At 48.1% G+C, this 144179-nt stretch overlaps 2 protein-coding genes across 2 annotated transcripts; both read left to right on the top strand.

Moving 5' to 3' along the window:
• The first annotated feature begins 37642 nt into the window (after nt 1–37642).
• On the top strand, nt 37643–39456 carry LOC126527450 (uncharacterized). Its single transcript, XM_050175284.3, has 2 exons — nt 37643–37963; nt 38435–39456. The coding sequence occupies exons 1-2, from the start codon at nt 37788–37790 to the stop codon at nt 39345–39347; spliced, it is 1089 nt and encodes a 362-aa protein (XP_050031241.1). The 5' UTR covers nt 37643–37787; the 3' UTR covers nt 39348–39456.
• A 33438-nt stretch (nt 39457–72894) lies between these two features.
• On the top strand, nt 72895–125170 carry LOC126527449 (sodium- and chloride-dependent glycine transporter 1-like). Its single transcript, XM_050175283.2, has 6 exons — nt 72895–73019; nt 78271–78403; nt 85011–85145; nt 88233–88336; nt 122101–122228; nt 125001–125170. Exons 1-6 carry the CDS (start codon nt 72895–72897, stop codon nt 125168–125170), a joined length of 795 nt encoding a protein of 264 aa, XP_050031240.2.
• Nucleotides 125171–144179: the final 19009 nt, after the last annotated feature.

Here is a 144179-nt window from a genome sequence, read left to right as displayed (position 1 = left end):
AAACGCGATGACAAATGAAGCAAATAATTTTTCTATTCCGAGAATTTGTAACGTGGGCCCTAAAGAGGCCTACGTTTAAGCATTTTCTTCACCTAATAATAAAAAACAAACCAACGAACACCTCTCACGTATCAGCAAGCCGCTCTCAGAACGCGGCCGTTGGGATCGAGTGACGCGCAACGCGAACCCTCACGGCCCCGACGAGCGAGTGTTTTTTGGGCACACAAAGCGACGCCATCGAAACGCTGCCGAACTATCAAAACGCAACTCCAATTGCATATCAGATATGAATATAAGTACAGCATAAACTTCGGCTAGAGAGTAGTTGTGTCGCATGGTAAGAAAAAAAACGGAGACAAAAAAAGAAAAATAGAAACAGAAAACATCCAAACACCACCTATGCTCTCACGAACTGCGCTTCTTTAAATTAAAAAAGAAACAGGAGCCATTCCACTCTGTGACGGTGGTTCACCAGCGAAGCTGCTTAGCACACGACGCGGAGGTGACACAACTTTGAACAACGCTACGAACTCATTTATTGTCTTGATCGGTGGTCAATATTTCACTCGCAACTGCAATCGCATTCTTTGATAATGTCAAATCGATGCACGTACGCCGCTGGGTGGTCGGTTGAGCCGGATGGGTGTGGCATCGCAAGGAATTTGTCTGCAACACGGAACGTGTAAGCTACTCCCTTTTCGGTAGCGACACATCCACATTGAAATCACCGACAACAACAATAGGGTTAGTGTTATCGCAGCTAATTCACGCAAATTGAGTAGCCATGAACCTTACGGGACCATGGATCATTGCATTTTTTGCTTGCTTACGGGGTATGAGTAATTGATCATGGGGGTATGAGCCATTGATTATGACAGTTTTCGACATGCTGTTCTGTATGTTGTATGCGTGATTAGACAGAATTGAAACACTGTTCCCTTCTCTTTGCTGAGTGCTTGTAGCCATGAACCTGACGGGGCTATGCATCATTGCATTTTTTGCTTGCTTACGGGAGCGTGAATGCTTACAGGGGTATGAGCCATTGTCGATGATAGTTTTTGTTCACGGAGAACAAAAATGCACTGAACCCTAGCCATATACAGCTTCGCTGTAAAATGAAGTTCTGGGGCTCTTACGTGCCAAAACAAAGATCCGATTGTGAGGCACACCGTAGTGCGAGACTCCAGAATAATACTGACCACCGGTTGTTCTTTATAACCTGACCTAAATCTCTCTACACTAGCGCTTTAGCACTCAGCATAAACGTCGAGGAAAACAAGTCTTTTCTGAAATAGGAAGACATTTTATTCCTTCTGAGTCCCACTGCCTGAAGGCTGGTAAATTTTGCTGCTGGGTTGGCTAAACCAACGTTGTGAGACAAACTCCGGCGCATTTTCTAAAGAGCTTGGCCCGTACGTGCAGGCTGGCCAGAAAGCTGCCTTTCTATTCCCGCCAAGGTTACATGTTTGTCAGCACATATCGAAGGTCCTTCGGCGGCGAAAATGAATATGTCTCGAAGCACGGCACGACATCCGGAAAAACGGCGACCTTCGCAGACTTCCGCTTCCTCTGAGGTGGCCTTTCCGCCAGTGTGCCTTTCGCACCCTTCGTATTGACGCTCCCTTTCGGCTTTGCGGAGCTCCCGGAGGACGTACTTCCGGAGGACGTACTTTCGGTGGACGTACTTCCGGCCCCTAGTCCTCCTGTCTTCCCACGGGCCTTTTGGGTACTTTTCGCCTGCCGGTGTTCTTTGGCTTTCAGCGATGCAGTCGTGCCACTGCCGCTAGTAGACGAAGAGTTGCCACGACGTCTGGCGTTCTGCTTACCGGTGACGATTTTCCTTTTGGACAAAGTGCTGGCAGTCTTGCGACCGCGTTTAAGGGAGCTCTCGTAGCCTGTGCTGCTACTGGCGCTGTCGGACAAGCTGCTCGACCGGCTTCGTCGCTTCGGCTTTTTGGACCAAGCGGCCTTGTTGCCGTGCCTCACACTGCGCCCGCTGGCTGTGCTGCTGGACGCGCTGCTGGACCCTCTGCTGGACCGATTTTCGAGCGGACGAGTGACCGCCAACTTGCGACGGCGCTTCGAGGTGCGCTCGTCTGCCACAGTGCTGGCGCTGTCAGACATGGTTCCCGACAGATGGCTTCGAGCGCCGCGCTTGTTTCCACGTATGTGGGCTGAAGAGGTCACCTTTGAATTGCGCCAGCTCCTCCGCTCACTCGAGCTTCCGTCGGTGGTGTAACGCGACGAGGGGCGCCCCGGCGTAGTTAGCCACGTGGCATTGCTCCTCGAAGTGCTCGAAGTCAATGACGTACCGCTCGACGAAGGGTCCGACGACCACTTGCCCCTGGACCGGCGCGTGGCCAGACTGCTGCGGGTCGACGAAGTTGCCCAGGAACTGTCGTGCCTTCCGATGCGGCCCCTTCTGCCGTCTCTGGAGGATGACGAGGATCTGCGTGGCTGACGTTTCTTTGGGGTCCTACGCTTGCCATCACTGCTGCCCGAGGAGGACTGGGCCGTGCGGCTCGGAGGCTCTCTTTTTGCATTCTTTGCCTTAGTAGCGATAGGTTTTTTCGAAGCCGGCGTTTTTGTCTGTAGCGTCGTCGTTGTCGAAACCGTTTCGGAGCTTGCAGATGCCGTGGAGATGGCGGTCACTGGGAGCCGGCGGCGCAGGGCCACCTTCGTGGTTGACGCCTTATCTCCATTCGGTGTAGATTTCTGCTGCCTTGGCGCCATCTCGCTGTATTTTCCGTTGGGGCCTTCTCTTTGACTGGCTGTGTCTCGCAGAAGTCACAGGAGTCTTCTATTCTCCGGACGCTTGTGGATGGACTCGAACCGCGGCTCTGGCAGCCCGTCCACACGATGAAGCTCAGGTGCGGCCGACCGCGCACTTCAGACGGCGGCGGCTCGGCCAAGCTTGTCCACGGCGGAGCGGGTGCGTTCGGGCAGCGCGCGTCACCGGCGCTGCGCGTGGCACGTTCCCGCGCTTCGTTCTCTTTCCTTGATCAGAAAGCGCCCAATTCACAAGGTTTTTCTTTCGCTGTTTGCCATCGGCCAGTCACCTTCGCTAATGCGTCCCAACAGATCTTGCTCATTCAACGAAAAGTGACAGGAACAGGAAGGAAGGAAGTTGCTGCTGGCAGCACTCGTACTGCTTAGGTCGAGCGGCTGATATCTGAACGGCGGCGAGCAGCAGGCAAGGCATCACAGGACAGGGAGAAAACCTATTCCAAAGGATAATTGGTCGAGTCGTCCAGAATGGGCTATTTACTTTATGCATTAAGGTTTGCGGCAAGGTCACATGCTTCACCATATAGTTGACGTTTTTACCAGAGCGCAGTGTTTTTGACACGGCGTTACGCGCTTCACTGACATCAGTGTTGGCAGGTCAGCCGAGGTGCGAGACCCGAGTGCTCTAAAAAAAGGTCGGCGACAAAGTCGCACGAGCCACACGACTCGCAGCCGCGCTAGGAGGGGCCACGTGGCCTGTCAAGCGCAGGCCGTGCGCGCAGTAGCAGTGTGCTAAAATTTCCAACATCGTGAATGCCTGTATTATGCCTAAAGGCACGAAGGCAAACTGTAGCGTTTTGTCCAATGTATCTACAAGGAAGCAACTACACTCTTGCAGTCTACGGGATTCGTACTACAGTCTAAAGCTACTACAGACTACAGAATTGGTACTACGGTCTAACACGGTTTGATACACTACTTTGTAAAAGGGCAGAAACACAGATTTATCGGCTGAAATGTGCATACTTCCCTCTGCCAGCAAACGCCCATCTATGCCTTTCTGAAGCACTTGTACTTGAGCAGAATCGTAGCTCGACGTCCAGACGAAATATCAGCGATATGAATTAATATTTTTACTCACGTGGACAGAACATGGGCAAGTCATGCATGCATGGCTACGTTGAAAAGTAAAGGGACGCTTCTTTCACTCACGAGGTTTGCTGCTATCTATGCTTGTCGTCATGAAGACGCAGCGTTGACGTTAAAAATCTGAAATCCCTTTTACGTTGAGGCCACGTCACGACTTTTTTAAAAAAGTCTTGTAGCGCAGCTCACAACGAGCAAGAAAGGACGATGGAAGGGGTAATGAATAGGAACGGAGAACAGGGTGAGCGCTAACTTCCAACTGATGGTTTATTGCGTGACTCGGAAGGCTATATTTACTTATTTATTTATTTAAGATATTTTCAGGGCCCGAAGGCATTACAGAAAGGAGTGGGTGAACATAACAAAACATTTGTGCAATATACAAAGACAGATTCAACGTGGCGTTTCATGAATGCTGGTTTTGAAGGTGTCGGTATCCAGGATGTCTGCAACGGTGGCGAGAAGGTGGTTCCAATCTTTGCTTGTGCTAGGGATGAATGCATTACTACAAAGTTTAGTACGTGAAGACGGCACACCAACTTTGAAACTATGGTCAGAGCGAGATGATATGTATGACGGTTGGGTGATAAGATGTTCTTTCAACAAGGGGTTGTGGTGGTAGATCTTATGGAATAGCGAAAGGCGGAAGCATCTACGACGGAAAGAAAGTTCTGGCAAGTTAAGTGTTGTCTTCATTGAGGTAACGCTAGCATGTCGGGAGTAGTTTGATAAGATGAAACGCGCTGCACGATTTTGAATGGCTTCTATGCTGTTTATGAGTGTAATGTTAGCCGGGTCCCAAATGGCGCATGCGTATTCTAGTTTGGAGCGAACTAATGTTTTGTAGAGAGTTAGTTTCAGTGACGATGGTGCGGATGAGAAGTTTCGGCGCAAATAGCCCAACATGCGACTGGCATTGCTACATATAATGTCGACATGCATGTGCCAGGAAAGGTTGCTGGTGATGTTTAGTCTAAGGTATTTGTACGACGAGACAACTGAGAGAGGGCTATTATTCAGGAAATATGTATGCAGATTAGTAGTATTAGTACGCTGTGATACCCGCATGCATTTACATTTGCTTAAGTTAAGCCTCATAGACCACTTGTTACACCATAACAGAACGTTATTAATGTCGTCTTGGAGTTTACGAGAATCATTGAGGTCAGTAATTTTATGATATATAACGCAGTCATCAGCAAAAAGTCTAATAGTTGAAAATTTCACACAGGAAGCAAGATCATTAATATAGATTAGAAAAAGTAGAGGACCGAGAACCGACCCTTGCGGCACGCCTGACGTTACCGCGAGGGGCGCAGACGACGCATTGTTAGCGATTACGTATTGTGTTCTATCAGCAAGAAAGTTTTTAATCCAGTCCAGTACTAGCGGGTCAATGTTAAGAAGACTAAGTTTATAGATTAGTAGGTTATGGGATACGGTATCGAAGGCTTTAGCAAAATCGATAAAGATCCAATCGGTGTCAAATCCTAAGTCGGTGTTAGAAAAGAGGTCGTTAGTAAAGCAAGCTAGTTGCGTTTCGCAGGAGAAGGATTTCCTAAAGCCATGCTGACTGTTGTTAAAAAAGGAGTTCGTCTCAAGAAAATCAACTATGTGGGAATATATTATGTGCTCCAGAATCTTACAGGGAATGCTGGTTAGTGATATGGGACGGTAGTTTTCGGGACAATGTGTGTTACCTGATTTGTGAACAGGAACCACCTTCCCCACCTTTCAGTCGCTTGGTAGTGATGAGCAGTGTAATGATTGTTGGAATAACCTAGAAAACTTATACACTCAGCGAACCATGTCACATGAAGCGACAACAACGCAAAACCAAGCAACAAAATCAAAAGGAACCATGTGAAAAAACATATTCGACAGCCTGTGGCGGCAGTCCAAGATATTTTGCCAATTCGTTGCTTGATACGGATAATGAAGGTGAGCTTACCCATGCATGGCCAAGGCCTATGATAGATTTTGCTTCAATGATTTCTTTGTGAGCTGATTATGACTACGACCTAGCATGACGCATTCTCCTAAAACAGTTACGCATCCACACGTTTTGCAGTGCTGCGCAAGAAACCCCTCAGCTGCAATACAATTAGCATTGTAACAATGTTCGCGCAGCCTATCATTCAGACATCGGCCAGTCTGACCGGCGCAACGTTTTCCGCACATGAGTGGAAAACAAGCATGTCAGACCGGTGCCTTCTAGGTATTTCTCGACTGTTTCAACAGCTTGTTGTAGTCTCTGTTCAATCGATCCATCACTGCCATCGTTTATCCATAGCGTGATGTCATCTGCATAGATTGTGTGATTAAGTCCTTCGATTCTTTGTAATTTGCTAGGAAGACCAATCAGAGCCAGGTTAAAGAGCATAGGCGATATATCCGATCCATGCGGTGTGCCTGCACTGCCAACGAACTTTTGTTAAAGAAGCTACAGTACTACGGTATTCGTGGTATTGCTTTCGATATAGTGAAATCTTATTTAAACCAGCGGTATCAACTCGTCTAAATTAATGGCATCTGCACCCAGTTCAAGCAAGTAACAGTTGGTGTTCCCCAAGGGAGCATATTGGGCCCCCTTCTTTTCAATATATACGTAAATGACCTTGTTCTTGTCGATAGTGAACTTAAATACATAATCTATGCAGATGATACTACGCTGCTTTTTTCATCGAACAACATCGCAAGCCTGGTTTCAACCACAAATACTGTTCTTGCATAAATACAGATATGATCGCAGGATAATGGCTTAAAAATTAACTCCGACAAAACAAAACTATTTTATTTCAACCAAAAATTAAAGGTGTGGACTTAGAAACCGACATTATAATAGGTTCTTCAAGAATTGAGCTTGTTCGGTCTGCCAAGACGCTAGGTGTGTTTTTTGACAGCCGCATGTTATGGACTGATCACATCGAATTCCTTGGAGGAAAACTTGCGCAAGTCGCTGGGGCGCTCTTCAGTTTAAGACCGCTGCCACGCAAGGTCAAACTTATTCTGTACAACGCTCTCTTCCTGAGTCACGTACACTACTGCTGCCTCGTGTGGAGTACGACGTCTGCTACAAACATAAACCGGTTATTCTTGCTTCAAAAAAAAAAAAAAAAAGGTAATACGTAGCATCTGTAGTGCTCCAGTAGGCGCTCACACTGCACCTGTATTCAAACAGTTGAGACTACTCACACTGCATTCTCTGTTAGAGTTCAGGCTGTTACTAGCCTATCGTAAAGAAGTAAAACAAAGCCAGTCATACATCACGTCGTTAGCGCAATTAATTAGAAACACAACAGAATACAGTACACACTCACCTGAACACTGGAATGTTCCGCGTCCTCGCACTAACTATGCTCTTCAAATGTTACACCATCGCTTACCTCGCCTATTAAACACGCTTAAACGTAATAACATAGATGTGACTTTTTGTCCTATGTCAAGTTTATATGAGTATTTCAGCGATTTTTGAACACGACTTAATTTTGCTGTTTGTGACTGTTTCTGAGGTAGACTGTCGTTACACATCTCCGTTTAATATTAGCCTTTGTCAACGGCTGAATCATGTCTTATTCTTTCCTTACAATGTTTACTTGGTTAATTGTTCTATCACTGCTTTTGTTGCTCTAGTGTACACTGTGGATTGCGTAATTCTTTTTTAATTGCATTTCTGTTTGCTGACATAATGTATAAGCCAACTTGTCATTTTTTTCTGGTTATGTATTGTTTTTGTCGGTCCTAAATCAGTGCCTGTGCCTGCTCCTGCTGCCCTCAGACCGGCTTTAAGGCCCGTCAAGTTGCTGCGAGCAACATTTCCCTTAAGTCCTCCATAAATTGTATGTTTATGGAAATAAAGGCATTGAATAGCCACTTTCTCGGACCTCAGATCTCCTACCGTGATTTTTGCTTCTCTATCCGTTAAGAAGTTTCGTATATGGTTGTACGTCCGCTCGCCCAAGCCAAGGTTCCTGATTTGGCGCAGTATGGTTTGGTGTGCCACATTGTCCAATGCCTTCTTGGAAGGACTCCAGATTCATTTTAACCACTTGTGGTTCTTTAACGTACACCTAAATTTAAGTATACGCCTGTGTTCTTGCATTTCGCTTTTCCCATGGAAATGCGACTGCCGCAGCCGGGGTCGAATCAGCGACGTCGAGCTTAGCAGCGCAAAACTGGGCTACCAGATCGGGTGGTGACACTATAGCAGGAATACTGTAAATACACGCGTTTGTTGTCTTGCTAATGCAGCATTTCGATGGCTACCAGATCGGGTGGTGGCACTATAGCAGGTATACAGAGATCTTGTTTGGATTTTGTGGCGAATGGACGTGCTTTTCGGGGCTCCGTGGCGGCGACGAAATCATAAGTCTTTGTGCATGCTTTTAGCTTGCTTCTGTTTTTTATTTGCTGGTTTTTTGCCTTTAAATAGTAATTGGGTGCTTTTGTTTTTCTTTCCTTTTTTTGTCTCTCGTATTTCGGGTGCGCGGATGTGCTTCGTGTACATTTGTTTTGCAGGATGGTTAGAGCGTCCTTTCGTGCCACGTGCTCCAACACGTGCAGCCGGGTGGGACGTTGAGTGTTTGTAGTCTTTAAATGGTAGCTTGGAAGTGGCAAGACAAATAGCTGTTAGTGGTTTTACTGTGCGTGTTTTGGTAGAAAAGTGAGAGCGTGGCCACGTGGTTGAGCACGTGCGAGAGCGTGTCATACCTTCAGTCTCCGCGGCATTGATTGTTTTTGAAACAGTGGTGAGAGTTGCTTTGCAGAATTTTGAGGATTTGGATCCTTTTCGTATCGGTTATTGCTAAAAGGCACGTGCTCTGCATTGATATAGTATTATAGTATTTGCATCAGTAGTAGCATTATTACAGTATTATAGTATTTGCAAAAAGCCGTGCAATACATGGCGAGACAGGCTGGGTGCTCAAAAGCAATTGTGGAGAGGGTGAAAGACGATAAAAGAGTGGAGGTAGGGACATTTACAGGGCGGACACTGAGTTCTGTCATGGAGCGAGCAAAAGAAAAGCTCGCGGAAAATGCCCATATGCGCAACCTTGTCATAGTAGCAGGTGGGCTAAATGACGTCCTAAACAGGAAAGGGATTGGACTAGCCCAGCGCTTGGCGAAGGGGGTGGACGACTTGCGCGAGCTATCCCCTCAGGTGCAGATCGTGGTGTGCACGGTACCGGAGGTGCCTGTACGTGACAGTCACGTACAAAGAGCCGTATTGGCTGCTAATGAGGCGATATGGAAAATGAGCCGAGAGAAAGGCTTGAGGTTGTTGAAGTAAACAGGGAAGTGAGAAGGTGTGGGGGTTTTATACGAGACGGGACCAACTTCAATTACAGGCTGGCACGAGAAGTGGGCTGGCGACTTGGTGGTGGCGCTGTTGCTTTTTTAGGGGGCCCGCGGGCGCTCAGGATGTCAGAGTAGATAGTAATGAAGAAGGTCCCCTAGGGGAACATCAGAAGAGCATCGCCGTCGATAACAGAAAAAGGAGGAAAACAAGAAAAAGAGCTCGCCATGCAATAGGCTACATAAACATGCAGGGCGGCAGAAGAAAGGAAAAGTGGGCAGAGATTGAGGAGCAGTTACATAGAGAACAAATAGGGGTGTATGCGGTTACAGAAATACACCTTAGAGACTCAGAAGAGCCGCCAGTTATTGAGTTTGAGCCGCCAGTTATGTTTGGGAAGGGTGCAACAGAACTAAGTCGGAAAGAAAGGGAGGGGGAGTCGGAACGCTCATCCATCAGGGAGCCAAATGGAAAAGAGTAAATTCAAAATGTCAAGAGCATCTTTGGTTATCAGGTACAATGAGTGGGAAAGAAACTTGGTGGGCGTTACGTACTTGTGAACCGGAAAAAATTGCATAGAGAAGAATAAAGAGTTAGTGGAATACATAAGCGCGGATATTAAGGGTTTCGGGAATGGTGCTGAAAACGTCCTATTAGGTGACATGAATGCACACATACAGGATTTAGATGGCTATACCGACAACAACGGGAAGTCAATGCTAGACCTCTGTGAGCAACATAACCTCGTTATCGTGAATACAGGGCCTAAGTGTGAAGGACAGATGACGTGGCAAGTGGGAAACCGGCAATCGACCACTGATTACTGTCTGATGACAGAAGGAATTCATGATAAGTTGAGAGAAATGGTCATCGATGAATAAGGGTTTAGCAGCATAGGGAGTGGCCATAAACGCATCATTTTGAAAATGGGATATGTTGTTGGGAAAGAGAGCAAGGAGAGCAAAATGGCCAGTCCAAATTTGAACGCTGAACAAATAGCAAATATAGTCACTAGAGTTGAGGAAGAACTTGGCAAATGGCCAAGTAAAGAGTGGGAATATGGTGAGCTTCTAAGTGTAATAAAGACAGAAATACGAAAAGAGAAACAACATGTTCGTTGGAAAGGAAAAAAGAAACCGAAAAGCTGGTAGAACAAGGAGATACGAGAAGCGATCGCCGAACGACAGAAATCATCTCGAGAGCACAGGTAGGCAAAGAAGGCGCAGTTGCCACAGGATGAAGTAACCAGTAAATGGGAAATATACCGGAAGAAAAATCTATGGTTCAAATACTGGTGCAAGCAAAATTAAAAGGTGAAAGTGAACGTTGGTTGTCAGAAATACGTGAGAATAAGAAGGACGCAGCTGGAATATTTCGGAATCACATAAAGTTATTAGGCAGGAAGTCAACAACAATGCAACAACATATCCTAGACGAAGATGAAAACAGACTGGAAGGAGAAGCGGCAATAAATTACATCCAAAAAGTAACAGCCGAATCTTTCCAAGGCAATGACGAGGTTGTATTTGACGAAAAAAAGAGCACGAGAGAGGCCCAAGTGGAAAAGGAGCTGGTGCTGACAAATTTAAACTAGAAGACAGCTGAAGAGAAAATTCCTAAGCGCACAGCCACAGGGCTAGACGAGGTTCCCGTTAGGCTGATAAATGAACTAGGACCAAAAAGTAAGGATGCTCTGGCGAAAGCAGTGGAAAAAACTTTAAAAGATAGACGAATACCAGACAGATGGCGACAAAGCAGAATGAATTTATTTATAAAGGTAAGGGGGAGAAAGAGGGAATTCACTCGTATAGACCGTTGACCATTACATCGGTAATATACAGGCTAGCAATGCAGGCAATCAAATTAAAGCTTCAAGCATGGGCAGATAATAATGGCATTTTGGGAGAGCTTCAGAATGGCTTCAGGATAGGTAGGCGTTTGGATTATAACTTGTTTGGTCTTACTCAGTGTATTGAAATATCAAAAGCAGAGAGCAGACAAATTGTATGTGGCCTTTTTAGACATTACAGGAGCCTACGAAAACGTAGACCGCAACATTTTGTGGGATATTCTGGAAGGGGAAGTCTTAGGTAACGATTGTCTACAGTTTTTGAGAGAGATTTACCTAGAAAATGCCGTTTGTGTTGAATGTGGGGGGATGCGTGATGCATCCGTCCACGCGACACGCGTCCCCTGTTATCTTGTTTTCCCGCATAGCTCCCGCAGTGCGGCTTCGCCGCGTGGCCTGGCGCCCACGGCGGTCGGAGTGGTTGAAGCGCAGTGCGAGAGATGTCGCGAGTGTTGCGCTGCGGCGGGGTTACTTGGGCGCAAGAGAGAACACGCTCTCTCGTTGGCTGCGGGTCGAGCTACGACGCGGACGTCCCGCGCGTGCACCGATCCATGCTTCTGCGAGACCGTCTCGCGTGGCCTCCTTCGAAAGCGCCACCGTTCGCGTGACCGTACACGCGAACGACCAGACGTTGGGATCCAGCATGGGGCGAACATATTCGCTCGCTATATCCGTCGCGGTGAGTCGGACTTCTAGATTTGTCGCGCGCCCATCGGCATGTTTTGTGGATAGCAACTCGGCTGGCAGGCATTGATCTATGAAAGGTGCAATAAATGCCCTTGTGATTGTTTGCACTACTGTGTTGTCGTTCCTTTGTCCCAAGAGCACGGGCGTGAGAACCCCACAAATGGGATGGGATGAGGAGCGAGGAGAAAGTTCATATCAACAAGGGACTGAGGCAGGGGTGCCCTTTATCCCCGCTGCTGTTTATTATGTACATGGTGAGGATGGAGAGGGCGCTAGAAGGAAGTAATATCGGTTTTAATCTCTGATACAAATAAACGGGAACAGTAATAGAGCAGCAACTCCCAGGTTTATTTTATGCGGACGACATTGTGTTGCTAGCTAACAAGCAAAGTGATTTGCAACGTCTGGCTAATATCTTTGGACAGGAAGGCAACAATTTAGGTTTGAAATTTAGTGTTAGAAAAGCAGGTGTTATGGTATTCAACAAGAACAGTGAACAGACAGTGGAGATACAGGGCCAAGAGATACCTCGGGTAACAGAATATAAATACCTTGGTATATGAATAAGCTAAGGCAATAGATATATGAAAACACAGGAAAAAGCAATAACAGTGAAGGGGAAGAGAAATGCAGCCGTAATGAAGCAGTGAACGCTCTGGGGATACAATAGGTACGAGGTGCTCCGAGGTATGTGGAAAGGTGTAATGGTTCCAGGACTTACTTTTGGAAATGCGGTTGTTTGCTTTAAATCAGGGGTACAATCAGGACTCGATGGGAACCAAAGGTCAGTGGATCGTCTCGTATTGGGCGCTCACGGGAAGACTACAAATGAAGCTGTGAAGGGTATAAGAGCTGGACTAGTTCTGAAGGGAGGGAAGCCCGTAGTAAAATTGAGTATGAAGAACGGTTGAAGAATATGGAAGAAAGTAAATGGGCTGAGAGAGTGTTCAGGTATCTGTACAGGAAAAACATTGATTCACAGTGGAGGAAAAGAACTAGGAAGCTTACCAGCAAGTATGCGGCCTGTAGGGTGGGCAACACAGCAACAAAGAAGATCAAGCGGAAAGTCAGAGAGGCTGAATTAATCTCATGGGTGGCGACAATGGAAAAGAAACCTGCCATGAGTAACTATTTAAGAGGAAAAAACGAAATCAGGAAAGAAACCATTTATGATAACTCAAAGGGAAGCTCATTACTTTTCGAAGCGAGATCGGCATGCCTTAGAACACGCACCTATAAAGCGAGATATAAGAAGGAAGAAGAAGCATGTGCTTGCTGCGGTAAAGCTAGGGAAACGACGGAGCATGTTTTATTAGAATGTGAAGACGTCTACCCAGCGGTCGATTTAGGCACCACTGGCCTCCTTGAAGCCCTTGGGTTCAGCGGGAGCAATGGTAAAGCGAACATGTCCGCAATAGAGATTAGTAAGAGGCGATTGGAGGATTGGTGGACGAAAAGTAGGGAAACGGCAAAAGACGGAGACGTACAAAAGCACAGTTCGCAATAGGAGATCAGAAAATTTTGGCGTGGTAGTTCATATTGTTTTTTTTTTATTTGTTTAACCTAGGTAGGATATTAGGCAGTATAGTAGCAGGAGCTTGGTGGCGCAACCCACCACCCCGTTCGAAAGGGGACGCTCATAACATCCATTCATCCATCCAGTTAATATAAGCGTTTGTTGTCTTGCTAATGCAGCATTTCGATGTGGGCGAAATGCAAAAAGCGCCCGTGTCCCGTACATTGGGGACACGTTAAACATACCCTGATGGTGAAACATTAATCAGGAGTCCCCACTACGGCGTGCCTCATAATCAAATTTTGTTTTTGGCATTAGAAACGATAAGATTGCAGTATTCGATTGCTTTCCTCCTGCTATAATTTGTACAACTAAAATTTAAAAAGTAGAAACGCACAGACAGTAATTGAAGAGCACCGTGCTACGCTGTCAGATCGCGAGAGAACGCATGGAAAGTGTAGCCGTTCTACACAGCCGGAGCGTAGCAGACGACAGAGGTGTGTCCCCCGACTGACGTCATCAGAGCGCCCTACGCAGCGCCGCCATTGGTCGCGCACGAAGCTAATAAAGTTTGATAAAGAATAATCTTTAATTTGCTAAAGACTAATTAGAGTTGGCACTATTGGCCTTTGAAAAGATAAAGAATACGTGTTATAAAATGGCACTTACAGCTGAATTAACAAGATACACGGCACTAACGAATTCCTGTAGAATACCCTTAAATGAGAAATAAGAAAAATAGCAAAAGTGACGGGTAAAGTCGAACTATAAAATATGCAATAAATTGCAATACGCACCGGGGAAAGGAAAATTATTGGTTTAGGATTTTAAGCCACACGTTCTCTCTTACAAAGCGAAGCAATGTGAATTAGCTGCGATGCTTGGGTGACACCTTCATTGAATGGCCACCGGACCAGTGTGCGAGAATAGACGCTCAGAAGCTGCCGCAGTCGACGGGAACTCCATCGCTGTAAGCTCCTAACCGGTGCGAGTGCTGTGCCACGTCTTTAGCGAACTGGGAATGAAGCGACGATGAACGACTGGGTTTCTACTGTGTGCCATGAATGGTGAAGACATTTCAAGGCCTCCGGCTTTGTGCGTTGGTGTGGCGTGTAGAGGGAGAGAGGGGAAGCGCTCGGCGCGGCGTCGCTTGGGACTCGCAAGAACAGTCGACAATCGTTCTACCACGGCCGCACAGTCACTGCTCGTGGTCCGTCATTTTTGTACGATTTCAAAAGTTTCGAGCCACTCCTGTCAAACTGTAGAGAATGATTAATCGAACATGTCTAATCGAGTAAGTCGAATAAATGAAATGTGAACATCGATGATGATTTATCTCCCTGTTCCACTATCTTTCCGGTTTCATTGTTTTCCTTTCCAACGAACGTGTTGTTTCTCTTTACGTATTTCTGTCGTTATGACACTTTGAAGTTCACTATATTCCCACCCTTGTCAATTTGCAAAGTTCTTCCTCGACTCTAGCGACTATATTTGTTATTTGTTTAGCGTTCAAATGTGGACTGGCCACCTTTGCACTCCTTGCTCTCTTTCCTAACTACATATTTCAAAATGATGCGTTTATGGTCACTCCCTATGCTGCTATATCCATCCTCGTCAATGACCATTTCTCTCAACTGATCATGAACTACTTCTGTCATCAGGACGCTTATTCACATGGGCTACGCGACTATCGAGGTTTTAGCCGAAAACTCGTCAACTGCACCAGACTCGACTATCCTATCGGGTTCCACTCGACAAACGCTCCGTTTCAAGACCAAGTTCAAGTCCGTGAGTGAATTTTTCGTCATTCCACGCGACTTTGAAAATTCGAAGCGGCGGAAGCCCCGTTAGGCCTCGATAGGCTTAGCGCGTGAGCGACCGCCTCACCACTTAATAACCGGATCGCTTCTGCCGAGCGTACGAGATGGCTACATCAGAGGACATGGACCTCCAAATAACACCCCCGCATCCGGTTAACAACGCGGACGAAAACGGGGACACAAGAATAATTTCCGAAGCGGGGACTAGCAAAAGCCAAGAGATCGCCGCCCACAACCAGGCGATGGACGGCTGGCAGTCAGTTCTATCGCGGCGACAGCGAGAGGCCGTCAGGCGCAACGACAGGGAAGCGGCTCCCAACAACAAGAATAACATAAACGGACAGCCATCAGCAGGCGGCGCGAAAGGAGACGGGCAAATCGGTCGTCGCAACATGCGCCCGAGGAAGGGGAAGCCTCTGCCACCATTACCGAAGAATGACATCGAGATAATACTGAAGCCCCACAAAGGACTAATGCTCAAGGAATATCTGAGAACAGAAATACCACAAGCGATTATTCGGGCCACCGGGACGATAATCACAGGAAACGGACCGAACCAGCGAAAAATCACTGGAGAGGATTTCATACTGCGAATCGGAGAGGGAACAAATATCATCATCGTCTCCACACCTTCACTGGAAGTGGCGGACGTCATTCGTCGAATCACGTGCATGGAGCTGCGAGGCAAGCAACACCCCTTCAACGTTTACGTAGCGGATCCAGATGATAGCTACAAAGGGGTGGTGCACGGATTCCCAGCACACACCGAATCAGCAGATCTCCAGCAACACCTGCGAGTCAGGACCCAAGGAGTCACCATCGAAAGGGCCCGAATGCTAGGAAGCTCTAATACCGCTCTCCTCACCTTCTCGGGAGGCACGCGCCCCAAATGCGTGTACTACATGGCAGTAGAGATGCGGTGTACGAAGTACAGGCCAACAATCCAAATGTGCCTGGAGTGCATGCAAGAGGGACACCGCTCGGACGTTTGTCCGAACCCCAAGAACATATGCCGTGGCTGCGGACTCGAAAATCCACCCCCACAAGGACACGAATGTGAAGTCAAGTGCGCCGTGTGCAGAGCGGCGGGGCACGAGACGCGTCGGTGCCCGAACAAACTGATTGCCGCCAAGGACGTGAAGACGACTCGCCAGTCTCGATCGCGGGAGCGGTCGGGACAGAACACCAAAAAGGCACCGGGGCGCTGGTTCGAGTCCATGGAAGAGGAGGACTTCTACCGGCACCGATCGAGGTCCACATCTCCACACGGAAGCAGAGCGACGAGCAATACCCCCTCGAAGGACCCCTCCAGCTCCAGGGCTTCGCAGCGGTCAAATTCGCCACTGCCTAAAAAACAGCAGGTGAGCTGGGCGAGGGTTGTTTCTCCCACTGCTCCAAAACAGAATACAGGTGAAAATGATAAACGTATTCAAAAATTGGAAAAGGAAAATGCGCGACTAAGAGAAAAGCTCTCAGGAGAAGAATGCAAACGACAATCACTTGAGAAACAAATGTCAGAGTTAGAGGCGCGCTTCAATACCACAATACAACAGCTGGAAACGCCGCGTCAGTTTGAATAAATAGCCAAAGCGAAAGCGGCGGTAGATATAAACTCCGTCTCCGCGCAGTCTCCGACAACCCAAATCTCAAAAAACGCGCAGATAACGGCAGCGCAGATCCAGACAATGATCGCGGAAAACTTGAAAATATTTATGCATGAAATGATGACGTTCGTTACCCAAAGATTAACGGAATTTCAACAACTATGCACGAAGGACTTCGAGAAACACAAGGTATTCGTGGCGGAACAGCTTAAGGCAGTCTTGAAGGCTGTTCCCACCAAAAAACGCGCAATTGCGATAGGAGCGGGTTCGGCAAAAACTAAAATAAGCCACTGCGTAACAGAATCCGACGGCTCGGACACGGAAACGTCACGGGCTTAAAGTAAGAGTGGGCAACATGGCTAATCACGCTAAGAAATCACAACGAATACAAAATTCAGACCAATTAGAGATATGGCAATGGAACTGCTGCTCCTTCTCCAGGAAAGCAGCAGTGTTCCACCAGTTTATCAAAAACTCCGGAATCGCTCCGGACGTGATATGTCTGCAGGAGGTCGGGGCCAAGCCGGCCAAAATTCAGGGATAGAACACTCTGAGCGATACTCAAAATTCGAAGGTCGCCACGCTAGTGAGCAAGTCGATAAACGCTCAATTATTAACACTTCCGCAAACTGAGGGAGAGACTAATTCCATAGTTATCAGTGTGATGCCAAAGAAACGAAGTACGGCACACACACTAATCACAAATCTGTATACAGTCCTCCCAAAAGCAAAGGGGACGACCTACCCCACATTCTCTCAGCAGCAAAAGATTCGAGCGCACCGCAAATGCCTTGGGCTTACGGGCAATCAATCAGATCGGCAAACCGACGCGCACGAATAACAGCGTCAGCAGAGACACGGCGCCCGACCGTGCCTTTACAATTAACATCAGAGACGCACAATGGGTTTCCTTTGACGAAAATTTGGGAAGCGATCACGACATAATCCGAGTAGCGCTCTCCACGCCCAACATACGGAGAACAATAGGAATAACTAAATTAACTGACTGGCCTCGTTATAGAGAACTCCAGAGAGCGCTGGAGGAGTCGGATACAGCCCCGACCAACATGCTAGAATGGACCGAATTCCTTCGACGAGCACACGGGGACACCACTAAAGCCATTGAGCGTACAGCGGAGGTGCCGGTGATAGACTCTCACCTGGTCAGCCTATGGGAAGAGAGGCGGAAACTGGCCAAGAGGTGGAAAAGGCAACGTCTAAACAAACACCTGAGACAACGCATCGCTCTCTTGGCAGAGTAAGCCCAAGGCCACGAGCTCGCTAAAAACGAGTGGGCGACGTTCTGTGGAACCCTGTCAGGAACTCTCGGAACGACCAGTACGTGGCGAATACTACGAAGCATGCTAGACCCGATGAGCACGCGTACTGAGAATAACAAGAAGCTCCAAATTATAGCAGACAACTTCGAGGGCACCAGACCAAGATCTCGTCCATGCGCTTCAGAAAAAGTACATAGGACCCTCACCTGCCACGGGATCATCGTACGCGAGGAGACAATACGCGGGGGAGGCGAAACCTAAATTAGACGAAGATATAACGTACGCGGAAGTGTATGAGGCGGCACAATCCGCAGTTAAAAACTCGGCACCGGGCCCAGACTCGATCACAAATGCAATGATTCGAAACATGGATTCAGTAGCCTAGCGAAAATCACAAAGATTTTTAATAGCGAGTGCTGGGCCAAGGGAGACTTGCCCCAAGAGTGGAAATTGGCTAAAATAATCATGATCCCCAAACTAAAAAAGAATCCCTCGATTGATACACTACGGCCGGTGTCGCTCACGTCCTGCCTAGGTAAGCTCTATGAAAGGGTTATCCATAGCAGATTGCAGCGATACCTGGAAGAGCGGAGCTGGTTCCCGGACTCCATGATAGGATTTCGCACGGGTTTATCTTGCCAGGACGCGTTCCTCCTACTTAGAGACGAAATTCTAACTAATATACCGTACGGCGACGAGAGACTAGTGCTAGCACTAGACCTCAAAGGAGCCTTCGACAACGTCTCTCACGCCGCAATATTGGAGGAACTCGAACTCGCGGGTTGTGGTGAGCGCACATACAATTACTTAAGAGCGTTTCTTTCCAACCGCGAGGCGAGCATCAGTATTGGCCAAATCACTTCGGATTTATTTAAAATGCATGACAAAGGAACACCTCAAGGAGCTATATTATCTCCTCTTCTCTTCAACATGGCGATGTGTCGCCTCGCGCGCGATCTGGATCGGATACCCGACCTAGGTTACACGCTCTACGCAGACGACATCACGCTGTGGACGAGCAGAGGTTCACTAGGGGATAAGGAATATACGCTCCCAAGCGCACTATTAGCGGTGGAGAAGTTTTCTAGATGGAGTGGCCTGAAGTGCGCACCCGAAAAATCTGAGGTTATCCGGATACACGCGAAAGGCTACAAATTCAGAGGATCGATTAACATCGTGGTTGAGGGCCAATCAGTCCGAGAGGTACCTACGATGCGAGTCCTGGGTTTGTGGCTTCAGAGCGACGGGAGAGCAGTACAGACACTCAAGACCCTCAAATCCACAGCCAACAACATAGCCCAAATGATACGTCGCGTGACGTATCGAAAAGCGGGAATGCGAGAAGACGATACCCTAAGGCTCGTACAGGCCTTAGTGATTAGTCGAATAACGTATGGCTTACCGTACCAAATCCAGAACAGGGAGGAGGAAAAGCAGGCTAACACAATAATCCGAACCGCTTTCAAAGCTGCTCTGGGCCTGCCTAAATGTACTTCAACGGAGCGCATGTTAGCTTTGGGAGTGCACAATACTTTCGACGAACTGAGGCAAGCCACCCTGATGCGACAGAGGGAAGTACCTCAGCTTCACAAAAACTGGTAGGGCAATATTGGTTAGACTCAATATCCCAGCATACAACATTTATCTCACAGAGCAGGCCGTACCTCTCCCTCCTTCGATGAGATCCAAAATTACAGTAGCCCCAATTCCAAAGAATATGCATCCCGAGTGCAACAAAGAAAGGCGCAAAGCACGCGCACAGCACATTCAATCAGCGTACTGTAATAACCATAGGTACAACACGTACTACACGGACGCAGCTCTGTATGCAGAGGCGACCGGGCAGCGCTACCAAAGGAGGTAGCCCTGGCAGTCGTGAACACTATCAGCCAACAGCAAATTACCGCGTCGGCCACGGTGGGATCCCCCACCTCGGCTGAAATATTAGCAGTGGCGATCGCAATCGCTCACGCGGAGCGTTCGCAAAGGGACTCGGTCGTGGTCACGGACTCCCAGGAGACATGTCGCATGTTTCTCAAGGGGCACGTGACTGCGGCTAGCCTCGCGATAATCCCCAAATCCTTCAACCACCATCATCGCCTACTCTGGTGCCCGGGCCACACGGGGGTACAGGGGAACGAAAAGGCTAACGCGTTAGCTCGAGGGTTCACTAACCCAGTGACGGCGTCCTCTTCTAACCCCAACCACCCGCACCATCCCTCACAAAATTCCACCAATTTAAATGCCAAAGACATCCTTGCTCATCAGCGTGGAGTTCGCAGAAAATACCCGCCGCCTCACCCGCAACGTAACGGGGAAGAGGCCGCCGATTGCCGTAAAATACAGACCGGGGTGTTCCCACATTTAAAATTGCTAAACGCCATGTATCCCACTCGTTATAGGGCCAACTGTCCTTGGTGCAGTGGCATACCTACCCTAATACATATAACCTGGGAGTGCACTAAGCACCCTCATAGGCCAAATACCAGTAACACAATGGAGCAGTGGGAGGCACAGCTCGCCCGCTCCGACCTGGCAGGACAAAAGTCCTTAATTAGCCAGGTCAGGCAGGTGGCAGAGGCCAGTGGGGCACTGGACTGAGAGGCTCCGACACCCCCTCCTTCAAATCTTTACAATTGCAATAAAGTTTCTCTCTCTCTCTCTGTCATCAGAGAGTAACCAATGTTTGATTGCCGGTTTCCCACTTCCCACGTGTTCTGCCCTTCACACTTAGGCCCTGTATTCAGGATAACGACGATATGTTGCTCACAAAGGCCTAGCAATGACTTCCAGTTGTTGTCGGTATAGTCACCTAAATCCTGTACGTATGTGGACATTCATGTCACCCAATAGATAATTTTGGCATCATTCCCGATACCCTTAATATCAGCACTTATGCATTCCACTAACTGCTTATTCTTCTCTGTGCAATCATTTCAGGTCCACAAATACGTAACGCCCATCCAAGTTTTTTTTCCCGCTCATTGTACCTGACAACCAAAGATGCTCTTGACATTCTGATTTTATGTGCATGGATGGATGTTATGAGCACCCCCTTTGGAATGGGGCGGTGGGTGGCGCCACCAAGCTCTTGCTAATATACTGCCTAATGTCCTACCTAGATTAAACGATAAAAAGAAAAACTCTACGAACTACCACAACCAAGTTTTCTGATCCCCTATTGCGAACTGTGCTTTTGTATGTCTCCGTTTTTTGTCATTTCCGTACTTTTCTTCCACCAATCCTCCAATCACCTCTTACTAATCCCTATTGCGGGTATGTTTACTTTTTCACTGCTCTCGCTGAACCCAACGGCTTCAAGGAGGCCAGTGATGCCTAAATCGACCGCTGGGCAAATGTCTTCACATTCTAATAAAACATGCTCCATAATTTCCCTAGCTTTACCGCAGCAAGCAGATGCTTCATCTTCCTTCTTATATCTTTCTTTATAGATGCGTGTTCTAAGGCATCCCGATCTCGCTTCGAAAAGTAATGAGCTTTCCTTTGAGTTATTATAAATTGTTTCTTTCCTGATTTCGTTTTTTCTTCTGAAGAAGTTACTCATGGCAGAGAAAAGACGGCGAATGCGGGAGATGGAAATTGGAACTCATGGCAGGTTTCTTTTCCATTGCCGCCACCCATGAGATTATCTTTTGTTATTTTTTGTCAGCTTTTAGTGCCATCTATCTGGCCGCGCCGTAACTATATGGTTTCAGTAATTTGAAGCCTCTCCAGGTGGTGATAAGCGCATTGTTCACAGTAAGAGGTGATACAGTAAGAGGCGATTGGAAGATTGGTGGAAGAAAAGTAGGGAAAGGACAAAAAGAAACGGAGACGTACAAAAGCAAAATTCGCAATAGGGGGCCAGAAAAATTAGCTGTGGGAGTTCATGGTGTTTTCTTTTTCCTTTTTTTTTAACCTGGGTAGGATATTAGGCAGTATAATAGCAAGAGCTTGGTGGCGTAACCCACCGCCCCGGTGCAAAGGGGACGCTCATAACATAACATAACGCGACGGATTCATGTATGGATATCCCTATGTTTACGTAAGTTCAACGCCGCGATGCTCTAGCGATGTTTGGCGCTTGGACAATGGTTAGAGCGACGGTCCGCCCGCGTTATGAACATGATCAACCGGCCGTCAACGGTGGATGATAGGCGGGGAAGTCGAGCGGAAGACATCGCTACAAAATCGTGTCGTACTTGCACCTGGTTCCTGGTGTGCGCCAAAGAAAGCTTAGCGATAGTTTCTTTTTTTCTTTTTCGCAAATATCAGTAACGTACACTATGCTTATGACGCGTACGTTGTTTTCCAGCTGCGAACTAGCACAGTTCCTAGGCCTAGTCGCATCCATCGCTTCGCTTGCCTGTAGTCGGCCATGTTGGTTTTGGAGAGGGAGGAACCGTCGCTCGCACGCACGAGGGAGGAAACTTGCTCCATTTAAAGACGAACATAGGGGACATCGCCGTTTCTCCCTTAATGGAGCAAGGGTCACTCCTTTTTTTCTTATGTTGAATTCCAATGGCGGAGTCGGAGCAGCCGACTGACTCCGCGAGCGAGCACTCGACTCTGGCACAGAGCAACGCCTCCAGATCCGCGAGTGGAACGCAACCTGCGCCGCTGGAGCAAGGCGGAAGCGGAAGTTCTATCACCGAGTTACCCAGGATGCCTTGCGTGTTGTCATTTCCTTCCCCTGTTTGCTCCCAGCACCGCCGCACCGGTCACTTGTCTCTTCAGCACCGTTCACCTGTTGTTTTTGTAAAAGTGCGGAATGGATATCTCGCCAAGCGTGCAGCAGCTTTTGCTTCCTCGCGAGTCGTGACCGGTGGCGCCTCCCAGCAGACAAACGTGGTAAAGGAAATACGTCACGCAGAGTTCCGGTCCACTCCGCCGATTTTGGCGGATCATCTTTTTCTGCTCCACGGAGTGACTCCCGCTCTGAATCCCCTCCGACTCTCTCATTGGAACACCTTACTCCCGCCCTCACTCTGCCATTGGAACAAACTTGCTCCGAAACGAGCAGAAAAACTTGCTCCGACTCCGCCATTGGAATTCAACATTAGAGTGTAGACTCTGTCCCCTACGCAGACCGCTTTCAACATATGGTCCGCGCGGCTGCACCATACGCAGCAGCCTCCGGAATAGAGCGCCCCCCCCCCGTCCCTCCCCTCCCCCTGGTGCGTTGCGTACGACAGAATACAGCGTGCTTCCTCCCCGCTTTCCTCTCTTCGGCGCGCGAGATTCGTCGCCTAATCTTCGCACGCTTTAATTCTCACATACAGCATACGGCGCGCGGAGACAATGTTATCGCCTTTGGACTTTACACGAAGCATCACGGCAATGCCGAGGCCGACGGCAGAAATGCGTCTGGAGTGTCCATATAATTGCTAGCGCAATAATGGAGCACATAAACCGAATGTCTTCGTGTCTTCATTTTACTTCGTACCGTAGCAACAAAGATGAACTTCTGTTCCCTCTGCTTCTTCCCACGCCGTGCAGTAACGCGCGCACACAACGAAACTATGTCATTTTCTACCGTGTTCAGCTAGCGTACCATCAGGCTCTTTGATCCGCTCGCCTCTACCTCAATGTTCATGTAGCACTTATACTGCTAGTCTGGGGCCAGTGCTACAACGTGGTGTATCGCGGTGAGGATTCATGAGGCGTACCAGCCTCTGCATACTTGAACGCACTTAGATAGCCAGTTTTTCGAAGCAGCCAGACAACAACGCGGGTGTTATCGCTTACAGCTCGCAAAATTCCATGTGCACCTAAGCAATTGTTATGATGTTTAAACGCGACAGCATTACTTTTAGCTGAGTTATGTCGCTAAGTTGAGTGTCGCGGCGAACTTTTGCTGACTTTAGTGCTGTTGCGTATGTTTCCGATGTAACGTTGCTGCTTATGAGGTTGTAACTACGCAAGATGACAAACCGGCAATTTTGCGATCTCTCAGCTGCGTTTTATTTGCGCAGTTCTCATTAAAGTAGTCTTCACGCACAATGCGTTGACTGTTTCTTCATGATAACAGCACTATTGGACACTATGACACCACTTTGATGACCGATGACAGTACTTTCCCGAGCGGCACCGTGGTGTTCACCGCGTTCGTAGGTGAACTCCACCTCATATGCTGGGAGGATGTTGCAGTCGTCGTCCGACGTGTACCTGAGGCGCGTTGCATCATATTCGTCGTCACCCATGACAAAGGGAAAGGCAGAGCGAGCGACCTTGGAGCGGCTGCAGTTCGCCGTGCTCGCGCGGCAGCCGCTCCCTCTGCCATTTATATGCCACTTACATTATGAAGAGAACGCTGTGAGTGGCGTAGCTGGCGCGGACAATCTGCCTCGCGCGGCACGTCGCAAACGGAGTGGAGTGTGGCGCGATTGCCTCATCAATCGGGAGATCGCGAAAGACAGCAGCGTGGGTGAAGCGTAGCCGCCGAAGACCTCCGTTAATGTAGCACTTTGTTTTCATATATAGTATCGTTGGACGCGATCGCCGCATGCCATATGTGAACAGACAACGCGCGCTACTCTGGCGCCATCTCGTAGCCATCGTGGCAACAGAGCACCACTTCGCTTTTCCTCTCACGCTTTGGCCATACCCTCCTCCACTTCCCGCCTCATGCTATCACTCTAGCCTGCGCTCTCCTCGCGCTCTTGGCACTTTCATCCTTCGTTCTGCTCCTTGGTTCGGTTAGGCCGACGACGTCGACGTTCAATGTAGGAACGGCGCTTAAGAGCTGCGCTCTAAGAGTCACGAGGTCATAGAGACGCGCTCGCGCCACTGCCCACGTGTTCATCGTTGTCTTCTTCCCCAATAGACGACCGCACGCCAAGTTTCATCCTAGACGCCAGCGCTCGTTTCTCCCCTGGCGGAACGATTTCATCTCCAACGGGTGTAGGTTTCCGCCGCCGCTTCCCTTAGCGGTCGCGCCCGCGTTCAGTTCGCGCTGCGCGCGAAACGTCTCTTGTTTGCGAGGGCGCCTCTTCGGATGACCGGAAATTATTATTGTGTTGTTAACTGTCACGACAGCAATGTAAGCACGAAATGGTTGATGCCACCAGTGAAATTCTTCCGATTCACAAGAAAATGGTACGAAAAAAGCAGACGACATACATGGATTACTGCGGTGCGCCGAGCGAAGTAAACAACTGGCAAACGAAGCGAGCTCGTTCATTAATCACTCCTGAGTGTATGACGGTTTTTATATGTAACCCACATGAATTTAATAATTACTCGGTACATAATCCTTTTATTCATATAAAAACTTTTGTTCGACGAGCGCTTGTCCTGTCTTCTTTCTCGTGTTTCGTTTATGTGTGCGCTGCCCAAGAATGGAAACCACTTCTGTTGTATGCGCGAGCAGTGGCCGAAGTTCACGCGTGCCGAGAAATTGAATATGTGCACGATGCATTGAACATGACCGGAGTTCATTCCCGCTTCACCACTGCACCGATCGATCGAGTTACTGGACGATACGCGGCCCGCGTCTTGGTCGCGCCGGCATTGCTGAAGCAGGAATGATTACTAATACTTTCAACTTCCGTCTCTTGAGCACTGTTAAAAAATGGCCAAGCTGTCTACATTGCTGCTTCTATTCCATATTGTAGGGGACGAACTAGTTAAAGTTGTGTGCGCGTGTCGTACTTGTGCTATGCAGCGATATATTTTGTTTATTTCCGCACAGTGTCGATGGAAGACCGTTGTCGCCATCAGAGACAACACGGATTTGTAGCAAACATATTGTGGGAAACTGCAAAAATGACTTTAGCTCGTATGTGCCGTATGTATGTGCCGCATCGTATGTGCTGACAATTTTTCCGGCGGTACATACGATGTCGTTTCCAATCACCTGCTCAGCGTCACTTACATGGTTAAGCAGACGCTGCCCTTTCGCCGCATTGCAGCCATAAAAATAATCGTCAAGCCTTCCGATCTTCTTAAAGGCAAATAGAAGCGTGTACAGTCTGTTTCACACTTAGGGGAAAACTGGGAACGTATTGCATCGCGATGCGGCAAGCAATGCAGTCGTGCGGTGGCAGCAGCTCGAGCAGGCGCAGACGCTCGAGGGGCGGAGTCGTGATCTGCGTCGTCTGCTACGGCGGCGCGCGCTGGCCGCATTGTCGGGAAGCGTGCTACTGTCAGGGGCAGTGTACGTATATTTCTTCACTGTGTGCGCTACCGTAATAAGCAGCGACAAGACGCACCAAGATGTGCGCGCAACGGAAAACAAAGCACTCAACAATGATAACTATGGGAGTCGAACACGATGAAACAAACGGATACGATTAAATGAATGTTTTAGGTTCAGACAATGAGCTGGAAATGGTTTTTCTCGACAATCATTCGCTACACCAGACAGACTCTGCCCGCCGGCGGGGAATTGGACACGTCAAGCTCGGAACTTCAGTTAGTATCTCGTCATGTCCCCAGCGGCAGCGATGACAGCGCTCATCCTGGAAGGCAGTGAAGTGCAGAATGACTTGATCAGGGATGTGTTCATTCGCAGCACGTCTCAGTCAGTGACGATGGTGGATCGAAGCCTATCCTCGGGCGACTCATAGAGGGGACGGTGCGCCAGCGATACTTTCAACGAGCCCCAGACATTTTAAATGATGTTGGCGCCCGGGGATTGAGGCGGCCACTCTAAGAGAGTGACTGCGCGCTCTTCTAGCAGTTGTTGCACCACACGAGCAGTGTGGATCGGCGACCTATCGCGTTAGAATATAAAGTCGCCTTCCAGAAACGGGCCGTCAAGAATGTATGGAATCAGTACGTCGTCTATGACTGCCCTGCAGCGATGAACTTACCTTCGAGGCGTATCAGTTGGCGTCGCACAACGCATAGTAAAGAATACCGGCTCATTTCACGCCATAGCGATGAGATCGGGGCCCTGCAACTGATAGTAGAACGTTTCCCGACAATGCGGCCAGCGCGCGCCGCCGTAGCAGACGACGCCGTTCAAGATCCCGCCCCTCGAGCACGTGCGCGAGCTGCTGCCGCCGCCTGACTCAAGCGCTCGCCGCATCGTGTTGCAATGCGCTGCGAGTTTTCCCCTAAATCTGAAACAGACTGTACACCGCCCTTCGAACGAAATCTCCACGCGCACACACGTAGGCACACACCGCGCGCGGCGCGAAACGTGCCAAAACACGCGCAGTGGAGGAGGCAATCAAGGCGGCACGAACGAGAGATGGGAGAGGGGATCACCCGCTAATAGAATTTTGCTTCGCATGCGGCGCTCTCAACGCCGGCGCAGCAGCGCCGCTCTCGGTGCCGTTCTTGTCTATTGGCTCCGATGCCGCTCATCATGCCAGCGTTCCCATACTGCACCTCGCGCTCCTGCCAGTGCTCGTGCGTCCGTCGTCGTCTTCTTCCACAGCTGGCTCCGATGCCGCTCACCGTGCCATCGTTCTCATAGTGGAACGATGGGCGAATGCGCTGACGGCACTGGCCCACGGCCAGTCGGTGCGGGGCGACTTCCGTCGTGCGCTCCGATGGACGAACCTTCGAGTTCTCAGTCAGTAGCTGCGCCTGGCTCCGGAAGTGCGCGAACGAGGCCGCGGCGTCATCGAAGATATGTCGCAATGCTTTCGCATTCATCCACGTAGGGATATCTAAGTTTGCCTAAATTTTTTTAGTGAGATGAAGATGGCTTAATTTGTGTGCCGTTTTTCTGCCACGGCTTTTCTGCCATGGCCTTCTGATGACGGCTGGGTCGCACAATGAGCCAAGTAATGCTCTCGCATTAAAAAAAAAAAAAGCAGAAAATTGCAAGCACCGTGACGTGCACGTGACGCGATCCTCCGGCTCCGATATGGGAGAACAAAGGGAAGGAATTTTGCTTGCGGATGCTGGACATGGCAACTGGCGAGAGTGTCGATGTGGGTTCGCGAAATCATGGGTTCGCGAAACTGCGCATATTTTTATCTCTGCCCATAATGAACCAATTTGAAAAATTCTTGCCGTAAAACGCTCCCTAGAGGACACGCAACAACTTCCAGCGTATAACTGAAATTGGCTTTGTGGCCCTGGTGAGAGCCCTTTTACGCGCCACGAAAGCGCGTGAGACTGTATATGCACGCTATTTATGTGTTTATGTGATCACTGCGTATATTATTAGTATACGCTAGCACATGGAGCAGCATGGCGTGTAATGCTACTCCAGGTTCTGGGTGATAATCAGGTGGGCAAATCTCGATCAACCGAGTTAAAATCTCCAACATAAAAGCTTGTATCGCGATCTCTCTCTCTCTCTCTCTTTCTCTCTCTCTCTCTCTCTCTCTCTCTCATTTTTAAGGAGGAAGACTAGAAATTTGCTTCCGTCCTTTCCTTTGCAACATCCACCCCAGCAGTATTGGTAGCTTTTAAATGCGATTAGCATTCTTAGGGTACTTCACAACATCGGTAGTATATTGTGACGATGGATCTCGTTTCTTTACAAGATGAAGAATGCAAATGCATCGCTCAGCGAAAGCAGTTCACAGCGCCGCACGCGAGCCAGCCCAGCTTCGTTCTCCTCTTCATCGAAACTCCGCTCGCACGTTTCACTTGCCATTTCGCAGAGGATACCCCGGTCCACATGGGCAATATTTGTGGACGTCCTGACTGTAATCCGAACAAACGGGCACACCAGCTGGCGCGAAAACTCGTATTCAGCGTCTGCGGTTCGCCCCCTCGCTTCGACCCAGCCTGGAGGGACCTAGACAACAAAGACCCACTCGTGTCATACCACGAAATGACTTTAAGTCATAGGTTAGGACAAATAATTTTGCTCCTCCTCTCCCGGAGCTCGAAAAAGCACAGGCCGTCACTCGAACATACATCACACCAACGACACTAAGCAGGATCAATCCAGACCTTTCTACTCAATGCTAACACTGCAGCCACGAATACAACAACTTCGAACACACGCTCTGGCTGTGCCCTGCCAATGCGGACACGGACTTGCCTGACCAGTCCTCCTGGGACTCAGCGCTCAAAAGCACAGGGCTCATCGCTCAGCTCAAGGCTGTCAAGAGGGCTCGGGCAGTCGCCGAAGGACTTTGTCTACCAGCCCCGACCTGGGTGGAGCCGCTCGATTGATTTAATTATTTCTCCTCAGGACCTAAATAAAGTTCGCACTCACTCACTACCCGCTGGGCATGTCATTCAGAAGGTCGACTGTGGAATGGCTTAAGGCGCGCGACGTGTTTGTGTCTTTCTAGAGCGGCGACCATTGCTTGTGACGCGGGAGTTTACATACGTAACGTCACTGAGGTGGTCGACAATGACGAATGGGCCAGAGCAGCGGGCCAAGAACTTCCGACACCGACCACGTTTGCGAACCGGTGTCCACAACCACACATGGTCACCTTTAGTATAAGACACGGACCGATGGCGGGCGATGCGACAGGGTTCTTCTGCTCGGCACAATGTCTCGGCAACGGAAATTTCCACGTCTAGCGTCGAAGGAGGAATCGTGTCGAGACAGCTGTAAGGAAATCGAGCGTACAGCAGATAAAATGGAGGCGATGTTGTAAGCGGAAGTGATGTAAGGTAGTACTTCGTCTCAGTTTTTGTGCTTACCCACCGTGGTTGCTTAGTGGCTATGGTGTTGGGGTGCTAAGCACGAGATCGCGAGATCGAATCCCGACCACGGTGGTCGCATTTCGATGGGGGCGAAATGCGAAAACACCCATGTACTTAAATTTAGGTGCACGTTAAAGAACCCCAGGTGGTCCAAATTTCCGGAGTCCCTCCCTACGGCGTGCGTCATAATCAGATGGTGGTGTTGCCCCGTAAAATTCGTTTTATTTAATTTTTTTTAGTTTTTGGGTTTGGAATCGACAGAAATGGACATGTTCGCTAGATTCTTGTTCCTTCGCTCTACGAGTCCATTGGTCTGTGGTTTATACGGAGTGGCATGGCGGAACTGGCAGGCAGACAGACGCAGGATCGTTTCAACGACGTCGGCAACTAGCTGGCGCCCGCGGTCACTGACGATGGCATAGAATTATAAAGCGAAGCATAAACTGCGATACGTGGACGGCCGTTGCTGTAAGTATTGCCGCACTTTGTGCGTAGCGTGTCAGATGGTCGACACACACGACTGCCCGTCCATTGGCATTGTTTGATCGCGAAAATGGGCCGAGGAGATCGACACCAACAGGCTCGAAGGGGGGGTTAGGAGGCAGTACAGGATGACGAAGTACGCGCGGCGTAGTCGTCAAACGCTTGTGAGTTTGGCATTGTTCCCAACCGGACACGTACTTTTCCGTGTCGTGTCGCATCTTGGGCAAGTAGAACCTTTGCTGGATGCGGTGAAACGTTCGGGCAAAGCCTGTGTGGCCGCAAGTTCCGTCGTCGTGCGTGAAGCGAAGAACATGGGAACGTAGAGTGCGTGGAATGACGACAACCAGGTGGGCTTGTTGCCCTGAATAATTTTTCTTGTAGAGGGTGTTGTCGTGGACCACAAAACCGCTTGGGTGGGCGTACTCATTCGCAAAGACGAACAGAGGATCTAAGCCATCGTCGTCATGTTGTGCATTCCGGAATGTCGCGAGATCAGGGAACGGGCCACTGATAGTGTCGATATACCGATCGAAGTTGTCAGCGTCGCACTCAGTCGTAGGTAGAGGCAGGCGCGATAGGCAGTCAGAATCTGCGTGGCGGTTACTGCTTTTGTAGCGTACTACAAAGTCAAACTCTTGTAAGTGCAGGGCCCATCGTGCCAGTCGGCCTGAGGGGTCACGTAGGCTCACCAATCAACAAAGGGAATGATGGTCGATGATGACTGAGAAATGACGGCCGTAGACGTATGGGTGAAACTTGTGAACGGTAAAAACAACTGCCAGGCACTCCTGTTCTGTCACTGTGTAGTTTCGCTCTGCCTTGCTCAATGAACGGCTTGCATAGACAACCACGTCTTCAGCGTTGTCATGGCGTTGGACGAGCACTGCGCCCAGGCCGATTCCGCTGGCATCGGTATGAATTTTTGTAGGAGCGCAAGAATCAAAGTGGCCCAGCACCGGCCCTGATGTCAGCATGAACTTTAGATGCGTAAATGCAGATTCACAATCGGGTGTCCAGTGCAAAGGTACATATTTTTGCGGCTAGTCAATCAATGGTTGCGCCCTATCAGCAAAATTTGGAATACAGCGGCGAAAGTATGAGCACAGACCCCGAAAGCTTCGTTGGTCACGGAGAGACTGAGGCTTCTTGAAATAGCTAACAGCGGCGATTTTCTGCGGTACGTTCAAACGCCATATTTGTCCACAAAGTGTCCCAGACCCAGTGCTTCGCGTACTCCAAAACAACATTTCTTGGAGTTCAATGTCAGTGCAGCTTTCTCCAGACAGGTTACAACAGGATTAAGGCGATGGTTATGATCCTAGAATGATGGACCAAAGATCTCCACATCGTCCAGGTAAGATAAAGACATTTCCCATGTTAGGTCCCGCAAGATTGTGCCGATATATCTTTTAAACGTTGAGAGGCCGTTACATAACCCGAACGGCGTAACATTGAATTCAAACAAACCGTCTGGCGTTACAAAAGCTGCCTTTTCTGTGTCAGTCGGATCCATAGGAATCTGCCAATACCCGGATCGCAAATCTACCGAGGAAAAATATGACACCGAATGTAAGCAATCGATAATGTCATCGATGCGAGGAAGTGGGTAGACGTCCTTCTTGGTTATGACGTTCAGACGTTGGTAGTCAACACAGAACCTCGATGAATCATCCTTCTTCTTCACCAAGACAGCATGCGCAGCCCATGGACTCGACGATTCTTGAATAACACCAGTGGTTAGCATCTCGCTGACTTGCTTTGAAATAACTTCGCGCTGGGACGCGGAAACTCGGTACGGCTTTTGTCGGAGAACATGCGCAGTGTCAATCTTGGGGCGATTGCGCGAGCTCGGTATCTGAGTTTTCCGTACGCCTTCTGTGCAAAATCGAATACGTTAGCGTGTCTGGCTAACAGTGTAACAAAGTCTCCGCGCTTCTGCGATGGAAGAGACTTGCTAATCATTTTTAAGTACTGTGATTCCTTAACAGAGATATCAGCAAGGTCAGACTTAGAGCAATCGCTTAGGGCTCCAATGCAGAAGCCAAACTTCTTTTCAAACAAGAAAAACATAACTGACTCGGCTGTACAGTTCACCGCCCATAACTGTGCTTTTCCGACAGTAAGCGATACAAGGTAGCGACGTACAAACGTGTTTTTTCTGCACACTAGGCAAGGGCAACGGCTCAATCGCAATGTCAAATGAACCTGTACTCGGGTCGGGTGTCGAAGCATTAACTAGCACGCTGGACGTGGAATAAGCCGGAAGAACAGAATCTTTTGCTACAACGAGGTGGTTGCTTCGCAGGGAGGTTGATGGGCGAGAGCGGAAAACAGAACTTCGCCTGCTACGCAGTCCACAGTTGCACGACACTCCTGCAAAAAGTCGATGTCAAGGATAGAGGCGGGCGTGGAATGAGCAAGTACTGCCCATTCTGCCTTGTAGGCCTTGCCAGCGACACAAGTAGGCGCCGTGCATACACTGACTGGACACAACGACGCGCCGCCCACTGCCCGAAAGGTAGTAAGTCTGTCCCAATAAAACATAACTTTACGGCCAAGTCGTTCCTTGAAAACCAAACTCATCACAGAAACAGTTGATCCGGTGTCTATCAAAGCCATTGTGGGAACATCATCAAGAAGCACGTGAACCTTGTTTTGAAGTATCGAAACTGGCGGAGGCATAGTTGTGTGCAATGCGGTCTAGTTTCCCAGCGGCGGAAATGAAAGCCGTGAAGGTGGTGACCGTCGCTGGCGTGTAGTAGTCAGGCTTTGCACAGAGGCAGGAGACTCCCTACGGATGTTCTGCCGGTACGCTGGCTGCTGGGCAGTTGGGTCCGAAGGCCAGTAAGTGTAATCGGCCCATTGGCTTGTCCGTGGGAATGCAACAGATTACTGGGAAAATATCGTACGCGGGCGACGTCGCGTATGGCAGAACCGGGCGACGTGCCTAAGAGCACCGCACTGGTAGCACGCGGGGCCTTCCCGCGGCACACCAAAAGTCACGTTACTGTGAGTGTACTCGACCCACTGTTCCCACTCTGGAACGAAAGGAGACAGTCGGCTGTTGTAGCTGTAACTTTCACGAGGCGCATAAGGCGGCTCGACGTTAGAGGCCATCGGTAGTGGAGCCCTTATCCGAGGCTATCGGCTGAACTAGCTGCGCTCGTCGAAACTTTCAGCAATGATAGTTGTGGATGTTGTATCACACTGCGTGTCTCCAGCTTGCACAGTAACACAAGCATGCCGACGTAGGTCCTCGCATACACTGAGACGAGTGGTGGCTGAAAGGTCAGCAGGTAGTGAACAATGGCGGACTTCGATGGTGGCGACCGTCGTGACATTGACCAGACGTCCAAACTTCGAAGTGATGCGACGTGTTTTAAGGGTCTCGGAGGTTCGACAGTGATTAATCACGCCAGACACTGATTTGAGACTCTCGTGGCCGATGAGGAAGTGATAAACATCCTCGGTATCTTCAGTATCTCTTCAATGTACGTTCTGCAATTCTACCCGGTGACTTGACCTCTGCGACACCGTCTGCACCGCACGCTTCTTCTTTGTTATGTCTCCAAAGCATTTATTAATTTCCTCCTCAAATAGTTCCCAGGTTGTCAAAGTGGCTTCACGGTTTCCAAACCATACCAACGCAGTAAAATCAAGAAACAACCACATGTTAGACAACTGGCTAGCGTGGCATTCCAATCGTTGCCTCGGCTCACTCACTTATAGTGGCTGAGCCACTCATCCACGTCGTCGCCGGGTTTTCCCGTGAAGATCCGCGGCTATCTGTAGCGGTAAGGAGATGCATTCGTGGACGGTTGCTGGGTGTCTCTGTTCGAGCTCGTTTCTTGAGGTAGTGGTGCCTAGCCCATACGTCGACGGCTGCGGCGAAGCTCGTACTATTGGGCTTCCGTCGTTGGCAGACGGTGTTCCTCAGGTAACACTAGGTGGTAGCTGGCTTACCCATCCCCTCCACGACAGTTGTGACGATGGATCGCGTTCGTTTACAAGATGTCGTAGTCAAATGTTTCGCTCAGTGAATGCAGTTTACAGAGTCGCACGCGAGCCAGCCCAGCTTCTCCAATCCAGCCTCTTCATCCAAACTTCAGTCGCACGTTGCAATAAATTAATGCGACAGCGTTAAGGGGCCCGTGTCGTAGTAAATCTGATGTCAGGCGTCTGGTGTGTGATAAATATATATTGTGGGAGATACGGGGTTCTCCTCCGTACTCTTGGGACAAAGGAACGACAACACAGTAGTGCAAACAGTCACAAGGGCATTTATTGCACCTTTCATAGATCAATGCCTGCTAGCCGAGTTGCTATCCCCAAAACATACCGATGGGCGCGCGACAAATCTAGAAGTCCGACTTACCGCGACCGCATTGCGAGCGAATATGTTCGCCCCATGCTGGATCCGAACGCCTGGTCGTTCACGTGTACAGTCACGCGAATGGTGGCACGTTCGAAGGCGGCCACGCGAGACGGTCTCGCAGAAGCATGGTCGGCGCACGCGCGGGCGGCACGTCCGCTCCCGCTCGCTTCCCGAACCCAAAAAGACCAAGCGCCTTCCCTTTCGGCGCCCAAGTAACCCCGCAGCAGCGCGACAGTCGCGCCATCTCTCGCACCGCGCTTGTACCACTCCGACCGCCAGGCCACGCGAGCCGTGCGGGAAAACAGCATATCAGGGGATGCGCTATGCGGGAAAAACATCAGGGGACGCGCGAGAGTCGCGCATCCCCACAATATATATATATATATATATATATATATATATATATATATATATATATATATACTGCCAGTTTTGTACTTCTATATCAAACAACAAATGACATTTGATAAAACAAGATAAATTAGCAAGTTTTCAGCACCAAGTGTCAGCCTTACAGGGCCGACTATTATATATGACACGCCTTGCCATATGACTTGCAGTATAAGCGGGTTATACTGCTACACCATCCTATCACTAAAGTTTCTCATACCTTGTTTGCATTCTTGACAAAGTTATTCCTCGGAATTTCGAGAATGATAGCCCACTAACAAATATCATGAAACAAAACATTTGCAGCAAATGCCTTTTATGTTGTATCTTCGCAGACTGAAATATTAAAAGTGCGAAACAATAATAGAAACCTGAAGATGATGTCATTTCTCTGGCGCGGCTGTGCACTGCTTCCGGGATCGGCCCACGCAATAAACCGAGTTTCTACCAGTAGGTTCGCCTTCGTGCATACCGTTCGTCGCCAGTATTACCCGGTAAAAATTACGGTTACACAAGTTGCAGTTGCTCGGAAGCGTGAGAAGCAGTCAGATATCTTTGAATGCTATCGCGTTCCGCTCTCATTAAAGGTGAAGCTTAAGCATCCTCCAAATTTTCATCTGTCCCGATATAACAGTTTTCCTTTCACGCTAACTTGGGCCACCGGGTGTACGTCACAGGGTATATGCAACTGCGTATGTGTCACTGAGCATGCGCCGCTCCTCGAAGATCACGGCAACGTGGCTCACGAGTGAAGCGGAGCCTGGCTGAAGCTCACTTGCCTCCCGCATGACGGCGGCGATGGCAATGCGGCGCGCCGCTACGCTGCCTCGATGCTGACCGCATTAATGTCGGCAGTCGTCCGGAGATGGTTTCTGCCACACTTCTTTAATGCTTCAGCATTATTAGTGATATAGTGGGAAAAGGTGTATGTGTATTAGTGTCGGAAGCCAGTCACGTGGTAGAGGTTAAAAGTGTGTGTGTGTCCTAGTTTGTCTCTCCCTCTCTCTGTTCGACTAACCGATTACAGAACAAGAGTTGTTTTAAAGGGTCAACTTAGCTTATTGTTCAGTTTTGCGTCGTTGCCTCCCTCCGCCAATGGTCATCCGATCTCGAAGATAGTGAAGTCTACGGTTCCCATGGTTATGTGTCGGTGGGTAAGACTTCATGCCAATGGGTTTATCGTAATGCCGCCGGCTGTGTGCCATCGTCCTCAAGTCCCCGCCGTCTTGCCGTCGACGTCATGTCGTTGCCGTCACGTAGCCGTCCAGATTCTCGTCATCCAGTTGCCGTCACGTCGTCGTCGCCGCAATATAGCCGTCGTCACGCCTTCATCCCGCCTACATCGTTGTACAGTCGTCGTCATACAGCCGTCGTTGTGAGGCCAGCGTCGTCATACGCTCGTCCACATCCCAGTGTCTTCATGCCGCTGTCGACGTACCGCTTTCGTAGTTCCTTCTTCGTCATGTCATAATCGTGCTGTCCCCATTCAATCGTGATTATGACGCCGTTGTGGCGCCATCGTTGTCATACCGCCGTTATTTCATCGTCATCCCAGCTGCTTCATCCGATTCTGCTTATGCCGTGGTCGTCGTCAAACCACCGTCGTCGTACACTCTTCGCTATCCTTATGACGTCCTTATGCCGTCGATGTTACCCTGACCATTTCATAATCGTCATCCCGTCGTGCCGTCGTCATCATATCGCCTTCGGCGCTGCGCCAGTGTACGCTTAGAAAGCCAACAAACACTCGAGCATTGGAGAGGAGCGTAGTACTTTCAACTTTAATTGAGAACGGTATAAAACATCCTTTAAATACAATGTCGCGGACTAAGCGGGACATTCATATCCCCAAGCGATTCTGCAAGCTCGAGATCGTCAGTGAAAACACATTCGTAACCGACCTCTGAGTTTGTATTTGTTTTCTTGTTGCTACAAACTGTAACCTTTAATTGGTATAAAAGTTCTATATGCACGGTTAGAGTACCTCAGCTAACCTGTCCGAAGCCATCTTTACTTTAGCAACCTCTCTTCGTTACATTCCCGTTATCATTTTTCTTTAGTTTTTCAAGCTTTTAGCGTCCTCTACGACGTGGCACCCGGCGCCCACTGCTTGGTCGATTCCCGGCAGCGCTTGTGAGCCATGGCTCACCCGGCATCGAACACGCACGCCGGCTCCGATCCCCGCTGTGTCCATTCCGCGGTGAAGACGAGACAATTGGTCATTTCTTTCTTATCCTATCGCCAATTCGCAAATGCAGGAAAATACATTTTAGAAACGGCATTCAGACACATTACAGTGAATTTGCCAATTGTTAAATCTCTTTCTCTAGGAGCCTTCTTCCTTGCCCAATATCACACGGATGCATGTTGAGCTGTTGAATAATTTATCACTATTTCAATCGAGTCTTCTCAGTTACATTACTAATTATGTGTGTTACTTTCACAAAGAAGAATGGCCCAAGCGAAGAGGGACAAGATAGAAAACAGAGACAAGCGCCGCCAGCAACAATAGTTTATTTTGAAGAACACGCCAAATATATACCCTGGCATAAATACGTGTGGCATCTTAAAGATTAGTGGTTAAATAATCAACTTATAGTTCATGCAGACTCACTGATGGCCGCGTTACGCACATGTCACCGGACTTATGAATACAGAATGCTTGAGCAATCTCCCCCGCCTTCGTATCGCTATTTCGTCCCTGTTCGTTTGCGCCATTCTTCTTGGAGTATGGATTACGAACACGCCAACCAATTACTACTTGGAAATTTTATTTTCTATTCCTCCGAATATTCTCCAATTATTTCAGTTGCTTTCTTGGAATTAGTAATTGCCTTCTAATTCCATTCGAATGTTGCTCAATCCCCCATAGTGGGTTTGAGACATCAAGAGTGGACAAACAAAGTGCGCTCGACGGGACCAGCGGTCCGCGCAGCCAGTCGCGAGACGTTTCTCTGGGGACCGCCCCAGCGACGCTCGGCCCGGATCGTCGTGCACGGGAAGGGCCTCAGCGAACGCCGGCACGCCAGCAGCTGCGATGGCCGGCCCCAGCGGAACGGGCGAGCGACGCGCCGCCACGGCTAGCCGGCACTCGCCGGACACTGGCAGCGGCAGCTCGTCGGACTGCGACGCGAAGAGGCGCAAGTCGAAACGACAACGTTCGCCCAGTAGCAGCGACACGTCCGGTAGCACCCAAAAGCTGGGCAGACACAGGTACACAGACATGTTGACCTTTATTCTTCGTATCGGGACGGCGAGAAGATTATGTTTGCTAGGTTCGGAGCAATGCATTTCACAGACATTTGTGTCTCCTCAAAGAGATTAGCTTTATCAACAACCCTTCAGACTCCTCTCAGTCATCTCTCTTTTGAAGTCAATATTCCATTGACTGATATTCAATGCTAGTGCTACCAAGGTCTCGGTGCTTCCTTCGTCTGCTTATGTCTCAAGAGCATGATACAGCCTGTTAAAAAACAACTCATGCATTCATTTTCCTCGCTCGCATGTAGTAGAGGAATGCAAAGTTTGTCGTCAGTTTTTTCCTAAAAGATTTCGTGGACTATCATCCCACCCTGCTTTCGAAAACAGAAGTGAATGTTTTGGGGTTGTAGAAAAAAAACAGTACTGCCTTCTTTAGCCGTGCTGCGCAACTACGGCGCCGATTGGATCTGTTTCATTTCGCAGGGCTGCGAAGCGCCGCGAGAGAAGTGAATCCGCGTCCAGCCGTGTCGGCCGCGAGAAAGGCAAGTCCAAGAACCGACGCCACTCGAAGAGCTCGTCCGGAAGCAGCGGCTACAAATCTAAGCGCAAGACTAGGAGGAAACACAAGTCGAGCAGCGGCGCGTCCAGCCACGGCAGCAGGGACTCGCACAACCGTGAAATTAAAAGATTACGGCGTCGTTCTGGAAGCCAGCTGGAAGCCCGAAGAAAGCGCGAATGGCATAAGAGAGACACCGAAAGCGATGTTCAGTCGCTGAGCTCTGTTATCAGCGACGTGGCAGGCAATACGCGGAGAGCGACTAAAAGACGTCGCCACCGGTCATCTAGCGAGGAAAGCAACCGCCAAGAAACGCTCAGCGAAGAGGTGAAGATGGCCTCAAGGAGTGCCGCTGAAAAAAAGGCTCGCCGCGTCGGCGTGGAGGGCATCCAGACCAGCGAGTGCCGAGCAGCGGTGAATTCGGCGGGTCAGGAGAGCGACTCGTTCGAAGCAGCTTCGAACGACGAGGCTACCGGAAACAAGAAGCGGCGAAAAAGGAAAGTGCCGCGTACTCCGGTGACCGACCTGTTCAGCGCTCTCAACGACCCCGCAGCAGCGTCTTCGTCTCGGAGTGCGAACGTAGACGACTCGTCGAAGCCTAGGCGCGAGACTAACAGGACACCTCCGAAAGAGACCAACGACGATCGTTCCGACGACGGGCGGGTGAAGAATCAGGCAGCCCCGGATGTGCCACCGACGGAAGGGTCCCCTCCACCGATGGAGTTTCCCGATTTGGCTCCAGACATTGCCGAGCTACTGCTGCAACTGTTCCTCGAGTTGCTTTTGATCATGCTTCTGCAGTACCTTGATCATGAACACCCACCGGAAAACTTGCAGTAGGGCACTGGCTAACCCGGCGTCGCCCGAGGGCCACATTTCTATACGAATGAAATCCCTCTGCAACCTAAAGCATGTATAATTATAATTATAACCCGGGATTGTTTTAGGTTCTAAATTTATCCTAATTTTAGATATAAAGGTACTGTAAAGGCCTATAACATGGTTGCTACAATTGTTTCCGAATCGGGGACTGAGGCATATTCCTAAACCCAGTGATATCGGACTTGTGCCGTACAGGTTCACCTTGGAATACATTGCACAAATGTAGACGGCACATAAAATTTGTTTACCAAACAGGTGCCACTAACTGAAGCGCCGCATTTCTCGGCCTGGCCCAGGCTCCCGACCGAATGAACGCGTAGCCCTGCCCGGGATCGCTATAAAGCTTATTCGTGCGTGCCTTAAAACATTCATCACTTAAGTAGTGCATTGAATGACATTACAGCAAAACAGCACGCAGTGGCAATGAAACGTTGCGGAAAAGTATTTTTCCGACAGAGCCCATCTACTGCAAACATGAAAAAGTTGATAGAAGCAAAATCTGGTTTTAAAATTCCTGGCAAGGCATTTCATATAAAACTGTGGCGCACATTTTTTGTTTTGAACAATGAAGGTCACATCCACTTGTATAAAAAAAATAAAGACAGGTGAGTCAGGTGCGGCTGATATCGAAAATGGACACAGTCTTCCGGGGCGCATTGGTTTGGCATGTTGCTTTGTGTTCCATGTTGATGGTGATGGTGATCATGAACCTCTGTCATGGCTCACACCTTTTATCATGCTGGTTATTCCGGAAGAAAAAGACGCTCCCTCAGAAAACCTAGTCTGTCTGTCTTCGACGCCACTCATGGTTACGTCGCCTTAACTTCGCCTGCGCCACCTTACCCTGGTTTGGCACCATCTCGCATGAGGCCCCTCTAAGGTAGCCTTTTCTTTACTTCCTTTTTAGACTGCAGTGGCTTCGGGCGTGGTTCAATTTTCAGGCTACACCATCTCCGGGATCGGCCTTCATTTATTAAAATCACGCTTTCGGTTTTAAGAGCGCGCAATTTGAGTGACAACTTGTGTGTTTAATTTCTGCATTTTTGCTAATTTACACAGTATTACTGTTTCGTAGATAATCAACATTAGCCTCTATGTCCACTGCAGGATGACGCCCTTTCTCAGGAATCTCAGACTACCCCTCTCTTGAGTTAGCTATGTCGTACATAGCTCTAAGCTAACTTGGAGCCGTCGTCTTCATTTCAAGCTTCTATTTCACGCCTTTTTCGTTGTCCTATACATGCATAGTAGGCCTCGAATCGCCAAACTTGTACGAGACGAAAGTGGTTACACACTTAAGATCTCTCGGTTCCTAAATCGAACTGAAGTCGCCAAGAAAGACCTAGTCTTGGAAAAGTGTCACCCGAAGGCGAAGCATTGTCAGCGATAAGTTGCGCTTCGGCTCCTCGCGCTGCATTTGGTTGCTGCACAAGATGAGACCGACGGAAAACTACACGTTCCTGTTTGGCAGCGCTAGATTTCACTAGGCGTTCACCATCGGCAAGCGTGTGGACCACAGTGTAGTAAACACGAACCCCCATGCGTGTGCGCACAACGCTTGTACCAGCAGTGGAAACCAGAACACTGCCGGCAGAGGAGCGGAGCGTCCGACTGCAATAGCCCTGAGGTGGTACTCCGGGCACGTGTCCTCCGGCCACCCTCCGCTCACCGAAATTTCCGCATTAGTATGTGGGCTGCCCACCGCCCCCTGCCTCACCCCTCGCAAGTGCCGGGTCAAATGCCTGCCCCCTCCCACCCCCCCCCCCCCCAAAAAAAGAAGAAGAATGCAACGGGCTGATCCATCTTGTTACACAGCGCCGAACAAGACTGAACACCAGATAACGAGGTCTGCACCCTTCGTGAGGGTGACCTGGCTTCGACGCTTTTGCAGTTCAACGCACTCGTCGTGGTCTCCCCGTACACCCTACGTAAGCCTCCAGGCGCAAGCCACGCATGCAGGTTGATATCGTTACAGCACGATGGCAGCGGCGCGAGCGCCCATACGGTGTCATAACTTCTGTCGCAATAAACTGGCTCTTGCAAATAGCTATTGCGGCCAGAAAAAGTTTAAAATTGTTAGGTACAAATGCAGCTGAAACTTCAAACGCGCGTACTCTAATTTAGGCACGAAATTAATGCAGGTGGGAAACGCACCTCCATAAAACCTTGTCGTGCACACGACGAAGCAATTCTTATGTGTAAATTTAAGGCCCTACGAACAACATTGGGGATACTGTCAAGGTGCAGTCTATATATATATATATATATATCTACTGCACTGACCATAATGCAATTGTCAATGTCGAGCAATATAAAAGTCGCAGGTTCGCCCCAAAGGTGAAGCCTAATTTGCGATAACAAATTACAGACGGCTATACAAAGTAGGGATAGTAGAAGGGCAGCGGATTGGGCGAGTTGGTGTTCCATGGTAACAATAAAATTCAAACAGCGCTAGACGACAGGACCAGAAAGAGGAAGAGTCAAACACGGCGCTGATCAGCGCCGTGTTTGTCTCCTCCTCTTTCTGGCCCTGTCGTCTGGCGCTGTTTGAATTTTATTGTTACTAGGGATAGTAGCCTTATCGGCCGTGTAAACTCGTAAGCATTCGTTTACTAACTAAATTAGCAAGTATGCTGTATTAGCAAGTATGGCGTATTAGCAAGTACGAGGCACCTTCGTGCTGCCTCTCGGGCATCTACGCGAACTAAGCGGCGACAACGCAGCGCACGCGAAGCTCTCAGACCTCGGCGCAGCTGCACTCAGCACACGGACCGCTTTCCAGATGGAGCCCGCGCGGCCTTGCTAAGTCGCGCCATACGCAGCCGCCGCCGGAGTACAACGCCTCCCCCCTCACCTTCCAGTGCCTTGTGCGCTGGAAAAGACGGCGCGCTTCCTCGGTGCCTCGCCCTTTGGGCGCACGCGATCAAGCCACCAGCCTCGGCTCAGCCTTACACGCTCTCACTCGCACCTACAGCACGCGGCGCGCGGCCACGGTGTCGTCGCACTTGGATTTTATACGGAACATCACGGCGTCTCGCATCGGACTGTGGCACGTTTTCACAAGATAGAACACGTCATGACTTGTGCATAGAGATTGAACAAGAGCGGACACTCGGGGGCGAAGAGTGGAAGCAGGACATACGTCACGCTGTATTGGTGGAGAAAAAGCATCGGGAAAGAATAGTACGCTAAATCAACGTCTTATATTCTTATTATTTCCCTGCATAAATCAACTTATACTTTGCCACTTATTTTCCTTGCGTTACCAAGCGACTCGTCAATGACACGGCAGACGCACCAATGAATGCGCAATGCGCCAGGCACACCACCAAAGCGAGCGAGGCCGGATGCCCAATGCGTATGCGAGCGTATCTTTCTGAGGGGGGTTCGGTTGCAGCCCTGGTTTCTTCGCATACTGTTGCGTTCCTTCTGCACACAGCACTACTGCCCCATTGGACAGCAAGGTGGTAAATTTTGTTTATAATAGCAATAATGTTTATTTCGCCTTAAGATGTACAGATAATTTTGGCGGGTCGGCCTAAGTCAGGAGGAGACTTGTCTAACAGTCTGCGCTGCATTTCAACCAATTTAGGCTTACGGAGCGGCACCGAACGCCTTGACGCAGTTGTTGTGGCGTGCATTGATTATTTTTGAACATGTTTGTCACGCTTTCTTCAACCCCCGACATTGTTGTAACAAAATATTTTTGGGTGGTACTTTTGGGGCACGTTGGCCGCACCTGGCGTTGTGATGCAGTTACTGAAAGGCAGCTCGGCCATTATGACGCAGTTAGATCCGCATTGATTGAATCTTACACGTCCAAGTTTATAACTCTTTTTATGCCCGTCCCAACAACGTACACCTACCTCGGTACTTAAGATTGTTGAAAACGCGACGAGCGATTGCCAAGAGTGATAACACGGGAGTGAGTTGCTTGCGCCAGCAGAACGCACAAAAGAAAACTCAGTGTCATTCCACTCTGCGAAGAAGGATGATCAGCGAAGCTGTGTATGTGGGCCCCTTAATGGCGAACTGCACCAACACCGCGGGTCGGCCCGGCATTGCACTACTTTCGGGATCGGCCCATATATGGGCAGTGCTTAACGCCTGCTTGACCTCCGCCGCGGGTCAGACCGGCATTGCATTTTCTTCGAGATCGACCCACGTACGGGGAGTGCTTAACGCCTGCTTCACCTCCAACGCGGTCGGCCCGGCATGGTGCGCACAACCTTCGTGATCGACCCACGTACGGGGAGGGCTTCACGCCTGCTTCACCTCCGCCGCCGGTCGGCCCGGCATTGCAATTTCTTCGGGGTCGGCTTACGTATGGGGAGTGCTAACGCCTGCTTGATCTTCGCCGCGGATCTTCCCGGCATCGCACAACCTTTGCGAGCGGCCCACGTCGGATGACGTTTTATTTTAGCAGGGCCGCGTCAATCACGGCACGTACCCGACGGCACGAACGCAGGGGGCGTCTGATGCGGACGCTGGAGAAGGCTCGAGTTTTATGTCGGCACGAGGACGCCATTATGCGGGCACTATAGCCCTTCACTGTAAAAGAAAAAAAAAAGAACGCTCACTACGACAGCGTGCGTTTGGGCAGTGGACGCAAAAACGAACGCCGCGCCGATCAGCGCAGCCGGTGTAACGCGCACCAGCTAGCGTTCAAGACGCGCGAGCCCAATAGCGAAACCGGAAGTGTGTTTCAAGTTTTAATGCCAGTCGCTTATTGCGCGCTGCAGTCAATTCGGCCGCTAGGCTCTAAGGAAGTGTCCGCTCTTGCTGAACGTCTTTCTCTTACATTTGTGTTTCAACAGAATTTTAATCAAGAATAAATCTTCCCCTTGCTCGGCAAGTCCACCACGGTGGCTGTGAGACGCGTTCGTCACTGGAGTGCGCCCTCATGAAAGCTTTGTTTGCGCCGATTTCCACAGTGCGTGATATGTGCTTAATTTTTCTTGCTACGGCTGCTCTTTGCTAGTCCCCTGTACTGGACAAGTTGCATTATTTGTGAACTAACAAAAGACCTTTTTTGTTCGACTAACGTGCTATCGTCTCTGCATAATGTACCTTCCTCAATAACTCGTGGTGTTTCCACTATCGGGCACAGTTCACAAGAATGCTGGAATGCTTAAAATATGAAGACACCTTGAAATGCACATTTACACTAAAAAGATTTTGCTTTTAAGTTTTTAAGCAACCGCGCACATTCCTCTACCTATTCCAAAAGTAGTCTTGCTTCTACGATGTAATGCTCAAAATTAACAGGCTAATTTATAGGGTACAGCGTGCTTGGTGAAACCGATACTTATATTGTTCCTTCAGATTTTTCTCGAAATGACGATCTACTCATTTTTGTGCTGCGCCATCACTGATAAATTTTACACAATGAAGGTTCTTTCTTTGTAGCTAAGTAGGCTGTTTTATTACATATCCGCGTGTACAATCAAGTAGGAATATCAAATTCTACTCGTAGTAGCATTTTATTTTATGACCTGTTATGTCTCATTACAGGCTTCCATAAAGCCAGTTTCTGTGTGTTGTTTCAGTTTTTGATTGAGAATTTACCAAGCGCTCCATCACATATTTCACACATCACATTTACCATCACATATTTTCCTATTCTAGTTCGTTGCACAGATCATAGATATCACTGCATCAACATCGAAGCATTATGGAATTCAGCAATTGGTTTCAAAGGTGAGATTGTTGGCGTAAGGGGCAAATTCGGCACTATGCAAGGACAAATCGCTAAATATTTTTGAAATCTTTAACCGCAAAACTAGCATTAAAACGGTCTTCTCAAAAAAGGAACAGAAGTTCCATACGTTTGTCCTCAAAACTAAAACTTTTAGTCTACGAAGTGTCATCATATATTATATAGGGATGACATTTTTCATGTTAGATAGCCGCCACCAGTCGTATTATTTTATCGTTTATTTTTCTCTATTTCTCTCGTTTTTCAGCGCATTATACCTATTTTTATTGATTCCCGCCAGTCTATTCCCGTGTGTTTCTAGACGCAGGTTAAGGTGCCCTCCTAGATATGCTCGCACGTGCGTTCTTGGCCGATCAGCCATAGTGGGCCGGTGCCACACTTTCCGAAGTCAAGCACGAGAAATTACACGAGAAATTACAGTACTATCGTCCCACGCTCCACTACACAAATCTAGTTTCTCACTGCTTCTAACCACAAGGAAAACCGCCTGCTTCTTGGCCCATAGTGGGTACGCGCCACTGTCTGGGACGCAAGACGAGCTGCGAGGGGCAGGGATGGCAGCCTCGAGTGCGAACACGGAGGACGTGACGCTCAGCCGAGTCCACCTCGGCCGCTCCTCGAACTGGGACTACGTGCATCGCTGCGTTGCCATGGTGATGGGCATGGGAAGCCTCTGGCGCTTCCCGATGCTCGCCTACGAACAGGGCCGCGGTGAGTGGCTGCTGCGCTTGTTTGTGCACGGCGACAGCGCGACCCACGGCGGCGAAGCACCCGAATAGCGACGTAACCACGAAGCCGTTGAAATACGCCCCATGTGCAGTGCCGCCTGAAAATGGTCGACGGTGCTCCCCCGAACCTCGTCTGCTCACGCGTGACCTCACCGACCGCGTTTGAGGGGCGCCGACTCCCCTCCTGCTCCCGCAACTCGCAACGAGCTTATTCGATTCTTCTACACGTCCAGAAGGGTCTTTCCGCCCCCTCACCCCAAGTTGAATAGGGCGCAAGCCGTTTCGCTTAGGCTTCTACAGACCAGCACATATCCGTGTCTGTCCGCCCTCCACGAGGCTTATCCCGATGTATATCTCGACGACGCCTGCCCGTCCTGCGGGCAGACCTCCGCTCTAGCGCACATGCTCTGGGAGTGCCGGTCGACATACCCCAAGTTCATCAAGGAGGAGAAGCAAATCCTGGCTGTCCGGCGTGCCCGCGACCGACGTGGGACCGACGGGTGCGACGTGGGACCAGCCGGGTGCGAGACGAGTTCGCGTCCGCGCCGGACCTGCAATAACGTTTCTTCACTTACTCACTCACTGAACATGTGACCGCAGCACAGAGACAGCCGTAATTTCTAGCTGTGAATACTAGGTACGAAGACAAACCTGATTGCGCAGTAAATGTTTTCATTTATGCAAAACTAAGCAAAGCACCCGATAGCCGTGTCAGCCTGGTAGGGTTTAAACTATATTTGGTTCCCTGGTTCCGTGAAAGCTACGGTGTGATCAGCGCCTTCAGCTAAGCGATACGCAAGGCCAACGAACAACGTTTGATTGCAATTCACTTCTCCTAAGAGCTACAATAATAGACGAGAGATATTTGAGCCGGCAAGCACGTTGTTGTACGTCGTGAACGTGAGCTGAAAGAGAGCGCGCCATTTGCCGCACGCTTTTCTTCTGGTGTCGCACGGCAGGCTCGACGCTGAGCTTTCCGGTTGCCGTCGTGAAGAGGCCTCGGGTCGGGACTCTCGATGGGAGACGTGATCGCATCGGACAACCGCCAGACAGAATAAAGTGAAATTTGTTGCTTTCAAGAGAGAAGGCTATAGATTCTATTCCGACTGTGGCAGTATATCTTTAAAGATTTCACGGCATATTCCCAATTCTTTTTCATTAAGGTTTGCTACAACTTCATAAATGAAGCAAAACAAAAGAAACACGCGTAAATCATGAAGAGAATGTCGTCTCACCGGCATCTCTACGATCTTTTAACAGGACGGACTCGTTGATTTACTCGATCATGTTTGACTTAGCCACTCAGTATGCGTCACTATGCGCGTTCCTGGAAAATCCTGCAGAATGGGCGTGTCCCAATAGAATTCTATGCATAAACCCTCGTCTGCGCACCCTCTGTTATGCGTTACACATAAACGTAACTTCCCACGACACAAAAGCACGAGACGGATTTGCTGAGTCGCAATGAACGCTGCGTGCGCAACCAGCGCGACGACGCCGCCGCGTGGCGAGCGAAGCACACTGCGTCGCACGTGCTTCGGCACCGCTCACGTGGAGGCACACGTGTCGAGCTATCGAAAACTTTCTGTCCAACATATTATTCCAGTTGGAAATTATTTTAGAAGCTCGGAGAGGATACAGTCATATCTCGTTAATATAGACCCCGTTCATATGGACACCCCACAATTTGGACGAAATTTTCGGCGACCGCTCGGTGGTCACGTGTTCCTGCCCCACGTTAATATAGAAACTCATAGGCCGGATTATGGGCGACCTTTAGGGGCACGAAAGTGGAAGAGGCACGCATTTTCCAACTCGTTATTATGGACATTCCTTCGCATTGTGGTAGAAGCAGCGCATAGGTGGGGGCACAAAATATGCATCTATTGATACTGGTAACCCCATGACTAGGGAGAACGTAACCCTTCACACCCACACTTCGCCCCCTGACCCAATCTTTACACCTCTCTTGTGTCATTGGATGTTATCAAGAGGCTGATATGCAACACGACGCGTGGTATATTATCTATATATATAAAAGGCAAGGTTTAGTTTTTTCAGGTCAGTTCTGATACGAAAAAAAAAAGGATGGTAGCCCTAAAACGCAAGCGGGTGGAGCTTTCTTCTCAACTGAAAAAGGAAACATGCAAATTCAAAGCAGAGAATTCTTCAGCATCTGTGCAGTGAAGTGTATATGAAGGAGGTGAGCGAAAAACACCACCACGGCATTTTTCTCGCCAAGTGAACGGTGCGCGCGATATTGAAGGAATCTGCCAAGTGGAGGAATGTTGTCAGCAGCTTGTTCAAGTTCACACCGGCAACGTGCCCCCAAGATTTAAAGAAAAATGGAGGAAGCCCTCAGCATGCGGCTCACGTAAATGCGTTCTACAGGCGCTGTTGTGGAACACGAGATGTTACGAGAGAAGCCAAGAGAGTTCGGAACAAAGACGCCAGAAATTTGGCGCTTGAGGTTGCTCACGTGTTTTGCTTCCTGGACACAAAAGTATCGTCAAAATCACCAGTGCGAGCCTTTATTTCAATATTTTTGGTTCAATAAACGATAGTTCTCTTTTCCTTACACTCATAACTTAATGTTTTTACCTTGATTTGTTATTATGGACGACTCACATTATAGACTATGCTCCTGGAAAACGGTAGCGTCCACAATGACATGACTCTATTCGCGAGTAAATAAACAATTTTTGCGGGCACTTATCTCAGGTTCGAAACGCACGTGCCTACAAAAAGTGCCTCGAGTTTTGGTTTGAGAGCAGTATACCGGTATGAACTGCTATGAAGTCCGAGGGCGCAGAAGATAGTTAGCGCGGCTTCATGATGCGTGGCAACAAATTCAAGTCGGCTATTGATTCGTTGCTGCAGTCGTAAATGTTGCATTTAGAGGCCTGAATGGGAAGCTTCAATGACCACGATAATAGCGACTCTCAGCTTACGCAACTTCGCAAGTTGAGCTATTCAAAAAATGACTCTGAGTATATGGCAGCTCCATGCCAAGTCAACTCCCTGTTTTTACCGCAGAATCGTTTTCTTTTCCTTTTATACCTTTATTTTTTTAGGTTTGTAGCAGACTTGGGCTGTACAGATACAACGCCCGTTGCGCCATCGTCTGGCATGGCGGAAGCCGGCCCGCCTAGGCTTCAGGCCGAACGGGAAGAAGCCGTGCGCCCCCTTCACAGAATGCCAGTGGTGCCGTAGACCTTGACAAGGCTCCGTCCCACTTCGGCAACAAAGTTCGGTCGTTCTCATGGCAGTCTTCTTCAAATTGTTTCTCGACCTTGAGGGATGAAGGTCTAGGCCGCTTAAGATCTTACTGCAACGGAACGGTAGCGCCATCTATCACCGCTACGCATGGTGAAACGCGGTGGCAGACGACGACGCACAGGATTCTTTTCAGCCGCGTCCCCGCAGACGACACGCACTTGTCGTTGCTTCACTCACCACATACACTCCCCTCAGTTTTGCATTGGCCGCGTCAAATTGATTTCATCAGAGAAGCAGTCTTTTTCTCCAAGCCTCTCGCAGACTTCCATTTACAGAAACTACGGTATCGCCCGGCATGGCTTAACACAAGACAGCACGCAAATATAATGCGTCGGAGTTTACCAATCCGTACTACCACTACAGATGTGCCGGACCCCCACGGAATCAGGCAACGAAGCAATCGCAACCTAGACATCCTGGCCGCAACAAATGCGCTTCGTCAAGCGCACCGTTTCTTTAATAACAATCCGAATGGACTGATATTGCTCTGTTTCCCGTTGCAAAGCTTCTCGCCTGACACGCACTCTCGGCGAGGCGCACTCGTCGCCCGAGACGCACGCGTTGTCGCTCGCCGCCCAAGTCTGCTGCGTGCGCGTTGTCGAGATGCGCCGAAGTGTGCGCTTCTTGCGTCGTGGGGAATTTCAGTGCCATGTGCAAAGCTATCTGTGAATACTTTCACTGTTCTTGTGGCACTCGGCTGTCGCCGCTTCTCCAGTAACCTAGTTTGCTTCGAAAACAAAAGTCTTCTTTTTCTTCATTTGTTACAGGCGCCTTTCTGATCTGCTACCTCATCATGACCTTTCTTTTGGCCATGCCTCTGTGCCAAATCGAGATAGCTCTCGCTCAGTTCTCGGGCTCCAGCATCAAGGCTCTGTGGAAGTGCATGCCTCTGGGAAGGGGTGAGCGTCGCGCATGACGTCATTTCCGTTCAGTAGCGCAGTAGATATGCAACGATTTCAGTGCATGCTGCAAAGAATATACACCGAAACGTTAAACGGCAAATCCTTTCCCTAATTTTCTCAGTGGCGGCAGCAAGTGTTGTCATATACTGCCATGCAACACCTGTTGTGCTCTCCCATGGTCCACTCCCTGCGTAGTATGGATGCTCACAAATACTGCACGTTTATTCCTCTATTTACTTTTTAATGCGTTAACACTACAAGTCCCAAACTGAAAAAAAAAGGTGTATGTCTTTCAAGTCTAACAAGCAGGTCACGTGGTAAAATAGAGGTAAGCACAAGGTCGCGCCTGCTTAGCAGGTGCTTATTATAAGCACGTGCTAAGCACAATGTCGCGGGATCGAATCCCAGCCGAAGTGGCCGCATTTCGATCGGGCCCAAATACGAGAACACCCGTGTACTTAGATTTAGGCGCACGTTAAAAAACCCCAGCTGGTCGAAATTTCCGAAGTCCCCCACTAAGGCGTGCCTTATTTATCAGAAAGTAGTTGTGGCACGTAAAATTATATATATATATATATATATATATTCGCTGGCTGCGCCCTACCTGCTGTTACCGCGTTGGTCGCTGCTTCTCTACGACCCGAATAAATCCCCTTTACAATTGGTGGAGGTGCTGGGTACATCTGGAATTCTGGAACTTCGCAACCGGACATTGCAGCCTGTCTTCATTATGCCGGAAGAAGGACTACCGCAACCACAACCCGCTGCCCCGGTGACTACCGTGGTCTGCCCCGGCCCGTTGCGTCAACGCGACCCACCCATCTTCAGCGGTACCGAAGACCATGACGTAGAAGACTGGCTCGCTGACTACGACCGGGTGAGCATCCACAACCACTGGGACGACAACAAAAAACTGATTTACGTATCGTTTTATTTGAGCGGTGTCGCCAGCGTGTGGCACCACAACCATGAACCTGATCTCGCGACGTGGACAGCCTTCAAAACTAACGTGACGGAGGTATTCGGGCGCCCCGCCGTTCGCAAGCTTCGTGCCGAGCAACGTTTGCGCAGTCGTGCGCAACAGTGCGGGGAGACATTTACAAGTTATACAGAGGATGTTGTCGACCTCTGCAACCGCGTTGACGTCACAATGGCTGATGCCGAGAAGATCCGCCATATCTTAAAAGGCATTGAAGACGACGCCTTCCAGATGCTGACGGCGAAAAATCCGGCGACAGTCTCTGAACTCGTCAGTCTCTGCCAAAGCTTCGACGAATTCCGCAAACAACGCATAGCCACCCGCCAATCTCCTCCTCAGGCGACTTCAATGTCGAGCTTGGCTGTTTCCCCGGATAACACGTCGCTACTGCTACAGATCAAGGAGTTCGTCCGTGAAGAGGTGGCTCGTCAGCTTTCTCTGATTCCCCTTACACAAGGCCAGTCGAATTCTCCGTTGGCGCCCGCTCTCCAATCTGTCATCAAGGAGCAGGTCACCGACCACATTCCACCTTCTCTCCAGCAGACTCCGGTTGCCGCTCCCCTGACGTACGCCGAAGTCGCTTCCAGGCCTGCACCACAGACCTACGGTCCCCTTCGCCCTCCTTTGCGCCCGCCCGTATCCGCTCCAGTCCGGCCACTGGTGCAGTATGCACGACCCCAAGATCATTGGCGCACGGAAGATAATCGCCCGATTTGTTTTTATTGTGGCCGTGCTGGACACGTAGCACGTCACTGTCGCCTCCTTACACCGAACGTGCCCAACAATGTGCGTCCATATGCGCCACGTTTCCAACAACGCGGCAACTGTTCGGACACCTTTGAATATCCTCCTGTCGTCGACAGCGCATTCTCCGCCGCTCGCCGTTCACCTTCTCCTCGCCGCCGCTCGCTTTCCCCCATGCACCGGCGTCGGAGCCCTTTGCGCCAGGAAAACTAAATATCGCAGTTCAGGAGGCGAGAACTGCGGTACCAGCGAAATGTATAAGGCCTCACACTTCCCCGAAGAGCGTTATTGAAGTCACAATAGAAGGAACATTGACGCTAGCACTTGTCGACACCGGCGCTGCACTTTCAGCGATAGATGCCCGTATTTGCCGCAAGATAGGAAAAGAGACGAAGCCGCTTTCTGGACTGTCTCTTCGAACTGCCAGATGACGGCAGTTCGAACATCCAGATGACGGATGTAGATGACGGCACAGTACTCTTCGCTCCGTCTGAACTCTTAGTTCGCCGCCGTTCACTACCACTGCCGTTCGCCGTCCTCGAGTTCAAAGCTGGCGCCTCTCTCATGTGCGTCTCAAACCCATCGGCTGAACCAATTACTTTACGCCGCCGTGAAAGCCTTGGCAGAGCAGAGCCACTGACCTCATCTTCAATATTTGACACGATGGACGACTACACTTATATTGCTGCTCTCGAGGCATCGCGTCCTCAGTCACTGCCGCGTTCTTCTACGCCAGCTATTGCCAGTGACCTTACGACGACGCAGCGCGACGAACTTCTTCGCTTGCTCCAAGGCTTCTCTTCATCTTTTGATTGCTAAACAACATCACTCGGCCGCACAACGACTGTTTCACACACTATCGACACTGGGAGCCATGCACCAATTCGACAGCGTCCCTACCGAGTATCGGCGACTGAAAGACGCGTTATCAATGACCAGGTGAACGATATGCTCAATCGCGTTGTCATCCAGCCTTCTAGTAGTCCTTGGGCATCACCAGTCGTCCTGGTTAAAAAAAAAAGACGGCACCATACGATTTTGCGTCGACTATCGAAGGCTTAACAAGATTACCCGAAAGGACGTATACCCGTTGCCGCGTATTGACGACGCACTTGACTGTTTGCAAGGAGCGGAGTCTTTTTCCTCCTCAGATCTCCGCTTTGGCTACTGGCAGGTGCCCATGGCTGACGCTGACTGTTCTAAAATCGCGTTTGTAACACCAGACGGCTTGTATGAATTCACTGTAATGCCGTTCGGTCTGTGCAATGCGCCCGCCACCTTCGAACGCATGATGGACGGCATCCGGCGCAGCCTGAAGTGGCATACTTGCCTCTGCTACCTCGACGACGTTGTCATTTCCCCTGATTTTCCGACCCATCTTCGGCGTTTACATCAAGTTTTGACCTGTCTCCGGAATGCTGGTCTCCAGCTTAACTTAAGAAAGTGCCGATTTGCAGCTCGAAAACTGACTATATTAGGCCCCGTTGTCTCCAAAGAAGGCATTCTTCCTGATCCTGATAAACTTCGCGCCGTATCCGAATTTCCCAAGCCCACTAACTTGAAAGCACTACGCAGCTTCATTGGCCTATGCTCCTATTTTCGACGTTTCGTTCGCAATTTCGCTACTGTGATCGCACCACTTAACCAACTTCTCCAAGGCGACAATGAACTTTCTGCTTGGTGGGAAGCCTCTGATGATGCCTTTACGACTCTTCATCACCTACTCACATCTCCGCCAGTCTTGCGCCATTTTGGTCCAAGCGCACCTACAGAACTTCACACTGACGCCAGTGGTGTCGGCCTTGGTGCTGTGCTCGCACAACGCAAGAACACTAATGCCGAATACGTAGTCGCTTATGCCAGTCGTGCCCTCACGAAACCTGCGGCCAATTACTCAGTCACAGAAAAAGAGTGCCTGGCTATCGTATGGGCTCTTCAAAAATTTCGTCCATATCTCTACGGTCGACGCTTTGACGTGGTGACGGATCAGCACGCTCTTTGCTGGTTGTCCAACCTAAAAGACCCGTCGGGCCGCCTCGCTCGGTGGGCCCTCCGAATCCAGGAATATTGTCACGAGAAGAAAAGCCAGTCAGTCAGTTCCAAGCGAACGACCATTTACACTTCGTTTTTGCAGCAGCTACCACGCACACTTCTTCCTCGACTTCTAGCGTAACTAGTGCGTGCTATTACCCCTCCCTCCAAAAAAAATAAATAAATAAATAAATAAAGTTGGGGAGATGTTAAATGCCACAAGGAGAAAATAATGAGAAAGACAACGGACGTGACGACAGGGGCCGCATCACAAAGCTTGTGGATGAGAGTCAGCGCGAATGGTAGGGCTTCATCCTGGTAACGTGAACAATGTCAGAGAAACGTGGTCTACGGGAGTGGTGCGAAGTGTCGGCTGGAATAACTTCGTAGTTGACAGGACTTAGACGACGCAAAACTATGTAGGGGCCAAAGTATCGGCGCAATAATTTTTCTGACCGGCCTCGTTGACGTATAGGGGTCCAAACCCATACAAGATCTCCCGGGTTGTATGTGACGTCTCGATGGCATATGTTGTATCGACGAGCATCTTGACTTTGTCGGGATAGAATTCGTTGCCGCGCAAGGTGTCGCGTTGCTTCGGTACGCTGAACAAAGGCGTCTGTATCTGGTGCGGTAGGTTGAGACGAAGTTGGTAGGAGCATCACGTCGAGCATATATTGGTGACGTCGCGTCCGTAGACCAGACGAAAAGGAGGAAACCCGGTGGTTTCTTGTAGGGCAGTGTTGTACGCGAATGTCACATACGGGAGCAGTTCGTCCCAATTTTTGTGATCCGTGGCAACATACATGGAAAGCATATCCGCAATCGTTTTGTTGAGACGCTCAGTTAAACCGTTAGTCTGCGGGTGATACGCAGTTGCCGTACGGTGCGTTGTTCCGATCAGCTGCAGAATATCTCGGACCAATGGTCTGTGATGACGACAGCGGGAGCACCATGTTGAAGGACGATATTTTTGATAAAGAAGTTAGCAACATCTGAAGCAGCAGCTCGCTGAACGGCTTGTGTTTCGCAGTATCGAGTGAGGTGATCGGTGGCGACAACGATCCAGCGGGTATCAGCCGAAGACTTGGGAAATGGGCCGAGTAAATCCAGCCCGACTTGTTCAAAAGGTGAACAAGGATGTCGGACAGGCTGAAGCAGACCGGCTGGTTTCAGTGGTGGAACTTTGCGACGCTGGGAATCTCGACAACTTCTGACGTACTGCTCCACGGTTTTTGTGAGTTTTCGCCAATAGTACTTCTGCTTGATCCTCGCGAGAGTACGCGTGAAACCAAGATGTCCGGACGTTGGTTCGTCGTGGCATGCACGCAGAACGTCGTCGCGGAGAGTAGCGGGAACAACGAGCAGAAAAATGGTTGCCGTAGGGTGAAAGTTCCGCTTGTATATGATGTCGCCACGTAGGCAGAAAGAGGACAAGTGACGCGCGAACTGCCGTGGGGGTTGTGGGCGGCTTCCTTCAAGGAATTCATTCAAGGGCTGGAGCTCGGAATCTTGGCGTTGCTGTTGAGCAACGTTTAAAGACGGAAGAGTACAAAGAAAACCAGAATCGTCGTCAGTATCTAGTGGTGCGTGTTCGACGGGGGCGCGGGAGAGACAGTCGGCGTCAGTGTGTTTCTGACCAGACTTTTAGACGATGGTCACATCAAATTCCTGCAACCGAAGGCTCCATCTTGCGAGACGGCCTGAAGGATCGTTGAGATTCGCCAGCCAGCAGAGAGAGTGGTGGTCGCTGACGACACGGAAGGGGCGTCCGTACAGGTATGGGCGGAATTTCTGGATAGCCCATATGACTGCCAGACATTCTTCTTCAGTTGCTGAGTAGTTTTTTTTCAGCAGCAGACAAGGTTCGGCTGGCATACGCAATAACGCGCTCAACACCAGCTTGAAACTGTACGAGTGTCGCTCCGAGACCAACGTTACTAGCATCAGTATGCACTTCTGTGTCAGCCTCGGTGTCAAAGTGACCAAGGATCGGTGGTGTCTGTAGACGTCGCTGAAGGTCGTGGAAGGCGTCGGATTGTGCCGGGCCCCAAACAAATGTGACGTCGTTCTTGATGAGTCGTTGCAAAGGTTCGGCAATTTCACAAAAATTGGGTACAAAACGGCGGTAATACGCACAAAGCCCCAAAAATCGGCGGACATCGTGTTTTTTCTTCGGTATCGGGAACAGAGCAACTGCCATGGCTTTGTCGGGGTCAGGGCGCACACCGGTGCTGCTGACAATATGACCTAGAAATTTGAGCTCCTCGTAGCCAAAGTGACATTTTTCCGGCTTCAGGGAGAGGCCGGCGGTGCGGATAGCTTGAAGAACCGCCTCAAGCCGCTGGATGTGTTGTTCAAACGTGGTGGAAAAAACAACTATCGTCTAAGTAGACTAAACACGAGTTCCACTTGAGGTCAGATAAAACTGTCCATCATGCGTTGAAATGTGGCCGGAGCGGAACACATTTCAAAAGGGAAGACCTTAAATTGATAGAGACCGTCGGGTGTATAAACGCCGTCTTTTCCTGGTCCCGTTCGTCAACTTCGATTTGCCAGTACCCACTACGCAGATCCATTGAAGAAAAGTAACGGGCATGTCGCAGGTGATCCAAGGAGTTGTCAATTCGAGGAAGTGGGTAAACGTCTTTTTTGTGATCTTGTTCAGTTTGCGATAATCGACACAGAATCGTAGTGAACCGTCTTTCTTTTTAACTAATACAACAGGTGAAGCCCAAGGACTTGATGGTTGAATGACATCATCGTCGAGCATTTGTTTAACTTGACGACGAATAGCATCCTGTTCTCTCTGCGACACGCGATAAGCGTTGGCGAACAGGTTGGACGGTTGGTTCAGTGATGATTCTGTGTTTGATTAAAGGAGTCGTTTTGACCTTCGACGTGGTGGCGAAACAGTCGCTAAATGACGATAGCAGAGTGAGGAGCCTCTCCTTCTCGTTTTGGTCTAGCTGTGGGTTGACGTTGATGTGACTGGTCAAGTCCACATCACTAAGTTCCGGAATCGAGGTTGTCGTTACCGAAGCACAGGCGTTGGACTCGGCCACTGTTTCAAAGTAGGCCATGGTGGTATGCCTCGCAAAGTGCTTGTATTCGCCACTGAAGTTAGTAACTAGAATCGTGGTTTGCCTATGTTGGAGCTCTACGAGACCTCGTGCAACGCCGACTTCACGATCCAGCAATATGGTGAGGTTACCTTCGGCGATGCCTATTCCTAGTTGGTCTTGGGGGCATTCAACAAGGACGAAGATGCTACTTCGAGGCGGTAACGTCACGCAGTCATCGACCACGCGTAAAGCCGCGCGGTGATGTTCATCCTCCACACTCGAATCCAAAGAAACATAGTTAGAAAAAGTCACGAACAAGTCACGAAGGTTCATGATCGCCCCATATTCCTGGAGAAAATCCATGCCCAGTATAACTAGCCCAGAACAGTTGGGCAGCACAAGGAAAGACGTTACGAAAGTCGAAGTAGAAATTGCAAGTCTGGCGGTGCATCGTCCAATGGGTGACACGAGGTGTCTGTCCTCCAGCCGTAATCAGATGTGGGCCGTCCCACGCTGTCAGCACCTTGCGTAGCCGAGTGGCCAGTGAGGCACTCATAACCGAGTAGTCAGCTCCCGTATCGACAAGTGCAGTTACCGGATAACCGTCGATGGAAGCAGTAATAGCAGCAGAAGCACTTTTTGCAGTTTCGAATGAAGGAGTCAGCGGTACGTAGCGAGGGGATGGCGTCGGCGGAGGATATTTGACGGTTCGCATGACAGCGGCGTCACCCCCGGAGGTCACCGTTTTCAGTTTCCCCGGCGCGGGCTTCCACCGTTGACTCCAGTGGAATCAAAGGCGGGTCGAGCACGGTTTGGTGACGCGTACCGACGAGGTGAAGGCGACCGTGACTGTCTTCGCTGTGGGGCAGGAGGAAGCCGGTTAACTTCTAAGTATTGCTCGATTTGGTGCGGGCGTTCGCCATAGCGCGGGCAACGGGCGTCCGGATGGTATCCCCGCAGACCAATCCGTCGGTACTGGCAGTCGCGATACATGTGACCAGCCTCCCCGCAGTGATAGCACAACAGACTGTTGTCGGGGGCGCGCCATACTGTAGATTTGCGCGGACCAGGATGAAAGGGTGCTTGCGGATTCGTGCGGTGGATCGGACTTGGCGAGCGTCGAGAAATCCCAGCAGGCGGCTGCGAAAAACGGCCCGTCGACGGCGCGCAAGCCCGAGGAGCATCCGCGTACAAGAACGTGGGAGGTTCAGGTCGTGTTGATGGCGAGGGATGAACCACTTTGCCGATTTCTTCCCGAATTACATCCGTAAGAACCGCGGCACTGGGAGGTGCCGGAGCCGATGCATAGGACTTCTGCAGTTCTCGAACAATTTGTCGTATTAGCTCGGTAAGGGACTCCCTGTCATCATTTGCAGGTTCGAGAGAGCATGCAGCAGTCATGGTGGTCTGGCGTTCATACTGCGAGAGCCGCTGCCGAAGCATACGTTCCATGACTGTTGCCTCACGAACGAACTGAGAGACTGTTGTAGGAGGATTGCGCACGAGGCCCGCGAAAAGCTGTTCCTTTACGCCTCGCATTAACAGACGCACCTTCTTGTCTTCTGGCATTGGTGGATCGGCCCGACGGAACAATCGCGCCATGTCTTCGACGAACATGGCGACGGTTTCGTTTGGCATTTGGAACCTCGAAGACGGTGCCTGTTCGGCTCTTTCTTTCCTTTCGGGAGTGCTGAAGGCTTCGCAAAGCCGTCGGTAAAACTCCTGCCAGCTGGTAAATGAGGCTTCATGGTTATCGTACCATACTCTTCACGTTCCCAGACGTTCTTCAACTTACGGCGATCGTCCCAGTCGTTAAAGGCGGCGACCCGGTCGAAATCGTCCAACCAGTCTTCAACGTCCTCAAAGGCGTCGCCATGGAATGGGTTAGCCGTGCGAGGCGCGTTGAGAATGCATGGTACGGTAGCATTTGGGATCCCCTCGGTTTGGCTTGCGGTAGTTGTTGACATCTTCCTCACGGAGCTTGCCAGGGGACAGTATTGCGGTGGAAGACCTTGGAGGCGATGGCTGCTTCGATAGATTTCTGCCGTCCCCGAGGTACTGGCGTCTGTAGCTTCTGGTTCAGGACCCGTAAGCATACGACGGATGCGTACCCAGCACCTCCACCAGTTTGTCACGAGAGGAAAAGCCAGTCAGTCAGTTCTAAGCGAACGGCCGTTTACAGTTCGTTTTTGCAGCAGCTACCACGCACACTTCTTCTTCCTCGACCTCTAGCGTAACTAGTGCGTGCCAATATGATATCCGTGTCGTCTATCGTTCTGGACGCAAACACTCTGACGCCGATGCCCTCTTGCACTCCCCAGTTACTTCAGACAGCAGCACTTCTACCTACAGACATGACATCTCACCACTTGACATCCTGGACATGGCATCGGAGCAACGAAAAGACCCATGGATCGCCATGATATTCGACTTTTTGTCAAATCCTCCGGCAACTTCGCCACCTCGAGCGTTACGCCGACAGGCGCAACATTTCACAATCCGCGACGGACTTTTATACCGCCGCAACTACCACAATGACGGCCGAAAATGGCTCTTAGTAGTGCCTCGCCACCTACGACAAGATTTATGCTCCGCTTTTCATTCTGACCCGCAGTGTGGTCACGGCGGAGCGTCAAAAACCTACACACGGCTTCGCCTACGATATTATTGGCGAGGGATGTACACCTTCGTCCACAAACACGTACGCTCCTGCATTGCCTTCCGGCGACGCAAATGTGTCCCGCATCTCTCCACCGCACCTCTCCAACCACTACTTCCTTGCCCAGCTCAGCAATTCGACCGTGTCGGCATTGATATATACGGGCCTCTTCCATCTACTGGCGCTGGCAACCGATGGATTGTTATCGCCGTAGATCATTTCACACGGTATGCTGAAACCGCCGCCTTGCCTGCCGCATCAGCAAAAGACATCGCCTCGTTCATTCTAAACAACTTCGTTCTTCGCCATGGCGCCCCTCGTGAACTGTTGAGCGATCGGGGCCGCGCATTCCTCTTGGACGTCCTGCAGTCACTCCTATCTGAATGCCAAATTATTCACCGCACTACTACTGCTTATCATCCACAGACCAATGGCTTAACAGAACGATTCAACAGAACTTTTGGTGACATGCTATCAATGTATGTTGCATCTGACCACCCAACTGGGATCTTGTACTTCCGTTCATCACTTACGCATATAACACTGCCTCTCAAGCCACTACCGGGTCCTCACCATTCTTTCTGCTTTACGGCCGCCATCCTTCCAGCACCATTGATACTGTTCTCCCGTACCGGCCGGACCCTGCTGAATGCTCACCTGTTTCTGCGATTGCTCAGCAAGCCGAGAAATGCCGACAACTGGCCCGTTCTTTGACGTCCGTTCAACAGTGCAGCCAAAAAGAGCGCCATGACCTAAATCCTCCCCCTCACCCCTTCCCCGTCGACTCACTCGTGTGGCTTTCGGTCCCTCCTGTTGCTGCTCATGGCCTTTCGTCCAAGCTCCTCCCGAAGTACCACGGGCCCTACCGCGTGGTTGCACAAACATCACCAGTGAACTACGTGGTCGAACCCGTATCGCCATCTCCCGATCTGCGTCGTCGAGGGCGAGAGACTGTGCACATTGACCGGCTGAAGCAGTATTACGATCCGCCCACGTCCTCCTAGGTCGCCAGGATGGCTGCTCTTCAATTGCGGGGGTGATTGTGACGAACAAGATCGGCAGGCTGAAAAGCCCCGTTGCCATCGCGTGGCTCGTACCCAGTTCGTTCGCTGGCTGCGCCCTACCTGCTGTTGCCGCGTTGGTCGCGGCTTCTCCACGACCCGAATAAACCCCCTCTACAATATATATATATATATATATATATATATATATATATATATATATATATATATTGACACAAGACAGAAACGTATTTAAACAACGCGCGTAGGTTCATGCGCCCCCTCAAGAGGACAACGGCGTATTGGAGAAAAAGAAGACGAAATGATGGCACGTGTTTTCGCCGCACGCACTTGCATCGTAGATGGCCGTTGTCAGCGTTTACAAGAAGAAGAAGAGGTGAAGCGACGCTCGAGAGAGAAGAAGAAGGCATTCTTGATCTCCTCTTCAGAACGCGGCAGTCCTTTTTATTTACCCCCAGGGCACAAGTTAGCCCACAATAAATAGTTGTGTCTGGACTCCCTTAATTGTTCGTTACAATTCTGGTGGAGGTGCTGGGTAATGAGTTCCAGCCCAATTCGAGTTGGAGAAAGCCGCCCGGAACCACGCCATCTCAGACCCAACGAGTTCACGCCTGTCCACCAGCGCACGAGCCGTCGCCTACGTGGTGAGCCGCCTGAGTTTCCTCTTTTGCCGGAGCAAACTATAATAGCAGCAGCAGACAATCCTGAAATGACATCCCAGACAGCCTCAACCCGCATCGTCGTCGATCAGCCGCGGACGCCGGAGCCTTTTCACGGCGATAACTTCAAAGACGCCGAGGACTGGTTGGAAGGCTTTGAGCGCGTCGCTGACTACAATGGATGGGACGAAAACAGGAAGCTCCGCAACGTTTACTTCGCGTTGCAAGACTGTGCGCGAACGTGGTTTGAAAACCATGAAGCTGTCCTCCGGTCGTGGGATGACTTCCGACGGGAGCTGTTGGCCACGTATCCGAGCACAGACCGCCGGGAAAAAGCTGAAGCCGCTTTGCAAGCAAGAAGCCAACGAAACAACGAAAGCGTGGCAATGTATATCGAAGATATGTCCCGCTTATTCCGCCGGGCCGATCCGAGCATGAGCGAAGACAAGAAGTTTCGGCACCTGATGCGCGGTGTGAAGCAGGAGCTTTTTGCCGGTTTGATTCGGAGCCCTCCACGCACCGTCACCGAATTCCGCTCCGAGGCGACAACTATGGAAAGGACTCTTCAACAGCGTGCGAGACTCTACAACCGCGAGATGAACGTCGCCTCCATGGATATGATGTCGGCAATGTTTGGGAACAGCGTCGAGGTCTTACGAGAACTCATAAGATCTGTGGTTCGAGAAGAGCTCCAGAGGCAACAGCTGAACAACGGCCCCACAGCGGTCTCTTCGTTAGCAGAAGTGGTTCGCGAAGAAGTGAGACACGCAGTCCGCGAACAGCACCCTCCAGCACAGCCGCAAGCGTCGTCACCGGTACGGCCGACGGTATCGTACGCCGAGGTACTCAGAGGATCTCCAGGACGTACTTTCATCGCGGCAACTGCGCATGTACCCGAACCTCGGTTCTTGCCGTCTCCGCCGGAGACGAGATTCCGGAAGGCCGACATATGGTGCACTCCTGATAGAATCCCACTGTGCTACCACTGCGGCGAAGCTGGTCATCTCTACAGGATGTGCGAATACCGCAGAGCGGGACTTCGGGGGTTTTCCGTAAATGCTCCTTGCCCAAGATCCAGGAGTATTTGTCAACGCGCCAAAGCCCGCAGACTTCACAGCAACATCAACCTCGGTCAACAGTGCCGCTGAGGTATCGATCACCAAGCCCGCGTCCATCCTCAAGCTCTCCAAGGCGACGCCCCCAAAGCCCACGTCGGGAAAACTAATACCGGCGACCTGTGGAGGTGAGGCCGCTGTCGACGCAAGAACAGAGCCTCCAGCGCTGAACGACGGACGCGAGAGCAGTTGCGGAAAAAGTGACGTTGCTTCAGATTTATGTGTGTTTATAGACGGCTGCGAAATTACTGCTTTAGTAGACACAGGCGCAGACCATTCCGTTATGAGTAAAGTGCTTGCCAGAAGACTGAAAAAAGTGCTGACTCCTTGGAGAGGACCACAAATTCGAACCGCCGGAGGACACCTTATCAACCCGGTGGGCAGGTGCACTTCTAGAATCGGAATACGCGGCTTTACATACGTCGCCAGTTTCATTGTCCTGCCAGAATGTTCAAGGGATTTAATTATTGGAATGGACTTTTTGCAGGCGAACGGTGCAGTTATCAACTTGCAGGAATCCTGTGTGTCGTTCTCAACGAAGCACGCCATCGCGACGTTCGAGTGTGAAGAACAATTCGATGCGCTTCAGATTATAGACGACGACGTCACGATACCCCCAAGATCCAGCATAGCTGTCGCCGTAAGAAGCACCGTATTCAGCGACTATGAAGGAATAGCAGACAGTAACACTGGGCTCTTACTCGAAAAAGGGATCTGTATGGCAAGGGGTCTGGTTCAGCTGCGTGACGGGTGCTCGAATGTCTTCCTGACTAATTTTGGAAATGAAGTCCAGCATGTTGCGAAGGGAACTGTCATTGCCCGCCTTAATGCTTATGAACAGATTACGGATTTGAGCCCTTCCGATACTGCACTACTGGATTCTGACAACGTAGACTCCATACTCGCATCTGTCAACATCGAAGCAGCACTATCACCGAGCCAGAAGCAGCAAATAGAGAACCTTGTACGAGAATTCGCCTCGTGTTTCTCAACGACATCGGAAGTCCAGAGAACATCCATCGCCAAACACCGTATCATTGTCGACGAAGCTGTGAGGCCTATTTGCCAGCATCCCTACCGAGTGTCACCGAAGGAGAGAGAGATCATCAGCAAACAAGTCGAAGAAATGCTTAGAGACGACGTAATTCAACCATCGACCAGCCCGTGGGCTTCGCCTGTGGTGTTAGTAAAGAAAAAGGATCAGACCTTGCGCTTCTGCGTTGATTATCGGAAGCTAAACGTCGTCACAAAGCGGGATGTCTATCCCCTTCCGAGGATCGATGACACCCTCGATAGACTACGTGATGCGAAATTCTTTTCCTCTCTCGACCTCAAAAGCGGATACTGGCAAATAGAAGTGGACGAACGAGATCGTGAGAAGACAGCATTCGTCACACCTGACGGACTATACGAATTCAAGGTACTTCCGTTCGGCCTCTGTTCCGCGCCTGCCACCTTTCAGCGGATGATGGACACTGTGCTCTCCGGGTTAAAGTGGCAGTCCTGTCTGGTTTATCTTGACGACGTCGTGATTTTTTCTACCACCTTTGCTCAGCATGTGGAACGACTAAGGACTGTGCTCAAAACAATTAGTTCAGCAGGGCTGACGATAAAGCCACAAAAATGTCACTTCGGCTTCCATGAGCTCCTTTTCCTCGGCCATGTGATTAGCTCCGAAGGCATCCGTCCTGACCCTGAGAAGACCGCAGCAGTAGAAAAGTTTCCTAGACCAACTGATAAAAAGGCCGTTAGGCGATTCCTAGGACTTTGTGCCTACTACAGGCGTTTCGTCAAAAATTTTTCAAAGATTGCCGAGCCATTAACGCGATTAACGAAAGAAGATATGCCTTTCGTCTGGCAAAGTGAACAAGAAGATGCATTCAATGAGCTACGACGGCGACTTCAAAACCACCCGGTCCTTGCGCACTTTGATGAGGAAGCGAAAACAGACATCCACACAGACGCCAGCAATTTAGGACTCGGTGCCGTCCTCGTTCAATGGCAAAACGGAGAGCAAAGAGTGATTGCGTACGCCAGCCGCACTCTTTCGAGGGCTGAAATCAACTATTCAGCCACCGAAAAAGAATGCCTTGCAGTAATATGGGCCATAGGAAAATTCCGACCATACTTATACGCTAGACCGTTCCGAGCAATCAGCGACCATCACTCATTGTGCTGGCTTGCAAACCTGAAAGATCCTTTTGGACGACTTGCTAGATGGAGTCTGAGGCTGCAGGAGTACGACATAACGGTCGTGTACAAGTCAGGTCGCAAGCACAGTGACGCTGATTGTTTATCACGTGCGCCGGTCGAATCTGCTCCTGCGAAAGATGGACACGACTTTCCGTTTCTTGGAGCCGTGACCACATCTGAGATGGCCGAACACCAACAGTCTGACGCTGAGTTGCTCCTACTCATCAGGCACCTCGAGGGACACCCCGTCCATGTTCCGCGAGTTTTCTGCCGGGGGTTGTCATCGTATGTGATGAGAAATGGTGTCCTGTACGAAAGAAATTTTGAGCACAGCACAGAGAAATTTCTACTCGTCGTTCCTTCAGCTTTGCGATCCGAAATCTTGGAAGCCTGTCACGATGACCCATCAGCAGGACACCTCGGAGTGAGCAGAACGTTCGCCCGAATTCATGCTAAGTACTACTGGCCAAAGCTATTGACTTCAGTACAGCATTATGTACGAACATGTCGGGATTGCCAAAGACGCAAAACGCCTCCATTAAAACCCGCAGGCCTCCTTCAACCAATACAACCCCCAGGAGCCCCGTTTGAACAAGTAGGAATGGACTTGCTCGGTCCCTTTCCGACACCGTCATCAGGGAAACGATGGATTGTAGTAGCCACGGATTACCTAACCCGATATGCCGAGACATCCTCTCTCATCAGTGCAACGGCTGTCGAAGTGGCTGAATTCTTTGTGACCAAGATAGTATTACGACACGGTGCCCCTGCAATTATTATCACGGACCGAGGAACTTCGTTCACAGCCGATTTGACGCAATCCATTATGAAACTGACTCATACCAGCCACAGGAAAACAACTGCCTATCACCCTCAAACAAATGGGCTAACCGAGCGATTGAACAGGACGCTGACCGATATGTTGTCAATTTACGTAGACTTAGAGCACCGTACATGGGACAAGATACTACCCTATGCAACATTCGCCTACAATACCGCATTGCAAGAGACCACTCAGGTAACGCCATTCCAGCTTGTTTTTGGTCGAACAGTTACCACACCCTTGGATGCAATGCTCCCTGTCAGCGACAGTACAGAATAGAACCCTGACGCCAGCGACTTTACAGAGAGGGCCGAAGAAGCACGTCAGCTGGCGCGCCATCGCATTCAACAAAGGCAGCGCATCGACGCGGACCGATACAACCTGCGGCGAAGGGAAGTCGAGTATGCCCCAGGCGACAGAGTATGGGTGTGGACTCCCGTGCGGACGCGCGGCCTGTCCGAAAAGCTTTTGCGCCGTTATTTCGGCCCTTACCGAGTACTTCGCCGCATCAGTCCCCTGAACTACGAAGTTACGCCAGAAGGACAAGTGAGCTCATCACGATGCCGGCGTCGCACGGAAACTGTACATGTGGTCAGACTGAAGCCATATTATGACAGGCAGTGAATGTTTGACCAAACATCTATTCCGTGCCATATACCACTTTAGTATGAACAACAGCTTGTGAACAATTTAGTCGCTGTACGCATCGGGACGATGCGTTTTGGAGGGGGGATAATGACACAAGACAGAAACGTATTTAAACAACGCGCGCAGGTTCATGCGCCCCCTCAAGAGGACAACGGCGTATTGGAGAAAAAGAAGACGAAATGATGGCACGTGTTTTCGCCGCACGCACTTGCATCGTAGATGGCCGTTGTCAGCGTTTACAAGAAGAAGAAGAGGTGAAGCGACGCTCGAGAGAGAAGAAGAAGGCATTCTTGATCTCCTCTTCAGAACGCGGCAGTCCTTTTTATTTACCCCCAGGGCACAAGTTAGCCCACAATAAATAGTTGTGTCTGGACTCCCTTAATTGTTCGTTACAAATTATATATATATATATATATATATATATATACATATATATATATATATGTATACGTGTGTGTGTGTGTGTGTGTGTGTGTGTGTGTGTGTGTGTGTGTGTGTGTGTGTGTGTGTGTGTGTGTGTGTGTGTGTGTGTGTGTGTGTGTGTGTGTGTGTGTGTGTGTGTGTGTGTGTGTGTGTGTGTGTGTGTGTGTGTGTGTGTGTGCGTGCGTGCGTGCGTGCGTGCGTGCGTGCGTGCGTGCGTGCGTGCGTGCGTGCGTGCGTGCGTGCGTGCGTGCGTGCGTGCGTGCGTGCGTGCGTGCGTGCGTGCGTGCGTGCGTGTGTGTGTGTGTGTGTGTGCGCGTGTGTGCGTGTGTGCGTGCGTGCGTGTGTGCGTGCGTGCGTGCGTGCGTGCGTGTGTGTGTGTGTGTTCTGCGTGGTGAAAGACCACTTGCTTTATGATCCACCGCATCGTCAGGGTTCAAAGCAAACTCTTCCCCCCGGCAGGCATTGGCGTCGCCGGCTGTTTCTGCGCCGCCCTGGTGAGCGTCTACCACGCGCTGGTGGTCGCCTACGCGGCAACGTACCTCGGCGACAGCGTGCTGTACCCGGAGCTGCCGTGGACCGCGTGCGGGCCCGCCTGGGGCGCCGACGCCGCCTGCTACGGCCTCGCGGACGCCCAGGCACGCGTGCAGCAGCGCTTAAACTGCGCGTGCACCGCCAGGCGAGGACGGCCGCCCATTCGCCGCGAATGTATTCCCACGCTCGCGACGTCCGCTTAATCTGGCTAGAATGCTCCCACCTCGCTCTCAAGGAAACGATCAGCGTGCGCCAAGTACTCGTTTGAGTAAGCGCTTCTCGCGCTGGGAAATAACATGATTAGAGATAATTTTCGTCAATTCGTAGAAACAAAGTGTAATGTGAAGCAAAGTATCACTGCATAATTGCAATGACAAGCTATGATGAAAATGGCGAGCATAAACAGCTCGTTTAAAACGTCAGGATCGCCAATATGAGTTGAAAACAAAAATGATGTTAACCGTTTAGGAGTTACAGCACGCGAATGTCCAAAAGATCCATTAATACCGCAATAGCATCTGTTTCGCCCAAACACCGTACAAATGGCTAAATTTAGCGAGAAAACCGATTAGTTGACACCGCTGGGCGCCACGTCCTTTCTTTTAGGAAGACCAGCTTCTGTATGAAACGATCCCTGCTCCGCTACATTCTTTTCGCGTTCTGCAGTTTGATTCCGTACTTCTCGTTCTTGTGCCCTAGAGAATGCGTCGCACTTTAAACCGCGCCGCAGAACTGCGCGTCCCATTTCGTATTTCTTTGTTAACGTTACCCGATTTCTAACAAAATGATGTGCGGCTGTTTATTACATTAGCATTAGGAGTGCTAAAGCGATGGGACAGCTTAGTAGAGAGTGTATCTATGTGTATGTATAATATGGGCGTATACATACGCACATATATAAAGATAAACCTAACAAGCATGGTTGTCAATATATATATGTATATATATATATATATATATATATATATATATATATATATATATATATATATATATATATATATATATATATATATATATATATATCTGTGACACCAGCAATGTGGTCTGTCTTCTTGAATGTACTATCTGTAAGCGACAGTGTATGGACAAACAGACATTTCTCAGAATACAGCCTTCAGTTACTTAGAAGCGACATTATACTGGAGCCAGGCTTTCGCTCAAACCACGACGGGGAAGTTTCTGAGTACTCCTTATTTATAGGTTTAATACCGCCCCCTCAAGCATTAATGAAAGCACCGGGAAATTCAGGCCCCTGCCTTCTAATTAAAACAATGCAGTTATGATCGAAAAGAAGTCCCTCGTGATTTAACTACGACGCTTCATTTTTCGCTTCGTGCTGGCATGTCCACTTTTTCCCCCTGCTTTTTCCTGCTTTCTTTTTTTCAAGCCGCTATTATGTCGCGTGCCCTTCGAGCGGCAGGTGTGTAGCAGAGTGACTTAGACGACGACGACGATCCCTCGAGTCCGGCCAGAGACGCGCGTCTCGTCGCAGCCACCCACGCTTATTCCGCAGAAAGGTTCTTCGACGGTGAGGACAACGCTGCCTTCTTGTCCGTGACTCATCGCAACCACCCACGTGGTGTGTCGTGTCCATGTTTTAGATCCCCGTTTCGAAAGAAAGAAAAAACTAATTTTAGTTATTGATTTTGTTCGACGGCACTTTGTTTCGTGCTACGTGTCCTTCCGACGTGTTTTTTTTTCCGCTCTTCCGAACGCTTTGGAAATGAACGGGTTCTGTAGTACGTTCTCTCTGACGTTGGCCGGGCTACAGGCCGAAATGTTCAAATATCAGTATCAGTGGCGTTCGGTGGGGGGGGGGGGGGGGGGGGGGCTCACATTGCAGCTCGGCCTTCTCCTAAGAGGAAACAAGGTCGGGTGCTCTTACGTAAATACATGTAGAAGGAGAATTCGTTTTTCTCGGCAACCACTGCACCAAATTTGATGAGGTTTGTTGCATTTAAAAAAAAAACTTAAATTCTAGTGACCGTCTGTTTCGAATTTTCGATTTAGGTCGTCAATTTTTTATTAAAAAGTGGCGAAAGCCGAAAATTTTCAGAAAACGAAACAATGAAGTTTACAACTCTGTAAATCAAGAATGAAAATTCATATCACAATTCTGTTAATTGCACATTATAGTACATCCACAGCGGACAAAATTTATATGTTACACATGAGTCTTAAAAAATTAAGTATTATGGAATTACGGCTCTTGCAGAACCCTTGTACATAACCAATTCACGTAAGATACAAATAGACACATTGAATTTGTCCGCTATGAATGGTGTAATGGATGCCGTTTGCAGAACCGCGATATCTGTTCTTGATGCAGAGCTATTAATTTGTAAACTTCGTCCTTCTATTTGGTTTCGAAGTTTCGAATTTTTCAAAATATTTTAAACAAAGTTTAAACTAACAAACAAACACAGTATCGGAATCAATTGATAGTCTCTCCGGCTTTAGAAAATTCTATCAGTAATGGCCCCTGACGATCGAAAAATAAAAGTAAACACCTTTCCGGCGGAAATGATGGCGATTGCTTTCTTTGAGGGTGATGAATTCGAATGTTTCCATTGTAAGCTTTGCCGTCGTGTTTCAAGCTCGTAGTAGTGGCACCATGGTTCGTCCGCGATCACAATTGCAGGAAAGAAATCGTCACCCTTATTGTGATACCGGATCAGATGAGTAAAGGCAGCGCCGAACTTCTCCGTATTCTGGTGGTGGTTCAGAATCTTGGGCATCCATTGCGCACACAAGAGCCGATAACCGATATGTTCATTAATTATGGCGTGAACGGTGACAGTGAACCGAACCGTGACTGATGTTCACACGCTCTGCCAGTACATCGATGCTTATCCTCCGTTCTTGTGTCATCAGCTCATCAACCTTTGCAATTTTGTTAGGGGTGATTGCACGATGGCTTTGGCCCGGTCTGGGATCGTCTTTGCAACTTTCACGTTCTTCTTTGAACCGTTTTTCTAACGCTTCACAGTGGCCAATAAAATGCAATGTTCAATGTACACGGCAGCCATACGGTGACTAATATCTTTTCGGAAAACACCTTCAGCTGTCAAAAACCTCACGGCACCACACTGCTCAACTTCTGGAGCGTCCATTACGTCACGCAACCATGTTCAACCCAGTGTATGAGCACATTAAAGAACATTTATGCGCACCCTTGCGTGCCACTTTTGTAAATGAGAGATGCCTGCGTGCTACGCGCAGGCCTTGCAGATAATGAACAGAACCATAATTGCGCGGGGTGGGTAGGCTCACTTTCATTTTACTCGCCCTCGTACATTAGAAATGCGAAGATACGATGGAATATACAAATGCGAGGATACAGCTTGACAAAGGGCAAAATATTGCCACTGGAAACAAAGTTCACTGCACGTATACGCAAAACCCCGCAGCAAGATATCTAAACATACGTATAAGTCTCCAATAAATCTACGCATCCAAGAAAACGTCACGGTATATAATGGGTCAAACAAGGCAAATAAACATGTTGCGTAATCACAGATTGACAGAATCCTAGATCCCACCCCAATTCCACCCACTCCCCCCGATGTATCGCGCGCGACGGAAGGTGGCGCGCTTGCTCCCTGCTTTTCTCCTTTGCGCACTCAAGACTAAGCCACCATCGTCGGCTCACCCATTCCCCCCCACCCCCCAGACGCTTTCACTCGAACATACAGCATGCGGCGCGCGGTCACGATGTTATTGCCCTTGGACATTATGCGGAACATGAGGGCGACGGTGACGGCAGGAATGCGCCTAGTCTCCATATCATTGCTATCGCAATAATATAATAAGAGTATCCGGCAGCTGAAGCGTCCCATGGCCCATTACTTTCCGCAAAAGAAGTAACAAAATATAACTTTCACCATCCGACAATTCGCTGCGCCGCAACGTTTTTTTTCCTTTTGCGAGGCGGGCGAACCATAATGAAAAAAAAAAAAACGCGAAGGAAAGTACGTTGATCACAATCGAATGCCTACTTTGGGATACTAATGTGGCTATTAAAGGAATATCGAAGAAAACACGAGACGCTTGGTCCACCATGAACCATGCGCATACTGCTCGGTATCCTGCACCGGCGAGACAGGACTTTCTGGAGAGGTTGCGCTCAAACGAACCCGGTGCGATCCGTCGAGTCCCCACAGTGATGGCGGCGAGCGACCATTGTTTCTTTTTCTCGTCTGCTAGCCAGAAAGCGTCCAAAACTCTGCCAGACGAAATTCCACTCGGCCAGACAATAACGAACGCGCACCGAAGTGCGTCGCACGGTGGTCGGGACCCCCGGGTAGGGGAGCGAGAACCAAAAAATTGAAGAGGCTCAATGTGTCCTCGCGATTAAAAGTCAAAGTACAAAAACAGATAAGAACGTAGTTACCTTGGTTTAGTGTCTTCACTGGATGCTTTGGCGCAGGTAAAAAAAAATATTGATATATTTTTATGTGACATGACGGCACGAATGAACCACCACAACGCTTCGTCTCATCGGGCCTCGCTGCGGGCTTTGTCAACTTGTCTGACAGTGTGTTGATTTGGCTTGTCTCGTTGTATGGCCCGATGTATGACATTGGTAAATGCACCTTTGACGTCAAATATTTATGGGAACATTAAACTTATAGAGTTGCGCAATTCAAAATCTGAAGCACACGTTTGGAAATGTCAATGCACATTTCACATCAAAAGTTTATGAGAACTTTATACCCAGAAAGTTTCGGAATTGACATCCACGCGCTCCGTAGATTCCATGATGGAGTGTAGATTCCGCGGCCTCCGCGAGATGCCGCGGCGAGCCCGTTCGCCATCAAAACGTCCTTGAAACTTTGTGCTCGGATGGGGCTGCTTGCGTTATGTGACTCCCGGTGCATGGGCGTTGCCGCGAAATCCAGCCCGAGTTCGCAATTTTCTCGGTGAAATGGCTTTTCGAGCGTGAAAAAGACGTTCTAGACAAAATCCAGAATGATTTCCTGAGCCGGTGGTTGCTTTGGTCGGCGGTGCATGGACAGCACGAAAAAATTTCGGGGGAGGGGGGGGGGCTGAAGCACCATAAGCCTCACCCCCCCTGGCTACGCCCCTGATTAGTATTCATGCTAATATTAAACGTTCGAACATTTCTTTTATGATCATGACCACACACGCACGTACGTATATATAATATACAGGGTGTCAAACGTAACTCGAGCCGAACATTATATATATATATGCAAATGCCGATAGTCTGCCTGTGACCACCGCCAGTTGCACTTCGCTCTTTGAAGCGGCAGGACCTGTGCCGAGTGAGCTACTGAACAACACTTTGCAATGTGGGGAACGCGGTTTCAATCATGCATCCGACATTGGATTTCGCCAAATCGCCACTGAATTTTTTAACAATATAATGCGCGTCTGTGGCCAGTGAAGTACAAACAAAACAAGCTTCCGAAAGCCTGGTGAGCTTGTGAGTAAATGAGACTCATTAGACAGTGCATGCTTCCGAAGAATTCAAGATTGCATTCGAAAGCAAGCTCTTGTGTCCGTCCGTCCGTCTCTCCGTCCGTCCGTCCGTCCGTCCGTCCGTCTCTCCGTCCGTCCGTCCGTCTATCTATCTATCTATCTATCTATCTATCTATCTATCTATCTATCTATCTATCTATCTATCTATCTATCTATCTATCTATCTATCTATCTATCTATCTATCTATCTATCTATCTATCTATCTATCTATCTATCTATCTATCTATCTATCTATCTATCTATCTATCTATCTATCTATCTATCTATCTATCTATCTATCTATCTATCTATCTATCTATCTATCTATCTATCTATCTATCTATCTATCTATCTATCTATCTATCTATCTATCTATCTATCTATCTATCTATCTATCTATCTATCTATCTATCTATCTATCTATCTATCTATCTATCTCGTTGTGCTGCCTGTTCCAGCTACTGTGCGGCCGCACTGCGAGGCTCCCGGTGTACCTGATGTCGGGCCTGCTGGGCAGCCGGGGACCCGATTCCGAGCCCCTGCTGAAGTTCCCCGCCATGCCGGTGAATGACACGCTCCACTGCAAGAACGCCACGCTGCCGTCGTCTGAGCAGTTCTTCTAGTGAGTGTGCCAGCCGCTGCCCGATAAGAGGAGCTGTGTCGCCGGCCAGCCCACTTGGCAGCTCACGCGTATCATCGCCTATGTGAATCAGTGGTGACCATGAATAATAATAATAATAATAATAATAATAATAATAATGATCAAGTGTTTATTATAGTGCCCAACAACAGCTACGAAGCGTTCGTACTGACTCGTGCATTCGAAAAGTAAAACGCAAGACAATATGTACAGAGAAGAACAGCGTGGTAGACAAAATAACGTGAGACAGGGAAACAGAAAACGAGTTGTTGGCGTAAAAATGGCCAGGCTTAGCTTGGTTAAGCCAAGAATGCGTTGCATATTGCGCGCGTTGCATATTGCGCGGTCCATGACGTCACGCGCCGGCGCAGCGCCCCTAGCGGGAGGAGCGGGAGTCAGGTGGTGGCTGCGGCCGCGCGCGACCGCGCGAGTTGGGGCCCAGCTTTTCCTCCGGCTGTCGTGACGTCACATCACGTGGTTGAGCTAAAGGTCAATGGTGGCTGCCCGGCCGCGCCCAAGGGCTGAACTGAGTGATTGCAATATGCAACGCATAAAACTCTAGTGTAGGGGTATGAGCCACTATGATGGCTCATACCCCCAATGGTGGCTGCCCGGCCGCGCCCAAGGGCTGAACTGAGTGATTGCAATATGCAACGCATAAAAAGAGTTAATTACACGACATAATTATCTACATATATACAAAACACAGCGAATTAACTTTGGAAAACGTCACTGCAGGCCGAATATTATTACATGTTTATGGGAGTCGAGTCACAGGAAAATCTCAAGGCAAGGCTGTGCAGGAAACACGGAATGCTGCCTGGTATACTTTTGCCGCACAGAAATAATTGCACCCGATCAAGAAGCTTCGGACAATGTGTATTGCCATGGACCGCCTTACAGAGGAACAAGAGGTCTGATTTAATACGTCTTTATTTTAGAGGTGTGAGTTGCGGTATATTTGAGAGGGTTGGACTATGGTCACCGCAACAGCAAAAGCGGCGCTTGAAAATGGATATCAATTTATTATGAACACGTTCAATGAGGTCAGAATTACATTTGCACGATTCGCCCCAGTCCATAGAGGCATACTCTAGTAGTGAAGGGCACAGAGACTACAAGATACAAGATATACGATATTTCGTTTAATCGGTCCTGGACAATGCAGTATCCCGAAGAGTTTATGCAAATTGCACATGGTGTGTTTGCCACGTATGACTTAGTACCGTAGTTTTGGAAGCATTTAAGAGTAACTTATGGTCTCTGCACCAGTGTGAATGTGAAAAAATATCTTTTTGAAGGCTAATGCAATCGTGAACACTGTTGAAATTCTTAAATATATTGAAGTCGTCAGCATAACAAAAGGAATTAAGGGCGTTGAATTGCCAACGAAATGTCATTTATGAATAGTAGGAAGATAAGAAGGCCAGGAACAGATTCTTGAGGAACTCCGCTAGCCACCTCATAGATAACAGAACTCTGCCCATTACTGCCAACGAAGCACGATCTGTTGCTTAGGTAATTCGATACCAAGGCAGTGACTGAAGAAGGTATGTCCATCTGTGTGAGCTTTGTAAATGAGCTTATATCACAAAGTACATCAAATGCTTTATTTAGGTAAAAGTAAAGCGCGTCTTATTGGCCCGTATACAGCGTGCCACACTGGAAGCATGAGCCATAAACGTTACGAAGTTCGTTGTTGTGGAGCGGCCTGATACAGAGCCACGCTGTTTATGAAAACGTTCTTAGAGCCAACGGAAAGCAGGGAGTGCAATGCAGATTTGAACATTTCAGGTGCAGCGCAGTGAATAGACGTAGGCCGGTATTTAGTCAGTGAAAATGACAATGTTGGTTGTTCATTTCAAAGAAAGCCCGTACGTAGCGCTGGGTGTGCGCGTATATTCCCGATGCCTTCTCGTGTCCTCGTTCTCAGTGCCCGCTACAACACGCTCGGTATTCAGTGAGAGCACATTTAGCGCCAGATTTGTGTACGGTCAGTATACCCATGCTTCCGTCTAAGCGTTAGGAAACATACTAAGCTTTAAGCCCCAACCAGACGTACGCGCTTGTACGCGGCCGCACGCGCAGCGCCGCGTCTGAACGCGTACGGCGTCAGGCGCGGAGGCTGCACCGCATGTTGACGCGCGGCGGCATGGAGACCTAGCACCGGAAGCTGCCGCTCGCGTTACCCGCCCGACGCGCCTCACGTGACGACGGCGAACCAACGTGACTTCCGGAACGACTCTTCGCACGGCGTGCAGGCAAGCCCGGGCAAGCTGTGTGCGTTGTGATCGGAGTTCCGCGCGGGTTTTGGTATTTTATGATGGCAGCCGCTGAAGTCCTCAACCGTACCGTGTGCATTATTAACGAAATATTCATCGCCGAAGTTCGGGACCTGACACAGCGTGCAGAAAGCGTAAGGCACAGAGCACGCGGGCGATGCTATGCCGACGCTGCTGCAGGTTTCACCGAGTTGACAATACTGACAGTTGAGCTCACTGAACCACTAGGAGTCCTGCAATATCATTTTGTTTAAATATAAACATTTTAATTAAAGCTTATTGCGTGTTATTGCCATCTTTAGCACATTGCTTAATGTGACCGTTAAGCGTAGGCTGGGCTGCACTGAACCGCCGCGACGAAACACGCAGTAAGTCCTGCATCGTTTGGGTGCGCGTTCTCTTCCTCCACCGGGCGCGACGCGACGTCGAGTGAGCGCGGCGCGTGCAGACGCGTTCCAACGCGTACGTCTGGTTGGGGCTTTAGGGAACTGTTGAAGATGCTTGTGAAAACAGGCATAAGTTTGCTTCCGTAGGTCTTAAGCAGTGCGGGAGGGATACTGTAAGCGCCACAGGACAGGAAAGGTTTGACGAGCTTTATGTGCACTTCAAAACAAGGTCTTCATTGACTGAGGGCGTAAACCTAGTACAAGACTAAGAAGGAATTGTTATTATTATTTGTTTTGAGCACATATAAACATTTAACAGGAAAGGGAAAGCGAGCGGCAGGCTGGCAACTGCCCCCGTAAGGGGCACAACGCCTGCCTGTTCTTCAGAGAGGAGGAGACAGAAACACAGAAATAGAAGATAGGAAGCCTGAGAAGGAAGGTCACTTGAGAAAGAAGCATGCAGAAGAACGAAACAGGGGTGTTCTGCAGTGGCATCAGCAGTGCTCGAGACATCTCCATTTTCATCAACAAGGGATGCATATTCAGCGGTCTATTTAGAAGAGTGCAGGTAGCTCTAGAAATGGATTGAATTACGTCGTTCGATAAGGTCGTCGTAAGCTACAGCCTTGTAACCCACCGTTGCCTCCGAGATGGGAGGTGCGCCATGATGCGCAGCAGAAGCGGAGTCTCTCCTCCGCCTTCTGCCGCCCGCAACAAGACGGCGCCGCACCAACTCGCCATCCTTCTCGGCTGCTTTCCCTCGCATGCGATCTTATTGCACTTGGACTTTATACGGAAACTCACGGCGACACCGACGGCGGAAATTCTCCTGTAGTTTCCATAAAATTGCTATGCAATAAAATTTGCTGGGACAACGACAGCGCCCGAATTCAAGTTTCCGCTTATCTAGGCCTTTTCTGTGTGCACGATCTTGCAGTTTTATTACCGTTTTTAGTTCTGTAGAAAACCATTGAGTCACGTGTTCGACGAAAACTCGTCTGGCGAGGAAACATATTGGTGCCAAGAAAACGTGCACTCGCCAAGAAAAAGAAATAGAAAAGAAAAATATTATATATTCATATTATATTTTTCTTTCATTCTTGGCGAGTGCGCATTTTCTTGGCACCAAAACCATTGAGAGAATTTTGACGTTGACATACAACATACTGAAAAGGAATAAATAAATAAATAAAAGGAAAAAGGAAAGAAAGGCAATGAAAAAGACAAAAATGGAAAAATGAAAAAGAAAAGAAACGTGAAGAAAAAGCAAGAAAACAATAAAAGCACTAAGTGGAAGCCAACGTTTTCCCAAGTGGACTTGTCTTTTTCAAGGCGACCTAGGCTTTCTTCGGCACAGAATATATAGGTAGAATTCTCCTAAAGGGGTGAGGGGGTAAGGCGGGTGGGCAAGGCAACAAGCGAGGGTGTAGAATTGAAAAGAAAGGTGCTATTATAGATCGGCGAGAGAATGTACGGTAGCGCTGTTTGTCACCTGGCCCTGTGTTTTTTCGTGAAAGGGACCTTGACCATGAGGAGGGGGGGGGGGGGGAGGGGGAGGGATCATCTGCTGCGCTGGGGGTCAGTGAGCTATCGTCTCTCTAAAAGAGAAAAATAGAAGTGGCAGAAAATGGTGCACGGAAGATAAAAAACGAAATTTGCTAAAATAGATTCAATATTAAAATAAACGGAGCAAAGAAAAAAAGAGCACTAAGCAGCCCAATGAAAAATAATTAGGTGCTGTTGCCTATTGCTTGACATTAAGCATAGCAAATACATTCTAAAAGCTCTCTTTGAAACGTTTATGCCTGTTAGCTGCAATGTCATGGACTTATGGATGATGTACGATTCTCTGTATTTTCTTTCTCGTTCAGAACGGAAATTTGATTGTAAGATGTAGAGTTTAAGTTCATCAAAGTTATGACCTGGTTGGTTCAAATATTCGGCGATGGCTTTGGGAAGCTTCTTAGCTGTGTCTGCGCGATGTCCGATGTCAGCGGGTCGGGCCTTTAATTTAATGTTCATTGATTGTCCCCTTTCGCCGATTTATTGTTTCTTAGAAAGATTATATTGGCGAAACGGGACAATCGATTACATAATTTGTCCTTAATAATTAATCAACTTCTCAGACATTTCAATTAGTTGAAAAGTGGCAACGAGAAAATTGCAGAACGGGAAGAACTCCCGATACAGCTTTATGTTGCTCAATACGTGCTACACAAAAGTGCTTTGCCGTGCGTGAAGGAAGCCCGCGAACAGGCGCAAAGTGCCTCGAGCGGCCAGTCGCGCGGCAATTTTGCGTGTATTCGAAACACGGAAAGGTGAGGCACGTGGACATTACAAAGGCCGGCGCTTGTATTTCACGTTACCTTCTTTCACGACTAATCTCCACCAACCAGCTCAACTTACTGCGGTTCGTTTAGATTACTTGTTCTGCCCTCTCCAGTATTTTTTCTCTCACCATTAGTTGGGCAGATCTGTTGCTCTGCTCAGCGGGCTGCGAAACGAGCGATCTCGTGCCGCTCTCGCGCTGCTTGGTAAAAAGCGCGGCTGCCGTCCACCACGCAGCAAGCGTGTGCTGGCGTTGAGCCCGAGCGTCGGAGAGTTCGGCCACCTGCGGCCCGACCTGGTCTCCTACCTGGCCGCAGTGTGGCTCGCGACCTTCTTCCACGTGTGCGGAGCGGCCAAGTTTTTCGGAAAGGTGAGAGCGCGTCAACCAATGAGGCGACGCCGTACACATGCCGCGAATTTGAGTGCACGAGCGCTTTAACGCGACAGCGTTAAGACCCCCCCGCGTCGCAGAAAATCCGGTGTCGGACGTCGCTTCGTCAAAAAGAATGTCGAACCCAATTCCGAACCACGCGCAGCCAACCACTGTTCTACCGCCAAGGTTGCTCACAACACCTAGTCTCACATGCTTTGCGACTCGGAATTTCAGAGCGGCAGCCCACAACCAAATGTAATGAAACAAAAAACACCGACAGCGCATATCTCTTATGTTATGGTTATTCTCAGACTGGTATATAAAAAGCGCGAAACAATAACAGGAGATCGGCCCACGCAAGAGGCCGTGTTTCTACCAGAAAGCTCGCCTTCGTGCACAGCGTTCGCCGTCAGCGTTTCCCGGTGAACGTTACGGTTGCTGCAGTTGCCGGAAGCTTGAAAAGCAGTCAGGGGTCTTTGAATGCTATCGCGTTCCCCTCCTAAAGGCGAAGCTAAAACGTGCTCCAAACTTTTGTTTACATTTCACCCACATGGAAGCGTGTCCGGCCGCGTGTGGAACCGGCGACCTCGAGCGCGGCAGCAGAGAACGCCATAATCACCACGGCTAGTCGCGCACGTTTGCGGTGTCTGCGCAGCTTTTATTTGCGGCAGCTGAGCGCCGATGTCGCGCAGGCGTTGGCGGATCTTAGCGCCGTAGAGTTGGGGGCCCCGTGTCGCAGAACATCCGGCGTCGGCGTTCCGCGTCCACCGTCGACCGTCTTTCCACGAAAATTAAAATTCACTCCGAACCACGCACACGCAAGCACGAAGGCCGTCCGTGTAGCGCAGAGAGCTCATTGGCTTTCTCCAAGTAAAATGCGCCAGAAATGCCGTAAGGTACCATATACACACAGCTTAGAGGCATGATTGTATCGGACTGTAATTTGAATACAAGACAAAACATAATTTTGCTAGGAGGAAAGTCAAACATAAACCCGTTCACAAGAGTTTCTAAAAAATAATTAAAAAAAAAAACCTCAGTACCCTTTTATTGTGTGCAGAAGGATGACTAGAAAAGTTGTGTATGTGAGCCCCTTAATGGTGAACTGCACCTCCGCCGCTACCCTGCCCGGTTTTGCACTATCTTCGGGATCGGTTCACTTATGGGAAGTGCTTAACGCCTGCTTCACCTCCACCGCGAGTCGGCCCGGCATTGCACCAGCTTCGGGATCGGCCCACGTTTTGTGCTTACCACGCGAACAAAGACACGATTATTTCCTTGGACGGTAGCGGTATACAGCTTCGCTGTAAAATCATAGAGCGACGCGCCGAGCTTGGTTCCTTGCAAGCTTCGTTCCTTCAATCAAACTTGGTGCTGGGCCAGTTGGCGATGCGTTCCTTGCCTCCGCGCAGGAGCCCGCGTTTCGACGAGAAAGCTTGCATTCGTGCATGGCGTTCGCCGTGAGCGTTTGCCGGTAAACATTAAGGCTACATAAGCTGCAGTTGCCGGGAAGCATGAAGAGCAGTCAGGGGTCTTTGAATGATATCGCGTTCAAGCTTAAGCTTCCTCCAAATTTTTTTATTGCTGCAGAGTATACTCGGGGCTTTGTCTGCTAAATGACACCCTTGGTGTTGGACAAAGTCAAACACAAATGCATATCAACGCTAATGTTTCCTTGCATTATTATCTTTTAATTCGTTTGTTTGTTTTTTCTTGTTCTTGTAGTAACAGCGTGAGTTCTTTCTTCAAATCGCGGTGCTGGCACTTCGATGAAGGCCTTGTGAAAAAAGCACTACTGTTCGAACAACGACGTCAAGACCACATTGTCAACGTTTGCGGTGGATTCTTTCAGAAAGTCCTCACTAGCCCAGCTTTAGGCCCGGTACTTTTCGGGCAACCAATCAGGCGCGTTTGCTTGTAGAGTGAGCGTGGTGAGAGCGGCTCTCGATGTGCCGCTGAAAGATCGCGTCTCCAATGAAGCATAATCAGCACAGTCTTCAACCGAATCTAAAGCAGCAGCCCTCAACGACCTTCCGCACTGATAGGTGCAACTAGCCTTAACATTCCCCAAATTTTTACAAGAACTTTATTACGGCAATCTGCACAATGTGTATTTGACATGCTTTAAGCATTTCTTTCTGTGACATGTGCACGACGTCTTACTTGTGCACGCGCTCAACGACGCCGACACAAAACACAAACGAGCCAAAGAAAGGCAGAGGCAGCAGAACAATGTACAAGTGTGGAAAGAAAGAAATTGCGCATAAATCCCTGACGACGGTTGTCCATGTAAGCGAATAGCCCAAATTAACGACCAAACAGGAGAGAGAGTTTCCCTTGCCGACCATGGACGGACGACGGACAGAAAGCCATTCGCCTGAAAGACGTCGAGCACGTGTATGCGCTGCGGGGCTCATCGAGTTGGTTCCGTCTTCTGGAACGGCAACTTCACGAGGTGGCCTTGGCTATTCGGCCGTAATTATGGGGCTCAAGGTTTAGTGAGGGCTCTTGGATTTAAATGGCGTCCCGCTAATTTCAGCGCTTTTTGTGTCGATCTGATAGTCTGCATGCACCTTATTTGCAACCAGTTGTGTTTTGTGAGGTAAAGAGGTGTTGAGTTTTTATTGTGAAAACGCCGACCCGATTGCGACGCACGCCGTCGTGGAGGACTCCGTAATAATTCTAACCACCCGTGGTTCCTTGACGTGCGCCAAAATAATTCGAACGGGCGACGGTTGTTTTCTTCTCGCCCTCATCGCGGTCAGCAGTCGAGCCCGTGACCTCGAGCGTCACTGCGCACTACTGCGGGGCTACAGACGGCGGTCGGCTGTGTAATTAATTAATATAGATTGCGTGCAGTCTGTGTTTCATCGTTCATTTGCAGCACTTGCGCGCGCGTTGCCTTCTATAAGGATCACGCCTTCTCTCACTAGTTTGTCGAAACCATTATTTCGAGGCTGTCTGAAGCCGATTCCATTTGGAACTCAGCATGAAAGGCGCATAGGGATTTTAACGCGATAAAATTAAGGAACCGTTGTCAGATGGGAAGAGGACTTGGCACATTTGAAGGCGCCGCGTCCATGAGCGTTCGTGTCCACCCAGCATCATTCGATACATTCACCCCCCCCCCCTCCCCTCAACCCGGGTTGACTGGACGGGGGGCTTTGGTTCGGGCCAACGGTCTTTCCCGGACAAGGGGGCTGTTATGGTGCAGCAACACAAGAGTTACTGCACTCAACACAGCCATGTCGGTCTTACAGGACACAAGCCTAACTGCCCTGCTGACTGCCTTGACGCAAAAGAGGCCAAGGCATGCAACCATGGAGATCACCAAAGCCGTCCGCGGAGCAGCGCGACCACCCAAGGGTGCGCCACCACCGGTTCCAGCTCTGGGTTCCACTGAACAAAACAAAACCCCGTAGATCGACTGGCACACACGGCCGAGTCGAGCGACCTTAGGAGCATGCATCATAGCTTAATGGATAGCTTTCCACCTGACTCAACAAAAATCACTGCAGGACGGGCCCACACTTCGAGAAACTTCTTCCCGCCCAAGCGGTGCCGCTCCCGGGTGAGATGGAACCAGACCTCCTTCCGTGCTTTCGCAAGCACTTCGTGGAGGCCCGGTGCCCGACCCCCGAAAACTGCATCGCGGCGTGCCAACCAAACTTGGTAGGAGCACTCGGCGAGGAGAAGCACGAACTGGTTGACCGCCTGATTAGGCAAAGGGTGCAAAAATCGAACTGTCTGATAAGAAACGCCTGGCCGATTAAAAAGACTAGCAATCCTACGGAGAAGAGCTACAGGAAGCAAACACTGCGCAAAGGCATGAACCGAGTCCTCACGAGCGCCACAGAACGGGCACACTCCACTAGCCGGGACGGCTGTGAAGGGCCTGTAGCCCAACGGCAGGCACCCTCGCGCCAGGCGATACATGAACGTGGCTCGCCTGGCGTCGAGGAAACTGGCCGTGATGAGCTTCCAGTTTGGCCTGTGAATGGGCAGGTCATACATTTGGCAATGCGGGGGGAGGCCTGGGGTGAGGATGTCTACTAATTCTTGGAGTGGAGTTGAAACTACGTCGATGTCAGGGCGAACCGTGCGGAGGCTTACCAGAGAGTTGGCAGCCGCCGCCTAGATAGTGGACGGGGCACCTGAGCGAGGAACAAAGTGGGAAAATGTGCTCTGCGAAAACAAGCGGAGTCGGGTGCTAAGGAAAAACGAGGTAAAGCTTCAGCTTCGAGTCACGAGCATATCCGAGTTAAGAGCGACCTGGGCCCATCTGACGTGTAGTGCAGTAGCCACGATGCCCAGGTCGGGAATTCCGAGTCTTCCCTTCTCCCTGGGCAACTTTTCACGGGAAGACCATGAACGAGCCCGTGTAGCAGACAACTTGGGTTTCGCGTTGGACATGGATTCGGCAAAATAATTTTCCAACCACACATGTACATGCCCTCCATATGACGCAACAAATTTACTGAACGAATTGAATTTCTCAAGCTAAAATACGTGAAAAAATCGCAAACTACGACTTACACACAACTTACAGACACTATAGCCTTCGGACTGTAATTTGACTATACGAGAAAACATAATTCTGTTACGCAAAAACTCAAAGGAACGCCTTTTCCCGCGTTTCTAGAATTCACAGACCGGCCGCGGCGTCCGCCATTTGCGCTCCCCGGCGCGCGGGTGTCTTGGGGTCCACAAAGCGGCGCGCCCGGTTCCTTACAATTCCTCCAGCTAGTACTCACCTCCGCCGCATCGAAAGTACGGAAACGGCAAACAACGGAGGCGTACAAAAACTAAGTTCACAATAGGGGTTCAGAAACTTTGGTTATGGGAATTCATCGTCGGTTTTTTCCCTTACTTCTTTGTCTTTTTTTTTACATTGGTACGACATTAGGCAATGGAATAACTAGAGCTTGGCAATGCAACACACCGGCCCGCTCCAAAGGGGACGCTCATAATATCAATCTATCCATTCGTCGTGGCCCATGCAAGAGGCAGCGCCTCTACCACAAAGCCTATGCACAAAGGCCGGCTTCGTGCATATATCGTTCGTGGCTAGCGTTTCCCGGTAAACATTACGGTTACATACGCTCCAGTAGCCAGGAAGCGTGAGAAGCAGTTAGGGATCTTTGAATGCTATCGCGTTTCACTCTGAAAGGCGAAGCTTAAGCGTCTTCTAAATTTTGGGTGAAGCTGCGCAAGCTTGGAACAAAGATTATGCAGATCCCCGACACTGCGTGGATCAGTGTAAGTGAAGCTTTCAGTAGCGTTTGCGTTAACTGACGGCGTTGATGACTAATGTTCAGGTAATTACCGAGCGCTGCAGTACGAGGGTTTTCCTTGCATGCGCCTCCGCTGTTAGTCGACGCAACACACACCAAACACAAAGCGAGACGTGTTTGCTTGAGGCGTTGTTGTTTTGAGGGGCCTTGTTCATAACCTACGAGGAAAGTAAGCACTGTCATTGCCTCACACGGCGCATTGCATCGGGAGAGCAGTGGTAAATTTAAAAAAGAAGACGCAATCTGATTATTAAGCATGCCGTAGTCGGGGACTCTGGATAGATTTTGACCACGTCGGGTTCCTTAACGAGCAACTAAATCTAAGTGCACGAGTGTTTTTGCATTTCGCCCCCATCTAAATGCGGTCGCTGCAGTCGGGGTCGAACCCGCGGCCTCAAGCAACGTCGTAGCCACTAATATACCGCGTCGAGTACTGAAATGCTGATTTTCTAGGCGGCCGTTGGCGTATATGGTGTCGTCATGGTCCTGCGGTGCTCCTATGCGGCTTTGCGTCTGCTTAGACGAAGCTAATTTTTTCAGAAATTGCAGGAACGTGACGTACCGTACCTTATACTTACATTAACTGTTGCCACGTGTAGCCATGACGCATGCTTATTCTGACGTCGCACATGCCCTTGCCGTGTGGGCGAGCTGCCATGAGCGAAGAGTCGTAAAGCTGCTCGCTCGTTTCACGACTGCGTCGGTGGCTCCACTGGGCATCCGGCTCTAATCGCAAATGCAATGCATTTGCAGCGAGAGGGCATTGTAGCGACACCCAAGGCGCTTCAGAGGGCATTGTGGCTATGCTACCCCGAAAGGAGGCATGTTCCTTTGACAACTCCAATCTCTTCTCCCGCACTCCTGCCGTGCGCTCTCAACCACTTCTTGACACGGCGTGCAAGACAGCGACAGTAGCAGCAGCAGCAGCATGACAACGTCGAAGGAAGGGGCAAAACAAAGCTCCGCTTTAAAACGACTTTCCCAAACACGAATGATATTTGCAGCAGCCGCATGTGAGGCGAGAGTCGGTGCCTGTCTGTGTTCTCATCATTCGTGTCTGTGAACGTCTATTTTTCCAAGTGAGCTGCTTTACCAAAATCATGTATCTCCAAGCAGTCCCTCAGTATCTAGTGAGTAAGGCGTCTACCTACAGAAATAGACTTTTTTCGACAGAATGACAAGACGAGATACGTCCACACAGGACTACAGAGAGTCTGTAGGTTGTATGCATTCTCTTTTACAAGGGCATAAGAGTGTTGCGCAGTCCGCGTGGAACGAAGCAGCTTTCACACTCTGCCGTTGCGGCCCAGGTCTCGCTTGCCGTGGTTCCATTCTGCTACGGTTGCACCCTGATGGTGATGACAAGGCTGTTGCTGCTCGACAACGCCGTCCAGGGCCTCCGGTACCTGTTCTCCTTCGAGTGGGAGAGCTTCGCTAACCTCGCAGTCAGTACAAACTCCAGCGAGTGCTGCTCTTTTTATGATTACTACAAAACCGGGGATACACTAAAAGAAAGCACACAGCTGGGTCACTACTTTCAAGAGTGTATTTTCCTATCCGATATTACCGGTTTTCTTAGTTTCTTTGACTCCACAAACGCTATTACGTTTTGTGTGTTTGAACTCCAGAAGAAAAATACGGCAAATCAGTTCTGCGGAATCCTGCAAAGTGGAGAAAGTGGGATGAAAAAAGAAAATTGCCATCCACCCAAATGTATAGCACCAACCTACAAAGGAAACGGCTTTCTCAGAAGAACAGCTCCGCAGTTGAGGCTCGTCCTGGTCCGGGAAACTTTGCGCCCTTCCGCACAGTCGACATGCTAATATTCTACGTCCCGGTGCATCGATATCTCGATCAATCCGCCCTCGCGCTCGGATCTCCTAGCCTGCTGATTAGCCTGGCTGGTAGAACGACCAATTCGGAAAGGCGTTGGTCCCGTGTTCAAATCCCGGACTAGGACAAGCCCCTTGTCCCGTCATTGTTCTTTCCCAGTGTGCTGTCTCTGTTGGCGCTTCATCATTTGAAAGACCAGGCCGAAATTTTCCTCACCTGTCAAGCTTTCTTTCCGAGAAACTCGTATGCCTTTGCTTTGTAGCTTCGTGCTATACATTCAAGTAGATGACAATTTCCCTTCCACCTGAAGGTGAACTTACAACGCATCCCATTGGCAGAACGAGAAGCGGAGGCAAAGAGCAGCAGCGCAGCAAGGCTGCTTGCTCACCCATAGAAATGTTCCATGCGCCCCGAGAGCAGGAGCGAGGACGAAAGTATATCACGCGACCAGATTGTTTACCTTATCGCGGTGATATTCCCGTGAACGTAGCTTCTCAGCCGCCGTTCCTGGTGCACTCTGAATCAAAACGATGGAAACACGACCAAAATAAAAGGATATGAGATATTGCGACACGTGAATTCCTTTCCGCTTTTCGCGTGGTGGCAGCTCTCGGCGTCGCCAAACTGCTCCTGTTCGCCCATTGGAGCGCAGCCCTCGTGAGCGAGCACCTTGAGGAGTACTCCTGTTCGCCCAACCGAATGTCTCGCTGGTCCCGAGAGACCTCCTCGCGGGAGTGCATAGCGGCGGTGCGCTCCGCGTTAGCCGTGCGCGCTATAGCACAAGCTCACCATATGATGATCATACAGAACCGCTATTTACTAAACTTGGCTTGCAGGAAATTGACTCACTGTACAGCCATACTTTGTGGAAACGCTATAAGTTGGGAAAGCGCAAAATACAACCTTTCTGGAGCAGCTGTCGAGCCCAACAAAAAGCCCTACCAATTACAGAACGCGCCATCAGACATGGCACATCCCTCACATGCGAACTAACAAAGTTACTGAAATGTTACAATACAGACTGCTATCGCTTTTGAACTCTTTGTGTCCACATTAATTTATTACTATTCGCCAATTCATTATAAATTTGTTTTTTGTCGGCATGTATTATTATTTAATTCTGGCCTATGAATACTATGCAATCATGCTGTATCACATGCAATTTTTTTCTATTAAATGAGCGTTGTTGTGAATATATTTTCACATTGATAGAAATTGTATAACGCCTCTGCGCCGAAGAAAGAAGGCATCTGTACTATGCCTATATTAATTACTCCTGCAACCACTAATTTCTTTTTTTTTCTCTGTCTTCTTAGGGGGCACATGCCTTCGTAAAGCAAATTGTTGAGGCTTCTTGCCCCTCACGTCGCATGATGTATACACGTGATGTCAAATAGACTGGCACCACCTCTCGGCCTGCGTCTCGTGTGTGCCGCAGTGGCTCACTAAGCATGCCGCAATTGTTCGGCTGACAAAGAACGACTGCGACGCGGCTTATTGCCTTCTGCTTATTTTACGACTGGACTAAGTAAGCGGAAAGTCCGAGGAACTGAAAAGAGTGGTCAATACACCGTGTTGGAGGCACCGCGAGAGGCTACGGATATTTTTTTACGAACTGCGGTGCTTCTTTGAGATCCTATAGTAACGGCAGATAAATGAAGAAAAGCAGAAAATACAAAATTATAGAAAAGCACCGGCTACTAGAACGCCAAGAAATTATGCGCCCATGATTCACCAAGATCTTGGACATAATTCCCGAAAGCTTGAGCAAGAAAATGTCGCCGTACTCTTCTTAGCTCACCAGAATGTGTCCAAGGTGAATGATGATAAATATGACGACTGGTGGGGGACCGGTGCATTATTAGGTAGAATGTATGCACCTGATCCTTACTGCCATTTAATTATTAGCCCTATGAACATGTTGAACGTTTTTGTTGAGTGGAAACCTCGCCATGACATTTCGTACGCGTTCGAGTTGATGGATGAAAACGTGCTATGACGTTGCAGGTCACCTCCAATCATTATGATTTCTGAGGCGAGTTTGCGTTCAGTGACACACGTTCAATTATTGTTACGACCACCTCTTAAAGCAAGAGGGCGTCACGTTTCACCATTTCGTCCCGCGCTGGTAGTGAGGAACAAGTTACTCCTAAATCACTTGCCGTATTTTGCTGCGATCTCAAAAAAGCGGAATATTTTTCTAGCCGCATAGTGGATTGACTTAGAACGACAGAAAGCTGAGCTAGTTGGTAAGGATTCATAATGCAAAAAAAGAGGTGAGGCGTGCAGACAGGACACAAGAGTAGAGAAGTTGACAACACGAACGCCGACTATCAACTGAAGGGAGCACTGAGGCGAAAAAAGAAAGAAGACACGAAACTCATCTGCGCAAGCTCAGGAATGGTATCACCACGTGTCAGTCGGGTACATGTGCCGGTCTACGTGAGAGCCTTAACGTTATCTCTGCCTTAACAGTTATCTCTCACGTAGACCGGCACATGTACCCGACTGACACGTGGTGATATCATTCCTGAGCTTGCGCAGATGAGTATTGTGTCTTCTTTTTTTTTCGCCTCAGTGCTCCCTTCAGTTGATAGTCGGCGTTCGTGTTGTCCACTTCTCTACTCTTGTGTCCTGTCTGCACGCCTCACCTCTTTTTTTGCATTATAATGAAATGACTTTCTGTAAACGTCTTACAGATCTGGCACCAGGCAGCTCAGCATAGTGTGTTTAACCTGGGCACCTGGTTTGGACCCCTACACTACCTGTCCAGCCGTAATGACTTCTACTTAGACACACGCTTGTAAGTCTCACTCTGCGCATCTCTTCTTACTTCTTGCAACGGCTAAATTCCACTACTCGAATTTGGGAGAAAAAAAAACACAGTTCTCCGTGGATAGGGCAAGTTCGTTACGCTGACTTGGCACTAATTCGAGGTTCTATTACGATAGTATCAGAGGTACATCAAATGAATAAATGAGACAACAAATCTTACGCGTATTCGGCACTGGTTCTAGCCATAGCGGCACAAGGAAGCACTCAAATCCAACCAGCGATATTCGCAAGTTGTTCGAGCAAGGCACGCTGTTCAAGAGCAGGATCCTCTGTAGCCGACTCAACCTCAGACACCCTTTCTACTGTATCTGTGTTTCTGTCATCGTTCGCTTGGTGGCCGTAGACTCAGCGCGCGTTACGAGATAGCAACCGGCACGTTGCATATAAACGGTAGGTTGGGGGAAGCGTAGCAACAATGCGTGTAACCTACATTGTAAAGCTCGTTGTTGTGAAGCATTGCTTAAAGGAGTACTGACAAAAATTTTCGATCTTGTTTTTTTTTTCCGCTGCAATAAGTAGCCAACAACCCAGTAATCCCGGCACGAAACATCATTTGCTTCAGAGTGCAACAAGTAATTATTTGGAGTCTTGGTTGTAGCGACCAGTCCAAGTTTCAGTTTCAGAGAGTAACAAGATGGGCCAAAGAAAGAATGTAAACACAGCTGGGCACGTGATCGCACAAAAGTGTGACGTACGCACGAGAGCGTGCTAGCCGGCGCGCGAGCTTGTTTTGCGATGTCCTCGTCATCATCGTCCTCCTCGCTATCGTCCTCCTCGCTTTCGTCCTCCAGTGGCGAAGACTTCTTGCAGACGGGAGTCGCCACCGTGTTAGACTTGGCCAACCACTTTTGATTGGGTCGACTACAAAGCAGCGGCTCAGAAAGTGCTGCCAGCGACAGCTATTGATATGCGCAGGCACTGCTGCAAGTAGTGCGAAGGGCTTCAATCAGGACTCGATGGCAACCAAAGGTGCAGCGGGACGCCTCCCATTGGGCGCTCACGGGAAGGCTACGAATGAAGCTTTGCAGGGTGACATGGGCTGGACAAGTTTCGAAGTGAGGGAAGCTCACAGTAAAATTTACTAGGTAGAACAACTAAGAAATATGGACGAAAGTAAATGGGCTGGGATAGTGTTGAGGTATTTGTACAGGAAAAACACAGCTTCACAGTGGAAGAAAAGAACTTGAAAGCTTACTAGCGAGTATGCGACTTGTCGGGTGAGCAACACAGCAACAAATAACGTCAATCGGAAAGTCAGAAAGGCTGAAAAAATCTCGTGAGTGGCGGCAAATGAAAAGAAACCTACCATGGGTAACTACTTAAGAGGGAAAAAATGAAATCAGGAAAGAAACAATTCATGATAACTGATAGGGAAGCCATATTCCATATTGATAGGGAAGCCATACGATAGGGATAGACCATATTCACACTATCAATCAGGTGATAGAGAAATGTGCGGAATATAACCAACCCTTATATATAGCTTTCATTGATTCCGAGAAAGCGTTTGATTCTGTCGAAACCTCAGCAGTCATGGAGGCCTTACGGAATCAGTGTGTAGACGAGCCGTATGTAAAAATACTGAAAGATATATATAGCGGCTCCACAGCCACCGTAGTCCTCCATAAAGAAAGCAACAAAATCCCAATAAAGGAAGGCGTCAGGCAGGGAGATACGATCTCTCCTATGCTATTCACAGCGTGTTTACAGGAGGTATTCAGAGATCTGGATTGGGGAGAATTGGGGATAAAAGTTAATGGAGAATACCTTAGTAACTTGCGATTCGCTGATGATATTGCCTTGCTTAGTAACACAGGGGACCAATTGCAATGCATGCTCACTGACCTGGAGAGGCAAAGCAGAAGAGTGGGTCTAAAGATTAATCCGCAGAAAACTAAAGTAATGTTTAACAGTCTAGGAAGAGAACAGCAATTCACAATTGGTAGCGAGGCACTGGAAGTGGTAAGGGAATACATCTACTTAGGGCAGGTAGTGACGGCGGATCCGGATCACGAGACGGAAATAATCAGAAGAATAAGAATGGGCTGGAGTGCGTTTGGCAGGCATTCTCAGATCATGAACAGCAGGTTGCCATTATCTCTCAAGAGAAAAGTGTATAATAGCTGTGTCTTACCAGTACTCACCTACGGGGCAGAAACCTGGAGGTTTACGAAAAGGGTTCTACTTAAATTGAGGGCGACGCAACGAGCTATGGAAAGAAGAATGATGGGTGTAACGTTAAGGGATAACAAAAGAGCAGATTGGGTGAGGGAACAAACGCGAGTTAATGACATCTTAGTTGAAATCAAGAAAAAGAAATGGGCATTGGCAGGACATGTAATGAGGAGGGAAGATAACCGATGGTCATTAAGGCTTACGGACTGGATTCCAAGCGAAGGGAAGCGTAGCAGGGGGCGGCAGAAAGTTAGGTGGGCGGATGAGATTAAGAAGTTTGCAGGGACGACATGGCCACAATCTGTACATGACCGGGGTTTTTGGAGAAGTATGGGAGAGGCCATTGCCCTGCAGTGGGCGTAACCAGGCTGATGATGATGATGCTGATGATGATGGGGAAGCTGATTACTTTTCGAAGCGAGATCAGGATGTCTTAGAACACGTACCTGTAAAGCGACATATAAGAAGGAAGAAGTAGCATGTGCTTGCTGCGGTAAAGCTAGAGAAACGATTCAGCATGTTTTATTAGAATGTGAGAATATCTGCCCAGCGTGCTGTTTAGGCACCACTAGCCTTCTTGAAGCCCTTCGGTTCAGCGAGAGCATAGGGGAAGTAAACATGTCGGCAATAGAGATTATAAAGCGACGATCGGAAGATTGGTGGAAGTAGGAAAATTACAAAAAACGGAAACGTACAAAAAAAATGTTCACAATAGGGGGCCATAAAATTTGGTTATGGGAATTCATCGTGGGTTTTTCTTTATTCTTTAAACTAGGTAGGACATTAGGCAGTATAATAGCAAGAGCTTGGTGGCGTAACCCACTGCACCACTCCAAAAGGGACGCACATAACATCCATCCAACCATCCATCCATCCACATTCCGGAGCAGGAGACAAGGCGGCTTAAAAGTCGGCACAGCATCAGGCTTGGGGTTACGTACAGTAGTGTAGTAACGGGTGGGGAGGGGGGGGTTGCAGGGGCGTGGGCCCCAGGTATCAGGTGCCAGAGGGGGTGTCATATATGTCTGAAGACCCCAGCGCCCCCCCCCTCCTCTTTCCGCTGGTTGACTGGGTGTAAATGGTAGCGGAACGTTTCATGTGCGGTGTGATCATGTCTCACCATAGTTCGTGTGTCGTCAGTATGTATACAATGTTCCATTTATCAGTTTTGTATTGTTTGTATCACCTTATCAGTTTCACGGTGTTGAATAAAAACACTGTCTCCTAGTCATAACTAACCATCTCTTTGTCATTTTGTTGTTGTCAAGGTAGCGTCCCACAGGGTGGGGTATTGAGCCCTATTCTCTTTAACGTAATTATGGTTGGCCTTGCTGAAATATTGCTCAAAGCAGTTCGCCTATGAATGTACGCTAATGATATTTGTCTTTGGTCTTTTGCGGTGATTCGTCTTCAAGTGCTCACAAGAATTTAGCCGGCAGCTACCCGAACTTGTTCGTATCTCCGCAAATAAAGCCTTAGTGCGTCCATCGAAGAATGCGCTTTAATTGAGCTTACGCGCAAACCCATCACACCGTACCCTAGTTCTCTCAATGGCCAGGATATTAAATACCAGAACTATCACCGCTTCTTTGATGAGATTATTGACAGGGAACTTCATGGAGCCCCCACTGCATCTACCTGAAGCAAAGACTAATTTAGGTTGCACATATAATGAGGTTCCTGTGCAGAAAAACCTGGGGCACGTCTGTAAAGTCCATGCTCCAGCTGCACAGAGCACTGTTTCTGGGCTTTTTACGGTACAGCGTGCCGGTTTTGGCGAACACATGTTGAACAAACATTCGTACCCTCGAAAGCTTGCAAGGCCAGGTTCTACGGAGACGTCTTGGACTATCACGATGCACCTTGACTCAAGCAACAATCATCATTGCTAGAAACTATCTGCTTCCAAAATATATAACGATTGACAACCTTAGAGCACACATTACCCAGTCATTATATTTCTGCTTTGCCAGCGCAAAGACCTCAAGCCACATTTTCCAAACTTGTTGCGACACATTAAGGCTACCTTCCGGTTATTTCCTTGCTCGAACCAAGCCTGAAACGTTGTGGAACACTCCGAATTTCTCCAACTGCCGTCTACACCGGCTGGATCCTACATTGAAGCTGCAGATTCCATCGAACTTCTCCTGCCGTGATCCAACTTTAGTGTTCCGCCTCTCGTTAGGGGTGGCTTTTACGAAAGCCTATTCATTCCCTTTTAAAATGACCAAAGCACCGATTTGTGACTTGTGCAAATGTGAAGAGACGATCGAGCACGTGTTGCGTTTTTGTAATCTCTATGAGATCGAACGCCCCCGTTCTTCAGAGGGTGTTACAAACACTATCGGGTCGCGCGGCCAGTTGCTTAGTAACTCGCTCTATTAAAAAAAAAATGCGCAGTACGGCGGCTTTGCCTCAGCATGTTTATAACTACGACGGTGCACCCTTTACAGTCTTATAATGCAATGTGATTAATTTTGAACTACTTTAGCGCTAACTAACCCTATTAATTTAATTCCCTTTACATTTACACACTTAATAGATCGTTCATTGCATATTTGGTAATTGTACTATGTGACTGATTCCCGCTTCATCCAAGCACAACCGAAGCTCTTTTCAAAGACCATCGCCTCGCGCTGTCCCTACTTAGTACAAGCAAATATCGCTCCATTTCCCAAAGGTTTCTGCACGGCGACTTTGCCCCACCATGCTTATAACTACGGCGGTGCACCCTTTACAGGCGTATAATGCAATGTGGTTAATTTTGAACTACTTTAGCGCTAATTACGCCTGTTCATTCAACTTCCTTTACATTTACACACTTAATATATAGTTCACTGCATAATTGGTAATTGTACTATGTGACTGATTCTCGCTTCATCCAAGCACAACCGAAGCTCTTTTCAAACACCATCGCCTCTCGCTGTCCCTGCTTAGTACAAGCACACATCGCTCCATTTCCCAAAAGTTTCTGTACGGCGGCTTTGCCTCAGCATGTTTATAATGTCACGTGGTAGTGACGTTAAAGAACACAGTAGCAATAATGTGATTTACCAAAACTAACTTTCATTGGGCGAACCTGTGCCCACAAAAACAGGCTACACTTAAATCACAATGATAGCGGCGAACACAGTCGGCGTTCGTCGAAAATTTGATCAGCGGGTCAAGCGCGTCGGCTTTTATATACATCAGTCATCGAACGTTCAGGAGTAATCGCTGGGACCCACGTGCCTTCCACAAAGTTCTACACCGTTCGCATCGCGCAGACATGCAATCAGATTACACAAGGTTCGGTGACAACAGACAGCGGATAGAAGCATCGATAACTTTTTAGAAACTTCCGATACGTGTAGGCGCGTCCTGCGCTGGGCGATAACATTTCCTAGACGGTAAAAGCGCTCGCCCGTAAAAGATAAACGAGTTCACGTGTCAATTCCCCCTCTCAAAAGGCAACGTGCCGATGCTACAAATATGACAGGAGAGTGACGCACAAAAGGACACTTATTAAACAAAGTAACAGAACAACAAAAAAATGAAGTCCAAGGAGACACAGTCCAAAACAAGAAGTCCAAAGTTCAGCTATGCGAAGTCCCCAAAGTTCATTAGCGCTGTTGTAACGGCTTAAGTCGCGCAACATGCACTACTTCAGGTCGTGAGCGGCGCCGCTGTGATAGCGAAGTGCCGTCTGGCACGACCTCGTAGTCGAGTGCGCCAATGCGCCAGATGACCTTGTATGGTCCGAAATAACAGCGTAAAAGTTTTTCGCTAAGTCCTCGTCGGCGTATAGGGGTACAAACCCAAACACGGTCGCCGGGCTGGTACTCAACGTAGCGTCGTCGAAGGTTGTAGTGTAGGCTGTCGGTCCTCTGTTGGTTCTTGATCCGCAGGCGGGCGAGCGTCGGGCTTCTTCGGCGCACTTGGGATAGGTGGCGACGTCAAGATTCTCTTCGTCGCAGATGTGCGGCAGCATGACGTAGAGAGTAGTCGTCGGATTACTGCCGTAAACCAGCTTGAACGGCATGATCTGTGTTGTTTCTTCCACCGCCGTGTTGTAGGCAAAGGTTACGTAAGGCAGGACCGCGTCCCTCGTCTTGTGCTCGACGTCGACGTACATTGCTAGCATGTCGGCGAGGGTTTTGTTCAGGTGCTCCGTGAGACCATTCGTCTGCGGGTGATAGGCAGTTGTCCTCCTGTGGCTTGTCTGGCTGTATTGCAGAATGGCGTGGGTGAGCTCTGCTGTAAAGGCCATTCCTCTGTCGGTGATGAGGACTTCTGGGGCACCATGTCGCAGCGGCATGTATTCGACGAAAAATTTCGCCACTTCAAATTTCGCCACCGTAGAGCTTTAGTTTAAGCGTAGCAGGTGAGATAGTCTGCCGCCACGACAATCCACTTATTTCTGGATGTTGACGGCGGAAACGGTCGGCAATTACGGTCGGTTGACATCGGAAACGGTCGGAAATCGTTGGCAAGGAGCTTCGATCGGCTGTAGTAATCCTGCTGGCCTTGTCGGTGGTTTCTTGTGTCGCTGACAGTCTCGGCATGTCTTGACTAACGGGCGACGTCGGAGGTCACACGCGGCCAGTAATACCTTTCCTGTATCCTCGACAGCGTCTGGGAGAATCCGAGGTGCCCAGTGGTTGGATCGTCATGCGGGGCGTGCAGTACTTCTGGACGCAGCACTAACGGAACGCACGGACTGGTGAGAAGTTCGTCTTCACGAGCAGGTTGTTTTGTAGCGTGAACGAAGACAATCCGCGCTTAAATGCCCTAGAAACAACGTCGGTGTTCCCTTCCAAATACTCGACGAGGCCCTTTAGCTCCGGGCCTGCTCGTCTCTGTTAAGTGAAATCTTCCGTGCTAATTATTCCAAGGAAGGCGTCGTCGACCTCGTCGTCTTGCGGCGGGGGATTGATGGGGGCGCGTGATAGGCAGTCGGCGTCAGAGTATTTTCGTCCGGACATGTAGATTACCGTGACGTCATATTCTTGCAGTCTGAGGCTCCACCGCGCCAGCCGTCCTGAAGGGTCCCTTAAGTTAGCTATCCAACACAATGCGTGATGGTCGCTGACCACTTTGAATGCCCTGTCATATAGGTAAGGGCAGAATTTTGCTGTAGCCCAAATGATGGCGAAGCATTCTTTTTCAGTCGTAGAATAATTGCCTTGCGCTTTTGACAGGGACCGGCTAGCATAAGATATCACCCTTTCAAGTCTGTCTTTCCTCTGGACTAGGACGGCACCGAGGCCTAGGCTACTGGCGTCAGTGTGGATTTCGGTATCGGCGTTCTCGTCGAAGTGTGCAAGTACCCGCGGCGACTGCATGCGTCGTTTGAGTTCTTGAAATGCGTCGACCTGGGGCGTTTCCCATTTGAACTCGACATCACATTTGGTTAGATGTGTTAGCGGCTCCGCGATGCGTGAAAAGTCTTTGACAAAGCGCCTATAGTAGGCACACATGCCAAGGAATCTACGCGCTGCCTTCTTGTCGATGGGCTGCGGGAACTTTGCGATGGCAGCTGTCTTCTGAGGGTCGGGGCGGACTCCAGATTTGCTGATGACGTGACCTAGAAACAGAAGCTCATCATAAGCGAAGCGACACTTTTCCGGCTTCAGAGTAAGCCCTGATGACTTGAAGGCCTCTAGCACTGTCGGAAGCCGCCTAAGGTAATCGTCGAAATTTCCGGCGAAGACAGCGACGTCATTCAAGTAAACAAGACAGGTCTGATACTTCAATCCTGCTAAAACCATGTCAATCACGCGCTGGAACGTTGCAGACGCCGAGCACAGTCCAAATGGCATAACCTTGAACTCATAGAGGCCGTCCAGCGCGATGAAGGCGGTCTTTTCGCGATCACTTTCATGGACTTCTATTTGCCAGTAGCCAGACTTGAGGTCTATCGACGAGAAGTATTTCGCGCTGCAGAGCCGATCCAATACGACGTTTATCCGTGGGAGGGGGGGATATACGTCCTTCTTCGTGATCTTGTTCAGTCGACGATAATCGAGGCAGAAACGTAGGATTCCGTCCTTTTTCTTTTCTTCACTAAGACAACAGGAGGTGCCCACGGGCTTTTCGACGGCTGGATGATGTCGTCGCGCAGCATTTCGTCGACTTGTTGCCTAATAGCTTCACGTTCTCGCGTCGAAACTCGGTAAGAGCTCTGGCGGAGTGGGCGAGCGCACTCTTCAGTTATTATGCGATGCTTTGCGACTGGTGTTTGTCCTATCCTCGATGACGTCAAAAAGCAGTCTTTGTATCGACGAAGCAGACTTCTGAGCTGTTGCTACTTAATCACCGCGAGACTTTGATTTAGGTCGAAGTCTGGCTCGGGAGCTACGGTCTTCAGGGTAGTTGCGGCAGAATCCGAGAGGACAAACGCATTTCTGGTGTCCAGAATTTGCTCGATGTATGCGATCGTCGTGCCCTTGTTGATGTGCTTGAACTCATGGCTGAAGTTTGTCAGCACCACTTTCGTGTTTCCTCCGTGCAGTTGAGCGATCCCTCTTGCGACGCAAATTTCACGGTCGACCAGTAGACGTTGGTCGCCTTCAATGACGCCTTCTACGACAGCGGGTGTTTCGGTGCCGACCGAAGTAACAATGCTCGAGCGAGGCGGGGTGCTCACTTGATCTTCGAGCGCGTTCAAGGCGTGGTGACTACGAGGGCTCTCCGGCACTATCGCTTGATCTTCCGACAGCGTTATAGACTTTGACTTCAGGTAGATGATTTCGCCGTGTTGGTTCAGGAAGTCCATGCCGAGAATGACGTCTCGTGAATACTGTTGAAGGATAACGAAGGTGGCATGGTAAGTCCGGTCATGAATGGTAATTCTCGTTGTGCAGATTCCAGTCGGCTTTACGAGGTGTCCTCCAGCGGTCCGAATTTGCGGGCCTTCCCATGCAGTTCTAATTTTCTTCTACTGGGCGTCGATGGGTCCACTCATGACGGAGTAATCGGCTCCTGTGTCTACTAACGCGATAACTGCATGGCCGTTGAGAAGCACGTCGAGGTCGGTGGTTCTTTGTCTTGCGTTACAGTTAGGCCTTGGCGTCAGATCACGGCTGCGTTGCGTTGACCTGTGGCTGGTACGTGGCGTCGTCAGGTGGTCTTTCATCGCCGTATTCTTTGCTTCCAGACTTCGTCGGGACGGCGGCGTGTCGTTGTTATGCCGTCGAGGTAGCCTCGGTAGTCTTCGTAGGCGGCGCAGGATCTTCGTCAGTTCGACGAACCACAACCGCATCTCCACCGGTTGCTGGTTTTAGTTTTCCAGATATGGGCTCACGGACCGGTCCCGGGCTGGGCCAGTGTATGGACGGCGCTGCGGCGACAGGTAGCGGCCTGGTGACGGCGAACGGGACGGTCGTCGAGGGCTCCACTGAGTAGCGGCGAGGTAGTCGGCGATGTCACGAGGGCGTTCACCTTCCCTAGGGCGTGGTACGTTGACGGCGAAGCTTCGCTATCCCAGGTCGCGGTATGGGCATCGGCAGTAGAGATGGTCGGCTTCGCCGCAGTGGTAGCAGAGGGGGTGGTGGTGGGGGGCGCGCCAAATGTCCGTCTTCCTCGAGTAGGTGCGCCAGGCGACGGGTGGGCGTGCTAGCGGCGGACGACGGAATTGCGGCGTTACAGGGCCTTGGCGCGGTCACGGATGGGGATGTTGACGACGGCGGCGTATTTCATCGCTTCTGGCTGGGGCTGCGGTAATTGAGGTTGCACCTCAGGAACTCCAAGCGATCGCTGAACCTCATCTTTCTCGATGTCAGCGATCGAGGCCACTTAAGGCTGCCACGAAGGCAAGCCCTTGCGCAGTTCTTCGCGCACAATGGCCCTGATCGTCTCTTGGAGATCACCGGAGCCCAGTGCCTGGATGGCGCACTGAGGCGTGAGCACTTGGCGGTTTTATTGCCTAGTGCGCATTACTAAAGTTTCCTCAATCGTCGTTGCCTCTGTCAGGAACTCAGCTACGGTCTTCGGTGGGTTTAGGATTAGTCCGTGAAAAGTTCCTGCTTTACACCTCGCATCAAGAAACGCACTTTTTCTCTTCGAACATTTCCGGGTCGCCGTGCCGGAAAAGACTGGTCATCTCTTCTGTGAAGATGGCGATGGTCTCACTGGGTAGCTGGCCTCGGGTTTCCAGCAGAACTTCGGCCCTTTCTTTTCGGACAACGCTCGTTACAACAGAAGACGTCCCATGCTACAAGGGTGGAATCCTGGTTATCGAACCAAGTCCTCGCGGCATCTTCCAAGGAGAAGTGCGTACTGTCGTAGCTTATCATCAGAGGTCCAGCTGTTGAAGGTCGAGATCCTTTCGAAGGTTTCGAGCCAGGTTTCCGGATCCTCCAACGTAGCTCCACGGAAGGTAGGGGGCTCTCTGGGTTGTTGAAGTACGATGGATGACAATGGGGCTGCGATTGTGGTTGTCTTGTCCACAATCTTCTTGGTTTTCTCAGGTAGAAGTTCGTGCTCGGGGGGCAGCTGTTGTAGACGGCGGTTTGCTCGATGGTCCGGGGCTGCGTTGGTGTTCTTTTTGCGGGCCGGGATTTTATCACGGCTTGTCGGCGGCGTCCGGTACATGAACGTACATGGTAATTTATGTGTTTTTCGATCGTTCCATTCCGAATACTGTTACCGCAGTTCGGATCGGCATGGCGGTTCGGCTATCTTCATATCATCGGAAATCAAGTACGAACGTAGGCTTGACCTGTGTTTAAACGTATCTAAAGGTGAATCAGTGTGGATCGAAACTTACCTGTCGCCTTCTAGTAATCGCAATGGTCTAATAATTGGTTGCATTTATCGCTCCCCATCTTCATCTATTCCTGATTTCTTGCACAACCTTTCCACAATTCTTCATAAAGTTTCAGCTGAAAATAAACAGATTTTAATAGTTGGTGACATTAACATCAATTTACTGGATACTGATAATAGTTCAGTATTATCATATAGCGATTGTTTTGTTGGATTCGGGCTTGAGTCTTTAATTACTTCTCCTACTAGATTTTCCGCTTTGGGAACTAATACTCTTACCATCAGAACAGTCAAGCCAAGTTTCGGAAATGCACAAAAATGAAAAGGAATGACCAAGTGAATCAATAAATGCAGCAATGCTATCTTGGTTCTTACATAAAGTTCCCGCATTGATGTGTAGTAAAGAGTAGTTAGAACGAGCGAGCAACGATTCTGTTTCTACTGTTGAGAGCAATGCCATAGAGGAATGTTGTCAAGAACAGATTATGAAAATGACAAATGTTGGGATTGATATCTACGTGAAGATGCGCAGATCTGACTCGGCACTTATTCTGAAGACCCTGCTGTCATCAGTCTTGCGCGCCGTGATATGGCAATTCTCGGTCCAAAAGTAACGCCATTTCATTTCTTTTTTGAGGGCCAGCGCTTTGCTGAATAGTCGTTTGTTGTCAATGGTCAGGTGTTCATTGACGTAAATAGCGCTATCCTTACTTCCTGTCAGACCTATCAGAGACATACGCAAACGTGTATGTCAATCGCTATATTATCATATAGCGATTGTTTTGTTGGATTCGGGCTTGAGTCTTTAATTACTTCTCCTACTAGATTTTCCGCTTCGGGAACTAATACTCTTCTTGATCACGCCTTAAGCAATATCACACCATCTCCAAGTGCGGGTGTCATTGACATGTCTATCACAGATCATCTTCCCATTTTCGTTACCTTTGTTACAGAAAAACCTTACTATGACACTAGTTACTTCACATCCAGGTTCGACCGAGATAACTTTGTTAATACAATAAATGGTACCAACTGGTCATCAATTAGTACTCTATGTGATCCTGAAGAGGCACTCGAAAAATTCTGCTCATTATTTTTGAAAGCTGCATTCGCTAGCACTACAACTGTCAAATGCAAAAAAAGTTTAAATTTCCACGTAATCCCTGGATAACAAAAGGATTGTTAACCAGCATGCGTAAAAAAGATAACCTTTACAGGAGACTAAAAAAAACAGCCGTTCAATGTAAACCTAGCACATCGCTATAAAAATACAGTACCATGTTGAACAACCTACTCAAAAAAATCAAAACGGCTCTATTATGAGAAAGGATTCTGCAAAGCTAAAAATAATCCTAAGAAACAATGGCAACTTTTGAACGACTTTTTGTATGCACCCCAGGCTAGTAGAACCATTGATAAAATAACTTATAAACATGACACTTGCACTGCATCGTCTTGCATAGCTAAGTCATTCAATGATTTCTTCCATGAAGTGTACAGCCCGATAGCCTCTTCTTATCCATGTAACCGTTGCAATCATACATTATTTATTTTTCCCGTCACAGCCGATGAGGTTTGTTCTGCTACATTAAATCTAGAAAACGCTTTCCCAGGTCTAGATAATGTCTCTGCCTATCACTTAAAACTTGTTGCCCCTTGCATTGCGGAAACACTAAGCAGCATAATTAATCTAATTTTTAAATGCGGTACCTTTTCTAATTCGCTTAAGAAGGCAAAAGTAATTCCTGTCTTTAAAAAAAAGGTGATAAATCTCTGGTGTCTAATTATCGCAAAAGGATGGAAAGTTGGGCGAGTTGGTACGGTGACATGATCTTGGATTGTAGCGCGAAGTGAACACGCGCTCGTCCTGTCTGCTCCTTTCTGTGTCCGTGTTCACTTCGCACTACAATCCAAGATCATGTCTAATTATCGCCAATCTCTATTTTGTCCTCCATTAGTAAACTTATCGAGAAATTATTTCTGAAACGTATAAACAGTTACCTAACAAAGTTTAGGTTGTTAAAATCTTGCCAATTCGGTTTCCGTCCTGGCAGTTCGACGAGCTTAGCTCTTATTGCATTAACCGATTACATAAGGTGCTCTATTGACAGTGGTAAACTTGTTGGCTCAGTATGTTTAGATTTTTTTTAAAGTTTTTGACACTGTGAATCATACCATTTGATTTGCCAAACTAGAATCTTTAGGTATAACAGGTCCAGCTTTAACTTTTCTTAAAGATTACTTACATGACCGTAAGCGAACAGTCTGTGTAGGGGGCGCTTATTCCGAGTCAAAAGTTGTTATTCAAGGGGTGCCACAGGGCTGAATACTGGAACCCTTGTTGTTTTGCATTTACATTAACGACTTACCCGATGTTCTTGACCTTTGTAATGCTATTTTATACGCTGATGATACCACTATTTCCATGTCTGATAACTCTTTAGCAACCTTACTCCTTAAACTGAACAATGAACTAGCGGAAGTTGTTGAATGGTGTCAGTTAAATCAATTAATTTTAAACCCTCTGAAAACTCAGTTGATGTGATTTAAAACAAAGCAGAAGATCGTGCCGTTTTTCTCCCGAGTAACTCTCGACTGTCACCTTATTCCTGCAGCGGACTGTGTTTTGTTCCTTGGCATAAAATTAGATTCTCACTTGAAAGTTACTAATCATATTGCGTTTCTTAAACAGAAAACAGCTTTCGGCATAAGAGCTCTCATAAAATCACGTGCATTCTTTTCAGAACACGCATTATTATCTTTATACTTTGCGTTCATTCATAGTCATATCACCTATGGTATTGCTTCATGGGGAAACACGTATAACTGCCACCTCTCGTCTATTCAACACATACAGAACCAGACTATTCGCATAATCACCAACAGTTCCTTTTACTCAAATGCTCTCCCGCTACTCCAGGCAAACTTTATACTACCTGTATCTGGCTAGTTTAAGTATCATCTAAGTATTATCTTCTTTAATTTACTTAACAAACAGGTTCCTTACGAATTTGTGGACTACAAATTACTCACTAATACAAACCACACTAGGTTTGCGCATAATTACAACTTTTTATTACCTAAACGTAACACAAACTATGGGAAAATGGCATCCTCGTTTTCAGCATTAAAAATCTGGAATGACCTACCCCATTCACTTAAGCTAACGTCATCCTTAAATGTATTCAAACATGAGTTAAGATGCTTTATTTCTTTTTCTAAATAGTTTCATGTCCTATAACATGTTCTCTGTATAGTTATGCTTTTTGATATATGTACTTTTTCGTTTGTTTTCTCTTACCAATGAAATGCATTACGCGCATTCATAACTTTTCCTTGTACTTTTTTTATCTTTGCTGCTTTGACCACGTCTTGCACACATCTTTTTTTTTCGTTTTAGAGCCGAGGACCCCTTGCAGTCATTGACTTTGGGACCCTCGTCTGCATACTATTTGTTGTTTACTCATAGTTTTTTTAATGACGAATAAACTGAAACTGAAACTGAACACAGTCGGCGATCGTCAAAAATGTGGTCAGCGGGTCAAGCACGCCGGCTTTTATACATCATTCGTCGAATGTTCAGGAGTAATTGCTGGGACCCGCGTGCCTTCCACAAAGTTCTACACCATTCACATCACGCATACATGCAATCAGATTAAAGAAGGTTCGGCGACAACAAACCGCGGATAGAAGCATCGATAACATTCTAGAAACTTCCGATACATGAAGGCGCTTCCTGCGCTGAGCGATAACATTTCTGGGACGGTAAAAGCGCTCACGCGAAAGAGATAAACGAGTTCACGTGTTAATTTCCCCGTCTCACGTTCACGTGTCAATAACTACGCCTGTGCACCCTTTACAGTCGTATAGGGCAATGTGGTTAATTTCGAACTTCTTTTTCCCTAATTACGCTTGCTAATTTAATCACTTTTACATTTACAGGCTTAATGTATTGTTCATTGCATAATTGCTGATTACGCCTGTCAATTTAATTACCTTTACGTTTGTTCATTGCATAATTGGTCATTGTACTCTGCGACTGATTCTCGCTTCATGCATGCTGCACCGAAGCTCTCTAAACACCATCACCTCGCGCTGTCTCTGCTTAGTACAAGCAAACTCGCTCCATTTCCCAAAAATGTGCTGTACATCGGTTTTGCCTCAGTATGTTTATAGCTATGGCGGTGCACCCTTTACAGTCGTATAGGGCAATGTGGTTATTTTTTAACTTCCTTAGCCCTAATTAGGCCTGTTAATTCAATCACCTTTACTTATACACGCTTAATGTATTGTTCATTGCATAATTGGTAATTGTACTCTGCGACTGATTCTCGCTTCATGCATGCTGCACCGAAGCTCTCTAAACACCATCACCTCGCGCTGTCTCTGCTTAGTACAAGCAAACTCGCTCCATTTCCCAAAAATGTGCTGTACATCGGTTTTGCCTCAGTATGTTTATAGCTATGGCGGTGCACCCTTTACAGTCGTATAGGGCAATGTGGTTATTTTTTAACTTCCTTAGCCCTAATTAGGCCTGTTAATTCAATCACCTTTACTTATACACGCTTAATGTATTGTTCATTGCATAATTGGTAATTGTACTCTGCGACTGATTCTCGCTTCATGCATGCTGCACCGAAGCTCTCTAAACACCATCACCTCGCGCTGTCTCTGCTTAGTACAAGCAAACTCGCTCCATTTCCCAAAAATGTGCTGTACATCGGTTTTGCCTCAGTATGTTTATAGCTATGGCGGTGCACCCTTTACAGTCGTATAGGGCAATGTGGTTATTTTTTAACTTCCTTAGCCCTAATTAGGCCTGTTAATTCAATCACCTTTACTTATACACGCTTAATGTATTGTTCATTGCATAATTGGTAATTGTACTCTGCGACTGATTCTCGCTTCATGCATGCTCCACCGAAGCTCTCTAAACACCATCACCTCGCGCTGTCTCTGCTTAGTACAAGCAAACTCGCTCCATTTCCCAAAACTGTGCTGTACATCGGTTTTGCCTCAGTATGTTTATAGCTATGGCGGTGCACCCTTTACAGTCGTATAGGGCAATGTGGTTATTTTTTAACTTCCTTAGCCCTAATTAGGCCTGTTAATTCAATCACCTTTACTTATACACGCTTAATGTATTGTTCATTGCATAATTGGTAATTGTACTCTGCGACTGATTCTCGCTTCATGCATGCTGCACCGAAGCTCTCTAAACACCATCACCTCGCGCTGTCTCTGCTTAGTACAAGCAAACTCGCTCCATTTCCCAAAACTGTGCTGTACATCGGTTTTGCCTCAGTATGTTTATAGCTATGGCGGTGCACCCTTTACAGTCGTATAGGGCAATGTGGTTATTTTTTAACTTCCTTAGCCCTAATTAGGCCTGTTAATTCAATCACCTTTACTTATACACGCTTAATGTATTGTTCATTGCATAATTGGTAATTGTACTCTGCGACTGATTCTCGCTTCGTGCATGAACGACCAAAGCTCTTTTCAAACACGATCACCTCTCGCTGTCTCTGCTTAGTACAAGCAAACTCGCTCCATTTCCCAAAACTGTGCTGTACATCGGTTTTGCCTCAGTATGTTTATAGCTATGGCGGTGCACCCTTTACAGTCGTATAGGGCAATGTGGTTATTTTTTAACTTCCTTAGCCCTAATTAGGCCTGTTAATTCAATCACCTTTACTTATACACGCTTAATGTATTGTTCATTGCATAATTGGTAATTGTACTCTGCGACTGATTCTCGCTTCATGCATGCTGCACCGAAGCTCTCTAAACACCATCACCTCGCGCTGTCTCTGCTTAGTACAAGCAAACTCGCTCCATTTCCCAAAAATGTGCTGTACATCGGTTTTGCCTCAGTATGTTTATAGCTATGGCGGTGCACCCTTTACAGTCGTATAGGGCAATGTGGTTATTTTTTAACTTCCTTAGCCCTAATTAGGCCTGTTAATTCAATCACCTTTACTTATACACGCTTAATGTATTGTTCATTGCATAATTGGTAATTGTACTCTGCGACTGATTCTCGCTTCATGCATGCTGCACCGAAGCTCTCTAAACACCATCACCTCGCGCTGTCTCTGCTTAGTACAAGCAAACTCGCTCCATTTCCCAAAAATGTGCTGTACATCGGTTTTGCCTCAGTATGTTTATAGCTATGGCGGTGCACCCTTTACAGTCGTATAGGGCAATGTGGTTATTTTTTAACTTCCTTAGCCCTAATTAGGCCTGTTAATTCAATCACCTTTACTTATACACGCTTAATGTATTGTTCATTGCATAATTGGTAATTGTACTCTGCGACTGATTCTCGCTTCATGCATGCTGCACCGAAGCTCTCTAAACACCATCACCTCGCGCTGTCTCTGCTTAGTACAAGCAAACTCGCTCCATTTCCCAAAAATGTGCTGTACATCGGTTTTGCCTCAGTATGTTTATAGCTATGGCGGTGCACCCTTTACAGTCGTATAGGGCAATGTGGTTATTTTTTAACTTCCTTAGCCCTAATTAGGCCTGTTAATTCAATCACCTTTACTTATACACGCTTAATGTATTGTTCATTGCATAATTGGTAATTGTACTCTGCGACTGATTCTCGCTTCATGCATGCTCCACCGAAGCTCTCTAAACACCATCACCTCGCGCTGTCTCTGCTTAGTACAAGCAAACTCGCTCCATTTCCCAAAACTGTGCTGTACATCGGTTTTGCCTCAGTATGTTTATAGCTATGGCGGTGCACCCTTTACAGTCGTATAGGGCAATGTGGTTATTTTTTAACTTCCTTAGCCCTAATTAGGCCTGTTAATTCAATCACCTTTACTTATACACGCTTAATGTATTGTTCATTGCATAATTGGTAATTGTACTCTGCGACTGATTCTCGCTTCATGCATGCTGCACCGAAGCTCTCTAAACACCATCACCTCGCGCTGTCTCTGCTTAGTACAAGCAAACTCGCTCCATTTCCCAAAACTGTGCTGTACATCGGTTTTGCCTCAGTATGTTTATAGCTATGGCGGTGCACCCTTTACAGTCGTATAGGGCAATGTGGTTATTTTTTAACTTCCTTAGCCCTAATTAGGCCTGTTAATTCAATCACCTTTACTTATACACGCTTAATGTATTGTTCATTGCATAATTGGTAATTGTACTCTGCGACTGATTCTCGCTTCGTGCATGAACGACCAAAGCTCTTTTCAAACACGATCACCTCTCGCTGTCTCTGCTTAGTACAAGCAAACTCGCTCCATTTCCCAAAACTGTGCTGTACATCGGTTTTGCCTCAGTATGTTTATAGCTATGGCGGTGCACCCTTTACAGTCGTATAGGGCAATGTGGTTATTTTTTAACTTCCTTAGCCCTAATTAGGCCTGTTAATTCAATCACCTTTACTTATACACGCTTAATGTATTGTTCATTGCATAATTGGTAATTGTACTCTGCGACTGATTCTCGCTTCATGCATGCTGCACCGAAGCTCTCTAAACACCATCACCTCGCGCTGTCTCTGCTTAGTACAAGCAAACTCGCTCCATTTCCCAAAAATGTGCTGTACATCGGTTTTGCCTCAGTATGTTTATAGCTATGGCGGTGCACCCTTTACAGTCGTATAGGGCAATGTGGTTATTTTTTAACTTCCTTAGCCCTAATTAGGCCTGTTAATTCAATCACCTTTACTTATACACGCTTAATGTATTGTTCATTGCATAATTGGTAATTGTACTCTGCGACTGATTCTCGCTTCGTGCATGAACGACCAAAGCTCTTTTCAAACACGATCACCTCTCGCTGTCCTTGCTTATTACAAGCAAACTCGCTCCATTTCCCAAAAATGTGCTGTACATCGGTTTTGCCTCAGCATGTTTATAACTGCGGTGGTACACCCTTTACAATCATATGGGTCAATGTGGTTAATTTTGAACTTCCTTAGCGCTAAATACGCCTGTTAATTTATTCACCTTTACATTTACACAATTAATACATTGTTCATTCCATAATTGGTAATTGCACTCTGCCACTGATTCTCGCTTCAAGCATGCACCACCGAAGCTCTTTTCGAACACCATCGTCTCGCGCTGTCCCTGCTTAATACAAGCAAACTTGCTCCATTTCCCAAAAGTGTGCTGTACGTCGGTTTTGCGTCAGTATGTTTATAACTGTCGCGGTGCACCCGTTACAGTAGTCTAGTGCAATGTGGTTAAATTCTTTAGCGGTAACTATGCTTGGCAATTAATTAGGTTTACATTTAAAAAATAATATATATTTCATTGCATATTTGGTAATTCTATTCTGCGGCTGATTCACGCTTCATGCACGCACCACCGAAGCTCTTTTCGAACACCATCGCCTCGCGTGGTCCCTGCCTAATACTAGCAAACTCGCCCGATGTTCCAAAAGTGTGCTGTACGGCGGCTTTGTCTCAGTACACATTTAACTGCGGCGGTGCACCCTTTACAGTAGTATAGTGCAAAGTGGTTAATATTGAACTTCTTAAGCGGTAATTATGCCTGCTAATTTAATTACCCTAGCATTTACACAACTAATGTATTGTTCATCGCATAAGTGGTAATTGTACTCTGCGACTGATTCTAGCTTCATGCATGCTCCACCGAAGCTCTTTCAAACACCATCGCCTCGCGTTGTGCCTGCTTAGTTCAAGCAAATTCGCTCCATTTCCCAAAAGTGTGCTGTACGGCGGCTTTCCCTCAGCATGTTTATAACTAATACGGAACACCCTTTACAGTGATATAGTGCAATGTGGTTAATTTTGAACTTCGTTAGCGCTAATTACGCCTTTCAATTTATTTACCTTGTAATGAAGAAAGGAAGATAATGACATCCCGATCATCATCAAGAGCGGAGGGCACGAGATCGGCGCTCGAACACCACCATCTTGTTCTCCCGACCTACTCTTCAGAGATACCGCCTGTTTGTTGGACTCGTCCAATAAACCTCCTTACATTTGGTGGAGGTGCGGGGTACGCACATCGCCGGCACCCTGGAACCCCGATCCCGTACGTCGCACTCCACCATGCAAGCTGACGCTACCCAACCACCGCCATCTCTCCCGGCCGCCGTTTGCCCCGGCCCGGTTCGCCAGCGAGACCACCCGGTATTTTCGGTTACGTAAGACCAGGACCTCGAGGACTAGCTGTCGGCCTACGACAAAGTTAGTGGACCCAACAAGTGGGATGACGCTGCTAAGCTGAGTACCGCGATCTTTTACCTGGCTGGCGTGGCGAAGCTGTGGTATACGAACCACGAATCGGAATTTGAGAACTGGCCCGCTTTTAAGGAGGCAACATCTGCCGTTTTCGGTCGCCCTGCCATGCGGAAGTTACGCGCCGAGCAACGGCTGCGCACACGGGCACAGGAACCAAACGAAACTTTTACCGCCTATGTTGAGGACATAATCGATCTCTGCAGGCGCGCCGATGCTTCAATGAGCGAAAGTGCCAAAATACAGCATATTATGAAGGGCGTCGACGACGATGTCTTTCAAATGCTTCTTGCGAAGTCTCCCGGCACAGTGTCTGAAGTGGTAACTCTGTGCCACAGCTACGACGAATTGAGAAGGCAGTGGGCTCTCACCCGACGTTCATCTCACACGTACAGTCAACCACTCACTGCACTGGACATCGTGCCTGACCAGTCATACCTTCTCGCACAAATGAAAGAATTTGTGCGTGAGGAGGTGGCCCGTCAGTTGTCTCTCCTACTGTTTAATCAGCGTCAGGAGCTCCCACAACAGCAGCAACTGCAGCGACCAATCCCGTTGGCTCCCGTGCTTCGACACGTCATCCAAGAACAGATTTCCGAGGCCATGCCGGTGCCCATTCAGCAGCAACCTGTCGCCGCGCCTCTTAGTTACGCTGAGGTAGTAAAGCGGCAACAGTTTCAACAGCCCTCACCGTCCTATGGTATGTCGTATGCTGCAGCCCCGATTCAGCCGTCCGTGACATGGGCTGCTCCCAACACTGCAAATCCCTGGCGAACGCACGACAACCGGCCGATCTGTTTTGCATGCGGTGGCCCTGGTCATATCGCCCGATTCTGCCGCCGTCGCGCGTCAGGATACTCAGACGCCCGTTCGCAGAACTACATGGATCGTCCCCGCTCTAGTTATGAAGGTCCGGTCCCCAAACAAGCACGTCTTCACGTGACTATCCGCCACCCACGTCTCGTCGCTCACCTACACCCCGTCGTCGATCCTTGTCGCCCATGCGTCGTCGACCAGCCCCTGAAAATGAGGGGAACTAGCCCCTGCAGTTCGTGAGGCAAGAACTGCGCTCTCGAAATGCTCAAGTCCTCGAACTTTGCCGTCGAATATTGTCGAAGTTTTTGTAGAAGGCACCCGTGCATATGCTCTTGTGGATACCGGTGCTGCTGTTTATGTTATAGACGCCACACTTTGCCGCAAGCTTCGGAAGGTGACCACGCCTCTTGAGATGATGCCCTTACGTACAGTGAATGGAGACCCTGTTCGGCTTATAGCTGCCTGCACTGCTCGACTTATTATCGCTAAATAGCTCTACATTGTTGAGTTTATCATCCTTTCATCCTGCTCGCACGACATCATGCTTGGCTGGGACTTTTTATCGTATAATCACGCCGTTATTGATTGCGCCAGATCTGAACTAGAGCTTTTCCCGTTGTGTGACTAGTCCTACAACCCCGCTCATCAAGCCGCACACAAACTAGTCGTAACATAAGATACAGAAATTCCGCCGACAGCAGCTGTTTTGCTCCCCGTGTTCTGCAACAGCATATGTGATGAAGCTGCATTCTTTGAGCCATCACTCCTCCTTCTAAGTCGGAAGCCACTTCTTCTGCCTTATTCGACCCTCTCTATTTCGAATGGAACAAGCGCTCTCTGCCTCACAAATCCTCTTCCGTATCCCATCAAACTGCTTGAAGGTGAATCCCTTGGATGCGTGCAAACCATTGATATCCGCCAAATTTTTTCCGTGCAGCAAGATTCAGCTCGACGCGACCTCGACGTCGTCAGTGCTCTTAATCCTTCTGATGTACCAGCTGCCGACCTATTCGATTCGTCGATCGCAGACGGACTGTCACCATTTGAACGCTCTGCTCTTCTCCAGCTGCTCTACCAATTCCGCGACTCTTTCGATGTTGCCCAACGTGCCCTTGGCCGAACTTCTACCATTGTTCACTACATCGACACCGGCTCCAACTCGCCAGTGCGACAACGCCCTTACCATGTCTCCACCGCGGAACGTCAAGTTATTAGCGACCAGGTTGACGATATAATTAAACGCGACGTTATTCGCCCTTCACAAAGTCCGTGGGCATCACCTGTGGTTCTCGTTAAAAAAAGGATGGATCAATTCGCTTCTGCGTGGATTACCGGCGCCTAAAAAAGGTCACTCGAAAAGACGTGTACCCGTTACCCAGAATTGACGATGCCCTTGATTGCCTACAAGGTGCCGAGTTTTTTTCATCGTTAGATTTGCGTTCCGGGTATTGGCAGGTGCCTTTAGCAGAGGCCGACCGTTCAAAGACAGCCTTCGTCACGCCTGACGGTCTATATGAATTCAATGTCATGCCCTTCGGCCTCTGCAATGCGCCTGCCACCTTCGAGCACATGATGGACTCAGTTCTGCGGGGTTTGAAGTGGCACATGTGTCTATGCTACCTCGACGACATTGTTGTCTTTGCGCCAGAATTCGCAACCCATCTGGAACGCCTCAACCATGTCCTGACGTGTCTGAAGACCGCTCAGCTGCAACTAAATCTCAAGAAGTGCCGCTTTGCTGCGCGAAAACTTACAATTTTCGGTCCCGTCGTGTCAAAGGACGGCGTGCTTCCGGACCCGGCTAAACTACGCGCCGTGACCGACTTCCCCAAACCGACGACTCTAAAGCAGTTACGAAGCTTCATAGGGTTATGCTCCTACTTTCGTCGGTTTGTGCGCACCTTCGCCTGTATAATTGCGCCTCTATAATTACGTTTGTTCATTGCATAATTGGTAATTGTACCCTGCAATTGATTCTCCCTTCATGCATGCTCCACCGAAGGTCTTTCAAACACCATCGCCTCGCACTGTCTCTGCTTAGTACAAGCAAACTCGCTCCATTTCCCAAAAGTATGCTGTACGTCGCTTTTGACTCAGCATGGTTATAACTGCGGCGGTTCATCCTTTACAGCAGTATGGCACAACGTGGTTAATTTTGAACTTCTTTAGCTTTAATTACGTCTGTCAATTTACCTACCTTTACATTTACACACCGAATGTATTGTTCCTTGCATAATTGGTCATTGTAGTCTGCGACTGATTCTGGCTTGATGCAAGCACCACTGAAGCTTTTTTCAAGCACCAACTCCTCGCGCTATCTATGCTTAAAGCGAACAAACTCGCTCCATATCCCAAAAGTGCGCGGTACGTCGGTTTTTCCTCAGCATGTTTATAACTGCGGTGGTGCACCCTTTACAGTCGTCTAGGGCGAGGTGCTTAATTTTGAACTTTTTTAGCGCTAATTACGCCTGTTATTTATTTACCTTTACATTTGCACAACTAATGTATTGTTCATTGCATAATTGGTAACTGTACTATGGGACTGATTCTCGCCTCATGCATGCACCACCGAAGCTCTTTCAAACACCATCGCCTCGCGCTGTCCCTGCTTAGTACAAGCTAACTCGCTCCACTTCCCAAAAGTGTGCGGTACGTCGGTTTTGCCTCAGCATGTTTGTAACTGCGGTGGTACGCCCTTTACAATCATATGGGTCAATGTGGTTTATTTTGAATTTCTTTAGCGCTAAATACGCCTGTTAATTTAGTCACCTTTACATTTACACACTTATTGTATTGTTCATTGCATAATTGGTAATTGTACTCTGCGACTGATTCTGGCTTCATGCATGCACTACCGAAGCCCTTTTCGAACACCATCGCCTCGCGCTGTCCCTGCTTAGTAACTCGCTCCATTTCCCAAAAGTGTTTTGTACGGCGCCTTTGCCTCAGCATGTTTATAACTATGGCGGTGCACCCTTTAAACTCGTATAGGGCAATGTGGTTTATTTTGTACTTCTTTAGCGCTAATTAGGCCTGCCATTTTAATTACATTTACGTTTACACACCTAATTTATTGTTCATTGCATAATTGGTAATTGTACTTTGCGACTGATTCTGCCATCATGCATGCTCCAGCGAAGCTCCCTTCAAACACTTTGGCCTCGCGCTGTCCCTCCTTAGTACAAGCAAACTCGCTCCATTTACCAAAAGTGTGCTCTACGACGGCTTTTTTCAGCATGTTTATAACAACGGCGGTGCACGATTTACAATCGTATAGGGAAATGTGGTTAATTTTGAACTTCTTTAGAGCTAATTACGCCTGCCAATTTAATTACTTTTTCGTTTACACATTTAATGTATTGTTCATTGCATAATTGGACATTCTACTCTGCGAGTCATTGTCGCTTCATGCATGCACCACCGAAGCTTTTTTGAACACCATCGGCTCGCGTTGTCCCTGCTTAGTACAAGCAAATTCGCTCCACTTCGCAAAAGTGTGCTGTATGGCGGCTTTGCCTCAGCACGTTTATATCTACGGCTGTGCCCCCTTTACAGTCGTATAGTGCAATGTGGTTAATTTTGAACTTCTTTATCGCTAATTACGCCTCTTAATTTAATTATGTTTACATTTACACACTTACCGCATTGTTGAATGCATAATTGGTAATTGTACTATGCGACTGATTCTCGCTTCATGCATGCACTACCGAAGCTCTTTCAAACACCATCGTCTCACGCTATCCCTTCTTAGTAGAAGCAAACTGGCTCCATTTCCCAAAAGTGCGCTGTATGGTGGCTTTGCCTCAGTCTTTATTACTACGGCGGTGCACCGTTTACAGAAGTATTTCGCCATGTGGTTAATATTAAACTATATAGGCGCTTAATACGCCCGTTACCTTACTGATTTTTCATTTCGTTTCTTAATCTATCATTTACTGCACATTTATAAATTGAATGAATGAATGAATGAATGAATGAATGAATGAATGAATTTATGGAGGATATAAGTTATGAAGTTTATGGAGGATATAAGGAAAAAAGTTACAAAAGAGCAACTTGCCTAGTCCTTGAACCTTCTCGCGACAGCAGCAGCATAAACCAACACATGGCAAAAAGGGAGGGTAAGAGAGAAAGAACAAAACAAAACAAAAACAATAAACGTTCTCATACAAGTGTTAATACAGCAGATAGCAATAGAAATATATATATAACTCAATAAAAATAAGCCTACTTATACAGAGATTAAAGGGTAATAGGCACGAAAGTAATTCAATAACTTGTTTTACTGCAAGAAAAAAACCATCAATACCATCGTTCATTAACTTATTTAATAATCGCGGTAAAGTGTATGAAAGCTTTTGTTTCGCATAGTTGGTACGTGGGTATGGCACAAACCCATATTCCGGAAATCTTGCAGCATAATAGCTTCTATTTCGTGTCAAGTTGGCTATAAACCTGCCCTGGTTAATGTTTTTCCGGCACTCCTTGCCGTATGTTAACGCTAAGCGAAAATTGAAGAGATCAGGAGCTTTAAGTATCTTTAGGTCTTTAAATAATGAACTAGTTGGAAAGTCAAATGGTACTTTGCACACAGCCTGGATAACTTTCTTTTGCAGACGAAAAATATTATTAATATTAGTGGCAGATGTTGTGCCCCAAACCAGGCAGCCGTAATTTAGGTGGCAATAAAATAAATAGTTATAGAGCAGAAGTTTTACCTTCTGTGGAATCTGTTTAATGGTAAAAAGGATACCCGAAACTTGAGAAAGCTTGTTTGTTAAAAAAATTAGTATGACAGTTCCAAGACATGTCATGATCAAAGAAAACACCTAAGGTTTTAATGGAATTCACGAGCATGATTTTTGAAGAGCCAAGTTGAATGTCATCCTTCAGGAGAGCATTCTTATTCTTGGCATGAAACAAGATAGCTTTAGTTTTTCCTGTGTTGATTTTCAGCCCATTTTCGACAGATCAAGTACATAAATTTTAAGCACACAATACAGCATTACTTGAAGAAAACAACGCGGTTGCATCATCAGCATATAAAATAAACTTGGTGTGGGAATCTACATTAACAATATCATTACTAAAGATATTAAAGAGAAGAGGGCCTAAAATGCTACCCTGAGGAACGCCAATATACACTGGTTTACCTTGGTATGAAATTTTATTAATTTGTCGAAATTGGCATCTATGACACAGTTATAGCCTAATTAAATCTAAAGCAATGCCACGAATACCATAGTGATTCATATTATATAACAGAAGCTCGTAGTTAATACAATCGAAGGCCTTGCTAAAGTCAATAAAAATGCCTAGAGTAAGAAGGCCTTTATCAAAATTATCAATCATTGACATCACAAACGCTGCTGTTATTGAGTTCACTGAACTTGCCCATTATTTCAGATACGTTCGTTGGATGCAAAAAAAATTGAATCGGAGCAATCAACGGATAAGTAACGACTAGCATTCATGTTGATATGTGTACTTGCAACCCTGGTAAAATAATTGTTAAACGTGTCAGGCAAACACACGTCTGGAACTACATTGCCATTTTCCAAAATACCTGTTGGAGGCTGATAATCAGGCACACAATTCAACAAAACGCTGACCCGCTTCCACAATTTACGGCTGTCATTCGAGCAGAATTGAAAGTGCTCGAGATGACGGCGGTCTTTAGCGCAGCGCAGCTCGTTTGTTAATTGCTTCCAAAATTATTTAAAAACCTGCGGGTATGTGGATTCTGGGTTTTAATTAACTTACTATGTAATTTTATTTTAAGCTTGATTTTACGCAGCAATTCGGTCGTGATCCAGGGTTTGCGAATTTTCGAAGAACGCGAAGGTTTGGTACGAAGTGGGAAATGTTTTTTATAGCAAGCCCGAAAAGTGTGGAAGAATGTTTCATAGACAGCATCTGCATTATCCGCAGCAAAAACATCCCCCCACTTAATCAGCCGTATTTTATTTCGGAACTGTGCGAGCTGGTGCATTGTAATTGGTTGATAAGCGAAGTTACATTTGTTTTCTCTTTTATTATTACGGATGAGGCTTAGGAAGATGGGCTTGTGGTCGCTTAAACCATACGTGAAAACACCGGCTTTTATGTCAGCTTGGGGAAAGCTTGTAAAAAAAGGTCACTACAGGTAGATGTGTTGGCTGTGACCCTGGTTGGAATCGAGATAGTATTGTGACAGCCATATGCCTGCAACAAAGGCAAAAAGTCACAACTAGCTGCGGTATCAGTCAACACGTCAATTTTGAAACCGCCACCGAAAACAACTGTACATTGTAGATCATGTGCACATGAAAATAATTTCTCCAGAAGCGACAAGAATCTCTCGACATTCCCATTGGGTGGACGGTAGAATACAGAAAAAATAGTTCGTGCGTGCAGCACAGATAAGACTTCACAGCCTTCCGTCAAGAGGCAAAATTCATTAATGCAATTTACTGAAAGATTACCTTGCACAAGCACGCTAACACCACCTCCACGCGAAGTGGTTCTGGACCTAGTGAAAGACTGATAGCTCGGAAGGCACCATGGGATAGAGTATTGGTCATACCACGTCTCAGAGAGTATTATGAAATCGAACTGAAATTTGAGGCTTTCAAGGAAAAAATCAAGTTCATCTTTCTTATTTCTAGCAGAATGGAAGTTTAAGTGAAAACATTTAGTCGCCCGACTATGACATTTTCCAATATAATTAACAAAATCTGATGGAGGTAACAAGCCTGTGAAAGACATGGCAGTAGAAGACATTCATCAAACACGTTTTATGATTTCAGTTCATGAAGGTCGGCAGCACAGGTGATCGTGTGTGCATGACAGCCTTCTTTTTTCCTTACACTTTTCCGCGACGGTGCCAAGCGAAACTGAATCCATTGGCACTAGTCCAGTCTTTAGCGGTCTTCAAAAGCTCCCTGTTAAGGCCAGTTAGGTTTTCCAACATCAAAACACCTTTTCCTACTGTTAGCAGTACTTTACGTTTGTTCAGCCATTGTTCCCTTACCGATTGTTGCGCAAAGCGTATGATAACACCGGGAATCTTATCAGGGTTAGAAGGAAGCCTGTGCACGGCAAGAACAGATTGACTGGTCAGGGGATCAAGCTCCAATTTTGTCGCAAGCACGTTTATTTTGTTGATTAGGGACTCATCTTCATGTATTTTGAGGCCATGAATTTCAAGGTTCAGTTTTATGCTTTGGTATTCCAGATAATTCGATGAAACAGACAACTTTCGTACCTCGTCATTGGCACCGGAGTTTTCAAGGTTGAAAAGCCTGGAATTCGTGCTCCTAATTTCAGCGTCATGCTTGGAGACTTGAGCAAGTATTTCGTCATATTTGTTTGACATTAACTGCAATGACGCCTTAACGCCATCCACCGTTTCCTTTAGGGGTAATAATTCATCAAGCTTACGGTTGATGCCAATACGCAGAGAAGCTACAGAAGGTTCCATATTACTATTCATGCAAGGCGCATTTGTTTTGCTCTTGCGGCAATGTTGACACCTCCAGGCTTTCTTATATTCTTCCGCCTTTGATTTGAAAGTCGTTTCGGCGGTTCCCGAGCATTCACCAAGATGGTAAATATTACTGCAGACGCAACATGTCATGAAATGAGCATCAGCTTCAATGTCAACATCACATTTTGCGCAAGTTCCATGTTCTAAGGCACTCATAACTGAGACAGTTAACAGGCAGGCACGGCGACATGGACGAAAAGCAACGCAACCAAGATTTTCATGACATGAAAACTGTTTACAGCGCAAACACATGCAACCACAAATTATAAGGGACAGGACACAAGCGCTGACTGTCCTGTCCCTTATAATTTGTGGTTGCATGTGTTTGCGCTGTAAACAGTTTTCATGTCAAGTATGCACCAACTCGCCCAGAAAGAAGTTTTAATCAAGATTTTCAATGTGGCGCAAAAAACTAGGCAGTAGCAGCAGCAGCAGCAGCAGCGAGAATACGAAACTTGATCGGATATTACAGCTAGAAAAAGAAAAACTGCACAAACCTGTAAAAAACTGCAGGACAGTTTAAGACAGCGGGTTGGCTGCGCTGCCGCTGCTGCCACAAGACGAGGAAGCACTTGGCGACCACTTCTTATGTAGCGAATGGTGGCGCTTCAGCTGCTTGGGCCGTGACGCAGGACTTAGTGAAGACAACTGTCATATGTAGCTTGATCTTGACGATTAGATTCCAGACAGGCGCTTACGTCGATCCGAGCAAAGCCACGTTCCAAGCACAAGAGCAGCAGCAACTGTAAAATATTGCAGGACAGTTTAAGGCAGCGGGTCGGTTGCGCTGCCGCTGCTGCTACAAGACGAGGAAGCACTTGGCGACCACTTCTTATGCAGCGAATGGTGGCGCTTCAGCTGCTTGGGCCGTGACGCAGGACTTAGTGAAGACAACTGTCATATGTAGCTTGATCTTGACGATTAGATTCCAGACAGGCGCTTACGTCGATCCGAGCAAAGCCACGTTCCAAGCACAAGAGCAGCAGCAACTGTAAAATATTGCAGGACAGTTTAAGGCAGCAGGTCGGTTGCGCTGCCGCTGCTGCTACAAGACGAGGAAGCACTTGGCGACCACTTCTTATGTAGCGAATGGTGGCGCTTCAGCTGCTTGGGCCGTGACGCAGGACTTAGTGAAGACAACTGTCATATGTAGCTTGATCTTGACGATTAGATTCCAGACAGGCGCTTACGTCGATCCGAGCAAAGCCACGTTCCAAGCACAAGAGCAGCAGCAACTGTAAAATATTGCAGGACAGTTTAAGGCAGCGGGTCGGTTGCGCTGCCGCTGCTGCTACAAGACGAGGAAGCACTTGGCGACCACTTCTTATGTAGCGAATGGTGGCGCTTCAGCTGCTTGGGCCGTGACGCAGGACTTAGTGAAGACAACTGTCATAAGTAGCTTGATCTTGACGATTAGATTCCAGACAGGCGCTTACGTCGATCCGAGCAAAGCCACGTTCCAAGCACAAGAGCAGCAGCAACTGTAAAAAATTGCAGGACAGTCTAAGGCAGCGGGTTGGCTGCGCTGCCGCTGCTGCCACAAGACGAGGAAGCACTTGGCGACCACTTCTTATGTAGCGAATGGTGGCGCTTCAGCTGCTTGGGCCGTGACGCAGGACTTAGTGAAGACAACTGTCATAAGTAGCTTGATCTTGACGATTAGATTCCAGACAGGCGCTTACGTCGATCCGAGCAAAGCCACGTTCCAAGCACAAGAGCAGCAGCAACTGTAAAATATTGCAGGACAGTTTAAGGCAGCGGGTCGGTTGCGCTGCCGCTGCTGCCACAAGACGAGGAAGCACTTGGCGACCACTTCTTATGTAGCGAATGGTGGCGCTTCAGCTGCTTGGGCCGTGACGCAGGACTTAGTGAAGACAACTGTCATAAGTAGCTTGATCTTGACGATTAGATTCCAGACAGGCGCTTACGTCGATCCGAGCAAAGCCACGTTCCAAGCACAAGAGCAGCAGCAACTGTAAAAAATTGCAGGACAGTCTAAGGCAGCGGGTTGGCTGCGCTGCCGCTGCTGCCACAAGACGAGGAAGCACTTGGCGACCACTTCTTATGTAGCGAATGGTGGCGCTTCAGCTGCTTGGGCCGTGACGCAGGACTTAGTGAAGACAACTGTCATATGTAGCTTGATCTTGACGATTAGATTCCAGACAGGCGCTTACGTCGATCCGAGCAAAGCCACGTTCCAAGCACAAGAGCAGCAGCAACTGTAAAATATTGCAGGACAGTTTAAGGCAGCGGGTCGGTTGCGCTGCCGCTGCTGCCACAAGACGAGGAAGCACTTGGCGACCACTTCTTATGTAGCGAATGGTGGCGCTTCAGCTGCTTGGGCCGTGACGCAGGACTTAGTGAAGACAACTGTCATAAGTAGCTTGATCTTGACGATTAGATTCCAGACAGGCGCTTACGTCGATCCGAGCAAAGCCACGTTCCAAGCACAAGAGCAGCAGCAACTGTAAAAAATTGCAGGACAGTCTAAGGCAGCGGGTCGGTTGCGCTGCCGCTGCTGCCACAAGACGAGGAAGCACTTGGCGACCACTTCTTATGTAGCGAATGGTGGCGCTTCAGCTGCTTGGGCCGTGACGCAGGACTTAGTGAAGACAACTGTCATATGTAGCTTGATCTTGACGATTAGATTCCAGACAGGCGCTTACGTCGATCCGAGCAAAGCCACGTTCCAAGCACAAGAGCAGCAGCAACTGTAAAATATTGCAGGACAGTTTAAGGCAGCGGGTCGGTTGCGCTGCCGCTGCTGCCACAAGACGAGGAAGCACTTGGCGACCACTTCTTATGTAGCGAATGGTGGCGCTTCAGCTGCTTGGGCCGTGACGCAGGACTTAGTGAAGACAACTGTCATATGTAGCTTGATCTTGACGATTAGATTCCAGACAGGCGCTTACGTCGATCCGAGCAAAGCCACGTTCCAAGCACAAGAGCAGCAGCAACTGTAAAAAATTGCAGGACAGTCTAAGGCAGCGGGTTGGCTGCGCTGCCGCTGCTGCCACAAGTCTGTAGTCTGCGACTAATTGTAGTCCGACTAATTGTAGTCTGCGACTAATTCTCGCGCACTCCACCGAAGCTCTTTTCAAACACCACCGCCTCGCGCGGCACCTGCTTAGGAACAGGCTCCATTTCCCAAAAGTGTGCTGTGCGGCGGCTTTGCCTCAGCAAAACCGATCAGATAGCAGAGACTAAGATTTTCGGACCATGGCCATACGCGTCGCAGGCTCACAAAGTGAAGCGAGTACTGCCACGTTTCGTGAAATCGACTGGCCTCAGTGACCAATTATAGGCATCAAGTAATTTACAACCTCGCGTATTCACACTGATAGTACCTTCTTCCTTCCCTCTCTTTTCTTCCATTAAACACCTTTCGCTGTCTAGGGTAGCAAACCGAACGTGCGTCTGGTTGACATTCCTTCTTTCCCTCCACCTCCTCCTCCTGTTGCGTTTGTTTGACATCATGTCACGAATACAGCGTCCTCTCTCATCTACACGGAATTTTACTAAATGATTAATTTTGTGAAGCTTCTCCCGGTATTCTATCAGGGTATGTGTCTTCGTGACCATTAGGAATTCGGTACCGTTCGAAATATGGCAGGTAATTTGATAAGAAAATCTTAAATAACTGCTTAATTGGCAATTATAGAGGAAAAATTGCAATTCAGGAATTGAGGACCCGAAGTCATATTATTAAATCAACAAAAACTTCACTTCTAAACAAAATTGTCTTGAGTGCTAGAGCCTGCAGTTTTTTATCACTGTATGGCGGTACCGAAAGAAATATGAAACAGTGCACCAGTGACGTCGATCTCTCCGCCCTCTCCCTCGCCAGTGCTGACCAACAGTAGCGGAAGCTTTCGCCCGCACGGTGGTGGCCTTCTCGTTTCTCTGCATGGCGACGCCAGGAATCGACGCGGAGCGTGCTCTACTCCGTTTGCAATCTTATGTGGTACCGCAGCTCGGATGATCACGTTTTCCAATAGCAGCAAAAATAAAGAAAGGCTTTATGGATCAGAATGAAGAGAACTCGTGGCTGCCATAGCATTAACGCCTGCGCTGCAAGGAAGCAGGTGTTGTTTTCTGATAGGCTGGGGAAATGAGCGTCGTTGACACGCTACTTAATTTTCGTTTGGGTTCAGGGCTGGCGACAGCCAAAATACTGCACGCTGTAGTACCTACGACAATTTTTGTGAAGTTGTTGGGCAACTTATGACTGTCGGGCTTCGATTTTGCAAATGCAATACTGCCTCTAAAATCGCTAATGAAAACTTTATTTATATTGTCTGACAAGCCTTACAGTCTGACAGCAGATGTGCAAATGTGCCTATCACAGGTCATATCATATAAAACAGCCTGTATAGCTGCTACATTAGCGCTCATTGGGAACGAAAGCGAAGGGGGAGGGGGTGTCAAGGTGGCTGTGCTGGTGCTGAAACATCACCGCCACTATCCCCGGAAATTTTTGATATCCTCGCCTTCCTGATTACACCCGGGGGTGTGCGTGACAGAAGACCTGTGGGCCCCGGGTGCTAGACAACCTATCTACGCCGGTGGGTATGTAGTCTTCGTGGAAGATTATCGGACTGCATCAGGGCCCGCTCCGACGGCAGCGCAAACTCATGACGTAGCGTTTTCTCGGTTGTTTACATACCTTCCTTGATGTCGATGTCGCGAGGTGTTACGTTTTTCGGTTGGCTGCGCGCGCGCGTACTTTAAAATTGATTTTAAATATGTTCTAAGCTATATTAGCCGTTTATATTTTGCAGACGATGTGTTTTTTCCCACAAAAATCGATCTCACATGTTAAGTCGAATTCGAATTTTCGTGTCAGTACTCCTTTAATGTGTGTACTGTCGTCAACAAAATGTACGAGAAGCTTGTCATGGAACTAATGGAAGATGAAACGACATCGCGCCTAGGCCCCAGATTGCGCTTCCTCTGTGCACAGAGAACGAGCGTTTCTCAGGAGATGGTAATGCGTATTCGAGTTTAGTGTGAACATATGTGTGCGTGACGCAATCAAGTATTTACAGCTTGTTATCTGTTTCGTCATATTATCGTCGTGTTCGCGCTGCCCTACAAAGGTTCGAGAGGGACCACACAGTCCCTCTCGAACCACAGCACAGGATAAGTCGAAAAGGTCAGCTGTTGCTGCAACCAGCGAGGAGCGACGTCGATTGCTTTACAGTCAAATACTGTGGTGCCATCACAGCTCGCACGTTTTCCTGGCCGTCAACGCGGTGCTTTACAACATGGCCGGCAGCGTGATGACCTTTTCGGCCATGGGACACATGGCGGCTTTGAGGGGCTCGCCGACGGTGCCGGACGTCGAACGACCGGGTGAGCGTGGCTCTGATCACGTACCGGAGCTTCCCGGCAGGGTCCCAAAGTGTACACCACCCTCGTAGCCACGAATGGCAGTCAAACCTCGGCGCCGTGTGTTCGCGCGTGCATCAATTCCTTCGCATGCGAGCCTCAGTGTTGCGAGATCGCTGACAGCACAATGCGATACTCCCGCTTTCCGCCGCGTTGGTGCGGCTTCGGTCGCTGCGCTCTGCCTCGACGTCACCCGCCGCTCCGCGCAGGGTGGAGAAATGCGCCGCCGATCTCGTGCCAGAGACGCCGCCGAAACGCGAGCGTGCCGATGGCGTTTTTGGCGGCCCCGTCAAAGAACGTCGCCACCCTGCCGCGGAGAGCGAGGAGGACTCGCGGCGGTCGCCTTGGCGTCTCGGCATCCCCTGCGCGTCAGTGGACCGGTTCCACCTCTCTCCATCGGCCACGTTTGCGTAAATTCAAACTTGGAGAGCCGCGATCTCTAGCACATCATTTCAAAAGCATAGCACCTCAAGAAATAGGTTCTGGAGCTATCTTCTAAAACCCGCAAGTTTTACTTCGGCAAGAACAGTTTTATTGCGAAAGAAACGCTCTGCTGATGGCAAGCGTTAGTTTTCAACTCTTCTTCAAGTATCTATACATATTTTGCTGCAAGAAAACACTCGACTAATTAACACTAAATCAATAAACTTCAACAACTCTCCTTTACAAAGGGTTAACGAGACGAAATTTTGAGTCGTCTACTTTGACACTCAACTAAAGTGGCATTAACATGTCCACGAAACTACACTAACCGTCTATAAGAAAATCCCAATACTGTATAAACTACATTACATTTTTCCTTTGAACACACTCCATACTCTTTATGTCGGTTTTATACACTCACAGTACGTATGCCATTACCATATACGGACTCACGCACCCTACCACTTTATTGCCTGTTATTGCAGCACAACAAATAGCGCTTCGAGGTATTCTCTTCCTAAACAGATCGGACTCGGTCACATTCGCGTACGCATTACTTAATATACTACCCGCGAAACATCACATTGATTGCGATGTTCTCGTTTCGCTCTACAAAATATCGCACAAAATTATACTATGTCGTTCTGTAAAAATAATTATCAAAATGCCACATACCCATTACGATCAGTCACCTCGAAAACGCTAACCGTTCCGAAATCTCGCACTAATTACGGATCATTTAGATTCTCGCGTACCGCATCGCAGCTCTGGAATAAATTACCGACAGATCTAACAGCAGAACAGCCACTTATCGACACACAAAACTACCCTTCACTCTTTTATGGTCGCGTCACTTTCTGAGTGAGTATGTACCATATTTGTACTGTCTCACATTCTCACGCGCTCTAGTGTTTATATAACCGCATATAACATAGGGGCCCCCTCCACAACTCCTACGAGAGTTATAGGGCCCCACCTTTATACCATACGCAATGCACTTATCTTCATGTGATTAATAAAAGAACTTGCGAGGGTACCGGGCCAACGCGAGGCGGCGTAGAGTCGCAGGCACGAGACGGCAGGCAACTGTGTCGAGCAGAGGCGCGGTGTGTGACGGAGAACGTGGAAGGCGTGCGTGCGCGGTCGGCATGCGGGCAGCGCGCGACAACGAACTGAGTGTAATCGGCGGAGCAAGCCGCGTGCGGCGGGACGGAACGCAGACTGCGTGTGTGTGCTTGCGCCGAGGATTTCTCGAAATAAAGAACTTACTTGACAAGCTTCACTTGAAGCCAACACGCTCAGATACGTCACGGCAGCTGACTTCGCAAAAGTGCAACGTCTACCGAGCGCTTCTCCAGACTGCGCTTTATGTGCGCTCGCGAATTCACCGGATTCTTAGTTTGCCGGTTGCGTCGTAATGTCAGCTAACGCGTATGGGTGCCCTCCGTCACGAAAGCATGCTCCAGCTCTGCGTCGGCGCAGGTCAAGCTGTGCCTTTCGTCGCACTGCCGATGGCTCTGGGCTCCTTCACATTTCCGCGCGCGGCCAGCGGCTGTTTCTTCGCTGCGTTCATCCTACAATCTCTGGCCGCACAGGTTAGTACGCTTTTCATCGAGATCCTTGAGCTGATGTCTCAAAAGAACTCACGGGCTGTGAAGGAAACTGCAAGCTCCAGATTAATTCCCATTGCGGCAGCCGGAAAGTGCATGAGCACAATATGGCTATTGAACCAGCGTGCGTGGGTCCACACCTTTGCTCATTGTTAGCTTAGAGGTGTACGTCACCTTGCTTTTTGTTCGTCGTGTATGTACACTCCGCCAACACTGAGGAATTTGGCTTGGTGTACGCGTAAAACATGGCCAGGAAGAATACTTATAGGTGATGTCTAAATCCAAGACCCAGCAACGGCTATTTCGGTTACAGAAGTCAATCTCAAAGGCCATGATTTTGCGTGCGGCAGAAGGTTTGCGGAGCTGAAAACACAGCACCATTGTCATATTTTATAAGCGACCTATTGTGTGCGTGACTCAGCGACCTGCCTCGAATTGAGCCCAAGAAATCGCACATCCATGTCCAAATGTGATAGAACTGTGTTTCAGACTCGTGTGCCACGCGGAGGCCGATTTGTAGCTCGCGCTTTCGCCCGCGGTGCTGCAACTGAGAGGCAGCGGCTCCCCGTAGATAAACACAGTCGCTCTAACTGGCAACCAACGGCGTGTGTCGCGAGGACGATGGCGTTGTGAGCAAGAATTTCTACTCAACACAACAACAGATGCTATATGTTCCCTTCATTTCTCTACCTTGCCGTACAAGATGTTTATATATTTTGCCCCCAGCTGGCGCTGGTTAACAGCGCGCTTCAAGAGATGCTTGTGGATTTGGAAGCCCGGCTGCCGTCCAAGAAGACGTTCGTCACGCTCTCCTACTGCTTCATCTGCTTCCTGCTCTCCTGCGTGCTCTCTTCTCAGGTGAACACGGATTAGGAGAGCAAATAGAGCAACTTGGTATTGATTCATGTCGAAAGTGTAGCGCTAGAACATCACGGGGACTAAAGAAGAGAGCTACACTTTCGAACGTTTACTATAAACCTTGATTTTAATGGAAAGCGCTGTTCTCGTCCTTCGTCCTCGCGTGGTTCTGTGGTGCTACTGCCGCCATGAGTGCAGTGAACCAGCCGCTGTCCACTGCTCTCGGCGCGCCCAGATAGAGATGAATTAGCCTTCTCGTAGAGTTATAAAGCAGCGCTGCGAAGTTCAAACGCATAGTGCTGTTTGGGTCCATGCGCATGTTTCAATCTGGCAGTGCTGCTTTATAAGCATAATATAACGCAGGCCTTAATCAATGCAGTTCTCGTAGGCTACCTCGCCTTCTTGTAGACTCACATTTCTGGGTATATAAATTGTACATATTGTATAAAAAAACACCTTCATTAGACATATCTGCTTCGGTCTAATATATTTTCGGGAGGATTGCGTGCCGAGAGCCAACAAACATTTGTGGACAAAATGTACAAAGCCGTAGGTTCGTCTGTTGCCTGCAACAAAATCAATTGACTTCACGGGATAAACACATATGTATGGTGTCTGCAGATTGTTTTATTTTTAAAAGCGTGTAGCAACGGCAATTTACAGCGAAGTAGAGGCTCAAAGTGAATATGGACCTTGTACACCTGTATTAAAGGTAGGCTAAGCAGGCATACGGCGGAGTAAAATTCACTACTGTAAACACCTCGCGTTCCTCATTTGCTCAAGAAATCACTAAAGCCGGGCAACTTCGGCAGCAACAAGGCAATAAGCTATATTCAAGATATCGCTGAAACTTTGTGAGGGCATCAGGTACTGTTAGTGTAACACGATTGCTATAAAAAGTCCTAGGGGCCACATTTTTTGTATGTTAATAGTACCAAAATGTCATTGGAATCAAGTTGTTTTTTATTGGTTGATGATGAGTTTGGCGTATTGTGGCGCTAGGGCCAAGTATGGCCAAAGTGCTCCAGGCCACAGTTAATGAGTTGACAATGGAGTAATGAATTATGTAATTGGTTGTGACATGGCTGTAGATGGGCCTAAAGAAGAGTGGCGGTGAAGTCCGTAAAATGTACATGTACGATAATTATGGAAATCACCAATGAAGTGTCGTCTAAACACAAGAAATACATTGAGAGTGGAGGATAAAATGAATGACAGTATGTCCATTGGGAAAATTTTCAAAACACACTACTGCGTTTTCAGAACCCTTGAAACGCAAGAGCCCGGAAGCATGCGCGTTACAAAGCGGTCCCATTGCAACAGGCTGTTGCCAGAGGATGCACTACGAATCTCTAGTGCTTATCACTTTCAATAAAGCAAAATTATTCAAGAACTTTAAAACTGATTTGCTGTGGAATTATACGGCTATGGTCCAAGGAAAATAGCCTTATGGCGAGGAATGTGCTCTCTGTAAGCTGAATTCGGGAAGTACTTCCCACGTAGAAGTTCTGCTTCCTGGAGTTCTAGCGAAACATGAAGGACAATGAGCCTCTTACCACATCTGCCACACGTTGGAGTCTCAACACCAGTCAGCAGGTAATTCTGGGTGCCATACGTGTGCATTATTCTTAGACGACAGAATAGCACATCGTTGTGTCCTGTTTTCATTGTCGAAGTACAAATGCCTAACTGGGGCTTTGAGCAAAACAAAAATAAGGTGAAAACGGAAGCCAACATTTCGACAAGTGGACTTGTCCTTTTCAAGGCGACATATGCTTTCCTCGGCACAGTATATATAGGTAGGGATCTTCTAAAGGAGAGAGGGGGTAAGGCGGGTGGGTGCAGGCGCGAACGAAGGTATGTTAGCGGCGAGGGTGTAGAATTGAGAATAAAGGAGTGCTGTGCACAAGGCCGGTGACATGGCCGTCTGTCAGCCGTGTGCCAACTGGGGTTTGATTACGTAGAGCTTATTTCTCGTTTCAGCATTCTGCAAGCGTTGCCAATGGTTTTTTTTTTTTCTTACGTAAAAAGGTTTGAGATCTTCGGCAGGGACAGCCGAAGTACAATTAACAGCTTCCAATGCAACTAATTAGCCATTTAGTTGGCCAGCGTGTTACCCCGTATTTCTCCATGGCCAGGAACTCAGCACACTATCACATGATGATGAGAAGAGTAAATGGTGCACCAAATACAGGGTGTCTCGGCTAACTTTAGCCAGAGTTCAAAAATATGCGAATGCCACGGAGCTGGACAGAACCAAGGTAATGATGTTGAATTCAGACTACAAAAGGCAATAATATTGTTACGTAGGAAGACGCAGACGAAAAGCAATACAAGGTATATTTACAAGGAAATAAGCCGCACTTGGCCAAGAGGCAACAGCCCGCGCTAGACTCCAATCGTCGTCGTCGTCGTCTTCACACTGCTCGCCTCTTCGTCATCGCAAATACTGTTTCGTAGCACTACCCCCGGCGGCAAAAGTGCCGTCCCATAGCGACTAAAGGCCGGACTAGGAAGCAGTGTAGTAGGCCTTGAGCCCACTGACGTGCACGACATCACTATATGCCAGAGTAGAGGACGAGGTTGAACTCACAGGAGCAATTTCGTACGTCACAGGCGTCACCTGGCGCAGCACACGGTAGGGCCCTATGTATCGCGAAAGGAGCTTCTCTCAAAATGCGACGTGACGAGAGGGCGACCACAGGAGCACGAGAGCACCAGGCGAAAACTGTACGTCACGGTGGCGGGCGTTGTACTGACGCTGCTGAGTGGTTTGCGAGGCTGTCAGTCGAGTACGGGCAAGCTGGCGTGCATGGTCGACGAGGGCGATGGCGTCACGCGCATACTCGTTTGTTGGGATCGCAGTAGGAGGAAGTGCCGTGTCAAAGGGCAAGGTCGGTTCGCGAGCGTACAGTAGATAACATGGAGAAAATAATGTCACGCAAGAGAAAGTCCGCGACGACAGTGGCGCAACTGGTAGGCAGAGCCCGCGTGATAGCGCATCGGGTGGCGTAATCAGTTGCGACGGCTACACATTTGTTTCCAGAGGATGACGTGGGAAAGGGACCGAGGAGGTCTAATCCGACACTAAAGAACGGTTCCACAGCGATGACGATCGGCTGGAGATGACCGGCAGGTAGCACCTGAGGTGTTTTCCGACGCTCGCAGGGATCACAGGCCGCAACATAGCGTCGGACGGAACAAGCGAGACCAGGCCAATAGAAACGGCGGCGGACGCGGTCGTACGTGCGGGTTACCCCAAGATGTCCTGCAGTGGGTGCGTCATGCATCTCAAAGACCACAGTTTGTCGTAGATGTTTTGTCACGACAAGAAGAAGGTGAGATCCATCAGGGAGGAAGTTCCTTCGGTACAGAATGCCGCCCTGGAGGACATATCGGCGAACGGAGGCGTCGGTGGGTGTAGAGCGCAGACTGTCGATGTGTGATCGCAGCGATAGGTCTCGGTACTGCTCATCGGTGATGTTAGTGAAGGCAGATACACAGGAAATGCCGTTGGCGGTACTACTGTCGGCGTCGTCAAGCTCGTCTACCGGGTAGCGAGACAGGTAGCCAGCGTCCTTGTGTAGTCGGCCAGATTTGTAGGTGACAGAGTACGAATATTCTTGGAGGCGTAAGGCCCAGCGACCAAGTCTTCCTGTAGGATCTTTCAATGAGCATAACCAGCAAAGCGCGTGATGGTCTGTGACAACGGAAAAGGGTCGGCCATATAAGTATGGGCGGAACTTCGCAACCGCCCAAACTAGGGCGAGACTCTCACGCTCAGTGATGGAATAGTTGCGCTCCGCGGGTGAGAGGCGCCTGCTGGCGTAAGCGACAACACGGTCGTGGCCGCGCTGGCGTTGTGCCAGTACTGCACCAATTCCGTGACCGCTGGCATCAGTACGGACTTCGGTAGGCGCAGAAGGATCGAAATGGGCCAGAAAGGGAGGCGTTGTGAGAAGGTCGATTAGATGTGAGAATGCAAAGGCCTCGTTATCGCCCCACTGGAAAGGGGCGTCTTTTTTCAAAAGCTCGGTTAGTGGTCGTGCTATGGCCGCGAAATCTTTCACGAAACGGCAGAAATACGAACAAAGGCCGATGAAGCTGCACACATCCTTGACACACTTCGGAACAGGGAAGTGCGTAACAGCATGGATCTTGCCTGGGTCCGGTTGCACTCCGTTCGCGTCAACGAGATGTCCAAGCACGGTAATCTGGCGACGGGCGAATTGGCACTTCGATGCGTTCATTTGCAGACTGGCTCGACGAAAAACGTCCAGGACTTCTGAGAGGCGCTCGAGGTACGTGTGTAGCGAACGTTGGGGAGAATACTGTAATGTCGTCCAAGTAGCACAGGCACGTGGACCATTTGAAACCGTGAAGAAGGGAGTCCATCATGCGTTCAAAAGTGGCAGGAGCGTTACGTAGACCGAACGGCATCACTTTGAATTGATAAAGACCGTCGGGTGTGACAAAAGCAGTCTTCTCGCGGTCGAGATCGTCCACGGCAATCCGCCACTAGCTGGAGCGAAGGTCAATAGAGGAGAAATAGCGAGCACCGTGGAGGCAGTCAAGGGCGTCATCAATCCGTGGTAGGGGATACATGTTCTTTTTGGTAACCCTGTTAAGGTGCCGATAATCCACGCAAAAGTGCCATGAGCCATCCTTCTTTTTTACCAGTACAACAGGTGACGCCCATGGACTACATGAAGGTTCAATAATGTTCTTGGCAAGCATTTTGTGAACTTCTGCGTGAATAACTTGACGCTCAGCCGGTGACACTCGATACGGGCGGCGATGAACAGAAGGGGCATCGCCGGTATTAATGCGATATTTAACAGCTGTCATCATCATCATCATCATCAGCCTGGTTATGCCCACTGCCGGGCAAAGGCCTCTCCCATACTTCTCCAACAACCCCGGTCATGTAATAATTTTGGCCATGTCGTCCCTGCAAACTTCCTAATCTCATCCGCCCACCTAACTTTCTGCCGCCCCCTGCTACTCTTCCCTTCCCTTGGAATCTAGTCCGTAACCCTTAATGACCATCGGTTATCTTCCCTCCTCATTACATGTCCTGCCCATGCCCATTTCTTTTTCTTGATTTCAACTAAGATGTCATTACCTCGAGTTTGTTCCCTCACCAAATCTGCTCTTTTCTTATCCCTTAACGTTACACCTATCATTCTTCTTTCCATAGCTCGTTGCGTCGTCCTCAACTTAAGTAGAACCTTTTTCGTAGGCCTCCAGGTTTCTGTTCCATACGTGAGTACTGGTAAGACACAGCTGTTATACACTTTTCTCTTGAGGGATAATGGCAACCTGCTGTTCATGATCTGAGAATGCCTGCCAAACACACCCCAGCCCATTCTTATTCTTCTGATTATTTCCGTCTCATGATCCGGATCCGCAGTCACTACCTGTCCTAAGTAGATGTATTCCTTTACCACTTCCAGTGCCTCGCTACCTATCGTAAACTGCTGTTCTCTTCCGAGACTTTCTGCAGATTAATTTTTAGACCCACCCTTCTGCTTTGCCTCTCCAGGTCAGTGAGCATGCATTGCAATTGGTCCCTTGAATTACTAAGCAAGGCAATATCAACAGCGAATCGCAAGTTACTAAGGTATTCTCCATTAATTTTTATCCCCAATTCTTCCCAATCCAGGTCTCTGAATACCTCCTGTAAACACGCTGTGAATAGGTTTGGACAGATCGTATCTCCCTGCCTGACGCGTTTCTTTATTGGGATTTTGTTGCTTTCTTTATGGAGGACTACGGTGGCTGTGGAGCCGCTATAGATATCTTTCAGTATTTTTACATACGGCTCGTCTACAACCTGATTCCGTAATGCCTCCATGACTGCTGAGGTTTAGACAGAATCAAACGCTTTCTCGTAATCAATGAAAGCTATATATATGGTTTGGTTATATTCCGCACATTTCTCTATCACCTGATTTATAGTGTGCATATGGTCTATTGTTGAGTAGCCTTTACGGAATCCTGCCTGGTCCTTCGCTTGACAGAAGTATAAGGCGCTCCTGATTCTGAATCAGAACCAGTTTTATTTTCCTCAAGGAAAGGAAAAATGGACCCCAGACAAAAAGCTGCTCATTGAGCAGCTTGACGAGGCCTGAGGCCCTACAGGCAGTGGCAACAGCGGCAAAACAGCAGTGTATGTTGTACACCCACACTAGAAGAAAAATATAAAGCAACTCGAGAAACAAAAAACGAAAAAAAAGAAAGAAAGAAACTGTTCGCACCAAGCTGTGACGAACGAGAAAAAAAATATTTACACATACATACACCAATAACAAACCAATATTGTACACTGACATGTTATATTCACACGTACACACGCAAACACCCGTAGAAGTGGCGCGCATACGCCTCTATATATACATATATGTACACCTACATATACATTTACATATACACGCGTACATGGAATATATACACACACCATTCAAGTGCACACATGCATGACGTTAAGTTAAATATTTTATGAAGAATGAACTGTTACAAAAACGGAGTGAGAAAAAAAAAGTGAAATTGGACAATGCCTGCAAAACTAACCCACACAAAAGAACGCACAACGCCGAATGTAAGCTGTATGATATAAATCCGTTGCCCAATAAGCTATACTGTTTAAAAAGTACTCAATTAAAGCACGTTTATTTATTGCGGGGCCATCAATAAGGTTGTATTATTGTTCAGGGTGTAAGGTATTATATACTTTAACATTTGTTGACCGTAATTCGTTCCAGTTTTGGGAAGACACCACTTTTCTAATTGTCGAGTGTTGGCTGCCGGTACACGTTCCTTGAGCGCTGATATTCTGATAAGGAAGTTAGTGCGAAGCATGGTTTTAGTGGTGAATAAAGAAACAATAATGTGCGGTAGCATAACACTGATGGGCAGAATTTTTAACCGACTAAAAAGCGGTTTGGAGCGTGCGCAGTACTCTTCTTCTGCAATGACACGAATCGCTTTCTTTTGCAGGCTCACAATTCTATTTATGTTAGTCGGTGATGCCGTGCCCCAAACAAGATGACAATATGCAATGTGTGATTGAAATAATGAAACATATATCTGTTTTTTATTGTGCACTGGAAGAATGCCACAACACCGGGAAAGTGCTCCAACAGCTTTAGATAAACTTAGGGATACGTAATTAGTGTGCTCAGTCCATCGAAGGTGCTCATCAAATACAACACCCAGTGTTTTATGGTGGCTAACGACCTCAATAATATTATTGCCTAGGTTAATGGTTAAGTTAGTCCCTATGTGACGATTTATAGTGCGGAAAATAACAGCCTTTGACTTAGTTGTATTTATTTTGAGATTGTTTAATTTAGACCAATTTAAAAGGCTGTTTAGGGCATTGCTTGCTTTTGAAATTATTTCTGTAGCCGAAAGACCAGAGATAAATAGGGAAGCGTCATCGGCATAAATTACAAAATCAGCTTCTGTCGAAGTTGTTATCACATCGTTTATATAGAAATTGAAAAGAAAAGGTCCTAATAGGCTGCCCTGAGGGACGCCGCATTTCAGATAACGTTTGGATGAACAAAAACCGTCTATGTTCACTATTTGTTCACGGTCTTTAAGGTATGAACTGAAAATTTGAAGTGTCCTTCCCCTAACGCCGTACTTGTTTAACTTATCTAAGAGAATATTGTGGTCTAGACAATCAAAGGCCTTACTGAAATCCACAAAGATTCCTAGTGTTAAGAGTTTGTTTTCAATATTCTGTAAAATAATTTATTTTTGGACTAATAAAGCTGATTCTGTAGAAAAACCTTTACGGAAGCCGAATTGAGAGTGTGATATAAACTGATGTGCATCAAAGAAGTTCTGCAAACATTTGAGCAGAATTTTTTCTAGCACTTTCCAAAAAAGAGGTAGAATTGAGATAGGGCGATAATTACTCATAACGTTTTTCGAGCCCGACTTGAATATGACTGCAACCTTGGCGAGTTTCATTCTTGCAGGGAAAACTCACGATTCTACTGAAAGGTTAATAATATGACACAGAGGTAGTGCAAGAAAGTCAGCAACAAACTTTACTGGTTTAATTGTGAGGCCTTCTACATCAGAGGTGGAATTATTTCTTAAGAACATGAGAACGGTAAATACTTCTGATGGATCTGTTGGGCTAAGAAATACTGAGCTGGTTGTTTTATTTGAAATAACAGGACACGCATCTGCGTTATATTTTGCTGTTGCGTGCTCGGTGAAGAAGTTGTTCAAGCAATCGGCTAATAGTACGCCTGATTTTGGTGACCCGTCGATAATCAATTCGCCAATGTCATTAGATACATTTCTATGGTTAATTACCTCATTTATTGCACGCCAAATTAGCTTTGAATTATTCTTGCTTTCAGCGAAAATTACCGAGTAATAGTCACGCTTGGCTTTGCGCAACTCATTATTTAATTTATTCCTAAACTGCTTAAACACAACGTAATCATTAGGATTTCTGGTTACCAAAAACTGTAGTACAGGCGATCTTTTTTCTTAATCATTTTGAAAAGGCTAGGTGAAACCCATGGTTTCTTATTTTTTTTTGGGTGATTGTCTCGTTTTTAATGGGAAACTTAAGTCATAAAGCACCTTAAATTTATCAATGAACGCATTATAAGCCTCATCCACTGAACGATAGTTGAGACATTGTGCCCATGGTGTCTCACTTATCAGTCGCCTGAATGATTGTAGTTTGTTATCAGTAATTGCCCGAAAGGTTACCGGTCTGCTTCGAACAGGTGCAGGTTGACGCTTTTCTGTTGTTATAAAAATAGGACAATGATCGCTTGGATCACAAGACAGTGTACCCGAAGATTTTACCATGATAGCTATATTAACAATAAACAAGTCAATAATGCTTGACGAAGAGACCGTGATTCTCGTTGGAGATGTGATGGTGTTGGTGAACCCATTAGATTCAATGGCCGTAACAAATTCTACTGAATCAGCGTTCACTTCGTTTAGATTCATATTAAAGTCACCGCCGAGCAATAGGGTGTAATTATTTTGTGAACCGTAATTAAGAACATTCAAAAATTTGAAAAAGGTGTTATGGTTTCCACCAGGGGGCCTGTAAATTACAGAAAGAATGTAAGTGTTGTGTTGTAGCACGAGAGCTTCATAGTCGTTGGTTATAACGGTAAATTGTGGAATGATGTTGCACTTAAAAGAAGACCTAACATAAATAGCTGCTCCTCCTCCGCGGGAAGGCCTATTTGGGAAAAAGGTGGCGTACGATGTTAATTTGAGTAGGTCTTCTTCATGCTCACACCACGTTTCAGTGAATAACAAACAATCAAACGTCAATGCAAGGTTACCTAAAAAACTTTCAATCTGATCGTGCTTATTTTTCATTGAACGAATATTAAAATGCGCCGCGGAAAAATAATTGTTGGCGTTCGCACTGTTGCTGATGTCGCATGGCATGACCCGATCGTAATAATTTACAGCAGCCATGATGAAAAGAACAGACACAGCACTGGGAGTGGCAGAGAAGTAATAATTTGTAGACGAAGGGCAAGGGAACACGCAAGTGCTTCAAATGTAAAACTGACATGGATTAACGTGATGGCTTCGTAACTGAGGGTGTATATGGCTACACAAAATACAAGTACACACTCTCGGTTGCGCAAACAAGAACAGACCAGAGCGGCCGTAGTTAGCTTCACGTCACATAATGATAAGAACGGTACAAAACAGCCCTCAAGGTATATTATCTTAAGCATGCGCCGACATTCTGGCAAGCTCCTCGCTTCGTAGAATCTTAATGCAAGGTGCATTATCAGAGTGCCGGGCAAAGATCTTTCCATTGCGCACCCACACATACTTCCAGTTTACTTCGCGCTTACGAGCAGTTGCTTGACCTAACAGGCGTTTCAAAGACGCACACAAATGCTCATTGATGAAGACCGGAGCTTGTGAATCAAAACCAAGAGCACTGCTTGTAAGTCTAATAGGACGGGCCTTTTCAAGGAACAGGTCTCGCTTCTTGCGACTGGCAAACTGCACGACAATATTATTTGTAGTGGGATTCTTAGCTGTAGGAAATCGATGAACGACTTCGATATCGGCAGGATTTACGGGTTCTTGAATGACTTCGCCAATTTTAGTGATTACTTCCGTAAGATTTTCTCCCTTACGGAAAGGCACTCCTTTAATCTCAAGGTTTGCAAGACGGAAGTATTGCTCAAGCTGGACAAGCCTGTTTTCCTGCTCTTTGACCTGCTGAGACAGGTCATTGCAGCGTGTTTCAAGCCTGGTGTTAGTCTCTTTCAAGAGCCGATTTTCGGCAATCACCTCCTCATGCGCCTTATTGATACTTGCCAGGCCAGCTTTAATTACTCGCATTTCTTTTCGGAAATCACGATCAAAGCCGTCCCGGAACTCCTTCAGTTCCGCCCTCAGTTCCCGCTTAAATTCTTCAAAAAGAGCAATCAGTTCCTTAGACATGGTGAAAGCGGTTCAGCGAAAAGCAAAGATAGCACACTGTGGCAGCAGCAGCAGCAGCAGCAGCAGGGGCAACAATGAAAAGAAATACCAAGAATGAGAAAAAAAAACACCTGCATGTGCGAAGAATACGTCCTGTTAGTGCGCTGCAATCTGGCCGCTGCTGCTGCTGCCAAGTGATCGGTGGTCAGTCGGTTCCTCGATTTATATCCGCAGCAGCTGATGAGGGCCCAATGGGAGTGCAGGGCTCGCGTTACTTCACGCCACCGGCATGATCCCTTTCAGGTAGTCTTCGCGATGAAGAGAGCCACGGTGAATTGCGCAGACAGCGGACTATCGACCCCACGAAGGCAAACGGCGTGCAGGGAAATCTGCGTGTGCGAAGAAGTCCTGTTAGCGCGCTGCAATCTGGCCGCTGCCGCTGCTGCCAATTTCCGATTACCTTAGTAAATACTTTGTAGGCAACTGACAGTAAGCTGATCGGTCTATAATTTTTCAAGTCTTTGGCGTCCCCTTTCTTATGGATTAGGATTATGTTAGCGTTCTTCCAAGATTCCGGTACGCTCGAAGTCATGAGGCATTGCGTATACAGGGTGGCCAGTTTCTCTAGAACAGTCTGCCCACCATCCTTTAACAAATCTGCTGTTACCTGATCCTCCCCAGCTGCCTTCCCCCTTAGCATAGCTCCCAAGGCTTTCTTTACTTCTTCCGGCGTTACCTGTGGGATTTCGAATTCCTCTAGACTATTCTCTCTTCCATTATCGTCGTGGGTGCCACTGCTACTGTATAAATCTCCATAGAACTCCTCAGCCACTTGAACTATCTCATCCATATTAGTAATGATATTGCCGGCTTTGTCTCTTAGCGCATACATCTGATTCTTGCCAATTCCTAGTTTCTTCTTCACTGCTTTTAGGCTTCCTCCGTTCCTGAGATCATGTTCAATTCTATCCGTATTATACTTCCTTATGTCAGCTGTCTTACGCTTGTTGATTAACTTCGAAATTTCTGCCAGTTCTATTCTAGCTGTAGGGTTAGAGGCTTTCATACATTGGCGTTTCTTGATCAGACCATTCATCTCCTGCGATAGCTTACTGGTATCCTGTCTAACGACTGCTTTTGCACTGACTTCTATTGCACACTCCTTAATGATGCCCATAAGATTGTCGCTCATTGCTTCAACACTAAGGTCCTCTTCCTGAGTTAAAGCCGGATACCTGTTCTGTAGCTTGATCTGGAATTCCTCTATTTTCCCTCTTACCGCTAACTCATTGATCGGTTTCTTATGTACCAGTTTCTTCTGTTCCCTCCTCAGGTCAAGGCTAATTTGAGTTCTTACCATCCTATGATCACTGCAGCGCACCTTGCTGAGCACGTCCACATCTTGTATGATGCCAGGGTTAGCGCAGAGTATGAAGTCTCTTTCATTTCTAGTCTCGCCGTTCGGGCTCCTCCACGTCCACTTTCGGCTATCCCGCTTGCGGAAGAAGGTATTCATTATCAGCATATTATTCTTTTCCGCAAACTCTACTAATAACTCTCCCCTGTTATTCCTAGTGCTTACGCCATATTCCCCCACTGCCTTGTCTCCAGCCTGCTTCTTGCCTACCTTGGCATTGAAGTCGCCCATCAGTATAGTGTATTTTGTTTTCGCTCTACCCATCGCCGATTCCACGTCTTCATAGAAGCTTTCAACTTCCTGGTCATCATGACTGGATGTAGGGGCGTAGACCTGTATAACCTTCATTTTGTACCTTTTATTAAGTTTCACTACAAGACCTTCCACCCTCTCGTTAATGCTATAGAATTCCTGTATGTTACCAGCTATATTCTTATTAATCAGGAATCCGACTCCTAGTTCTCGTCTCTCCGCTAAGCCCCGGTAGCACAGGACGTGCCCGCTTTTGGCACTGTATATGCTTCTTTTGGCCTCCTAACTTCACTGAGCCCTATTATATCCCATTTATTGCCCTCTAATTCCTGCAATAGCGCTGCTAGACTCGCCTCACTGGATAACGTTCTAGCGTTAAACGTTGCTAGGTTCATATTCCAATGGCGGCCTGTCCGGAGCCAGGCATTCTTAGCACCCTCTGCTGCGTCGCAGGTCTGACCGCCGCCGTGGTCAGTTGCTTCGCAGCTGCTGGGGACTGAGGGCCGGGGTTTGGTTGTTGTGTTCATATAGGAGGTTGTGGCCGAGTACTGCACCAGGGTGGACAATCCTGCTCTGGTGTGGGAGTGCGTTAGCGGTTCTGGTCACCGGGATCATGCCATACTCCAGGACTGTTTAAGCAATTTTATGAACAGGCGGATTTTTTTCTTTTTTTAACAGCTGTAGTTTGAGCCAAACGACGATCGTTAAAGTAAAAAATATCGTGGTAGGAAAACAGAACGCAGTAGGGCTCACGAGCGTGCTCGGGCGGCATGTCGGGGGTCATCATTTTCTGTAAGGCGGCGATGGTACAAGTTCTCGACTGCAATTGTAGAGGAGGATCGGCTGGATTGTCGTCTACTGCAATAGATGCTACTGAGTGATGCCCGAAGGAGCAAAGCTGGGCCCGAGACATCCCGCGTGGCAGCACTTGTGTCGTCAAGCCAAAATTGACCACTGGCAGGCAGACGCAATTCGCCGTAATAGATAAAACTGTATGAGGTACTGTGATCACGTGTGTAAGGAGGACGTCTTGCATAGGAGCTGTGATGTAGTGACCGTCGGGGACTGGTGGGGATGGCACTAAGTCTACGTAAGTCAGTGCCGAAGGTGGCAAGCGAACGAAGTCGGCGGAACTGAGGCGACTGGGATGTGGTTCAGCGGGATACAGAACAGGCAGGTCAAGGCGGAGACTACTGGCGGAACAATCGATGAGAGCAGAATGTGCGGAGAGGAAGTCTAAGCCGAGGATGATGTCGTGGGGACAGTGGGCGATGACTGTTAATAGCACGGTAGCGGAGTGATCGGCGAAGGAGACGCGAGCGGCACACATACCAATTACGGGGGCTCTTCCGCCATCGGCGACACGGACAACAGGCGTCGTGACGGGCGTGATTATTTTCTTCAGTCAGTTACGAATGTCAGTGCTCACTACCGACAAATGCGCCCCAGTGTCTATAAGAGCAAGCACCGAAACACCGTCGACTTGCACGTCAAGAAGGTTCAGAGGAGTGGGCAACGTCAGTAAAGGATTTGGCGGCGTAGGGAGCAATGCAGCGTCACCTCGAGGCGCTGCATCGTCTTGTTTTCCGGCTGGGAGCGGCGTCCGAAGGGAGTCGGCGAATAGGAGCGACGGGGCTGGGGAGAGCGAGATTGTCATCTTTGGGGCGAAGGCGAACGAGAATAGGGGCGGTTCGGCGCAGGAGAATCAGCGGCGGCATTATCGGAGCGTGCGGCATAGGGACAAGAAGGGCCACCTGGGGGGCGAGAGTAGTCAGTATAAGTCAACCGGGTCGGGGAACTCCAGCGACTGCAACAGTGCCGAGAAATGTGCCCGATTAGACTGCAGTGGAAACAAATGGGCTTGTCGTCAGCAGTGCGCCATTCAGAGGGGTTGCGTAAACGTGGTGGGTAATAAGATGCGGGACGGGGCGGAATCGAAGAAGCCGGGTGGGTATCAGGGCGATGGGCCGAGCAGATGGTGTGAAGACCCATGTTTGCGAACTCCTGGCGGACAACTGCATGGATCAGGGAAACAGTGACTGTAGGTGCGTTGGAGGAGCTAGAGTCGAAGGCAGCCGGATAGGCGGCCTCGATCTCACGCTAAACGATCCTGATAGCATCGCCAGTGTTGTTGGGACGAGGAGCGTCGGCACAGCAAGATGTCGCTGGGGTGTTGGGCAGATGGGCAAACTGCTGGTCAATACGTCGGCTTTTAGCGAGTTCCAGGCGGCGCCCTTTTATAACTGCATCCACCGTCGCCACGTTTTTGAAAACGAACAAGTTGAAGGCGTCATCGGCAATGGCTTTTGAGGATGTGTGAAACCTTGCCTGACTCAGGCATGTGTGCGTCAACTTTGCGGCACAGAGCCAAGATGTCCTGAATGTACGTGACGTAGGGCTCTGTTGATGTCTGCACTCGACCGGATAACGCCTTCTGCCCGGCAAGTTGGTGACCGTAGGGTTTGCCGAACAAGTCTAGGAGTTTTTGCTTAAGCGAATCCCAACTGGTGAGCTCATTTTCGTGCGTTCGAAACGAGACTCGAGGTGTGCCACCGAGGTAAAAGACTACGTTGGCGAGCATGATAGTAGGGTCCCACCGGTTATTGCGTCTGACGTGTTCGTACAGGCTGATCCAGTCATCGACGTCTTCCCCATCTTTGCCCGAGAATACGCCAGGATCACGAGGAGCGGGGAGAGCGATGTAGGTCGTCGAAGTGGCTGCAGGTGTCGGAGCCGGCTGAACCGAGTGGTCATCGCCGGGAGCCATGAAGGAAGGCTCGACGTACCGTCCACTGCGAAGCTCCGTGACGAGGTACAGGGAACGTCCACCTCCACCAAATATGTTACGTAGGTAGACGCAGACGAAAAGCTATATACAAGTATATTTACAAGGAAACACGCCGCACTTGGCCAAGAGGCAACAGCCCGCGCTAGCCTGCAATCGTCGTCGTCGTCTTCACACTGCTCTCCTCTTCGTCATCGCAAATACTGTTCCGTAACAAAATTCTATGAGTGGGTGAATATTATAGCTTTTTTCAGTCTGAATTCCTTGATGTGTTTTACCGCAGACAGTACTGCACAGGTTTCTGCTGTAAAGATACGTGTCTGAGGGTGCAGAACGTCGGACTCGGCGAACGAGGGAATGAGAGCTGCGTAAGATACGCCAACGTGCGACTTTCACGCATTCGTGTAAAATTCGTGGCAAGAATACTGGGGCTGAAGTTCTAAAAAGTACATTTGAATGTGTTTCTGGGTCTCGCGACCTCGATATACGATGTGCCGCATTCTATTACCCGACAATGCCACGGAAGTAGCAGCTATGCTGGCGTCATTATGCGATGTTCGAGCAATATGACACCCATTTCTTAGCTTTCTAACACGAAGTGAGAAGGGCTCTCTTGCTGTATGTCAATTACGAAGCAGTCTGGCAGATGTGCTATTGTTTACAGTCGTGTAATAGAGGCGTTCAGGGTTCGAAAGCACTTTTAGAAAATAAGTAAAACTGGGGTATGACCATTGCATAATAATAATAATAATAATAATAATAATAATAATAATAATAATAATAATAATAATAATAATAATAATAATAATAATAATAGTTTATTGCCACAAAATATACAAAATAACACAAGCAGGCCGGTCTAAGCCTCAGTTGGCTTGTAGGACCGTGCCTATGAATGTAATAGACAAAGCAAAAAAATATACATAAATTGATGAGAGATGAATAAAAAAAATAAAAGGCAAAAAATTGAAAAGAACACGATAACATTTGGTTATCTACATATAACAAAAGTTGAAGAGCTAAATATTGCGATGCAAAAAAAAAAAAATGTACAAGAGGGTAATTTTACTGTAGCTGCTTTAAGAAGTGTTTGAGCGTGCTTTTTGATGTCGCGTTAAAGATTTCTTCTGGTAATTTGTTAAATATGTCAGGCACATAAGCACAGCGTCTGGCCGCGCCATACCTTGTGGCTGAACGCGGAACTACATAACGGACATGTTTTCTAAGCTCCCTTGTGGCGGCACGTTTTTGTTTGAAAGCGGAATTCCAGAAATGTTTAACGACAACTGTTTCTATAAGTAATGAATGGAAGTTTGGTAGCCCAAGTTCACGGAAGATGTTTGCAGATGTTACTATTGGGGAATTGTACGCAACATTTTTAAGAATGTTTTTTATAATCCGGTCGACCCTGCATCTCCAACGATCTGAACAAAAGCCAAAGACTGTAATGCCATACCTCAACACACTGTAACCTAGTGCCTGTGCTATAATCTTTTTTACATACAAGGGTGCAATACTTTTGATATTATATAACAGCCAGGCTACTGACCTCAGTTCAGAACAAATAAGTGATAAGTGATGTTGCCACGATAAATTACTATCGAAATAGATTCCGAGATATTTCACACAATCCACGTATGGAATAGGTGCACATTTACAATGAACACAGTCTGACTCATGCAAGTAGAGAGGCATGTTAATAACAGTAGTCTTAAGTGGGGAGTGAAAACAAACCAGTTTTGTTTTTTGGGCATTTACAACAATTCCATTATTAGAGAACCAAAGCATTGCCTTGTACACCTCATTTTGCAACATTTCAGTGGATGTTTTATAAGAAAGGTGTTTCGCTAATAATACAGTGTCGTCAGCATACTGGAATACTGAACATTTCGAAATTGCCAAAAGGAAGTCGTTAACAAAGATATTAAACAACAATGGCGACAAAATAGACCCCTGAGGAACTCCAGCTTTTACCGACAGCTTAGAACTAAATATGCCCTTATCATCGGTAGAGACCACCTGAAATCTGTTGCTCAAGTAATTTTCGAGAACTTTGTAAAAAGGCCCACGAAATCCCCAAAAATGCAGTTTACTTAACAAGATTTGATGATTCAGGGTGTCAAACGCTTTCGCTACATCTAAAAATAGCGCACATGTGAAAAGATTCTGATCAAATGCCGAGAACAGTTCATCTGAAAATTCCTCAAGCAGTGCCACAGTACCACGCCCTGAAACAAAGCCAAACTGTCGATTGGTCAGGATAGAAAATTTGTTAAGAAAAGAAGACACAGTGTGGAAAATAAATTTTTCTAAGACCTGAGCAATAATCGGCAATATAGAAATTGGCCGATAGTTTTCAATACTATCTTTCTTCCCTGACTTGTGTAGTGGTACAATAACTGCAGTTTTTAAGCATTCTGGAATTTCGTCGCCTTCCAAAAAACCATTCAGTATATGCAGGATAATATCTGACAGCGCATTGAAATTCCTTCTGATGGTGTGTAAAGAAATTCCATCGTATCCAGTGGGCTTGTTAGGACGGAAACTGAAAATAATTTCTTCCAGATCACCCTTCAAAATTTTCGGAAGAAAAGCCGACGCAGATACGGAATGCCCTAATGGCGTAGTGCTTGTATATGGAGAGACGGCCCTTTGGGACGCTTTAACAAAGTGCCTGTTGAAAGCATCAGCCACTTCCGTGGGAGGTTATTGAAAAACATCGAAAATAGAACGGTTATTGGAACTCACTCCTCTGAGATGATTTACCAAAGACCAAGTTTTGCTTACATTATTTGAAGATTGTCGGAATGTATAAAAAAAGTAACCGCGTTTGGCGCCACGCAGAAGAGCAACAACTCTATTTCTTGCCGACTTGTATTCTAATCGCAGTCTTTGGTTTCTGGGATTTCTTTTGCAGCGTTTCCACAAGGTGTCTCGATACGAAATGGAAGCAAGAATTTCCGTGTTCATCCAGCAGTGACCCTTTCTTATCGGCTTAGCTATGAGCCGTGTGCAACGCAATTCAAAATTTTTCATTTGCATACAGAACCTTTCATATACTTTGGCCGAAGAATCTTCTTTGGTTAAGGATGACCAGTCAAACGAAACGATAAAGTTATCAAGCTTGGATTGATTAACAGTAGGGACAAGGCATTTAGGCTGCCCAGATCCAGTTTCCACCGATGACGTTCTAGACGCGTCTGGTAAACCTAGACGACATGCTACGAAATGGTGGTCCGCCATGCGTTGTAGAATAGTACATGACCTAAATGAACAGCAGGGAGCTCTGACCGCTATGTGATCTAAACAAGATTGCACTAGGCTATTATTAACTAATTCCGCTCTAGTAGGACCTGCAATTGTACATTTCAGACCATAAGCGGACAACGTAGATAAATAATCACAAACAGTCACTTTTTCAGGGCATAAAATATTGATATTCAAGTCTCTGATCAGGCAAAATTGGTCCACTGAGCTCCACTGCCGCAGAGCTTCTTCAAGCTCAACAAGAAACCGTGAATAAAAAATATAGGAAAAAAATGATATTGCAAAAAATGAACAAAAGATATTATTGCATCAACAGGGAAAAAAGGATATTGACATTAAAGATGACTTCACAATCAGGTTCGCATGCTTCAAATCCCGAAGAAAACTTGAAAGAATATGGGCATTACATATCACCCATGACCTTAAATGTGATTTTATTTGTTTAAATGTTCCCGCTATATCATTATGATTCAATTTATTGAACTTAGCCGGCACGTAGAAAACCCGAGTCCTCTTGCCGTAGTTTGTGTACACACGAGGTACCACATATTTTTCTGTCTGACGTAAGCTGCAAGATTTCACGTTCAATTTTTTGAATTTAGCAGAAAACTAACTCTTACACATGGCGTCGAACAATACCTGTTGCTCGACAAACAACATGTCTGACTGGTACACGCTCAGCAAGACATCTTCTCCATGACCAAGTGTGCCATACGAGAGGCTATAGGCAATTTTTTTTTAGGATGTGGTTAATAATCTTCAGTCTACTAGAAGAAGCAAAGCCATAAATTGTTATTCCGTACTTTATGATCGATTCCCCAAGTGCTTTGTAAACCATTTTACGAACATTT

Source organism: Dermacentor andersoni, chromosome 9 (assembly GCF_023375885.2).
Source record: "Dermacentor andersoni chromosome 9, qqDerAnde1_hic_scaffold, whole genome shotgun sequence".
Lineage (NCBI taxonomy): Eukaryota > Metazoa > Arthropoda > Arachnida > Ixodida > Ixodidae > Dermacentor > Dermacentor andersoni.
This window is presented reverse-complemented; position numbering and strand designations above follow the sequence as displayed.

Coding starts and splice junctions, on each gene's coding strand:
- LOC126527450 (XM_050175284.3), top strand. CDS start 37,788: ATGGCCGGCCCCAGCGGAACGGGCGAGCGACGCGCCGCCACGGCTAGC. Junction 37,964..38,434: donor CAAAAGCTGGGCAGACACAG/GTACACAGACAT, acceptor TTCATTTCGCAG/GGCTGCGAAGCGCCGCGAGA.
- LOC126527449 (XM_050175283.2), top strand. CDS start 72,895: ATGTCGGGCCTGCTGGGCAGCCGGGGACCCGATTCCGAGCCCCTGCTG. Junction 78,404..85,010: donor CGGCCAAGTTTTTCGGAAAG/GTGAGAGCGCGT, acceptor GTTGCGGCCCAG/GTCTCGCTTGCCGTGGTTCC. Junction 85,146..88,232: donor AGAGCTTCGCTAACCTCGCA/GTCAGTACAAAC, acceptor AACGTCTTACAG/ATCTGGCACCAGGCAGCTCA.